This window comes from Rhea pennata, chromosome 31, assembly GCF_028389875.1.
Source record: "Rhea pennata isolate bPtePen1 chromosome 31, bPtePen1.pri, whole genome shotgun sequence".
NCBI classification, from domain to species: domain Eukaryota; kingdom Metazoa; phylum Chordata; class Aves; order Rheiformes; family Rheidae; genus Rhea; species Rhea pennata.
In genome coordinates, this window is record NC_084693.1 from 1087066 (window position 1) to 1199028 (window position 111963).

The 111963-nt window shown below is 49.5% G+C and overlaps 8 protein-coding genes across 9 annotated transcripts; 5 read left to right on the plus strand and 3 right to left on the minus strand.

Moving 5' to 3' along the window:
* Positions 1–5582: 5582 nt before the first annotated feature.
* Positions 5583–6545, minus strand: LOC134152376 (keratin-associated protein 10-7-like). Its single transcript, XM_062597677.1, has 3 exons — positions 6241–6545; positions 6078–6141; positions 5583–6041 (listed from the first exon to the last, which is right to left on the minus strand). The coding sequence occupies exons 1-3, from the start codon at positions 6543–6545 to the stop codon at positions 5583–5585; spliced, it is 828 nt and encodes a 275-aa protein (XP_062453661.1).
* A 6609-nt stretch (positions 6546–13154) lies between these two features.
* Positions 13155–14591, minus strand: LOC134152336 (keratin-associated protein 9-1-like). The gene has a single exon (XM_062597602.1). The coding sequence runs from the start codon at positions 14589–14591 to the stop codon at positions 13155–13157; it is 1437 nt and encodes a 478-aa protein (XP_062453586.1).
* Positions 14592–28388: 13797 nt separating this feature from the next.
* On the plus strand, positions 28389–29778 carry LOC134152337 (cornulin-like). The gene is made up of 3 exons (XM_062597604.1): positions 28389–28526; positions 28810–29352; positions 29398–29778. The coding sequence occupies exons 1-3, from the start codon at positions 28389–28391 to the stop codon at positions 29776–29778; spliced, it is 1062 nt and encodes a 353-aa protein (XP_062453588.1).
* Positions 29779–35800: 6022 nt separating this feature from the next.
* Positions 35801–44705, plus strand: LOC134152338 (trichohyalin-like). The gene is made up of 3 exons (XM_062597605.1): positions 35801–35938; positions 36441–36942; positions 37057–44705. Exons 1-3 carry the CDS (start codon positions 35801–35803, stop codon positions 44703–44705), a joined length of 8289 nt encoding a protein of 2762 aa, XP_062453589.1.
* Positions 44706–48100: 3395 nt separating this feature from the next.
* Positions 48101–50298, plus strand: S100A11 (S100 calcium binding protein A11). Its single transcript, XM_062597682.1, has 3 exons — positions 48101–48265; positions 49570–49719; positions 50017–50298. The coding sequence occupies exons 1-3, from the start codon at positions 48263–48265 to the stop codon at positions 50167–50169; spliced, it is 306 nt and encodes a 101-aa protein (XP_062453666.1). The 5' UTR covers positions 48101–48262; the 3' UTR covers positions 50170–50298.
* Positions 50294–72607, minus strand: COPA (COPI coat complex subunit alpha). The gene is made up of 33 exons (XM_062597681.1): positions 72508–72607; positions 72202–72315; positions 71771–71844; positions 71414–71494; positions 71045–71121; positions 70664–70773; positions 66386–66495; positions 65891–65990; positions 65166–65301; positions 64181–64263; positions 63429–63579; positions 62923–62989; positions 62529–62604; positions 60223–60305; positions 59109–59248; positions 58095–58180; positions 57595–57733; positions 57082–57244; positions 56825–56971; positions 56231–56420; positions 56001–56096; positions 55559–55647; positions 55189–55312; positions 54809–54898; positions 54598–54707; positions 54320–54397; positions 54035–54103; positions 53686–53822; positions 52904–53090; positions 52707–52817; positions 52273–52434; positions 51795–51989; positions 50294–51516 (listed from the first exon to the last, which is right to left on the minus strand). The coding sequence occupies exons 1-33, from the start codon at positions 72545–72547 to the stop codon at positions 51457–51459; spliced, it is 3675 nt and encodes a 1224-aa protein (XP_062453665.1). The 5' UTR covers positions 72548–72607; the 3' UTR covers positions 50294–51456.
* A 137-nt stretch (positions 72608–72744) lies between these two features.
* Positions 72745–86581, plus strand: NCSTN (nicastrin). Of its 2 annotated transcripts, XM_062597783.1 has the most exons (17): positions 72745–72882; positions 73220–73324; positions 74756–74879; positions 75430–75548; positions 77075–77220; positions 77344–77494; positions 77966–78075; positions 78906–79058; positions 80458–80562; positions 80737–80814; positions 80961–81130; positions 82351–82453; positions 82730–82825; positions 83335–83422; positions 83557–83708; positions 84038–84250; positions 85826–86581. In XM_062597783.1, the coding sequence occupies exons 1-17, from the start codon at positions 72756–72758 to the stop codon at positions 85946–85948; spliced, it is 2163 nt and encodes a 720-aa protein (XP_062453767.1). In that variant the 5' UTR covers positions 72745–72755; the 3' UTR covers positions 85949–86581. The 2 variants fall into 2 exon arrangements, with proteins under 2 accessions (XP_062453767.1, XP_062453768.1); XM_062597784.1 differs by lacking the exon at positions 82730–82825.
* A 16393-nt stretch (positions 86582–102974) lies between these two features.
* Positions 102975–103385, plus strand: NHLH1 (nescient helix-loop-helix 1). Its single transcript, XM_062598072.1, has one exon. It carries the CDS (start codon positions 102975–102977, stop codon positions 103383–103385), a length of 411 nt encoding a protein of 136 aa, XP_062454056.1.
* Positions 103386–111963: the final 8578 nt, after the last annotated feature.

A 111963-nucleotide genomic window follows, 5' to 3' on the forward strand; every position in this document is an offset into this window, starting at 1 on the left:
CTGCATTTGTGATAATTTTCCTCCTCTGCTGCGTAGCAGAGTGAAAATCAATTGGCTGAACCAGTATTTCCTGCTGCAACACAGAATCATTCTAAATCCTGTTTCTCATTGTTTTAAAACCAAAACTACTTGTTTTGAGCAAGTGAACACTTCTCATTTTGTTCAGGTTTAAAAAACTTTCAAAAACCGTTTTCCTGTCAGTAGTTACAGTACAGCTAGGACTCAAAATCAAAATTACTTGTATAAGGATATATTGCAGAATATTACACCTTGCAGAAAACATTGTCCCTTCAGTTTGTTCCAGTTCAGCTTGAAAACCACTTTCAAGATATTATAATCCTCAAGTAAATATTCAAGGCCTGAGAAAGTAATTTCCTGAATGACAACACCACCCAAAATTGCCAGTTGTCCAAATGACATCATGCTAACGCAAAAATCAAGTAATTCCAAGAGACCACACGATGCGTAGCCGGAGGTCAAACCTCAACCTCACGTGCTGAGCTAAGCCCCAATGCAGGAAGCATGTCAGTCCCGAGCCGGTGTGTGAGTTTTGACACCTGGGCAACAGTATTGCCCCAAAGCACCCTGAATTTAGATGGTCTTTCTACAAGCCAGGACCATTTTGTGGCCTGTTTGCTCTAGACTTCTGCATTTCTTGTCTGCTTGGTCATCATTATTAATAGCTGGTGCAGGTTTGTGGATCATTTTCGAAACTGAAAGCTTTATTTCAAATATTAAAAAAGATATGGATAAAGAATTTGATGGGAAAAATCTGGAAAGGGAACGTGCATGGGTACCTGTGTATACGTGCCTTATAGACAGACATATATAAATTTATAGGTAATTCCTGGGCTATTAAAAAAAAAGTAGAAGAGAATGAATGACACTAATAAAGTGAAAAAATATCAAGAAGCAAGTAATGCAGTTAATTATAATTTTATTGTTGCACACCCTGAGGCAAAGATCAGAAGGAAACGGCCTCATGGCTTGTCTGTATTTGAGGATGAATAAATCTTAGCTAATTTATTACATCTCTTTGTAAAGTAATTTTTGCTTGCAAATAAAGCCAGCACCCTGCAAATTCCCAGCTAGTTTGGCAGAGCTACCGCAGAGGAGAGCTTGCAAGGAAGCGATTGCATCTTCCCGGGCACTTTCACAGCCGTTGATGTTAGTGCTACTTCTGCTTTGGGCATTGATCCTGCTGCTGCTGCTGCGGGATACTTTTCACAGGACATTTGGCTTGTCCTTTCGGGGGCTGGCATTGCTCCACGCTCTTCGGAGGACACTTCTCCTGGCACTGCGGAGGTATGTGCTGTTGTTGTTTCTGCTGGTGGGAAGACATCTTTGCTAAATCTGGAAGGAAACCAAGGTGCCATTTCAGTTATTTTTTTTAGCCTTACACAATTCTCCTTTCCAGATTTTATAGTTTCAGCCTGTCTTCTAGCCTTGACTTCACACTCACAACCAAGAGGCTGTAAAAGCTAATTCTGCCAGGGCAGGCATGAAAAAAAATGGCAATCCCTTGGGATGCTGCTGCTCAGACCAAATCGCTGCTGGTGATTCCAGCTTGCTGCAGCTGCCCCGTGAGGCATTCCTGGGCTCCCATCACCGTTCCCCACATCCCAGCTAACCTGAGGAGCTCAGCCCTGTGCTGAGGCCTCCAGGCATAACTGTACATCACCATAAAGGAATATGAGGTGCACACTGTCCTAAGAAGCTTGTGATCCAAAAAGGCAAATGTTTACATGGGGGGGGGGGGACAAAAAATGATAGGAGTTTTCCTTCTTTTCCTCTATTCTTCTGGTTTCTGAACATTTAAACTTTGACAAACTAAGCAGCAATAAAAATACTAGTAAAAGAAAACAGAATAATCTTAGTGCATTTGCAGTCAACAGAAAATACTTAAAACCAGTGCAGGAAGCCAGTGACATTTCAGTATTGCAAATGTTTCTGAAAGAAACAACAACCCAGTTTGATAACAACGCCTTCATTGCAGACCTCAGAGCAGGACCATGTCTCCTACCATGAGCACATGCAACCTGCCCTGTTATGAATGATGCTACAATTTTGCACAAAGTGATACTCAGAGCCTGGGCACCCAGGAGACGTAGTGAAATGCCTTTTGGTGCTCTATAGGTGCAAAATGAACCATCAGCAGAGATCTTCCTTTGCTATTTGATGTTCAACACTTGATGGTTATCCACACAAATTCTTACCAGTAGCTGAAAAATTGTGAGGGCTGGCAAGGGTTTCCTGGTCCAAGGAGCCAGCAAGCCCCTGTGCCTGGAGCCTCAGAAAGTCTCAAAATAGCGCAAGTGAAAACAAAAATAAACCTGCATCAGCTTTGTGGAGGGTGCCAGGAACCCCACAGCAAGGAAAAAGGGCTGGAATCGCTACTAGAGAAATGAAATAAAGAAAAATTGTCCCATCTCCCAAGAAGAGAGCCCCCCTCCCACCTCCCTCTAAAGCTGAATCTGCATGGAGAGACTCACCTGGCTTCTCTTGCTGTTGGCAGAAGGGAAGCAGCAGCCACCTGGGTTAAAGAGCCTCCAAAGGGAAGGCTTTTATACCCTTTCTGAAGTCTGCCCCAGCAGCTGATGACAACAGATTAACTTGATGACCAGAATCTTTCACAACCAGAACTTGCTCCACTAACACCTCCTTAGTCCTGGATTTAAGTCAAGGTCTGTCAGAGATGCCTCTGCTTTCAGGTGCGGGGGACTTGTTGATTTTAATGAGAGGCACACCCAGTCTGGTAATAACTAATTCATTAATAATTCATACTGTCCCAATCCAGGCAAAGATCCCACAACTGAACTCAGACTTCAGAGCCAGTCCTGATCTGCTCAAGAGTCAGTAGAGTCTGTTTGCATAAACTTGAGGTGTTTCCTGATAGGCTTTAATCCTTCTCCATCTTCCTTCCCACAAAGGGACCAAAACATTTTATATTACCAATAAAATAGAAAATTGCAAGGAAAATGCTGATGAAAATAAGAGGGCACTTTCTTTTCATTTCCTACTGAAGGAACTGAAATTTTCTATTTACAAACATTGAGTTTGGCTTGCTGAAGTTGTGGTAGGATTTCTTTTCTAGGGGGTGAATCCATGCTCCAGAAAAATTCCAATCCCCTTGAAGTTTTTCCAAGTAAGGGACAGGGAAAATTGGTCAATCAAAGCATTGCTTCTAGCTCTAATAGAAGAGGTAGCCCAAGCCTTCCCAGAATCTTCCTTAATGCCATGCCCCATGGGGCTATATTTGGCCCTGTGAACTGCAGCCTGTTCTCCATTTCAACCACACGATCCACAAAGAAACCATGGATGCGACTTCCAGTGGGTGTAGGAGGGCAGAAGGGGCTTATAGAAGAAGAAGAAAGGGAAGAAGAAGGAAAAAAAAAAATAAACCCAACCCCATTCCACATCTTCACACACCCACCTTTGTCTGACTTACCAGGGATCTTAACGACCCTGAGGTTAATAAGGACCAGGCTTAACTAATTTGTTGTAGATAGGCAGACCTTAGCAATACCCAAAATTAACCACAGGTGTGTAAGATAGCAATGCGTCAGGGCTTTTGCAACAAGCTCTCCTGTAGGCATGGGACATGTGATGAATGCAACCCAGCCAGCTGCCTCTGCCACTTCCTCTGTGGCTTTCAGAGCTTCTCATTCATGTCTATCATTAGTGTGTTTGGTGCCATGCTCATGGCAGAGAGGGAGAGGAGAGCCATGACCATCATGCCTGCAAGAGCTGTATGAAGAGGCCTTGAAGTCAGTCATGGATGACTCATCTACAGGATGGGTCTCATTAGTAGCTGCACATGACCTCCTGGCTAAGACTTTTTCCACACCTGAAGGTGGGCACTGATGCTGAACATAGGGCAGTAGCAAGCAGTTATTAGTGATGTTATGGATGGCAGGATTCACTGATGAATCCCCAAAGGTTTGGGTTCACTGGTAGGAGTTAGGGATGGATGTTCCCAGACTTCCCCTCCATTTCCTTGCTGTTAAATAGTTGTCCAACTACCCCTGATTTGTCTAGCTGAACTGAAATGCATGTTCAGGTGCAAAATTTCTTTGTCTGGCTCAGATACACCAAACACCTTTGCCTATCGTTATTCATGCTCAATGCCATCACTTTTCAGTGTTGACAGAAATAACACGAAAAGGAAACTACTGTAAAACTCTACACTTGTATGCAAGGTTTCACTGCCAGCTGGTTTGGTAACAGTGTTTACACACACCTAAATATAACTCTTTTCTCTTTGAGATAAATCACCCTCCACCCTTGCCATAATGACACAGTAGGTAGATCGCAATTCTTTGCATCCCAGACATGGAACTTGTGCAGCCCTCGCAGAGACGGGCGGGAGCAAGTCGCGCCAGGAGCTCGAAGACAATGGGAGCATTATCTCCGCAGAGCAGCGCTGCCCGGGAACAATGGGCCTCCAGACAATGGGCTTCCTTCAGTCCGGAGCTATGACTCCAAGTAAAGACGAGGTGTTTGCAAGTGGGTTAAAGTATTGTTGCACCAGTCAGATATTAATGAACCTGAAATGCCAACTACTCTGTCAGTCACAGAGGGGGCTTCTCCTCCTTGCAGATGGGGAACAGATAGACAGCAAGAGCGAGACTTGCCCAAAGCCACACAAAGTGCCAATAGCAAAGCTGGGGACTAGACTGCAGTCTTGCTGGGCTTGGACCTGCTCCTGGAGCACAAAAGCATTCACCTCCTGAAGCCAGATCCCTTACTTTCTGTTTCTAGTCGGTGAGGATTATGGGAAGAGAACATCAAAAATACCATTTGGTCTCCATGTGATTCTTTTTTAAGAAATCATTAAAAACCCGGTAAGAATGCTTCAGTATTTTCTCATTTAGATTTGGGGTTTTCTTCCACTTAAATTTACCTTTTAATTACTAACCTAATAATTAATTATTTTTCTATCATTATTTTCCAGTAGGACAAAACTAGTTTTTTAGTGTTTCCCAAAAAGCATTGGCCATGTTTTGTTTACAGAGTTAGAAAACATCGCTCTATGCTAGAATGCTTTTGCTCTCTGTGTTTATAGGCATGAATCCTTCACAAACATACCAGCTTTTTAAAAGGAAAAATAAAGAAAGATGATCTTGGATCTGAAGACATGGGAATGAGGAGGTGAACAAAAGACAAGAGGACAGATAATGCCATCGATGGTCAATTTTTATTGCTGCACATACACATTAAAAGAAAAAATGAGAATTAAAGAATAAAAAGGCAGAAATCTTCCAATACCAAGCTGCTGACAGCACAACCCTTACAGAAGATCTTCCCAAGATAGCCAGTAGTGTAATGTTGGCCAACTGCATTTAGGAAAAGAGGTGCCAAGAAAGTAGTAGAAGTAGCCGCACAGGAAGCAAAAGCTGGAAACATTCAAAGAGACATATTCTAAGGCAAAAAGAGCAAGGCGTAAGCAGGTTGGGAGAGCTCTCGGTACATTGCTGGTGGGTCTGAAACCTGTTTTTCATTGCACAGTTGCTCATGAGCCCATGGACGCTGCAATGCACCGAAGCACCGCAGCCGCCTGCATGGCCCACGCGCCCGGGTGATCAGCACGGATGAGAGCAGGCCGTGGTGCATGGCTCCAGGCACACCGTCTCGCACTTATCCACGCACCTGGGGGCACACACCTCCACGCACTGGGCTGGGCAGGGCTCCACACACTTGGTGCGGCATTGGGTAACACAGGGCTCCACGCACTGCGTGCTGCAGGGCTCCACGCACTGGGTGGTATAGGAGCGTGTGGTGCACTGGGTGGCACAGGGCTTGCTGCAGACGTCCACGCACTTAGGGGGGCAGACCTCCACGCACTGTGTGCTGCAGGGCTCCACGCGCTGTGTGCTGCAGGGCTCCACGCACTGGGTGGCACAGGGCTTGCTGCAGACGTCCACGCACTTGGGAGGGCAGACCTCCACACGTTGCGTGGCGCAGGGCTCCACGCACACCGTGCTGCAGGGCTCCACGCACTGGGTGGTATAGGAGCGCGTGGTGCACTGGGTGGCACAGGGCTTGCTGCAGACGTCCACGCACTTGGGAGGGCAGACCTCCACGCACTGTGTGCTGCAGGGCTCCACGCGCTGTGTGCTGCAGGGCTCCACGCACTGGGTGGTATAGGAGCGCGTGGTGCACTGGGTGGCACAGGGCTTGCTGCAGACGTCCACGCACTTGGGAGGGCAGACCTCCACGCGTTGCGTGGCGCAGGGCTCCACGCACACCGTGCTGCAGGGCTCCACGCACTGGGTGGTGTAGCAGCGCGTAGCGCACTGGGTGGTGCAGGGGTCCGTGCACTGGGTGCTGCAGCACGTGGTGCACTGGGTGGCACAGGGCTTGCTGCAGACGTCCACGCACTTGGGAGGGCAGACCTCCACGCACTGCGTGGTACAGGGCTTCACACACACTGTGCTGCAGCGATCCACGCACACTGTGCTGCAGGGCTCCACGCACGGCGAGCTCTTCTTCACACAGGTGGGAGGGGGCAGGCAGGGCTGCTTGCACTGCTCGCAGAAGGACATCTCACTGGGGCACAGGCAAAGCTGGTAAGAAAAGAAATACGAAATGAAGACATTCCTCGTTTATCCCTGAGCCACAGTTCACAGTTTAGCTTTTAAAACATATGTAGCCATTAGCTAATGGACTGAGAAAAGGCCTGTTAGAAAAATTTGCATGCATGGATCATTTCTGGTTTTAGACGTATGCAAACTAGTGCTGCCAGATTACTCCTTCCTTTCTCGGAAACTAGCAAGTATCATTATTAGGAAGACTAGAGCCATAAACCCTCAATTGCACAAAACTGCATCCAATAAAACTTGGTAGAAGCCCTAACAGGAAAACAGTTTCTTTCCTGATTTTCATAATTATTCAGTAGGAGTTGCATGACCCATCTTTCATTCATCACTTTCTAGGTTCCCCATGAACATCATGGAGAATGTTGCCCTTCATGTAGGCATTGACCTGCTAATCCCAGAAGTTAGAGCCCAAAGACTGCAAATTCAAACACTCTCCCAAATCCTCTAGCTGTATATCATATCATTGGAGGTGCATTAACATGCATAGGCTTATCCTTTCATGAGGGAAACCTCGGCCCAGAGGTTGCAGCGCCTGTTTCTGATTCATTTCCTCATCTTGACTTCTTCCATGTCTCCTACAGTTTTGCCCTCACGTCTCCTGCAGCTTCCTTCTTCCGGATGATGCTTCTTCCCACCCATCTCTTCTGAAGTCCCAAGCCTTACTCTGCAACATCCAGTAATTTATTTAATTTCCTGACTTAATGAGGTTTAAAAAAAGTAATGAAGATAGAATATGAAGGAGAGTGAAAGACAGTCAGCTTCTGCAGAGGTGACAGGACAACTGCAAGTTACTGGAGGGAGAACAAACTCTACAAAGGAGCTGAACATCCTCTCCCCCATCCCAGGATGAATCCTGGGCCAAAGAACAACACCTGAAGCAAAGCTCTTCTGTAATCAGTAATACACTCTTTTGACCAGATTGACCAAATAATGCAGCCATCGCATCATTCCCTGATAAATCCAAGGAAGACTTACCAGTTCACCAATGTAGATGAGTGAGGTTGAAGTCAAATGAACTAGTGTGAGCATCAAAATGCCAACCTTTTTATATGGTTTTTGTGGCGTCATCTCCGGAAACAAGGGAGCCCAGGGGTATGGACACCTGACCATTAGCATCCTGAACAGGCTCCACCTATACATGCTTTACATATTTGTTTACATCCTAAATTTTGATGGAAACTTACTTCCAGGAAAAAACATGTGATCCTGAGTAAATTCTACTTCTACCTAATACCCAAGCTATGCAATTCCCAGCTGGAAAAATATGATAATTAAAAAGAATCAAGTAGTGAATTAGTTGCTTTTTTAGAAAGATCTAATGCTCAGATATTTTCATCTCCTTATTTCCATAAGTGTCTTAATGATGCTTTAGGTTTTTTTCAATGCAGTTAGAATTGCTGACTATTATTAGGGCAGGTGGACAACTGATATGATTTTCCATGAGAAATATCATCTCCTAACTCTCATAGCAGGAGAAAACTAATCCTACAGGGTGCCATCAGTGCTTCAATAGACTGTTTCTGGTTCTCCAGTACCTTTCTAACCATCAAAACCCACCCAGCCCAGTCCTCTCCAAGCTGTTGGTCTATTAACAAAGTTCGCGTTTGGCAAAGCCAAGTTGGAGACAACTCCAGTTCCCTGGAAGACCTCTTCAAGCCATTCAGTGCAAAATAAAGGGTCATGCATTTTAAAAACTTTTCTTTCATTGCCAAAGCAGTGTAAAGGGCCTCAGTTTAAGTGAGCATTAGGCCCAGAACTCCATATTAACATAGATAAGCCCTTTCCTGGTCACAATATCTCACTCAGCTCCACAGCCCAGAAGATCTTTATTTCTCAGAGATGTTCCAGTCATGAGGGTGGAATGCAATTATCTGGATCAGTCTAGGTGTGTTTTGGCATTCTTGCCAAGTCCTCCAATTAAATCATTTACACAAATGCTAAATGGGCAAAAAAAAATATTCAGCATGAGTACTATGTCCTGTTTACATAGGAAAGAAGCCCTGCCAGAGAATGACAGGCACGGGCACAGATTTGTTTCTAGCACTTACTAGCTAGCATTTGTCCAAAACCCATGTGAGCTGAGGAATTGTACCACTTTTATCCTCCTCACAGTTCATGCTTTCCACTCCTCTTCCTTTGCTGCATGGGGACACAAAGGGGGCTTTTTCTATGGCTCCATTTCATGCTGAGACCAGATACAGTGTTGCAGGACTGAGCCCTTTCCCTGTCCCCAAATTCAGACATCAGCAGACAACGCTAAAAAGCAATGAAGCATAAGCAAGGCCCAACTCTTGGTGCCACCCCAAGCTGCTCCATCATCCCTGGCATCACATAGCAGCACCGACAAGTGAACATGCATGGTGTGCTTGATGCGCGGTGTGCAACATCTCCTTCAAACTCATATATCTGCACTGGCAGCTTTTATAAACTGCAGGACAAACTAGGCTCTTGCATGGTGTGGCTTGCTTGTTTCAGACATCTACTTTAGCATGAGGAAGCACACACCCATGACCACATCAGATAGATACCCGTGGATTATCAAGTGAACTAGCTCAGATTTGGATGTCTAATTAATGACTGATTAATCTCTTCCCATGTCCTCCTCCTCAAGCTGCCCTGCTGTGTGATGCTGAGAAAGCAGTCGCCCGTCAGCACCTCCAGTTCCCCTTGCAGCAGCTGCCTCTCCTCCTTATCTTGCTCTAGAGTTTTTCTTGGCCAAGTCTTTGTATAGTTCGTGCTTTCCTGGGGCTCTTGACTCATATTCAAAACCAATGTCGAGGACTGCTCCCACACCTCCCTCTCTATACGTCTTTATTGTGTATCCTATTGTTATATTTGACTAGCAAGAAAGTAACGACTTATAAGAAAATTAGATATTTTAAGAGATATAAATTGATCTACATATATGGGAACATCAGATAGAGCTGGATTATTATTCTTAATTGGTCCTTGTTTGTGGATCTCTATTATATTTACGAGCAATTTGGTCATTTGACTAGTCCCATTAAGCTCAGTGACTCAGAGCTCCACAGCAGCATCTTTTCATGCCTATCCTCTTTTGGCAAAGGGCTGGAAAGAAGCTGTTTTTCAAATCTGCTGCTTTTAAGATTCATTTAATTAAATGGCAAAGAATAAGCTCTCTTGTAGAACTAGAGGCTGGCGCAATGGGCAGTGCGTTGATCAAAAGAGCAGACAACGGACCAGAACCAAGTGGTTCCTGGAGCACAGGAGAGAAGAGATTGAAACTTCCCCTGCCCCAAGGTCTGGCTGGCACCACCCAAGAGGAGCCCCTCAAATGCAATACTCTGAGGTTTGAAAGAATATTTATGAAGAATACAGTAAAAAGAGCACAGCAAAAACTTTTGATTCCCAATGATCCATGAGAGACTTCTTACTTTACCACCTAAAGTTATCAAAGACACAGGCAAGTCAAGATCCGAGCCATGAAACTGTTTTAGCAGGTGTTGTTTTGGGCCACTCAACTCAGTTTCTGCTATTTATTTCATAAATTGCTGAACACTTTGCTTTAGAAGTATGACATCAGTGGATATATCCTTCAATTTACCCAAAAGGCTCGTAAGAAAGCCTTCTTCCTCTGTGGCATCCAGCACTGGCCAGCATGAATGCTTTCGTTCTAGACCCTGTATTGGGAGAAGTCTTGCATTTCTACTTACTGTGCAGCACCCCATGTAATACACCACCCACATTTTGCGGAGCAAAGCTTTTTCATAGAAATCAAGGATTCTCCCCATAATTTCAGAATGGCAGAGTCTTCCCAGCCCACTCACCTCCTCTGTTACACTGAATCTTAAAGCCTGGGACTTCATGATATCTGACTTTCCCATCAGATAGCATTCACCGAGGCCAGCTTGCAGGGCAGGCCATGTCTCCAGCCTCCCAGGCTGCCCATTCATTTCTGACTTCAAAAATTCCCACATACCTCGGATGCCAGGAGTTTGAGCACAGACTGTAATTAGCCTCACATGGATACAAGTGGCTTGTCTCGTCTGTGGCCCAGGGACAATTTGATCAAACAATTAAATCATTACGTCTGGGGCTGAGAGGAACGCAGTGCGGCGCTATCCACCTCTTTTCCTGTTTATGCAGGAAGGTGAGTGTCCTGCAAAGAATGATAGGAGCATCTGAATGCAATTGCATCTGAAAAAGAGGGGCTAGCTGCGGTACAGCAAAAGCACATATATTTTAATTTTTTTTGCCTTCTGACGATTGCAGGTACTTGCTTTGTTTTCCTGACACTCTAGAATGGGAATCTGGTTTTCCTTAGGATTTTTTACATTGCCAAAGAAGATAACGATCTTTGAAGAACACTTTATAGAGACCTCAGCACACATTATGCGCTATAGTGAGAACAGGGGGCCTATGACGTTCACTCATCCTGAATGGCAATTTTCTCCAAAAGTCTTATAGCAATGCGACAAATAGAGTGTACATGTTCAAGAGTCAGGGGGAAAGGATCTCTGTTCCCTTTCCCATGGCACAACCTCACGATGCCCACCTGGAAATGAAGTAACTGTTCCTGCTAATGATATCAGCCTTTTAAAAATCTGAGTTTCCAGGTTCATATGAAGGATTAAAAATGATGCAAAAATCATGCCATCGGAGAGGTACTACAGAGAACTAATTTAAGGAGAAATGTTACCTGAATGCCACTTTTTCTACTTACAGTTTCTTATTTCCCAGAAGATTGCTCTGTTTGATTTGGGAGTAGCAGCAGAGAAAACCTTTGCTTACAGAGCCTTTAGTGAGCTTTAAAGGAGTCTCAGAGCCAGATCAGACCTCCACCAAGAGGCCGTTAGGAAGCCCTAATTGGTTTGGTAGCTTTATTGTGTGGCATTTGTGCTCAGATAACACCTATAGCACTCAGCTGGGACTCAGCGTTGTGGCAAGTGCTATGCAATCAGGAGCCAGGCTGTGCAGGAGCCAGGCTCTGCCAGGAACCGTCCGGAGATGGGGAAGGGGGACGGAAGAGCTGCCTGGGCCAAGTGATGTGCAAGGCCAGCCGACAGCTTGGCTCTCCTGAATCCATCCACACTGCAGCATTCATAAGGTAGGATTTATGATGTCCCATTATTGGTCAAACTCCTCTACCAGAAAAAGTGAGACAGTGCTAATTGCAGGTCGGTCACAAGCCTAGTGTCCTGGGGCACCTTCTAAGAACAAGCCAGTGGGTCCTCATAGACAGAACTGCGCTCATATCTGCTGCTTCAGTCGTTATGTGGAATGACTCCATCCGTGTCTCTCCTTCTTTCAGCAGCTGTTGTCAAGTCTGACCTCCCTCTTTCATCCTGCGCGGTCTCTGCTATGAAAATCTGCAGAGCGCTGTCCTTGGACAGTGACCTTGGATGGTGACTCCACATCCCTGAGGATATTGCTCAGTCTTTGGAGAGCAATTTGCAAACAAATTCAGTGCTAATGGGGAAGCACTTGACTCCTGTCTGCAAGTTTGCATGGAAGATTACCAAAAATTGTCTGGAACACCCTCCAAATAGTAATCTTCTCTGGAGATAGTCAAGGCCCGCCTGGATGCAATCCTGTTTATCATGCTCTAGGTGACCCTGCTGAGCAGGGAGGCTGGACTAGATGACCTCCAGAGGTCCCTTCCAAACTTACTGATTCTATGATTCTAATAAAATTTCTGCAGAATTCAGCCATGAATTAATCCATGCCAGCTTCCCTACTGACAAGACTTGCCCCATCACCACCAGAGACAAGGAAATACTGAGACAGGGACCTCTCATGCCTGGGCAACAAAGTCACAAGGCACAAACATTCTCCCAGATTTGCTCATCTTTCCCTCATTAGTGGCTTATTTACCCATTTCTTGTAATGGATCATGTTGTCTCTGCCTGCAGGACAGAGCCTGTGAAAAGGCTGCATGCAAATGCCCGTGGCCCTGAGCAGCTCTGGCTTCAGAGAAGCAGTTCAGAAAATGGTTGGATTTTTCCATGTCTTTTCAAAACCATGGGAGAGTGGTGCTTCCTCATGACATACAGCATCCACTTTCTCACTCCACCCGCCATATCACAAATGTGTCCTTCACCCCTGGCTAACATAGTCTTAGATCTTCTCTCGCATTCCAGCAGTTGCTGCCACTCTAAAGAGATCAGGAAGAAATTAAAGGGAGAAAGCACAAGCCTGCGGGAGTGGGAAAGTGAAGGAAACTCGTGCAGACAGTTGATGCCAAGATCAATAGCTTTTATTGCTTCATATCTACAGGAAAATACAAAGATGGAAAGAAACACTGAATGGAGAAATTCACCAATCTGCAGCAGCGCAGAGCAGAAGAATTACAGGATCACTCTCCCGGCATACAAAATATTCCCGGGGGCACAAAGTCACTTACGTGTTATGAGAAAAGGCATTGTGCTTTAAATAAATATAGCAGAAATTGTGTAAAAATGTAAGAAAAATACAGGAAGATTTCCCTTTTCCTAGGACAAGAAGGGCACTAAGAAGCAAAGACAAGAGGAAGAAGTTAATTAGGACGGCAGTCTGCGAATCATTTCCACTGGATCCCTGCACGCACACAGTGCTTCAAGGAGCCACGCATTTACGACAGCAGACATCTGCGCAGCTGATGGCGTAGACACGGGCACAGGCAGGGGTGCACGCATCCACGCACTGCGAGGTGGCCTGCGAGACGCTGGCTGTGCTGCAGGAATCCACGCACTTGGTAGCAGTCTGAACGCCCCCGCAGCACGGGTCGGCACGCTTGGTGGAGCATTCAGTCACCTCCCCGCAGCACGGGTCGGCACATGTGGTGGCACGTTTGGTCACTTCGCTACAGCATGGGTCCACACACTTGGTTACGCACTTGGTGGCTTTGCTACAGCAAGGATTCACACATGTGGTCACGTTCTTGGTGGCTTTGTCACAGCATGGATCCACACACTTGGTGGTGCATTTGGTCACAGCTCCACAGCATGGATCCACGCACGTGGTGGTGCACTTGGTGACTTGCTCACAGCACGGATCCACGCACGTGGTGGCACACTTGGTCACTTTGCTACAGCATGGGTCCACACACTTGGTTATGCGCTTGGTCACTTCTCCACAGCACGGATCCACACGGCTGGTGGTGCACTTGGTCACTTCTCTACAGCATGGATCCACGCATGTGGTGGTGCACTTGGTGACTTGCTCACAGCACAGGTCCACGCACGTGGTGGCACACTTGGTCACTTTGCCACAGCATTCATCTACACACTCGGTTACACACTTGGTGGCTTTGTCACAGCATGGATCTACACACTTGGTGACGCACTCAGTCACTTCTCTACAGCATGGATCAACACACCTGCTGGTACATTTGTTCACTTCTCTGCAGCACGGATCCCTGCACTTGGTGATACATTTGCTCGCAGCTCCACAGCATGGATCCACACATGTGGTGGTACATTTGGTGGCTTCCTCACAGCATGGATCTACACACTTAGTGATGCATTTGGTCACCTCCTCACAGCATGGGTCCACACATCTGGTGGTGTACTTTGTCACTTTGCTACGGCATGGATCCACACACTTAGTGGTACATTTGGTCACTTCTTCACAGCATGGGTCCACACAGGTGGTGGCACACTTGTTCACCTTGCTGCAGCACGGTTCAACACATTTAGTGGTGCATTTGGTCACAGATCCACAGCATGGATCCACACATGTGGGGGTGCACTTGGTCACTCCACCACAACATGGATCCACGCAGGTGGTCGTGTACCGAGAGCCCACACAGCTGTACGAGTCCACGCGTCTGGCAGACTGGGTCAGGCCAATGTTACCACACAGGTCCACATACTTGGTAGTGGCCTGAGTAACTCCACCATAGCAACAGGGATCCACACATTGAGTTAAGCGCTGGACATTACAGACAGCACCACAGGAATCCACACATTTTTGCTGGGGAAAACTCCTGAGCAAGAAGACAGTAGGAGGAAGGCAAGGCTGTTTGCACTGGTACTCATCCTGGTAAAACATCTTTGGGTGAGGAGAAAGTCTGAAACAAGGAAAGGAACGTACATTGTGGAAAATGGAGACATTCAGCCTTCCCAAGGTTACTTTGTCCATTGAGTTAAACTACACTTTTTCCAATTGAATATTGAGCAACATATTTGGAAAACAGCCTGAAATTTGTTCCAGAGTACTAACACCATGTAAAAGCATTTTAGACAAGGTTGTAGGTACTGCCTGCACATGCATTGCAAACAACTTCTCAAAACGTAGAAAAGTACTGTTACTTGGACTCTGTGAGATTATATTGCAGGGCTTAGAGGCATGACAGTGCCCACGGATCCACAACTCCCCTCCATCTCGGAATAACCTCTTGATGTTACTTCCTGCTTCCCATTCAAAAAGGAGACTACTAGGCTGCTGGTGCTGCCCTGTCCTCATTCAGCTCCTCAGCTGGAGGACTTCAGAGGAGGCTTCAAGCTACAAGACTTTTGCAAGGAAAGTGTCTGACTGCTTCCCAACCTCTCCTGCAGAAGTCCTCCCAGCTCTTCCCATCCAGACTTCCTTCCAGGCATGGCTTGCCCAGCAGCTTGCAAGTCTCCACTCCTTATCTTTCCTCCCACTTTTTTCCCTTTGAAGCCCTTGCCTCACCTTTTGATCCCTTGCAAACCCCATAATTTCCTGCTTAAAACAGAGTTAAAGAGTCCCTGGGGAAGGAGGAAGGTTAGTCCACTCTCAGCTACCCTGAGGAGCATCTCAATGGAGAAAGCATAGCAACTGCAAACCATACAGCAAATAGAGCATTAGAGGAAGACAAAATGAGTTTTTATGCTTTGCTCATGGTATTTGACACACAAATCTTGCTACACAGAAGCACTAAGTCTTCTAACTTGCCTCTGCAGAGCACAGTCAAAAAATAAATAGGCCCATCACTGCATTACTTCCCTGTAAGCCAAGAGAGACTTACCCAAATCACCAACAGGAGCAAGCAAAGGAAACCAAAATGGTTTGAGAAACACCATAATAAAACACCCTTTTATATGATTTTAGTGTCTTTGTCTCCGGAAGTGAGACACCTCAGGGGTATGGAAACAAAATTTTTAATAATCCAGGCCTGCTCCACCTCCAATCCTTAAATGACTTGCTCACATTATAATTTTTAATGAAACCTGGCCACTGAGGTGGTACATACGACAGCATGATTGCTGCCTTCAAGCTTAAATTCCTGATCCCTGTATTTCATATGGGGGCAGAGGAACAGAGAACTGGTGATGCAGTTTGGAAATTACTTCATGGGGATTAAATTTTTACTTCGACAACAGTTATTTTTGTACGTTACATTAAGACATTTAATTTCATTTAGTTCCTTCCAAAACTTAAAGCAACTGGGGAGCCCAGTGGTCCATCTCTTTCCACTGATGTCCCAGGGGTGATGAACTATCCGTGCTAGGTGCTGTGTCTTGGCTTCTTGCTTGCTGTGCTCACACTGCTTCTGCGACAGCTTGCGACTGAGCTACGCCGCTCACAAACGATAGCGACACATCCTCGACCGCAGCGGCACGGAGTCACTGCTTTCTGCCTGCCACAGCTGCGGCCAATGAAAGAAGCTCTCAGCTGAAATTCCCTCGTTAGAAGACAGAAGGGAGAGCTAACAAGGACAATTTGTGTGCAAGATCAAAGGCGCTCAAACTTCCTTCTCTGCTTGCTCTGAACGCGCCCCAAGTCACTCAGTGACACAAGCATTGGAGCTGCATCGCGTGCACGCACAAGTGAGGGCACAGATCACGCAGAGGTGAAGAAGTGTTCTTGTGTTCTTCTCCCTTTAAACGTACTCTAGAGCATTGTGGTGTCCCATAGCAAATTATAATAGTAGAAAGTTATGTAGTAGGTTTTGATTAATGTAATTGAAATAAATAAATTCAGCATGTGTGACCTACTTGGATTACCAAGTGATTTGAATTAACCCTTAGTGCAATGCAGTTGACTTTGGTATGCTGGTGGGCCAAAGGGAAAAGGGTGGTGCTTGCTTCTCCTGTGACAAATCTGCTTTTCTGGGGCACATTTGCATAAGGATAAAGGCAACATCATGGTAATGGAACATCATGTTGTTCTTTGAGTCAGAGTTTTAGAAGAAAATGCAAAACATCACAAGACTGGTGATGATTTCGTAATAGTTTCCAAAAGCACATCAGGACCCTACTACCAGGAAGACCAGATGTGAACAGGACAGATGCAATGACAGAAATAGGCCAGGTTTGGCTAAAAGAATCTTCCAATCCCACATCTCATCCTGTCTCTAACAGCCCACATGATGTGTTGGATGTAAGGGTGCCGTATCGTCATGGAAAAATCTGACCCGTGACTGTCCGAATATTTGATGGCAAGCTGAGAATCCATTCATTTCTCAAATTCTTCTCTGACATCGGCACCCCTGAAAGGACACGCGAATTTGCGGACTATCTCGGCTCACTCAAGGTTGTAGCCATGGAAATAGCTGGGTTCCATTAAAAACAATTAGTCAAATAATGTATGACGGGGCAGAGGTGGAGCAGGTCTAGGTTAGCAAAGGGTAGCTTGTCTGAGCGCCTCGTCTCCGGATGCCAGGCTCCAGCGTGCACACCACAGAGCCCCGGTTAAAGTTGCCGTGTCTGCTTGTCCTCTTCACTTACTGCCGCTGAGCCGGGTAAGTATCTTCTGGCTTGTACAAATCTGAGCCTATCGCTGGGGTTAAATTTCTACTATGTGCTGAAATAGCTTGCTATTACCAGCTGCATATAGGAAATCATTTATTTGCCTTCGCATCTTATGGGTGGTAAGAGTCTAAAAGAGCAATCATGCTCTTCCTTTGCTGTAATTGCCATGGATGTCCTGCGAAACGTGTTGTTGTCTCAGCACTGGATTTAGAGGACTAACACACGACTTAGCTCTCGGAGCGCCTACACCGCAGGCAGCAGCCGAAGCTGCTGTGCATGTGGTTACCCGTTTTCGCTCAAGCGGCGAAGCGACAACAGCACCGCGTACAGCCGAGGTCCCAGGTGAGGGTGCTGAGCTCCTTTTACCTGCTGAGCTTGTTGCTGCCTTTAGCAACGTTAGAGGCAGGTTAGCGATAGCTGCACCTCTTGCAGCCCCTGGGAGATGGATATTCTCTGCAAGGGAGTTTCACAGCAAGAAGAGGTCTAGGAAAGAAAGGGGAATAGCTCCAAGTTTATGACTCTACTGAAAATGTTAACTAAATCCACTGTCTGCCCAAAAAACCCACTGCTAGGGTTAAATTGTTTGGCTGAAAACAGCTTTTTAGATAGGAAAGTTGGAGATAGCAGTTTATACAGAAAAACAGAACAACCAAACTGTTCATAGCAAGTGGTTGCAAATTTTAAAATAGCAGCAAAAGCTTCTCTCCTCTCCTTATTTCATGATCAAATCATGGCATGAACAGCGAGTGTCTTGCTGAAAAATTCACCAGTTGAAGAAATGAAAGGTCTGGCGCTCTGCAGTAGTAGAGCCCCAATTGCTCGTTTTCTTTCAGCCTCGCCTGCAGTGCAGAGATGCCCCAGCAGCGCCAGCCGCCCTGCCTGCCGCCCGCTGCCCGCGCGGGGCTGGCCGCGCACGCGGGTGCTTGCCCGTGGCAGGAGGCCCCGGACGCCCGCCCCGAGCGGAGCGCACAGCCCTGTCCCAAACTGCCGGGCGAGGCGGATGCCTGCCCACGCCAGGGTGCAGCTGCCTGCCTGGAAGCTCGCCCTCCTGCTGTCCCCCTCTCTGTGGGTGCCTGCTGCCCCGAGCCCCTGGATGCCTGGGACCCCTCTGTGCCTCTGTGTGTCACCACTGGCTCATGTCCAACTGCAATCGCCTGTGACCCCCATCAAGGCCAGCAAGGGACCAGCTTCCTCTCGCAACATGCAACCTCAGGGGTGGAGCCCTGCACGCTCGAGGTGGTGGGGACCTGCGCAGACACCTTCCCCCTGCAGCCCACGGCCTCGCCGGTGGAGCCCTGCACGCTCGAGGTGGTGGGGACCTGCGCAGACACCTTCCCCCTGCAGCCCACGGCCTCGCCGGTGGAGCCCTGCACGCTCGAGGTGGTGGGGACCTGCACAGACACCTTCCCCCTGCAGCCCACGGCCTCGCCGGTGGAGCCCTGCACGCTCGAGGTGGTGGGGACCTGCGCAGACACCTTCCCCCTGCAGCCCACGGCCTCGCCGGTGGAGCCCTGGTCTCAGCGCATGATGTCCTGTGACTCCAGCCTGGACTGGTGCTTTGTCACGCACGTAGATCCCTGTGCACCTCCAAGCACAACCTGCACGGAGTCCTGCACACCCCAGCACGCGGCAGAGCCTGGGAACACTGGCTGTCCCCAGCAGGTGCCCACCTGCCCCACCACCCGCGCCGCCACCATCGTGGAGCAGTGCCTGGCGAGGTGTCAGAAGTGGCTGCGAGGCAAGAAATAGCATGCAATAAAGAGATTTTCCTGTACAAATGGGATCTCTGGCAGCTCTCTTGATTTCTCATTTGTATTAAGAAGAGAGAAAAGGGTTCCTGTAAATTAAAAAAAAATTCAACTGGCTCTTAATTATGACCCTTATTTCTATTGCATAAAATTAAGTGCAATAATAATAGCAGAAATACAGGCAGTGCAAGTAATTGCATTCAGAGAGGCCCATTTCTTCATCTTCAAACCTTTTATTTCCCACACACAAATAACTACTTTCATAATAAGTCTTAAATTCAGTTAGGGTCTTGTCTTTGGGCTTTCTATCCTCTTTTGTATGGGTCTTTTAGGTTGAGATTATTATGAGAATATTAAGAAAAGTAGCTGAAAGGCATCATTTTAACATAGTTTGGGAAAGGTCTTTTAAGGATATATAAAACAGCAAGAGGAATCGGGGGTGAGGGAAGAGCAAGAACCGAATAGAGAGAAGTTACAGAAGCCACCAGGAGAGGAATAATGCTGAGAGATGGACACCTGGTTGTTGCACAACTTCCAGTCGAAGCCTGGGTTGGACCCAGTGTAATTAAAAGGCTTCTTATTGCTGAGGAGCAGCAAGAAGCCTTGCTCGTTCCCCCATCGCTTAACAGTATTGCAAAGAACCGAGTTATATCTCCAGACATTAGCAGCAGCCAGATGCAGTAGATGGATAAAGCTTTAAAAAGCTATAGAAAAGCCAGAGGGAGAAGGAAACATCAATTATTCCTGCATTCGCCTGCAGTGCAACTGAGGTACCTCTGCGGCTTCCTGCCCAGCCGCTGCCACCGCACTCGGTGCTGGCGTTGTAGGCACCAGGTCCCACGTGCCGTGGGGCACTGCAGCAGTGGCCACCGCAAGGGTTTGCTGCTGCAAAACAGCCCCCCGCAACCCAGGTCAGCCCGGAGAAACGAGAAGCAGCTGACGCATCTGCAAAGAACCGCTCAATGAAAGTCATTTTTACTGAATGATTGCGTGTTGTTCTCTGCATCTTTAATGTTCTCTCTTAGAAGGAACTTTCCACCTCTGTACGCATATCAAATTATGTCTGCACGTTAGCACTGTGTGCGTGCATTTAGAGAGAGATGAAGTGAGTTTTTATATTGTAGCAATAATTGCAGCATATTGAATTGAGAGAATAAATCTTCATGAACATGAAAAGTTTGTCAATTATTTCCTTCCTCTCTTTTTCTTCTTCTTCTTTTTTTTTTTTTTTTTTTCTGGTAAATAAATCATCAGCTATCATTCCCAAGACACTATAACAGATTATCGTGCCTGGAACTACACATATTATCCATTATGTTGCAATACGACTCTGTTGCGAGTTAGATTAGATCTGCAGTATTAGACTTTTGAAACACCTGTAAATCAAACCTTCATGAAGATAGCCTATAGTAACATAAAAATGACTACTAAAGATGAAAAAGTAAAGACAATAAACAGAGGAATATTTTTACTGTGCTCCCAAATAGGCATTTGCAGAAGCGATAAGCTCCGCTCTCTGTTATAAGATGCTCTTTTGACACTGTCCTACACAAATTGTCGAGCTCTCCCCTCCCACACAATCTCAATCACAGAAATCACCAATCCCCTTTACATTTGTGGATATGCCAATGCAGTGCACTCCATCCAGGCACGGCAGACATTCAACCATCCACGTACTGATGCCCAGAGCTTGCTGGTGTTATCCTGGGTGCTTCTGAGTTAACGTGGATAGCAACGAACCGTGGAGACAGAGTCAGCTCAGCAGGCAAAGAAGTCAGAGTTTCCTGCTCCTGAAGTTTCAGTATGTCAGAGGTGTTCATCTAGACCAAGCTGAAGATTCCTCTAGCTCTTCAAGGGACTCCACAGTCCACCCAGGGCCATAAGAATTGGTGGCTGCTCATATTTTATATGAAAACTAAACCTGAAAAAGCTATTTTGCTCTATTTTTTGGTGGGTGCATTGACTGTAATTTTGGCAAACACTTCTCCAACCAAGCAGCCTGGGGCAGAGATTGCCCCATGGTTAGGTGGCAGCGTACTGACCCCAGGAGACAATCCCAGGCCCACGGTGGCAATGGCAGAGCAACAGGCCAAGAAGAGCACCAGCTCCAGCTCAAGCCTTTCACTGGTCCCTGCTATCTGTGGATGTACCATGCTGGCTCTCCAAATGCACTAATTGCCTTCTCCTTGCCTTCTCGTTCCTGTGGACAGTCTCATGTCCTCTCCTGGCAACCTCCTTCTCCCTCACCCCCGTCATCACTGCTGCCTTGTGACAGCCTCGTCATTAGGGTGGAGTGTAATTGGTACAGCTGGAAGAGAGGCATCAGGTGTGATTGTGACATTCCTGACATATCAGTGAGTAATTTACCCCTTTCCTGCAGAGGGGAAGGAAAAGACAAGGCACCAACCAGCCTGATTTTGGCTGAACCTTGTTTACAAGCAAAGCCTAATTTCTCAGGCATGGCTGATAATGCTGAGAGCTTGCACACAGACACCACAGTCCAGTTTTCACAGGATGGGAGCTCAAACTTTCCAAAACGTTGCTTAATTCTTGTTTTCCAAAGCATTGGCCATGACAAGAAATTCACCAAAAGAGAGAGGTTGGAATAAAGACGTCTGGGACTGTGAGAGAGAAGCCTGGACCAAACCTCACACAGTTTTCACCCACAGAAGCAGCCAGAGTGATCCCCGGGTGATACACAGCTATCAGGGATATCTCAGCCTGTGGGATCAGCAAGCATGAGCCTGTCTGGTATGAATCCTCCCTGCCCGAGAGTTTGAGCCAACAACAAACAGGCGGCGGCAGCATCGCCACAATAACACCAGCACCAGCTCCTCCGTCCCCCAGGCCGGTGCTGTTTATTCCTCAGAGCCAGATGAGTCACTCGAGGAAGCTGGTCCTTCAGCGCAGGTCAGCTGTTGCTGGTCAGCCACTCGCAAACGGTGCCAGGTGGGAGTCAACATTCCCTTGGTCTGAGTCACCTCCGTTCCAGAGGGTCCACCAGGCCCAGCACGGGGACTGCAAAGTCCAATTAAAATGAGCATCTACCACCTTTAAGCAATGTGGCCAGCACCCCCTTAGCACATCCAAGAAGCTCTTCAAAACACTCAAGTGCTGCAAGAAGTGAAGCATTTAAAAATAATCAGCTCAGCTCAGGATTCCCCACTTCATCTGACTCTTTCCCTCTGGTTTGGAGGCTCCAGTCCAGCATCCTGCTGGTTTCAGGAGTGGGTTCATTCACCTTGGGCAGTGACCAGCTCTGCTTCGGGCATAGCACAGCTCAAAGCATCAGCACAAGCGTGTACAAAGAGAGAAGGGGAAAGAGCTTCCTGGGACGGGCTGGGAGCTTGCAGAGCCCCAGGCCTCAGGCAGAACTGGCTTCAGTAAACAAGGGCTGGTAAAGGGAGAACCGACTGGCCCTTCCTCCAGTAGCAGCATTAATCGCCTTGCTTTCTATTTTCATAAAACTCATAGGGATTCAGCACTGGTTTGAACCATCTCTCTGTGTCTAATTTTCTTGCAAATACTAGATTTGAGAGTAATTAGATATAAGCGTGAGCCTCAAAGCTTTACTTCTTGGGAAAACTAGGATGATGATAGATGAACCCCAATAAAATAAAAGAATAAAACAAGATATTTCCCTGTCTATTCATCTCTCTGGAAATAAGGAAAGAGCGAAGAGAGCAGACAAGTGTTGCATTGCTGAAGTGACCACAAAAGGCACCGATAACGCGGCGCAGAGCAAGGTGCATTGCCTGGCTGGCTTCCTGCACTGCTGCCACCCTGTAAGTCTTGTGCAACCAGCTTCGCGTCCGGGCAGTTCACAGGGCCCCGAGTGCCGGTGAACCACTGCCGGAACCGCTTCCCTGCTGGGCAAGCTTCGGCTCGCCCCCAGCACCAGCACCGGTTCTCCTCGGCCGGCCGACGCAACGCCTTCCTTCCCGCGCCGCCTCATCCAGCTGCTCCGCCGCCCTCCCCGCCTGCCTTTGGTGGGGTTTCAGCTCCACCAAACAGGTTTCCCAACACGTCCTCTCTGACCCCTTCCACTCTCTGCTTGAGACAACGCTGACGTTTGCTCTCCATGGCCACCTACAAACCCTTTGATGTCGCTTCGTCTCCATCTGGCCCTCAACGCTATCACAATCGCTCCTTGACAGCTAGAGGTGGCTTTCAGGACAGGAGAAGGTGGCTTCCTGACCCAACCAGAGCTTCCCTAAACCTGAGGCTTTAGCCATTCCCCAAAATTGCAACTTCCACCTGCAACTGTCTATGAAAAGAAATTGAAAGTCTCCTGCTGATGTGCTGGTCTGCGAGGAAGCTAACGGGGAACGGCACCGAAATAGCCCCCATCAACAAGGGGAGCAGCTGGAGCCACTGCAGCCTATGACTCACTGCCACGACGACCACAAAAGGTAACTCAGGTCTCCACCAAGCCCTCAGCGCAGCAACCCAGAAGAGGCCGAGCTAAACAACTGCACAGTGCTGCCCAAGCTCCTCTCCTCCGTGGCGGCCCCGAGGAGAGGGCAGAGGCTCTTCGCGGGCATGCAAGCTCTGCAGCGACACGCGCGAGCGGCTCAGGGCTCCACGCTGCACAGCACAGCAACAAGGAAAGCAGGAAGGGTCTCAGCTGGCCTGCTGCAACGGCTGCCCAGTCTCCAAGCGCTAGCACAAAAGGCTGCTTTAATCCAGCTTTGGGGCAAAATTCAGCGTGGTCAAAGCTCTGATCTGCAGCCGATTTTCCAAAAGCTAAAGCACGCGCGTGGCGCTGGAGACAAGCACAGGCGAGGTGCGTGCTGCCGGGAGCACGGAGCGGACCTCACGTGCGGACTGGCACCCGAGGGCGCCTTAGGTGTCTGTGCACTGGCGTGTGCACACTGTGTACGTGCAGGTGTAGGATAAGCCATGAGCAAATGAATCACAGAAAAAGCCTGTCTTCAGGAGATGAATCCAGGGGTGAGAGCCACGAGACGGCCTCAAATACCCATGCCCCTCTGCAGGTTCCACGGTAGAAATGCAAAGGAAGGGTTTAATTAACTTCTCCATAATGACAGTTCTTAAAACATTAAATATTTAAACTGTATCAAAACAAAATAATGTATCTACAAAAGTCTTGTTTCAGCCAAGAGATTAATTCCTAATTTTACTTGTGAGATTACTCACATGCAGAAAGAGTCTTTCAGATACTAAAGGCATTGCTAGTTGGCTTTCCGTGCATTACCACAGGGAGTCTTGGAATCCAATTATCTCTTTAAAAATGTTAAACATGCTCGTTAACATGCAAAAAAAGTAGAAATGCGTATTAGAGAAAAGCTGATGTATCACACTTCTTAATGTCACAGTGAATTAGCAATAAAGAAGGTTGCAACAGAAACAACTTGCAGGAATGCCTTCGTAGGGTGGGAAAATAAAGCATTTCACGTCAATTAGCTGAGTTCCTGATAAGGACATAGAGGTAGGGATAAGCTCTCTGTATAATGAGCTCCACCTCTTGCAAAGTTTAGGAATTATGCTTCACGCGTGGAACAAGGCAAGAAAAAGGAGCTCAGCTAAAACCTCGGGGTAAACTGCCCCCCGGCTCGGCAGCCGAAAGAGACAAAACCAACGGGCAGGCAAGGTGCAGGGGGCCGGTTAGGACGGCAATAGCCACAACAGAAACCCTGGGGCCCCAGGCGGGCACTAACCAGCCCCTTGCCACCCAAGCCCTGCAGCAATCCGAGACCTACGTTTAAATGCTTTCTCATGTTAAACCTTCAGCGTGGCACTTTCCCTCCTGCCAGCCTGCACTTCCAACCCTCCTTGCTGAGCAGGAGCGATCAAACTGAGTCATGCAAGAATAAACAGTGATTACTTTCTTTATTTTTATTGAGAAACTGCACATATGCTCTGCCTATCCAGAGGAGCTTGTTCGTCTACTGCCCCAACGCATTTTCTGCCAGTGAGCTCAGAAGTCAGAGCTGCTTTGGCAAATGCACCTCAAAAATTTGTGGTAATCGCAGCAGGTTTGCCAAGCAAACAGGGTGCTGCAGACTGGGTCCCTCCTCGCCACACCTCGCACCTTTCCTCTGTGGCAAATCAGCCATAGAAATTCAGCCAAGATAAACGTGTATCTTGGCTGCTTTGAATGTAAACTCCCAAAGTATTTATTTTTCCCATGAACACAGGTGCCACCCTGGGGAAGGACGTGATAAAAGAAGGCTCTGCACCCCCTCCGCCTCCCCTGATTTTTTGAGCTGCGATGTTAATGCAGCTCAGCTGGTGTTTTGGAGCAGCACAGCTTGGAGAGCTCGGCGTGCTGGCGAATCTCTGACCGCACGGAGCACAGCCGCAGAGGCCTCCCAGCCTCCCTTCGCACTGCGTGAAAATGAAGAGGCTGGGGCTCAGGCTTTATCCTGGCCCAAACCACCACGAGCTAGTCGAAGAGGCAGGAGAAGAGCTCCTTGCTAGGCTGTGCTTCCCTCGGGCTGCAGCGGAGACGGCGCGGGAGCAAACGCTCCGAGAGCCGGGAGAAGCTGACAGCAACGTGCTCCGCGATTCTCGCTGCTGCAATCCACAGTCCACCCCCAGGGTCTTCGGGAAACCGGAGAGGCCTCGCGTGCTCCCGTGCACATAAAACACCCCATCTGGCAGAGGACACCCTGCGCGAGAGACACGCGGCTCCCAACTGAGGCCCGCGGCAGGCAGCGCAGGCGATGCCCTGGTGAAACGCTTTTGGGTAGCGCTAGGCGATCTGGCTCTGTTGGACTAGCCGCTCTCCTGGGAAAAAGCAGCGCAAGCGCTTCGCTGTGCTCTCAGGCAGATCGGTTTCTCTGCAGACCTGTTTAAGAGATCGCTCCCACCCCCGGGCCAGGCAGTGGTGCCAGCTTCGCCGCCCTTGCTGCAGTTCCCTGCAGCCCCCCAGCTCCTCGGGAGCAAGCTCGTTCAGCCTACACCCCTGCCGCAGCCCAGCACCCCTGAGGGTTCAGGTGATTTCATTAGCACAAGAGGATCAGAAACACTTGCTGCCCTCTTCCTAGATTCTCCAGATTGCAACTTACTTCCAGCTGTACCAAAAGTGATTTTGTCCCTTTCCCTATTAGGCAGTCCTTGCTCTCTTTAAATTTATTCACGTAGCATTTGACCCTCTAACCTGTTCTGTTTCCTAAAGCAGGTATGAAATCCTGTACAACATAAACGTGTTAGTGTCTGGGGCTGTCTACAAGAAAAGGAACCACCTTGCCCAGAGCCTGGGTGAGGGATCTGTGTGGAAATCACTCCAGTAAGAACGTGCCTCTCCTCACTCCTCACTCGTTGCAGCTGCAGGAGAAGGTTAGCAGCAGGCGCTCAGTGTTAGAGGAAAGTGGTGTATTTTCATGCAGATAGGCTAGAAAGGTTGAGAGATCAAAAAAGAGATAGGAGGGAAGAAACAGAAGCAGGATTATTGTTAGCACTGAGAATCTCCCTCCTGCACTCGAGAGCTGGGTCCAAGATGACCAAGTCCAGAGCTGAAGTTTAGCAGCAAAGACAAAAACTAGAATAGTCATTGCTAGAGGCTTGTAGAGACCCCAAACATCACAGCTACCCGCACGGCATTTCTCAGCTCCAGAGCCTCCCTGCCGCGAAGGGCACTGCCGGGACCACCCGCCTTCCCCGTACGCGGCCGAGAGGGAGAGGACAGCGTTGCAGAGCCCGCCGCCGCCGCAGCCGGCTCCCCAGGGGCTCCTCGGCTCCCTGGTCTGTCCCCGCACGCCTGCGGGGCCTTTCCACCCACGCACCCGCAGCCCCTCACCTCCCTGTGCCACGCCTGGAGCAGCCCAGGGCACCTTCCTCCAGGTGCTTTTTTACTAAAGCAAATCTGGCTGTATTTTATTTGTTGTGTCCAAAACACCACCTTGTACATTAAAAGCTATGTGGATTTCGGTCGGTATTTTTTTCAGTCTCTCTTAAGAGCCGTTTATTGGCCAAGAAGAGAACTTTAAAAAGTTCTAGGCTAAAGTTAGGACACTTGCAAGTCTTACTGAAAATGCCCGGGAAAGAGCTTTCAGCTTGCACGGCCTTTGTAGCAGCCAGGGGGAACAGAAGTGTAGGGAGTTATAAAATAATTTCTGGAGAACCGCGTGTGCCTCAGTTTCCCCGGCCGGTAAAAGGCGATGCAGCCGCAGAACGGGCCGCACGGTCCCACATCGCCAGCCTGCTCCAGACGCCACTTGGTGGCACTATCTGAAAAGATTTCTTCACTCGACGCATATCTGGCCATCACCAGAGGTGGAGTTTCTGGGAGGAATCATACTCATCTGAACATCACAATTTTCTTTTTTTTTTCCTATCTTTTTTTCTTTTTTTTTAAATTCAAAATGAAGGCATTCCTGGGGGCCTCCTCCCTTGGGTGTCAGAGCGGCCCATGTCACTCACTTGAGAATTGCAGTCTCACAAAACACGTTCACCAAACACGAGAATCGCAGGCACTCCTCAGGCATCACCTTAAACAAAACCCTCCAGTGGTAAAAATAGCCTCTTCGGTAAAATGCCTCTGAGATGTGTCTGCAGGTGGGGCAAGCTTAAGAGGGACCCTGCAATAACTCCTGAGAAAAACATTAGTGCAGAAGTTAATGAGGAAGAGATAAATGAAGACGGAGGGGATGACAGTGTAATTGGGCTAGAGATGTTTCAGGGCACCTTGCTGAAGGGGTGTCTCCTTTGCAAGATGCAGGCTATGATTATGAACCCTATATAAGACCTCCGATAGCTGATCCAGTTTAAACTGCGCTCCCAAAGCTCAGCTGTTCCTATTGCTGACCCAGGTAAGCATCTGACCTGATCTGAATCTAAGTTTCTGACCCATATACAGAAACTCACTGATTTTTCACACTTTCTGACTTTGCTACTGGCAGTGAAGCAGGAGCTTTTGGCTATGAATTTGTTCCTGGAGCTGCCACTGCTGAGCTCTCCTAAAGGAATTTCTATATTGGCTTTTTACAAGTCAAAAAAAAAAAAAAAAACATAAAAGAGATCTGGAACTGCAATATTGCATGGCTTGTTTGAAGCAATCTGTATTCACCGCTCTGTTCTGCTTGACATAAAGCCAAATTGAGGCCAAGGAGGCCCTCTCCTATCTGCCTCCCCAACCTTTCACTACTCACTGTCCCTCGTCTCTCCAGCTATCGGTGCTCACCCTTGTACCCAGCTGCCTCTGCAGTGGGTGAGAGATTCATTTTTCCCAGGAGTCCCTTCTTGTTCTCTGTTTTCTTTCCCTTGTTCTACTCTATTCTGTTTACCTCCTTTTCTGCCAGTTCTTTCTCTCTCTCCATCCAGCTACATTCTTTAAGAGTAACTTACCTGAAAAAACCCATACAAAGACCTCTTTTTGTTGGCACTTTTCTTTCAGGCTGACTCAGGTTTGCAGGGAGATGGCCCAGCTCCAGGAAAGCATCATCAGCATCATTGCTGCTTTTTCTACGTATGCCCAAAGAGACGGGGACTGCAGCACCCTGAGTAAGGAGGAGCTGAGGCAGCTTATCCAGCAGGAGTTTGCGGACGTGATAGAGGTGAGGATCTAGTCTGTGGTCAGTGTCCACTGAGGGCGTGCACAAAGGGTTGCATGCTCTCTATGCGCATGTGTGCACCTGGCTCCTTGGGAAAGGCACGGAGATGGTCAGAGGCAGCAAAGAGGAAAGGTTATTCCTTCTCGCAGGGTCAGCTGCTTGCAGAGCACAGTGTGGGGAGCCCAGATTTTCACCCAGAGACTGCATCAGCCCTGCTCAAACACTCTTAGATGGGGATAACACAAAGGGTTAACAGACTTCACCACTGCTGCTTGTTTCTTTACAGAAATCCCACAATCCAGAAACTGTGGAGAAGGTGCTGTGCTTCCTGGACGATGACAGCAACGACAGGGTAGACTTCAATGAGTTTCTCAGTCTAGTTTTCCGCGTGGCCAAGGCTTGTTACAAGGAGCTCAGGCAGTGCCAAAGACTAGAAAGTGGTCAAGAGCTGACAGCCCAAATGGAGGCAAGCAAGCAGCAGCAGCCAGCAGGGCCACACACAGCCGAGAGGGTCTCCTCCAGCCAGCAGGTCCAAGAGCAGAGAGCGAACGATCAGGTCCAGAAGGCTGAGGCCCCAGACACTCATCAAACCCAAGAGCCTGAGACACTAGATCAGGAACCAGACACCCATCAGGCTGATGGGACCAATGCACCAGAATGGGACCCAAACAGAGGTGAGATCCTGGACTTTGAGACTGCAGAGCAGAACAGAAATACTCATCAGGTTGAAGAGAATGGGACACCAAAACAGGACCCAGAAACCCACCAGGCCCAAGAGACCAAGAAGCCAGAACAGGGTCTGAACAACCATCAGGCCCAGGATGCTGAGGTGCTAGAAAATGCCTCGAGTAGCCATCAGGTCCTGGAGATGAAGTCAGCAGAACAGGATTTGAATTGTCCTTCTGAGACACCTGGGAGAAATGCAGGAAATGAGACACAGGTGTGTGAGGCTCCTCAGCAGGACCCCAACCCCAGTGAGGCCCAGAAGCTGCAGCTCCTGGAGCAGGATGTGAGCCCCAGTGAGAGTGCTGAGCCCCAAGAAACATCTCCTGACCCAGATCTCGGTCAGAGCCATGAACCCAAGGTGCTGGAGCAGGAGCTCAGTGGTGGTGATTCACAGTTCTGTCCGGCACAAGAGCAGCAAGACAATGGAAGCCAAGGACAACCTGCTGCAGAGCAAGTGACTGGCTCAGACCCACGCTCCTGTAAGTCCCCAAATCTTCAGCAGTTTCTTTACCAGTGGCCACCACAGTAATAACGCAAAAACAATCTCTCTTGTAACCAAGGCAGAAAAGGCAATAGTAAATATGAAATGCTGGTACACAGTTCCCTCTGCTAGCCATGGTGTGATTCTGGGACAAGTTCAAAAGTGTCCCTGCAAAACTTCCCCTCCCCCCCCCCCTTCAGCTAGCTGAACTCTTCTGATCTGCTTGGAGCTCGTCCCCTGCGAGGAGGTACATTTTGTCCAGCTTCACCATGGTTTGCATTCCTATTTGCACTATCTTGCCTAACTCCTTATTAATCTGAGCTTCACATCCCTGATCTGTACTGAGTTATTTGATGTCTAGAGACCTTCTCTTTTACTTTTTGTTGGGCTGTCTTTGCTTATGTAATAATAAAACTCAAGGCAAAATGACAGTGTCCTAGCGTGTTGCTGCAAGTGTGTTATTGGGCCCACTCTCAATGAACAGCTGAGTGATGTGACATGATGCAGAGGACTAGAGGGTCTGTCTCTTGCATGACATATGGCCACATTGCTCCATTTACTGGGCTGCAGGTGGTGGGATGGATGGAAAGAGAAATGGGCTTGTCTTTGGAGCAGATATCCTGAAAGTTCAGCCCCAAACTCTTGTTCCCTCAAACGAATCTCAAGCAACATCAGGCCAAGGTGTGTTCCCCAGTCTCAGGTACTGGGATTTTGTGTCCCAGTCAGGCTTCAGCAGCATTAGCGGCACCTGCAGTGTCTGCACTACCTCTGGAGACTTTCCTTCTCCTCCTCCCTCAGGCCCTTCTGCACCTGTCCTACTGCCCTGCCCTTCTCCATCAGAGCTGAGATGCCCCTAAAATAGAGCGGAGCCAAAACACTGCCGTTGGCAGGCTCCTCCCAAACTGTGCTGCCGGCCGAATGGGAGGTTTGGAGGTACCTCTGCAATTCTGCTGAGGTGAGTGGGTTGTTCTGTGGGCAGAGGCGTCACATCCCTGTGAAAGACGCCCTCAAAGAGGGCAGAGGTCTGCATTAACGCAATGGCAAGACCAGCCTCTGAACAGATCCCTCGCAGCATCCATCTGCTCCTGGCGTTTTTCATGTCTGCCACAAAAAGAATAAACAGCTGCTTAACACTGAGTGGGAGGGATTTGTCCCATTTAACCTCATTTACTAATACTCTGAGAAGTAAGGGAAATGTGGATAATGCTGTGAAGATCAAAAATCCCTTTTGGCCATAGAAGTCCCTGAAGGAGATATATTAAACAGGAAACTATTATTCACATATACCTGATCCCAGCAATAATCGGAAGGCCAGTGCTAGAAAGATTACATGCACAGAGTGCACAAATGGAGCTTTCAAACTTAGTTTAGGCTGTTCAGGGAACATGGTCTAACCAAAAAATGCAGATAGGAATATGGATAGTTTTGAGGGTATGAACAACCTGGTGAAATCAGTGGGGATTCTTATGAGATTCAGATGTGTGCTGGACCACCAGGCAGGCCCAGGACTCAGCATCCTGCTGGGAGGGTGACGCTCAGCCTGTTTTTCACCATACTATCTTTCACTTGCAACCTATCAGAAAAATCAGCAATTATAAACACACCTGGACCTCCTGCTCTGTGGTCGGTGATACACAGATGCCTCATTGAAAAATAAAACATCACTCCTCTGAGACACCCTAGAATTTCACAATTTGCTATGTGCCATACCAGAACAGAAAAATCAGCGTTTCAAAACCATCCCCACAGAGTCATCTGTCTATCCATCTATCATCTTCTTATCCATACTCTTATTCTGCTGCCCTTGCAGTGCCAATAAAAGAGTAGATTCAGGCAGCCACTGAGCCCTGTTAGGGACGTGACTGCTGTGCTCAGAGAAACACTGAGCTTGGCTGAAGCTATTCCAGTGCCGTGTGCTGTCAGCTCCAGGTGGGAATAAAAGTGAGCTAAGAAGAATGTCCTGTGCTCACCTAAATTGGCCTCTGGCTCATTTTTGTTAATTATCTGCTCTATTCTGAATAACACTATTTTGCCATCAGGAGCGCTGTATTTGAAGTTAGGGGGTTTTCTTGGTTTATTTTAACGAGAACATTATAGCACAATGAAAATCACCCAACTGAAACAAATAGTTATTTAAGAACCCCGGGCGGCTGGGAGGCGCTGGAAGGGAGCCGGTCTCCCGTATGGGGTACGCCCTGCGAGGCGCCGGTTTCTCCGTGGTGAGATGCTCTACAGGCTCAGCTGCCCCACGTAAGTGGCAACTGATCCCACCACCAGCCGCTCCGTCAGCGTTCACGGCCGCCACGGATTCTTGCAAAACGATCGGAAGCAGTGTGCCTCCCTCTCTTCGCTTGTGGGGTTTCCTTGGATGTGGCTAGCTGGAGGGATTACCCAGGATCAGACCTCGGAGGGGTTGCGCGGTGAAGCGAGGAACGTGCCGTCAGCTAAGGTGCAATGGCGCGCGGCCTCCCTGCTCCCGGTCTCGCTCCAGAGACGGATGCAGAATTGGGAACTGCAGATGCTGCAAGAAGCAGGAGGGCAGAGCTGCCCTTGGGGACCCCTCGTTGCTCTTGGGGCAGACGTGGGGAGCGAGCAGAGCTGCCTGTATGAGGCACACGGGCTTGTACACTGCTCCTCTGTCCTCCTAGCATCGTTCCTAGTTCCTCCACCCTCCCCTTCAGGTTTACAGACCAGCAGGTGAAGAGTTTGTGCCTCTCTCACCTTTGGCTCCTTGACGTCTCTCCTGTGTGATATTCCTCCGTTCCAAAGAAGCTGAAGGTACCTCAAGACAGAGAGGAACAAAAAATGTTGTTTAATCTTCTTAAGGCATAAGCCACAATTTTTTTTCCCAGGAGGGCAAAAGACTTAATATCCTCAGTTTGAAAAGAATCTGCATTTTGCTGCCTAATAGCTTTTAAAAATCTACCCCATGTTCCCTCTTGTAAAAAAGCGTTTGGGAAGCCTAAACCCTTGGAGAATTTAGGGGTTTCATGCTGTAGCAAACGTGCTTTGGAACTTACCTCTGTGTTTTAGGAACAGCAGCAAAATATGCTTCCAGCAAAAAGCGAGGAAGTGCTTCAACGTGCGTGTGATCGAAACACCCCGTCCTTTTTCCAGCATCGGCAGCCGAATTCTGCCTGCCCAACGGCCCAAACAGCGCCTGGTCATCCCACATTGCTGTAACTCCTGCGGGTGGGATTACAGACTGTTATAGGACACGAAGCGTACCAGCTCCAGCTGCACTGTAATACTGTAATTTTAATAATAACTCCAATCTACCATAAAATTACAGTTACCCAAGGGTATCATTATCCCACAGGTGGGGTATAATTTTCACAAGTATAATTTAATCTGGAAAAAAAGCTTAAAAATGAAGTATGGTTAGTAACAATCCTTATACGCACTTATATGAGTATCCCCAAGGTGTTACCAGCACTAATTAATTAGGCTCCTACACCCACTATTATCTCACCTTACAGATGGGCCAGATCAGCAACTCACCCAAGGCTGCATGACAAGTTCATGCTCTGAAGCCTCTCTGCAATGTCTCCGTCACGCTTGTTGAACAGCGAGCCTTCTTCCAAAATCAAAAGCAGGGGCCCAGGTGGCAGGGCTAATGGCTTCCTTATTTTCTCTGGGTACCAGGAGAGTTTGGAATGAATAAAGAAATGAGTTGGTCTCTAATTAATATACTGTTAAAAGATAAAAAAAAAAAAAAAAAAAAAAAAGGAGAGATTGTGGAGGTAATTACACCAAAAGCTGCCTAGAGCAACCAGATGAAGATTCAACATGAATCCGCCTCTCAGTAGAGATGTTTTGGCTTTTAGTTTTAATTAAAGATCAAGCAAAGTTGAAACGAAAGTCATTCATGGAAGACAGTTAATTTGAAAATGTTCTTTCATGATTTTTCCTCAAAGAAAAGTCATTGCTTGTTGAAGATATTTTACTGCAAAAATTCTCATTTTTCAAACCTCACCATTAAAAAAATGTTATTTTTCTTCAACAGAAACCTGAATAGTATAATGAAAAGTTTTCTTAACAAGAAAATTCTGAAAATAAAGTACATTTTTCAACATACCCTCCAGGGACACCACACAAACCAAGGTCCCCTGGGGGACTTGGAGATCTCACTGCCATAGGCCTCCAATTTGCCATTTCCATAGTGCCTAGGGGTCCTTTTGTCCTTCTTCCACTGAGAACACAGGCCAGATCCAGAGTCCATTGACCTCAGGCCCAAGGCACCGAAAGAACTGCACAAAAAGGCCACACAGATAATCCCTGGAGTTACAGTACTGAGCTCGCGGGCCATGCAGATTTCTTACTGCCCAGGATCTGCTCACAATTAGCCCTATTAAATTCAATGCTTCTATCAACATCCCCCAAATTTCACTCTGGTACTCTGTGTGTGCACACATTTGTTTGTGCATCTGTGTACACTATACACATACATATATAAACATATACCTATACAGACACACATATATATGCACATATATAAAAATACACGGCCCAAAACCATATCTGTTTTATAGCTGTTTGATTTTTTTTTTAATCTTAAATACCATCAACCTGTAAAATAACTTTACAATCTGGATTAGGTGGAACCAGCCAGTGCTTGAATTGCCACATGATAACTGCTATTTCTGGGTTAAAATGATAGGTAAGGGGATGATAAGTTAAATAACCCGTTTGAGGACATGAAGGTGCAGCTGGGCTTGGCCAAAGATGAATCAGGACAACGTCCGCAAAGGGTGTCTCCTCTCTTTAGCTCCATCAAGGACCCTATAAAAGCACTCTGGTCTCCGCTCACTCCGCACGGCTTCATTGGAATCCCATTTGATCCCGCTGGTGATTTGGGTAAGTCATTCTTTTTGAAACTCTCATTTTGCTTGGAAAGAATATGTTCCTGACATAGGATTCGTCTTGGGTGACAATGTCATTCCTGCAGCAGTGTTTTCTGGGGGTCTTTCAAGTTTATATCCAGTAAAGTGTTATTTTGTGAGATCTGGCTGTCCGCATGCTGTTATCGCTGTTGCAGCAGTGGTCCTCTGAGGGATAGAGACAGAGTCAGGCTTTATGGCTTACTTTGGTCTGGATTAAGCTTGCAGCCACAACGAACAGATTGTAGAAATATCCAGATTTCTGCTGAGATACCAAGAAACAGAACTTGATAATACAGAGGGGTGTGTGTGTAAGTGTATGTGCGTACATGTTACACAGGCAGCGAGGCAGACAGGCAGCACAGCTTCCCCATGTGCAAGATGAGATCCCAGCACTGATTTATCCCAATAACAGGCTTTGGGATCCTGTGAGGAGGAAGGCAGGTGGCTTTCGAGGTTTCCAGACATAAAGCTCAAACAGGAGCACGGCTTTCTGCTGAGCAGATTGCAGTAAAATTAAGTAAGTAGTTCTGACCCAGGTGATCTGGCACTTCTCCTCTGGCCAAAATCTACTTGCCAATGAATTGATGCTGTAATGAAAGATTCATCAGTTGATTTACAATACTCCTGGTCATAGGAAGATTGGCCACAGGGCTTGTTTTAATGCTCTACAACCTCTCTGCCTGTCTCTAAGCCAACTAGATCTTGTCTAAGGGCATGTCACCACTGCATTAACATCCTCTAACCTGCTCCAGAGAAGCTGGTATATCCTCTGTGGCAGGCAGAGACAGCAGCATGTGTCCTGCAAACATAAAACTTGGTACAGCACCACAGAGACAGGTTTTGGGGGTATCTCTTGCGTCATCATTTCTCAGTCCCTTCCCTGTGATCCATAAATGCACACATCCTGCCATCCTGTACCAAACGTCATTTGACTACGTCAGCAGACAAGTTGGAGGACACTCCTCATCCCACTAAAACCCCTAAGCATTTCAATTTCTTCCCAGTGCTCTGGGGAAACAGAGGTCACCATGGTACAGGAGCAGACACGCAGCACATAGCCTCCTGCAAACATACGCAGCAGGCCTGAGCCCAGCAATTCTTCCCGCTTGGTTCATGCTCAGAGACAAATAAGTGTATCCTGTTCTTAGATCTACTTTTCTTACAGGCTTGCTTGAATCTGCAGGAAGATGTCTCACTTCTTAGATAGCATTTCCACCATCATTAGCATCTTTTACCAACATGCAAAGGAAGATGGAGATGGCTCCATCCTCAGCAGAAGGGAGATGAAAGACTTTATCCTGAAGCAGTTTGCAGATGTCATAGCGGTGAGTGCTATTATGAGAGGGAGCCCTCGAAGCTCTTATGGAGGCTGACTGGAGAGCAGTGACTGCAGATATCTCCTCCGGGAGAGGGGATGATTTTCATGACCAGACAGCAGTGGGATGGGGAGGCTCTTACCAAGGGGTAGCAGCAGATGCATGTCTTTGCACTGACAGCTTTGACAACTGTTTAAGTCAATTCTGCTATGAACAAATTGGCAAAAACTGGGGAACAAACTGTGGGAAGGTATGGTCTTCCTCCAAAGGAAATGCATCCAGTGGAAGGATACAGCATTTGTCAAAAAGAAGAGAACTAGCTGCTTAGCTCTAGCCAGGGAACCACCAGAAAAGTGAAGAACAAAGATATAATAATGTTGCTGAGCTACAAAACTGAAGGTGCAAGAGACAGAAGAAGAAAATATTGCAGTTACTCCTGTGTTTGTATTTCTCTGAAAGGAGCAGGAGGGCTAAAATACTGGTTTTGTTTTTCTGTTTGTTTTCCCTGCAGAACGCACGTGATCCTCAAACAATTGACAAGGTTCTGCAGTTTCTTGAATGGGATGGTGATGGGAAAATAGATTTTAATGAGTTCCTACTTTTGGTATTCAGAGTGGCTAAGGCCTGCTACTGGTATGTGCAGAAGGGACAATGTCTTCTGCAAAAAACAAAGCTAATAACCAGTGGGAAGTCACTCCGAGAGCCTGAAATTAGTAACAGAGGGAGCCAACGTCAGCTCCAGGAAGAGGAACCACAAATCTGTGAGCGTAATCGCCATCCACCCTATGAACCTGAACCACAACGAGACACCAGGGTTCACAAGCTTGACATCGTAGAGGGAATGGGGAATCATCACCAGCAATGTAACACACAAAGCAGAAATGATGCAAAAAAAAGCAGCAAATCTGAGGAGACAACCTCTCAAGCATATGAAGAACGAAGCCAAAAGCCATGCAACCAACCTAACATTTGCCAGCCACCCGAGCTGGACAGACAAGAAGATATAGAGAGATGTAGTGAGTCAAGAAAGCCCAAACCACTGGTGTATGAGAGAGGCAGCCATCAGACACATCAGGCAGAGCAAAGAGGAGATATGAGGACCCACCGCATGCCATATGAATCAGAAGTGCAACTAAACAAACACAGCAGCTTGCAGGCACGTCAGCCTGAACAGCAGGCAGATGAGAGACGAAATCAAGAGGGACCTCAGACAGAACAACTAGCAGACGTGAAGAGTCAAAACCAGCCATGTAAATCTAAAGCACTGCCAAACTGGTGGAGTACTCATGAGCCACATGACCCAGCACCACAAATGTATAATCAAGAAAACGATTATCCACAAGACCAAGAGAAAGTGCAATATGGAAGGAGCAGCCATTGGCCACAGGAGTCAGAACAAGAAGCAAATAGAGGAAGTCACAATCGGTCACGTAAGCCTGAATTACCTACAAATGAGAGAAGCCGCTATCACTTCTGTGAGCTGCAAAAAACAAGATCTGAACGTAGCAGCCGTCAGCCACATGAACCAAAATGCCTAGATTTACAGAGAAGTCATCAAAAACAAAAGGAAGAAGAACAACCAAATCTAAGGAGTCAAAACTCATCATGTGGACCAGAGAGGGAGAGGAAGAACATTCGCTCTCGCGAGCTGCAGGCTGAGGTCTCCGAGAGCAGCACACGCCAGACACGGGAGAGAGAAGAGCGAGGCCCCCTCACCACGTACGAACGCACTCGTCGGACCACAGAAGAGGCAGCGGAAGCAGACCTGAGGGTTCGCCGTGTCTCCCAGGATCCCGAGCCACGTGGGGACTCAACTAGGAGGGACCGTTCCCGACATGGTGAAGTAGTGGAGGACGAGAGGACGATTTGCCAGGGACAAGAGCTGGAAGAGCCAGAGAGGGAGAGGAGGAACGTTCGCTCTCGCGAGCTGCAGGCTGAGGTCTCCGAGAGCAGCACACGCCAGACACGGGAGAGAGAAGAGCGAGGCCCCCTCACCACGTACGAACGGGCCCGTCGGACCACAGAAGAGGCAGCGGAAGCAGACCTGAGGGTTCGCCGTGTCTCCCAGGATCCCGAGCCACGTGGGGACTCAACTAGGAGGGACCGTTCCCGACATGGTGAAGTAGTGGAGGACAGGAGGAGGATTCGCCAGGGACAAGAGCTGGAAGAGCCAGAGAGGGAGAGGAGGAACGTTCGCTCTCGCGAGCTGCAGGCTGAGGTCTCCGAGAGCAGCACACGCCAGACACGGGAGAGAGAAGAGCGAGGCCCCCTCACCACGTACGAACGCACTCGTTGGACCACAGAAGAGGCAGCGGAAGCAGACCTGAGGGTTCGCCGTGTCTCCCAGGATCCCGAGCCACGTGGGGACTCAACTAGGAGGGACCGTTCCCGACATGGTGAAGTAGTGGAGGACGAGAGGACGATTTGCCAGGGACAAGAGCTGGAAGAGCCAGAGAGGGAGAGGACGAACGTTCGCTCTCGCGAGCTGCAGGCTGAGGTCTCCGAGAGCAGCACACGCCAGACACGGGAGAGAGAAGAGCGAGGCCCCCTCACCACGTACGAACGGGCCCGTCGGACCACAGAAGAGGCAGCGGAAGCAGACCTGAGGGTTCGCCGTGTCTCCCAGGATCCCGAGCCACGTGGGGACTCAACTAGGAGGGACCGTTCCCGACACGGTGAAGTAGTGGAGGACAGGAGGACGATTTGCCAGGGACAAGAGCTGGAAGAGCCAGAGAGGGAGAGGACGAACATTCGCTCTCGCGAGCTGCAGGCTGAGGTCTCCAAGAGCAGCACACGCCAGACACGGGAGAGAGAAGAGCGAGGCCCCCTCACCACGTACGAACGGGCCCGTCGGACCACAGAAGAGGCAGCGGAAGCAGACCTGAGGGTTCGCCGTGTCTCCCAGGATCCCGAGCCACGTGGGGACTCAACTAGGAGGGACCGTTCCCGACATGGTGAAGTATTGGAGGACAGGAGGAGGATTTGCCAGGGACAAGAGCTGGAAGAGCCAGAGAGGGAGAGGACGAACATTCGCTCTCGCGAGCTGCAGGCTGAGGTCTCCGAGAGCAGCACACGCCAGACACGGGAGAGAGAAGAGCGAGGCCCCCTCACCACATACGAACGCACTCGTTGGACCACAGAAGAGGCAGCGGAAGCAGACCTGAGGGTTCGCCGTGTCTCCCAGGATCCCGAGCCACGTGGGGACTCAACTAGGAGGGACCGTTCCCGACATGGTGAAGTAGTGGAGGACAGGAGGAGGATTCGCCAGGGACAAGAGCTGGAAGAGCCAGAGAGGGAGAGGACGAACATTCGCTCTCGCGAGCTGCAGGCTGAGGTCTCCGAGAGCAGCACACGCCAGACACGGGAGAGAGAAGAGCGAGGCCCCCTCACCACGTACGAACGCACTCGTTGGACCACAGAAGAGGCAGCGGAAGCAGACCTGAGGGTTCGCCGTGTCTCCCAGGATCCCGAGCCACGTGGGGACTCAACTAGGAGGGACCGTTCCCGACACGGTGAAGTAGTGGAGGACGAGAGGACGATTTGCCAGGGACAAGAGCTGGAAGAGCCAGAGAGGGAGAGGACGAACGTTCGCTCTCGCGAGCTGCAGGCTGAGGTCTCCGAGAGCAGCACACGCCAGACACGGGAGAGAGAAGAGCGAGGCCCCCTCACCACGTTCGAACGCACTCGTTGGACCACAGAAGAGGCAGCGGAAGCAGACCTGAGGGTTCGCCGTGTCTCCCAGGATCCCGAGCCACGTGGGGACTCAACTAGGAGGGACCGTTCCCGACACGGTGAAGTAGTGGGGGACGAGAGGAGGATTTGCCAGGGACAAGAGCTGGAAGAGCCAGAGAGGGAGAGGAGGAACGTTCGCTCTCGCGAGCTGCAGGCTGAGGTCTCCGAGAGCAGCACACGCCAGACACGGGAGAGAGAAGAGCGAGGCCCCCTCACCACGTACGAACGCACTCGTTGGACCACAGAAGAGGCAGCGGAAGCAGACCTGAGGGTTCGCCGTGTCTCCCAGGATCCCGAGCCACGTGGGGACTCAACTAGGAGGGACCGTTCCCGACATGGTGAAGTAGTGGAGGATGAGAGGACGATTTGCCAGGGACAAGAGCTGGAAGAGCCAGAGAGGGAGAGGAGGAACGTTCGCTCTCGCGAGCTGCAGGCTGAGGTCTCCGAGAGCAGCACACGCCAGACACGGGAGAGAGAAGAGCGAGGCCCCCTCACCACGTACGAACGCACTCGTTGGACCACAGAAGAGGCAGCGGAAGCAGACCTGAGGGTTCGCCGTGTCTCCCAGGATCCCGAGCCACGTGGGGACTCAACTAGGAGGGACCGTTCCCGACACGGTGAAGTAGTGGAGGACAGGAGGACGATTTGCCAGGGACAAGAGCTGGAAGAGCCAGAGAGGGAGAGGACGAACATTCGCTCTCGCGAGCTGCAGGCTGAGGTCTCCAAGAGCAGCACACGCCAGACACGGGAGAGAGAAGAGCGAGGCCCCCTCACCACGTACGAACGGGCCCGTCGGACCACAGAAGAGGCAGCGGAAGCAGACCTGAGGGTTCGCCGTGTCTCCCAGGATCCCGAGCCACGTGGGGACTCAACTAGGAGGGACCGTTCCCGACACGGTGAAGTAGTGGAGGACAGGAGGACGATTTGCCAGGGACAAGAGCTGGAAGAGCCAGAGAGGGAGAGGAGGAACATTCGCTCTCGTGAGCTGCAGGCTGAGGTCTCCGAGAGCAGCACACGCCAGACACGGGAGAGAGAAGAGCGAGGCCCCCTCACCACGTACGAACGCACTCGTTGGACCACAGAAGAGGCAGCGGAAGCAGACCTGAGGGTTCGCCGTGTCTCCCAGGATCCCGAGCCACGTGGGGACTCAACTAGGAGGGACCGTTCCCGACACGGTGAAGTAGTGGGGGACGAGAGGAGGATTCGCCAGGGACAAGACCTGGAAGAGCCAGAGAGGGAGAGGAGGAACATTCGCTCTCGCGAGCTGCAGGCTGAGGTCTCCGAGAGCAGCACACGCCAGACACGGGAGAGAGAAGAGCGAGGCCCCCTCACCACGTTCGAACGCACTCGTTGGACCACAGAAGAGGCAGCGGAAGCAGACCTGAGGGTTCGCCGTGTCTCCCAGGATCCCGAGCCACGTGGGGACTCAACTAGGAGGGACCGTTCCCGACATGGTGAAGTAGTGGAGGACGAGAGGACGATTTGCCAGGGACAAGAGCTGGAAGAGCCAGAGAGGGAGAGGACGAACGTTCGCTCTCGCGAGCTGCAGGCTGAGGTCTCCGAGAGCAGCACACGCCAGACACGGGAGAGAGAAGAGCGAGGCCCCCTCACCACGTACGAACGCACTCGTTGGACCACAGAAGAGGCAGCGGAAGCAGACCTGAGGGTTCGCCGTGTCTCCCAGGATCCCGAGCCACGTGGGGACTCAACTAGGAGGGACCGTTCCCGACACGGTGAAGTAGTGGAGGACGAGAGGACGATTTGCCAGGGACAAGAGCTGGAAGAGCCAGAGAGGGAGAGGAGGAACGTTCGCTCTCGCGAGCTGCAGGCTGAGGTCTCCGAGAGCAGCACACGCCAGACACGGGAGAGAGAAGAGCGAGGCCCCCTCACCACGTACGAACGCACTCGTTGGACCACAGAAGAGGCAGCGGAAGCAGACCTGAGGGTTCGCCGTGTCTCCCAGGATCCCGAGCCACGTGGGGACTCAACTAGGAGGGACCGTTCCCGACATGGTGAAGTAGTGGAGGACGAGAGGACGATTTGCCAGGGACAAGAGCTGGAAGAGCCAGAGAGGGAGAGGAGGAACTTTCGCTCTCGCGAGCTGCAGGCTGAGGTCTCCGAGAGCAGCACACGCCAGACACGGGAGAGAGAAGAGCGAGGCCCCCTCACCACGTACGAACGGGCCCGTCGGACCACAGAAGAGGCAGCGGAAGCAGACCTGAGAGTTCGCCGTGTCTCCCAGGATCCCGAGCCACGTGGGGACTCAACTAGGAGGGACCGTTCCCGACATGGTGAAGTAGTGGAGGACAGGAGGAGGATTCGCCAGGGACAAGAGCTGGAAGAGCCAGAGAGGGAGAGGAGGAACGTTCGCTCTCGCGAGCTGCAGGCTGAGGTCTCCGAGAGCAGCACACGCCAGACACGGGAGAGAGAAGAGCGAGGCCCCCTCACCACGTACGAACGCACTCGTTGGACCACAGAAGAGGCAGCGGAAGCAGACCTGAGGGTTCGCCGTGTCTCCCAGGATCCCGAGCCACGTGGGGACTCAACTAGGAGGGACCGTTCCCGACATGGTGAAGTAGTGGAGGACAGGAGGACGATTTGCCAGGGACAAGAGCTGGAAGAGCCAGAGAGGGAGAGGACGAACATTCGCTCTCGCGAGCTGCAGGCTGAGGTCTCCGAGAGCAGCACACGCCAGACACGGGAGAGAGAAGAGCGAGGCCCCCTCACCACGTACGAACGGGCCCGTCGGACCACAGAAGAGGCAGCGGAAGCAGACCTGAGGGTTCGCCGTGTCTCCCAGGATCCCGAGCCACGTGGGGACTCAACTAGGAGGGACCGTTCCCGACATGGTGAAGTAGTGGAGGACGAGAGGACGATTTGCCAGGGACAAGAGCTGGAAGAGCCAGAGAGGGAGAGGAGGAACGTTCGCTCTCGCGAGCTGCAGGCTGAGGTCTCCGAGAGCAGCACACGCCAGACACGGGAGAGAGAAGAGCGAGGCCCCCTCACCACGTACGAACGCACTCGTTGGACCACAGAAGAGGCAGCGGAAGCAGACCTGAGGGTTCGCCGTGTCTCCCAGGATCCCGAGCCACGTGGGGACTCAACTAGGAGGGACCGTTCCCGACATGGTGAAGTAGTGGAGGACAGGAGGAGGATTCGCCAGGGACAAGAGCTGGAAGAGCCAGAGAGGGAGAGGACGAACATTCGCTCTCGCGAGCTGCAGGCTGAGGTCTCCAAGAGCAGCACACGCCAGACACGGGAGAGAGAAGAGCGAGGCCCCCTCACCACGTACGAACGCACTCGTTGGACCACAGAAGAGGCAGCGGAAGCAGACCTGAGGGTTCGCCGTGTCTCCCAGGATCCCGAGCCACGTGGGGACTCAACTAGGAGGGACCGTTCCCGACATGGTGAAGTAGTGGGGGACGAGAGGAGGATTCGCCAGGGACAAGAGCTGGAAGAGCCAGAGAGGGAGAGGACGAACATTCGCTCTCGCGAGCTGCAGGCTGAGGTCTCCGAGAGCAGCACACGCCAGACATGGGAGAGAGAAGAGCCAGGAGCCATGAGCACCCAGAGTGAAGTCTATGAGAGAACTTTCCACACCCTAAGAGAGCCAGAACAAGAGTGTGATATTTCCCCGTACCCTCATTCAGGTGGGTTACAGCATGAGGGATGTAAGAGGAACCCCAGTGCGTCCACAGGGCTTCACGACAAAACGAATTACATGCCATTACACGAGCAAGAAACATCAGTGCATGAACTTATCAGGCACCCATCACGCGATCGTGAAGGAAGAGGGGATGAGCGGAGCCTCTACCAAACAGTGGAGTTGCATACAAAGGACCTCACCCCACCAGGAGATTCGGAGTCTATTGCAGAAGTGAGTAGCCGTTATCTCCCTCATGAGGTAGATGTACAGCCAGATATGAAGGTCCTCCCTCAGCATTGCAAGCCTCACACTTTGGCATACTTGATCCACGTGATCCAGAAACTAAACAATCCCGAAGCAGCCACCTATGAGATTGTCCACCACCATCCCAATGACCTGGGCCAACCAGTTTATGTGATGAAATGCTATGTATCACGCCAGTCTCCAGCAGTCCCACGTGAAAGGAGCAGCCGCCAGGATCCAGAACCCAGGGAAGACAAGAGAAAACCAGGGGGAACTCAGGAGCATGAACCCCCGCAGTGTAAAGGCACACGTGTTTTGGAACCATGTGTGGTCAGGAATGGTAGCCAGGAGCCAACTGTTTCCAGCCCCCAGAAAAGAAAAGGAGACCTCAATGAGCCACACGAGTGTGAGCAGCAGGAGAATAGAAAAAGCTCCTGTCAGCAGGAGAGGGCTGAAAGAGAAGCGAAGGAGTGGGCACGTCAGGAATCACCATCAGATAGCATTAAGGGTGAACTTCATCAAGCATGCAAGACTGAACCCAGAGAGGATGGGAGGGACAACCGGTGTCCAAGGATGCCTGACTCCAAAATGGAACTGCAGCGAAATGGATCAACAGCCTCTGGGGAGCAGGTCTCGTGGGAGCCCAAATCCAGCTGCCGCCCAGCAGGTGAGTCCCCAGCGCCAGGGGAGGAGGGAAGCCAGCCTCAGCTGCAGGAGGGCAAATCACCCCACGGAGAGGCAAGTCAGCAGGGGAATGAGCATGAGGAAGAGGCCAAGAGCCGCCTACCTCCATCCCAGGCATCTGAATGGAACCAGGACCCAGAGGCCCAGGACCAGGCTCCAGAGCTGCAGCTGCAGGAAAGTGGAGGGTACCAGGCACCAGCATGCAAGTCAGGCCAGCGAGCTGCAGAAGAGACCTGTCCACAACCACCCTCGAGGAATGAAGCTGGTCGCCGTCAGCAGGATGCAGAGAGGAACAGTCACCTGCAACAGGAGGAAAACAGCAAGAGGAGCTACCGCCAAGCAGGCAAGTCCAGAGCCCAAGGGGAAGAGGAACTACATCTTTGCACCAAGCAGAGCCAGGGCCCCCCCAGCCCTCCAGGCTTACAGGAGGCACCAAGTTATCGTGGTGTGGATGAGGCCAAGGAATCTTAAGGAGATGTCTGGTCTCTGCCGGGTAATTGCTGGGCCTTCCCCAAACCTCGCTGAGGATTGCTTCCGCTCTCTAGCTTTAGTGTAGGCAGAGCATTATCCCAGGATCTACAGCTGCTCTTCTGCATTATGTCTATCCACCTTAGTGCTATATTTAGTCACTTTTCTACTGTAATTGGACTCCTTGGGTATCTCTGTCCTTTATACCCCTGTCATCTCTGCTACCCTGTGGCTCCACGGTTCTGTATCTCACGCTGCACTCACACATCCCCAGCCCTGTGGCAGGCTCTCCTGCTTGTTAGCTTCTGCTGTGCAATGCAAAAAATAAAATTAAAAAAATAAATAAAATAAAAATCCTAATATCTCAATCATACTCATTCTGGGGCCTGAAAATCCTTGAGGCTGGGAAAAGACACCTCTAAATGCAGACTCAGTGCTTTTGGTTACACGTTTTTGCTTTCTAGCAGCTGAGCAGAATCCCAGCCCCAGTGTCAAGGAGGCTTTGAAGTAGTTGAGTTATGCTGTGCTTACAGAGTGATTACAGAGTAATGGTGCTGGTGGGCCGGGCGCAGGGAGGGATTGTTTCTTCTTCACACTGATGTACTGCATGAAAAATCACAATAAACAGCTGATGATTGCACTGACTGCTGCCCTCCTTCAATCTTGCAGCTAATTTCTTCAAAGGCCTCAGCTTGGTGGGAGGGTGTCCCACTTCAGACCACCTATCCCTTCTAATCCTAGGCACTTAATTCAGACAGGGATGAAAAATCTGCTGAACATCCCTCCAGATACCCAGCTGCACATCTAGCTCACATACCTCTAAAACTTTGACCCTCACTTCTGCATTATTTCAGGGGTTCCCATAGCAGCTCGCACATGTTATAATCTGAGACCCACAGTGGGTCACACAACCCTTGCCTTGCGAGGATGTGTCCTTGCTCTCTGGCTTTCACTACAGACACAGGCAAGACAGGGAAAGCCTGCAGTGCAAATCTGCTGCTGCCTAAGGAGCTATCTAGATGCCCATTTTCCTGGCCACATGCATCTGCCTGTCTTTTCCCCTGGGCTGCCCCATATCTGAGACCCCTCACAGGTCCTTGGGCAGGAGAGAGGCAGCAGCACAGCATGGAAAATGTACTGCTTCCCAGACATAGTGCACAAGACTGGAGAAGATGTCTATGGCTCTCTCTGAGGAAAACCATATTTTAGTCATTTTTTTTTCTTTCCCTTGAGCAAGAGGGAACCAACTCAGCAGCAGATGGGGCTGTAATTTTGCAAGAAGATGGAGAGAGAAGTGAGGACAATCCTGGCACCATCTGTGACTCACTCTGAAATGCAACCAGAGCCGTGCGAGTCAGAGCCCGCTGGCTGGTAACGGCACCAGCTGGGAGGAGCAAGGGCGTCTCAGGCCCATCAGAGCCTGATGTGGCTTCAGGAGGAAGTGCACAGGGCTCCTCACTCACCCTGCCGTGGGCTTGCTGCACAGCCATTTTGCTCTGATATTTCAGGCACAGCTGGTGCCAGAGGGACACAAAAGGGTTTGTCCCAACCTGGGACAGGCGGATGCATGGGATGACACTCTCCAAGATTCTCCCTTCGTGTACATGACTGTCGCACCTCTTGGGTGACAGACACATGGCAGCACAGATGGCCTGTCTGCAAACACGGCCAAACCCTTGACTGCAAACACACAGAGCAACGGCAGGAAACAGCAACCTCCCAAAACCCCACGTTGCAGCTAGGACTGGGCTGGGCCAGGGCCACCTCTGGGATTTGCTCTTGTAAAAGTGGAAATAATGCTGGCCCGTCTGAACAGCTCTTTCTTTGGTTTTAAGGGAGCACAGGGAGGAGTCTGCAAACGCACAGAGGAAATGCAGAGTCCAGGCAGAAGAGTGGTAGGTTTCCTGCTTGCAGCTGCCTGGTTTGAAAAATCCCTTTGATTCACTTGCACTGAAATGTTTCAGGTTTGGGAAGGGCTGGATGAAGATACACTTTTTCACCAAAACATGCAAAACAGTCTGGTGAAGGAAATTGGGGCAAGAAAGGAAAGGAAAAAATAGATTGAGGGGTAGGATTCTTCCCTAGATTTAGTGCTTTACATATTTTCCTGTTTCCTGCCATGAGTCACAGTCACCAGTAGCATTTCCTAGCAAGCTCCATCCCTAGATGTCCCTGAGCCCAGAAGGCATCCTCACTCTCAAACACAACCATGGCAGTCTGTGCTACCCCTTACCACTCTGCTCCAGGCTCCACTGTAAGTTTTGGGTGAAATCTGGCACCATCTGGGGCTGGGAGTCATGGGAAAATCTGGCCCTCAGGATCTTCAGGCTTTGGGGTATGTTGGTGCTCATCCCAAAGGAGTGGAGAAAAAGGGTGCTGTAACCATGCAGCAGTTCAGTAAACACAGGCAAACCAACGTGCCTGAGCAACTTTCCCAGCACCCACTAGCTGCGGGCTGGGGAGTGGCTGGGGGATGAAGGCTTGGAGCTGGGGCTGCTCACGTAGCCAGCTTTGCTCTCTTGGGCAAAAGCAGCCACGGACATAAGGATTCAGCCCAGCTCTCCTCTCTACTGTGCCAAATTCACGGCAGCGCAAGTCTAATAGCCTTGATCATCCCACCTCCACGCTACGTGGGTACGTCCCATGCCTTCTGAGTGTCTCTCCTCCATCTCCGTGTCTTCCCGTTTTAAGCCCTCCGTGGCCAGCACAGACTCTCACTGCAGCTGAGCAGCATCAGGCACAACGGTGGTCAGCTGCAGTGGGGAGCTCAGACCAGCACCCCAACCCCAGCAGGGTCGTCTTCTGCTGCCAAGAGCCCAACACCACAGGCAGTTGCCTCTTTTGCAATACTGCAATGCTTAAAATGCACCATCAGCAGAGCTCATCAGGTGGGAGCAGGTGGAGATGAGCAGGTACGCGGACAGTCCTCAGGGGCCGAGGCACCTGGTGAGCCCCAGGGTCTGACACCCCTGGCAAGTTCTCTGCTCCCTTCCAGCAGCCTCAGCTATGTAGTCCTTGTCCTCAGGACCCAGCTGCCTTCTGCAGGGCAGAGCTGTCTGCTCACCTGTGCCTTGTTTGCTCTTGCTGGCCCAGGGGCTCCTCTCTAGCAAGGCTGGAGCAAGTGAAAATGCTGAGGGCGTTCTGGGCAGCAGCCAGATGGCCCTAGGCTGGGCAAGATGGGAAGGGAGCTGCAAAGCGACGATGAACCAAGGGGAGAAAACAGGCTGGAAGGAAAATGAAGGTTCAAAGACACAAACAAGAAAAATGAAAGTGCGAATAACTGTAAAGAATGAAACACAGAGCGGATGAGAAAGCCTGGAGGAGGGGCCCCGTGCATTCCTGAGCTGAGGTGGGAACCACAGGCATGTCCAGATCTGCCATTAGAGTCGGCGATTGCCCAACGCGGCGGAGGGGGCTGAGTCAGGGCTCGACGCTGGCTCCGCCGGGAAGGGCGGTGGCAGCCGGGGCGAGGCTCATAACCGCTCCGGCTCCTGCCCGCGCCGCGCCGTGCCGTGCCGCAGCCCCTGCCGAGGACTGAGCCCCCTCCTTGCGCCCCAGCCATGGTGAGCGAGCCGGGTCCCAGGGGAGGGGAGGGGGACGCCGCTCCGTGACGGCTGGAAGGAGATTACAGAAGAGCGTTTCCAGCAAACAGCCCTGGAGCTCTGCGCTCAGCTGAAAGCGAGAGTCGCTCTGGCACCAGAAAGAGGAGACAGGGCCAAGGGCCGAGTTACAGTCGCTCCCGCGCAGGGCGTCCGGGAGCGGGAAGGGGGTGCAGCGCTGCGCAGAGGGCAGGCAGAGGGTCCCAGCAGCTGGAGGGGGACAGGAGGTGGCGTTGGGGTCCCTGCAGCTCCCCCCCCTCCAGGCTTCCCTCCTCCCTCCCTTATTCCTCTTTCTTGCTCGTGTTTCTGATGCCCATTCCCGGACTCGGGGCTGCGTCTCTCCCTCCACCAGGCCCCGGGGCAGGGGGTGCAGAGGAAGGCAAGAGCAGAGGAAGTGGGGCCCAGGGCGGAAGCAACTCGGCTTCTCTCAGGTCAACCAAAAAAGGCTAAATTCAGCCTCAGGCGGGGCAGGATGTGGCCAGGGAGTCCCCGGGATGCCAAGGTTAGGGAGGGAAGGGCAGACTCCTCCAGCTCTTCCCTGGGCCACCCTTTCCCAAAGACCAGAGCACAGCTCAGGGCCTACAGCTCTGGGCGAGGGGGACCCTGCTGTCCCCCTCCCTTTTCCCTGGGTGTCCCCAGTGCAGCAGCCCGTGAGCCAGCCCAGCTCCCTCCCAGCCGGATCAGCGTTTCACGCTCCAGTTCCTTATGGCCCCGGCCCTCACGCTATTGCAGTTCCCAGACAGGATCCTCGGGGAGCCAGCACTGCTCACATTTTTGTCGCCTGACTCAGAGTTTCTCCTCTGTCCGGAGAGGGCAGGGGGAGGGAAAGGGGGAAACGCTTATCTTTCTAGAAAAGCAGCCACAGCCGAGTCCTGTTGGAAATCGCTGAAAGAACTGGCTGCTCTTCCAGGGTGAGGGAGCAGCCATCATTGCTGCATGAGCTCTCCCTGTGCCAGGCAACTCCTCCTAAGGGAGCTGACACTTCCCCAGGGGATTTTCCATGCTAGAGATCCAAGAAATCCCAAAGCAGCATGACTCAAATCCTGTCCCTCCCCTGAGTACTTCCTCACCAGTGATGTGCAGGGCACTAGTATTTATTCTTCTAAAGAAAAATGCAGCTGGGCAAGCTGGGCACAGGAGACTCTTCTAGCAGAGCAATTGCACAAGGTCCCCCTCACCCCAACCTTCCTCTACAAGTAACACGGCTTTATTCTGCAAGCAAAGAGCTCTCTTCAAGGGCTGGCCTAAACTTACTCTTGCTCTTTCAGTCAAAGGTATCACCCACAGAGACGGAACGCTGCATTGAGTCCCTGCTGGCTGTCTTCCAGCGGTACGCAGGGCGCGAAGGGGACAACTGCACGCTCTCCAAGAGAGAGTTCCTTGCCTTCATGAACAGCGAGCTGGCTTCCTTCACAAAGGTGAGCAAAACCCAGACCCTTCCAGGAGAGTCTCCCGTGGTGTACTCCATCCCCCAGAAGTGAAAACCTTTGCTCTCACAAGCAGTGTGGAGTGAGTGGTAGGAAGAACTCACTTTTGCCAGAAGCCAAGAGTACATCCTGACAAAAACTGCCCTGATTGAATTCTGTCTCCCTCTGCCAACCCCTCTCCAATGGTGATTAAAATTCAGTAGCTGTAGGATTCATACCTTGGTAGATAACAAGGGGTACCGCTTCCTCTAAGGACATGTTGACAGAAGACTCCCTGATCTTTTGCAGAATCAGAAGGACCCAGCTGTCCTGGACAGAATGATGAAGAAACTTGATTTGAACAGTGACGGGCAGCTGGACTTCCAGGAGTTCCTGAACCTTATTGGGGGCATTGCAGTGGCATGCCACGATGCCCTGGTTGTGCAGGCCCCTCGCCGCTAGCCCAGGCAGCTCCGCCTCTCCCACCACTGTGAACATGTCATGAGCAAGAACCACGCAAAGCTGGAAACAGTCCCCTTGAAACATGGGCATCCCTATTTCCCATTTTATGAATAAAGTTTTAAAATCCTAGCACAAGGCATGGTTTTATTTTTGCAGCACAAGTCAGGGGGAAGCACTATGCCACCAGTCCAGATACCTGAGGGAGCCAAGATCTCTTCCCACTGATATGAGAACATGGGTCTCCTTCCTACCTCAAAATCCCCCTGACCCTACATTTTTCAACCTTGTAACTGCTGGAAACTACAACGCATCTGACTTTGAAGATCATCCAGTCTGTTAAATACCATGGGGAAGGGCACAGTAATTCCGAACAGTACAACTACACAAGGTAAACACGAAGACAGGAGCGTTACAAGTAACAATAATTTGAGCATTGGCAAGAGCAATTATATATTAATAATTAGCAGAAGCACCCCTTGCCAACACAGTAAGTTATTTCAGCAATATAGTCTCTGTTTTCTGGGAACTTTAAAACTCAAAGCTAGTAGTTTTAAGAGCTCAAGAGGGATGGAAAAGTAGTATGTAAAGGGGAAATGAAATCCAACATCCATTCTATCTCAGTAAGACTAACTGGGCTACTGAAGAGGGGGATCAAGATGGTCAATTTACTTTATTCAAGGGAGAAGTAGATAGTGTTGAAAAACTCCGGCAAAAAAAAAAAAAAAAAAGTCAACAATAGCAGTTAGATTCTGAGCTGCTTTCCCACCGTTTCCAAAGGAAATGGAGCTGTCTGAGTAGGGACAGGTCCTGTGCTAGCCCCAGGTCCAGACAGTGCCACACTCCACTGAGAGCAGAGTCAGCTCTTCCTGCTGCTCCAGCTTCTTTCAGGAGTCTCAACACTAGAGGAGTGAGAGTCAGTCACTGCCTATCAAGTATTTTCTATAGTGTGCATCGTATGGTACCCAGGTCTGAGCAAAAGCCACCTTACGCCCTCTGGGAAAGATTTGATTTTGAAGGAGAAACTGTAGCTTTGAGGCAATAGTACATAGAAACGTCATCAACTGGATCTGGAAACAGACTCTCTAGTAGCAATTAGTCAAAAGCAGAGGAGAGTCTTATTACAACATTCCTGGGAGGGGAAGAGTATGTATGACAACAGCACAGGCACAACTATAGTGAAGAGATTTGACTAGGAGCTGGAATGATGGGAGGTAAAAGTTTCAACAATGCTGTGAGACGGGACCGTTCCCCTCTGATCCTCTCACCTCCCCAGGACAGGGCAGGGCCCTAGCGGAATTGGAGTGGGCTGATCCGCAGCCCGATGACATCTTTGCCGATCTCTGTCACCTGGGGAATAAAAGGCAGATGATTAATGTTTAAAATGCAGCCTATACTGTTCTCAGGACTGCAAAGTCAGTCCCTGAAGGTACAATTTAAACTATGCTGTATTTCACAATTCCCAAATTGCTCCTCCTCACATGCTAAGTCGTCAGACATTCAACTTTAGACCCCAAAACCAGGCCAAATCAGTTTAGGGAGAGCAAAGGGGAAGGTGTTAGAGTGGATTTTCAAAGGAAGCACTATAGACTAGGAGTACATGATTGCAGACATTCAGACTTCCTTACTGTCGTGACACGGCAAATCTGCCCCTGAAACTCAGGACAATAGCAGGCTCCACTGAGCGGACACTTCTCCACAGGTTTGCCACGATATATGGGCCGGTAAGAGGCGGCACAGATGTCAAAGGGATTGTGCATATCGTAGTTGAGCTGGTAGGTGTCAGTGGGATTCTTCTCACATGCAGACAAGATCTTGCGGGTCTGCAAAAAGCAACCACATTGACCAGAGGGGGAGCTACAAAGCAGTCCAAACAGACTCTACCACAGGAGGTGGAATAGATTCAACTGCTAATGAGCACAAACCAGGGTGCTTCCTCTCAATACCTCTCCCTTCCCCAACAGCGAGAACCTCCACTCTGATCACAAAAGCCTTAGCCCATCCCTGCAAGGAGCAACTGTCAGTCCTTTCTGGACCAATGAGGTCTCATTCCAAAGCAGAGAGAGCACCTGATAATATTCCTGGTCATGCATGTTGCAGACATACCTGCTGCGCCACCTCAGGCTTTGGACCCAGTTCCAGCAGTCGACGAGCAAAGGTAGCAGCTGTCTTGAAGTTTTTGAGTTTGAAAAAGAGGTTGAGAGCAGTGCGCAGCACCAAGATCATGTGGACAGGCTGCAGGTTGGAGTGGGTGAAATAGGCAGCCATCTGTGTTAGACACAAGGAGGGAAAGGAGAGATACAATCACTACCAACTAAGTGAGAAACTGGACGCCCGGAAAATGCTGCAAGAAACATACCAAACTCACAGGTGATCACAGCCACCTCTGCTTTAAAGGCAGGCAACTGAGGCACAACTTCACATAAGAAGAAATGGTAGAAATGGCAGAACTCATGATTCCCAATGCCTTTTTAAACCAAAAGGCTATTTTCCTTCCCAACTCCCTCCCAATTCAGGGAAGAATGTCAGAGTTTCTGTACCTCACAGATCCGCTTCTGCTGCTCCAGGGTCTCTTTGGGCAGCTTTTTCCGCTCTATCTCCATTGAGAGTCCTACAATATACTCCCGACAAATGGCTATCAGCTGCTGGGCCTTGGAGAGAGGCAGACAGAAGGAATCAGGCACTCCGCCTCCTGCCCAGGAGGATGCAGAAAAGGTAAAAAAGATCTGTCTCTCACCTCAGCAATTTCCTGCTTGTTGTCCACCACCAGCAAGGGCACACTGAGCAAGATAGAGCGGAACTTCTCCACGGCCTCCTCAAACTTGCCAGCTGTAGTGAGCTGGTAGCACAGCTGCAGGCGCTGGATCAGGTCATTGAGTTTCAGTCCAACAGCAGGGAGGGCATTCTTCAAGCCAGCTTCCTTCCTGGGGGTACCAGAGAGGGGTTGGAGACGGACAAACAGAACTACTGCAGAGGACATCCAGAACACACCACTGTTACACCGTCAGCTCAACTGCAACTTGTCAGGAACACTTTGACCTAGGGTCACACTGTCCTTCTCACCTTAGCACCAAGGACATCTGCGCTGCTGTAATTCTGCCTCCCACAATGCCCATCTGTCTCTGCATTATCACAAGCTGGGAAGTAAGGCTCATTTTTCTATCACGGCTCCCAGCCACCATTGTAAAAAACACACTTGTGGTTCTCTAGATCTCCTAGCTTCAGATTAACTCTATCAGAGAGAAATCATTAGAAGTAGGAAAACCAACATCCCAAGTACTTCACACTATTTTCAGCCTCTAGAAAAAAAAGGAGGCAGTCCTTTCAAGTCTCTACATCTAACAACAAACAGCAGAAAAATTCCACTAAAGATGGAACACCCCCTATTACATCCAGACAGGAAGACTCTTTCCCTCAGAAGAGAAGGAGGATTCTGGCTACAGCTGAACTTTAAAGGTGTCAGGGAGGAAAATGTCACAAGCCAAATTGCACAGAAGAGAAGCTAGCCCAATCGCTTACCAGTTGCGATGCGGGTATCCATACATAGCAGGGAGACAAGGCAAGGCTTGGTAGGTCGTACGGCCACGAGCATAGGTCTGCAGGAACAGCTGCTTGTAGGGACCAAAGTTTGTGACTCCTACCTGGTCATGAAGGAGCTGAAAGGGATACATTGATCTGCTGAGTAAAAGATATTCAGGGCTCTGCAGAGGCTGCACAGACATCAACACTCACGCTCTGACCTCTTATTTCATACCCAGAGAAAACCATGCATGAAATAATTCACAAAAGGACACAAAACAAAGCTTCAGACTAGATCAGAGACAAAGATAAGCTTTTTTTTTGCCCAGGAACTCCTGTGGTAACTTACTCTCATTGCTGTTTCAAAGGAGCCTGCCAGGATGTGATCAACAGGAAGCTGAGAATTGTTACACCACACCTACAAAAAGGGAAGGGAAACATATTACAAGAACTGCATACCACTCACACGTTTGCCCTTCCTACTGTCATCACTCCTCTGTCCCCATCAGTCCCCATAACAAGTTGCTGTATTGTACTCACAGTTGAGTGAGTAACAAGAAGGACTGAGCTTGAAAAAAAGAAAGACCAAAGTAGAAAGTTTCTTGGAAAGAGGACAAAAGACTTGTCCCATTACCTGAGCAGGGCTGGTGCCTTTGGTGGGTGGCACAAAGAATCCATCCTCTGCTCCTCCTGTTGGACCAGCAGGTACATCCTGGGGAAACACGCAGGGTAATGGTTAGCATTCAAGCATTTGACACTCAGATGAAATCATAGCTGGCTGTAACTGTGGTGGCAGAGACACTCTGGTAAAGCCCAGAAAGCATTTTTTCCCTGCAAGCTTTCACTGCCTCATGGCAATGAGGGGATACTTGAGAAGCCTCACAAGTGTGCCTGGCACCCAAAGCACCCTACCAGTTCAGGAGGAAGGTCCAAATCTTCCTCAACTTCCCATCCGCCTCCTTCTTCCTGCCCTTTACCTAGGCCTTCTTCTCCAAAGCCTTCTCCAGCATCCACAAAACCATCTGCATGGAGGAAAAGAACAAGTTAGAGCTCTTACACACATGCACATACATACACTCTCTTCCCTCTCACTTCTCTAAAAAGTATTTTTGGATACACCCACCTTCATCCAGCTGCAACTCTGCATCTTCACCCCAGCCTTCAGTGCCAACAGTGTCAATATCAATATCTGCAGCCAAAGCACCCCCTTTGCCTTAAAGAAAGGATAGAAGTATTCATTTACTCATCTCTGAGAAGATAAGATGTTAAGCAAAGAATTAACTTAGGCCAACACTCCCCCTCCAATTGTAAAACACCACTTTCTGTTAAAAGAACAGATTTCTTGAGAGATTTTAAAGGTAGTGTAAATATATAGCTAGATTCCAGCCTCTGACAGTAACATACAGAAAATCTGAGATTTAATAGCAACAGTTCAGGAGCCTGGCGACAAATTCAGTTCTGCATATCCTAGCTTAATGTAGCTTTGCAGGTATAGAGTGATACCTTTGCTAGCAATTGTTCCTTCGAAGAACCCCTTGGAGACAGTCAGCAGTGGCCAGTTGGTATCTAGAGGCATGATAGGGGCAGGAGGCTGCAGTAGTTTTGCATTGCGATCAATGTCTGGAATCTAAGTGGAAAAGAACCCAAAAATCAGCTAAAGGCCATAGAAGGAAAATCCCGTTCTTTGACCTACCTGCCTCTAGACAGCATAGGCAGTCACAAGCCTGACGAGCAGTGACTGGAATGGACATGGTTTCTCCCTCCCAGAAAGGAGCTGCTTCACCACGTGCACTAGCACCACACCCCACTGCCATCTTCTCCCAAACTCTAGGGTTCTCATAATGAGATAGGAAGCATTAGTTAATCCACTAACTGTTTCTTTTTCAGGATCAAATGTTTCCTTCAGGCTTTCAGCTTCCTCATCCAGACCATGAGTTGCAGCTGTGAGATAGGCCAGGGACTCTGAAATGAGATATAGCTAAGATGAGTGAGTGTCCTCCACTGCCTAGAGCAAGAAAACCTTCTCATACTGACTTGCATGACCACACTGCCACAAAGGAAAGATTAGCACCATACTAAGGTTTATAATTACACCTTTAGGGGTATAACTTATGGATTTAGGCTAGAATGTGTGCGTGCAATGACAGAGCATACTCAGATTGTCAAAGTTTGTCTCAGGTCTCCTGGATTACTTTCCTCCCATCTGATTCTATTTTTCACAAAGGGATTTGCCTCCAGAAATTAGCATTCATCTGCACGACCTCTCCAGCCTCTCCCTGGCCTACAGAAATATATGTTAGTTTGATATTACTCACTTTGCCCACAGTTCTTCAGGATCCTCACCCTCTCTGACACATCTCCGAGATACAAGGCATTCTGGTAGTGGCCACTCATATCTTTACGGATCTCAGCTAAATCAAAAGAAAAACAGATGTAACGATAGCTCTGCTGGTTTTGGCCTCCACTGTGTTGTCACTCGTTTCCTCTGGGAATGATGCTCTACTGCTTTTATTTTGCTCCTCTTTGCCGCCATCCTGGGACTCACCTATCTTCATCATCTTCCGGAGCTTCTCCAGGTTGCCAGTGATGAGATAGAGGAAGGAGAGCTTATCAAAATTCTTGGTGCGCTGGTAGCACATCTCCACAATTTGGTGATTTCCCTGCAGTAATGCCACTTCTCCCAGCTTCTCCCAGCAATTCTTGTCATCCAGAGCCTTAGCTGCTTCCAGAGCAATCTAACAAGAGAATGAAACATGATTACAAGGGCAGACCTGAAAAAATAGCTAAACACACTCACAAGTGACTTGAGCTCTATTCTCTGCCCCACCAAAAACAGAAAGTGGCTTTGCAAAAGGCAGTCTTCCCTGCAGGTTCCTGTTGATAATACCTGTGATGTAAGGCATAGGATTAAATAATTGCATTAAATCAGGCCCTCAGCTGAGGGCCTGCACCTTAAGAGGGCTAATATCACTCTCTGCTCTGTGAAGCAGATTTGCGACTCTCATCTACTCTCCCAGGGAGATGCAATGCAGAAAAGGAAAGGAGAGCTTTTTCTTCCTAACACTCCTCCTTCTTACAACATAAAGAAATATTTGCCTAAAGAGACCTGACTTTTCCATAGCACCACCTGCCACCTTACCTCAATGTTGCCACACTCCAGTGCCAGGCTGAACCGGGTTTTCTCATCCTTGACAAAGTGCAGTGCCACCTCAGGATAGCCCTTTTTTTGCAGGTAGGCAATGATGGACTGGCCTACAAGCTTAGCATTCCTCACCATGTGCAGCACCTGCAAAGGAAAGGCCAAGACATGAAGATGACAATGCCACTTGGGAAGGATTATTCCATGCCCCCAGGTCACAGTCAAAGAAAAGTGCAGTGTTTCTCCTGCCTCCTCACCTCATCATATTTTCTGTTGATCAATGCCAGTTTGAATTTGAATTCTGTAGGATCAATGGTGAGGACCCTGGGACGGCACTCTCTGTCCAGGCAGTACACATTGTTTCCCTTCACACGAGTAACATAAATAGGTAGATCCAAGGTGCGGATGATGCCATGATCCCTATACCAAAACACAACATATTCATGTCACGTGCATGCTAACACTATGCATCTGTATGACCACATCCTGTATCTCAATGGAGGCTCAAACACTATCATCTTAGCCTGGTTTATAAAAACAAGCCCCAGTTCGAAGAACAGTGCCACCATCCAGCAATGAAGTACCAGTAACAACATAAGCAACCAAAGATGAGGCTGGTACAACCACCTAGTTCTAATTGCCTTTGGGTAAGTCCACATTACAAAAAAAGTACAATTACACCAGCACTAGCTTTGGTGTCTGTCAAAAAGCATAGTAGTCTGTGCAATGCCTGTCAGTTCAGGGACTCAGTGGGCGATGTCCAGACTCACCCAGTGGTGACAGCGTATTTGATGTGGTTGCTGGTGGTATAGATGAAAACACCACTCTCATCCCAGGCACCACTCTTGACACGGATATTTTCATGGATATTACACAGTGACTCCAGTTTTCTGTTGCAGATCATGATGGCTAGAGAAGAAAAACAAAAGTCCCAGCAATACAGATCTGTTCATAGATTCAGATATTAAGGAAATGATAGCAAGCACAAACAGAATTGTGACCATCTGTCTTTATTTTACGAAGAAAACTAGCTGGATCCCTTTTGAGGAGTTTAGGAAATTCTGCTTGTGACCTCACAGAAAGGTTTTGCTGAAGAGACAAACTGAAAGGGTCCACACCGTGAACGTCCTCAGCTGCACCTTCATTTGTGGCCGTGGCACTGAATGGTTACTCTAGCATGCCACACAAGGAAGGATTCTGCTCCGCAAAAGGGAAGAGGCTGATACAGCGTCTAGGACCCACCTGAAACACTTAAGCCTCCCTTGCTTACCGTGCTTAGCCAGCAAAGCTACGTGGGACATGTCAGCCGACCAGATGACGTATTTCACCTTGGAAATCTTCACCGAGGCCAGAGTTCTGTGGAAAGGACAGCACTGACATCAGAGAGCTGAACAATATCCCCTCTGCACAGCAAGCTCTATGATGACTCCCTGAACCCAAAAGGCAGATGCTCCAAAACCCCTTTATGCAATTCTAGAGCTAAAAACTGTCTCTGCAGTCCAGTTTAGCAAAACAAAACTCTCTGCGTACCTGCACAATGACAAACATACTTGCAGTGTAAACTAACCTCAAATTCTAGGTCTTTGAGGTACTTATGCTTTTAAGGATAGATTTAAGCGAACATGGGAAACAGGATACTTCCAATCAGCATTTATCTTGCTATTTGTTCACAGCTATCCCAACAATATGATAAAGACAAAGGCACACAAATAAGGAAATGAGACTGATGAAAAGCTCTGGGACGTACGAGCACATACACTATACCTATTTGCAGACAACCCAGATTTCTTCTCAAGCCCCAGATATGGCTAAATCCATCAGCTCCTTGTCTCTTTGTGGCCAGCAACACTTACATCGCTACAAACTTGCTACCACATTGTGGTTTAAAAGCATTTTGTATACACGAAAAAAAAAAACACTAAGGAAAAAGGCATCAGGCAAGCTTAGCCTGACTGAGCTTGAGTGTTTTTTTTTTTGTTTGTTTGTTTGTTTTTTAAATTTCTTTCCCCTTTTATAATACCCAATTTTGTAGTCACAGAATTTACAAGGGTATGGCACACATCTCCCTGTGATAAATGGCACAACGCCTACAGCATAAATTGCACCTTGGCTATGTTTACACTGCTCTTTTCGTAACAGTTGTTAGCCGTGGTTTGGATCAGCCTGATGCAGCCTGCAGCTGATGCTAAATTCTGGAATGCATTAATAGCTATTACTTGTCCCCAGAGGGCATACGCCAACAGGATTACAATATTAAAACTTCTCCCAGCAGGCTGAAACCTACCGCTTCTGCTGCACGTCAAAGAGGGTGATGGAGTCTGCATCTCTCAGTAGCAGGTTCCCTGTGCCAGCATAGAAAATCTCATCGCAGTTCGGCACCTGCACCTTCTTGGTGATCTCATTCTTCAGGTTTTTGATTAGGATCTGCCACGTGATGAATGAAAAGTAACACCACAGGAAAGTTAGGCAGAATCTACAAAGATGTTTAAGATTAGGCTCAGACACTTTGTATAGCTGAACCCCAATAACAAGAGACATAAATAGAAAATACAGCCTTTCACAAAGCAAGATCAACAGAAATTTATTCCATCAGAAGACTCAACCACATCAGTTTGTCAGAATAAAAATCTGTTTTTCTCAGTACAGCTTCACATAGTGCACACTTTCCCTTCATTACCATCATGGTCATCATTAGCTGGCCAATAAAATTTGCAAGCCTTCTCTACAAGTGAATATGGAGCACACAATGTAGATTTAAAAAAAAAGTTGGGCAAGTTGACAGAAGAACAGCAAGAGAGAGAAGGGGAAGCCAAGGAGAAAGGAATAACAAAACAGGTATGTAGTAAAATTGAATTTACTAACCAAGAAAATATTGAATGATGCAAATCAAACACTAAAAACCGTGATGGATACAATATTCTGTACAAGCAAAGACTAAGACTTTTCTTCCACCAAGTAAATCCAGGCAGGGAAAACTTTCAATCACTGCCTTTTGTTTTTCTCCTATTGCACTCCGTGAGTGAGAAGAGCTTTATTAAAAACCTATACCTGCTTTTTCACCATTTACTTAGCACTTTTGTGCTATGAAAGCGACCTGGCTAGCTTCACAGTCCTTTTCTGGGCAGCTTTCATTTCTGAACTCACCTTCTATAGTATGCCTCCAGCAACTAAGAGGCAACATTTACAGTAAAAGAAGATAAATAATATTTAAGTTCATTAGGTTTTCACCACATCATGTTTCTTTACATCTGCAGCCCAGTCTCTACTGGCAGTACTTTGCCAGTCTACTCAGATCACCAATAATTCTGTTAACCCAGTTTTCCCACTTTCCACTCAGATGCTTCCAAATGACAGTACACCCAGTGAAAAAGATGACCCTATTAAGCTTGTCCCCTTACCGAATGCATGCGATCCAGGACTGCAAAGCGGTTACGAGCTACCCACACAGCTGTTAGCCCGGAGGAACGTTTCCCTTCAGGGGCTAGGGAGAGCAAAACGCAGGCAGTGAATAAAACCTCTGGCAGGCTCTTACAGCAACACATTAGTCAGTCTTGTTTGATCCCATCTTGTTGTTGGATCAGCTGCTTCCTAATAATTCATGTTTAACCTGAGGCTATTCGCAAGACTCATTTCCTCCCCCAATGTCCTTTCAGATCTCCATGTGGCCAGCGCCAGCCCTTTTCTTCAGCCAAGGCACAAGACAAGTGGCTGCCTACACAGCCAATGCCACTGCTTGGCGCTGAAACAGGCCATCCTGGGCGACAGCGCAGTCTGTCAAGCTAACGAGCAGAGCCTTGCTGGCCAAACAAACTGAGCAGCGAGGGTCCCGGCTTCAATGTAAGCCCCCTCTCCCTCCCCCCCCCCCCCCTGCAAACTGACATAACGAGCTGGAGGAGAAAGGCTGCACTTTCCCCAGCACGCAGCTGTTCTCTCAGTTTTAAAATGCTAATATAAACACAACACACTGCATGTCAGAAGCACAGAGAGAACTGTGCTGCAGGATATGTTTCGGATGTGTTTCAGATGTGGGGAAGGCTGTTGCAGCAGAGGAAAGGAACAGACAAGTGAGGTGAGGGAGCTGCTGCTGTTTTGATAAAATACGATTTCTCCTTCTTCCATTTCCAGTCCCTTTTCTCACCAGTGCTCTTGCAGCTGAGAACATGAGTATTTTAGGAGACCTTCTTAGGGTACCTATAAGTCACTTGCTCACTGGATTGCAAATCCTTTTACCAAGCCCAGTATCATTTGTGGGCAGATCTACATCCTAACAAATAATAACTTAGCGCTGAAGGGGCAAGGCAATCAGGTTTTATTTACCGCCCAACATACGAAAGGCTGGTTTAAATTCTATTCCCAGCTCAGCTAGGGGCTTTCTGAAGGCAACTTCACCTTTTTTTATGAATCTCCACAACTCAGGGTTTTTACTGACTTTCCCTACATGTAATGGCTTCAAATCTTTAATGCTGAGTGTCCATCAGACAGAAGGTGATGGAAATATATTACCCAAAAGATTATGGAAGAGTAATTAGGAAGCTTAGCTCCCCTTGTAGGCCAGGTAAACAAGCTGAAGGACATGAGGATGGTAACTCCATGGCATGTGTTAAATCCCTACTTTACAGACCTGTGAGATCATCAGAAGGCTGCGTACACACCAATTAATTCAGAGGATATTTATCAATTAATAGAATTCTATGTTGTCCTTGAGAATAGATAGCTGCTTAAAAACACCCCAGAAAAACAAACAAGCAAGATAAAGACAAGGGTGAGTCTCAATTTTCAACTGAAAACACATTAAGAATACTTTGTTTTCATGAAGCATAGATACCTCTTCCTCTAAAAGAATTATCCCTTTCCTCTTTAACAGGATCCAAAGTCAAATGTCCCCAGATAAGTCAACTTTGAAGCTCTCAATCAGAATACCTGAAATATATTCAGTAACATTTGATCCACATAAAGTGACTAAAAAGCTCCCTTTCTCTTTCCCTCTCCAAAATACACCTGCTGTCTGTACTGACAAAAAAATCTTTCCTTTTTTAGATCCTCAGAAACTGATAAATCTCTGAAGTAAGCTAGATTCCAGTAACTCACTCATCACTCCCACTCATTTCAAAACCTTTAGTGCCATGACGACAGAGGCAGGAGGAACCAGCTGGAGTTTCAGATCCCAAGTGGAATTCACAGTTAGGAGAAAGAAAAATCTTTTTTCTAAATCATATTTTGACTTGTAAATTGCACAAAACTGATTAGAATTCGCTGAGAGGAAGAATGAATACTGGTGCCCTGGCACTGTCACTTTTACAGCCACTTTTCAGAGTATAAACCCTTTTAGAACTAAACATATCTGGTTAAAATCCATCTCTGTTGACAAGCCAGGAAGGCTGCCTGCTGCGTCAAAAGGGAAAATGGAAAGTTCCTAATAACAAAATTATAAAATATATATTTGTAGCAGTAAAAGTTTGAGATGAACATGAATTTTTCAAGTCAGTGAAGCTTATGATATAGTAAACAGGAAGCCTGCCAAATGATGTGTGCTGCAGGGGCACTGGGAAACATGGAAAAAGAGTCCAACAAGAGAGGCTTAGAGAAATGAAGCTTTCATATACATAAAACACAGGCACAAAAACACAGTACATGAGCAGAGGAAGGGATAGCCATCAAGAGACAAAATACTAAGAAGGATTAATGTGAAATAAAAAACACCTACCATCCGGGTTCTGGGAGTCTGCATCCTTGGGAATAGTGTATAGGTCATAAGTGCTGTTCTCCAAGTTGCTGGCTCTCTGCAAGGGTGAGGGAACAAATAACAAAATAAAACCAAAAAACCATTAAGAGATAGGGTTTCCCTACTCCTCACAATTACAAACACACTTGATAAGGAAAATTATTTAAAACTATAAAGAAAAAGGATGTTCAGTTTGTAGTATGAGAGGAGAAGGAACAAATTGGCAGATATCCAAAATAAATGCACAAAACAGTTCAAAAGCAAGAAGTCACTCACAAAGCTAGACCAAGGACCAATTTTATATCTCACATCCAGAATTTGCATTCACAGCCTCTTGTAAAGTTCTTTAGCACATTATGCAGCAAAACTGCCTTACCGTGCAGAGGAGGACAGCATTCTCAGCTGGGTTATATGACATGTTGAACACAGGGAACTTGGAACCACTGCAAAGGAGTAATGAAGAGAACACAGAGTTAATAATAGAGCAGACCAAGTTTTCTTCTACCCAAATCATCTTCTGATAAAAACTCCTTATTTTTTGAAATACACTACCAGAAAAGCTCCATTTTGATGAAATTCCTGACTCAATAACACATGGAAAAAGATTAAGAACATAAGCATTTTCTAAATGAGAGAGCTGGTATTTCAGTTTGAAGTTGCTTCAAATTCAAAGCTAGTTACAAAAACATTTTTAACGGTAAATGGATAAAAATTGACGTACATGAACTTCTTTTAGGCTTTGTAGTTCATCTGACAGAACAATCATTTGAAACTGAGGTACTAAATAGAAAAATGACAATATAATCTATTTATCAATGAGGAACTAACAAGTGATTCAGGATACCATCAACTATTGTAACATAAGCTCTTGTCTCTTCCTACCTTCGCAGCTGCATGACAGCAACATCTTTGGAACTGTTGAAATCAAGCTGGCGGAGGAAACGGTCCTTCACATAATACAGCATGTTCCCATGCACGGCATAAGCAGGCCGCTCACGCTCCAGTTTGAACACAATCATGCCACCATCATGGCCTGAGAAAACATGTGAGAATCCAGACTTCAGAATTAAATTCTGCATTTTTCTCATTACATAGATGACATGACTTAGCCCCTCAAACCAAGATCGATCTAACAAAGATTACAACCAATGATCGTTAGCCACACCTACTACTTTTCAGCCTGACTGAAAGAAGTGATTTTATTTCTTCCCTCACTAAGGGCCACATTTCCATCCCTTTAGGTTTCCCAATAGATTTAAGATCTGGCATTGCCCTAGACACACTTTGACTTGCTGACATGTATTTAAGTAGTCCAGCACAGGGTTCCCCTTGGATCTGTCCCATGCCTAACTAGCTAATGCTTTAAGGCAAGAGCCTTAAGACAGAGACTGGTTTGCTCTAGCTTTGATCAGCCGCTGCTGCAATGAAACTGTGTTCCATCCACAGCTTTTAGAGGCTGCAGTAAGTTAAATAAGGATCTTTTCCATCCGGTCCATTTAACATAAGCATCTGCAAACCAGTGTGTTCTGCAAAGTATGCTAATGAGAATCAATCTTTGACGCACAGAGTTTCTCCATGAAGTATGTACTTTCTTCACTGCAACCTGCCAAACATTGAGTAGATCTCCTTTTTACCTGCAGCAAAGAGGTTGAGGTTGGGATGAGCAGCCAATACCCAAAAGCGATCATGATCACGGCGAAACGTCTGGACGCCCGTGCTAAATGTGCAACAGAGGGATTAAGGAAAATAAACAAAATGGAAACCTTGACGTAAGCTCCAGTTCACAAAATCAACATCCTTAGCATAACAGTACAGAGCATCTCTGGCATCCATTGTGGGGGAATCCACAGATTGCAAAACACCGAATTCAAAGACTTCTGCTTTGTTTTATTTACAGAAAGCCTGTTTTGCACTCTCTTAGGCTAGTTCAAAAGTCAGGACACTTCAAATACTATTTCCAACTTTAAAACATGCAAACTACTTCGCTTCTTTAACAGATAAATTTTTATTATACAAACAAGAGCTTGAGCAGAGGAGAGTCCAGTTCTGGAGTAAACTCAGCTTAATACTGGCTAAGCTCTCTAAATAAGAACAAAACTGACTTATGTCAAAACGAGACCTGAAATTAACTGCCCTCAGTATTCTAGCTAGGGTCCCTTTATGAAATCCTTTCATGTCAGATCCATCTGTATTTATAATGCTATCCCAGATATCTAAGGTGAAGAACAGTACTGTATCTAGTAACTGATTTCAAAACTGAAGTAGTTGTTTTATGAATTGTCAATTTACACATAAATCTCTGGTTCATTCTGTTTCCTTTACAACACAATGACACACTCATCTGAACAAGTCAAATAATATTTTCTCATTCAAAATACCTTCAGCAGCAGTAGCACTAGAAAAGCCAGCTCTCTTTCATTTGCTTTCAGATAATGCCAAGCCTTGTCCACAACATGTGTCTCAAAGGGACAGGTAATGTGAAAAACAAGGTTTCCTATTCATGAATTTTCAAAATTCAGAACCAATGTTTTAAGATCTGTTCTAAGAATATTTGTAGGCCTTTCATTTGTGTAAAGACTGCCCTAATAAGGTTGAGTCAGATGCTTGAGAAGCACTAACCGTTTAGACATATCCCAGACACGGATGCTCTTGTCTTCTGAATTGCTGAGGATCAATTCCTGTCGCGGGTGAAAGACGGCACACGAGACATTGTTGTAATGTCCACGGCAAGTGTCAACCTCCCAAGCCTTTGATTCTAACAAAAGCAAAACACAACGAGGAAATTAACGCTTAAGCAGGTTAAGTTGTGCCACAGCAGAAGCATATCAAGCAACTTTAGAAAGTGGATTCCATGGGCTGCTAGTTACTATATCATTCTCTCCAATTTACACTCATGATTTCTCTCTCCTGTAGCACAACTCTTCTAATGAGCATGTAAAGTCAGATTACCAAAAAGATGCTAAAAATATTATATAATTTATCTAGCTTGAGCTGACAGTACACTCATTCCTGATGAAAAGCTTCTGGCTCTGGAATAGCTCCCATTCTTATTGCATTGGCGTACATTCAAAAAACTTCAGTCAAGCTTATTTGTTCCTACAAGCCTCTGCTCAGATGTGCTTGAAAAACAAAAGAAACTTGAGGTATTGGCTAGGGAACTGAGCTCTCCTCAAACTACAAAAGAGAATACTGCCTGGGATTATTTACTGCTGACTTGCACAGACATGCCTGCGAGTGTAAATTACCTTCAGGTTCAACCTACAGATGTTCAAACATAAAATTTAGCTTTTCTCCTGCGTAGCCTCCCCTTCTTTCTGTGACCTCCCTTTGAAGAGTCTTCTTACCATTCATCCGCCAGATCTTCACTTGTCGATCATCAGCTCCTGATACAATAAGCGGCATGGTGGGGTGAAAGGCAGCCCAGTTCACTCCACGATCATGGCCCTAAAAGCAAAAAGAAAACCGTCACTTGAAGCCTTCCTAGCCTTAACGAGCTATTACAGAATGCTGAGAAAAGGAAACTGTGTGTCCCCCTCCTCCCCTCCCCACAGGGCAACTATTTAGCCTTAGTCTGCTATTCAGCTGAGATTTTAGTTATATAGAGAAAACAGTATTTGTTAGGTTGCAATGCAAATATCTCCAGATTTCAGATCTTAAACTTCTTTAAAAAAAATGCTATATTCTGCAACAGCATGTAAATCTTAAAAGCTGAGTCAGGTTTCAACTCCTTTTTCCTCTACTGTTTCTCAGATCTTTTAGAAGATCATTTGAAGCCATCACAGGGACTTCATTAAATAAAGCTGAAAAGACTGTACAGTGCACAGATAGTAACACAGTACCTCAAGAACGTGCTTCACAACTGCATCTGTTGTCCCAAACAAATCCACCCCAGTTATTCCCCTGACATCCGACTCCACAGCTCCAGGGGACAGGTTCTTCTTCCTTAGGCCTTGAGGGACAGAGAGGAAGGAGAAGCAGGGGCAGAGGAAGCAAAAATTACATCATCAAGACAATATTTCTAATTTAGCAACAAGCAGAGTGCTCTCCTGTGCTGTTTAGGCACATCTTCAGGTGGAAAGAAAGAACTTAAAAGAGTAGAAGAGAGGAGAGAAACATCCAAGACTCCCTTACACTTCCTCCAAAGGTGCAAGCTCAGATTAGATGTGTCAAAAAGTCTGCAATGCAGTACACCATACAAAGCATCACCTCAGCTCACTAGGTCGCAGAGAGCAGCACAACAGCAAAGGACGACTGGCACATTCTGTTTTTCCCTTTCTCACTCATTATTTGCTATTTTGAACTTGCAACTTTTAAGGCACTTTCATCTATGCCAGTTGGAGGAGTGCTCTAATTCACACCTTAATTATGAATTTGGACAATTTGCCTAGAAACAAGGTATTTTCAGGAGTTATTTTAAGAGGCTGAACTATAGGAACTAAACCCTGTTCTTGATTCTGAAGGAAACTGCAAGTTATCCACACCAAAAAATAGACCTAAATCAGCCATCCCTCATTCAAAACCAAAGGGAACACAGTTGTGAAAATGAGAATTCAAATAAGCCTCTCATCCACCAATACACACACAAAAAAGACTACGAGCTTAGTAGATAAAGCATTCTAAAACAAAATTTTAAAAATACACTTTTCAGTTTAAAGGTACTTGGCCAAGAAAGCCATTATGAAATTTATCAAGAACAAGAAAAAAATGACAAGGATAAAACCAAAACTGAACCAGCTAGGGATGCCCACAGAAACAGAGGTGCAACAGGAATAAAAATATTATTTTCTTCTTATAATTTTGATTCCCAAATTTCTCAACTATTAGCAGCTCTGGGGAGATTTAAGGTAAGAGTCTAATCCCAATAAGCTCTTTGAGAAATTTAGTCTAATGAAATCAACATGTTAAGCAGTAGCTTGGAACAAAGAATGAACACTGCACACTGGGTGATGTGCACACACAGATGGTCCAACTAACAATGAAGAACTTGAATTTCTGAGTGGAAGCTCCTACAAAGGCAACACAAACTGTCCCAGAAAGTGAGGAATAAAACATACATAACCAAAGGTTGGTGGAAGAAGAAACACAGGACGTTTAGAAGAGAAAATACTTGAGCCTTTGACAAGCCAGTGAAACAGGACTGGTACACAAGTGGAAAATTTCTGGTATAACTGCACAAATCAAGAGGGAAGGCAGGACACTCACAGAACGTACCAGCTTCCTGTGTTGCTCTGGGGAGGGAGTAGGGAAACAGAAAGGACTCAGAACAGAACAGCAGATATTAGGCATTCTGAGGACAGCTGTTAAAAAACAAAAAATCTGAAAAGGAGACTCAGGTCAACATGCACAAGAGCACTAAGAGGAACAAGTGTTAAAATAACCAGGGAAAAGGGGACACACGCTAACTGCGACTGACAAACTGGAGGTTAGAGGAAAGAAGGAAGAGAACTGCAAAGCACCAAGACATTTGAGGAACACAGTGTTTGACATATCAGTGGTAACACTGAATGACAGACAGTCATTTGCAAATTCTTCTGCTCTATTCTCTTCTTCTTCCCAATTCAGGCTTCACACTTAAGGGTCTATAACTTACTAAGACCGAAACTAAGAATGGCTCTTGGGTACTGACTGTTTCATTGCTAGGCATAGGCTTCTCTCCATACCTCTAAACCATCTGCATTCAGCAGGCAATTAGAAAAGCGCAGTGGAGGCTGAAGTTGTACAAGATTCTGCCAACCATAAATGTACATCCACTAAGAACGTTCAAGGAGAGGCAGGCTAGATCAAAAGTAGGCCTAAAGACCTGTCACAGTGCAGGTCCTCCCAGCCCCAGGACTCCTCAACAGCATAACAGCCAATTAAAGGCCCAAACCCTCGGGTGATCCTCACGTAAGCTGGTCATCCCAATCGACAAATCTGAGTCCTAACAGAACAAGGAAGATGCTTGCCAAGCAGCAAACAACATTTGCCAAATAAGAGGAAGCTGAACAGAAGCTGCTGTGTGATGTTACAGTATATACAAAAAGCACTTTCTGCTCATGACCACTAACACATAATTCCTGGGTTATCAGTTAAAAAGAGACAGAAAAAAACAGGTTATTTTGTAGTTGCTGTAGGTTAATATCATCATCACAAGCAAGGACTTCATTCCACAGAACGAGTGGATAACACAACACAAATTTCATGCATTTTTATATATAAACATGCTCATTCTGACTGCATTCACACAGTCTCTCTCAGGAGATGGGCAAGAAATAGATTCTTTAACCTGGACCATATTCATTTTGCATTGAAGATGCTTTATCAGCAGCTCCAAAGACAGAATGTTTTGGTCCACAGAGCACAAAACGCATGGGAGTTCAAAACAATAGAGCAGTCCTGATTGCCTGCTCCAAATCATGCTTAATTCACCTACTATAACTCCTCCATCTCTCACTGCCAACAAAGCTGATAACTTTGGGAAGAGGATTTTTGAATATGGCCTTTCAATTCATTTAACTGAGCGCATCAAAGAACCAATGCTCATAATCCCAAAACCTGCTGAAAACACAACTTCCCACTGATGTCAACAGAAGCTGCAAGTTATCAACAGCACTCAGAACTGGAATTAAATCTCAGTATCAAAATGATGCTGTCTATGATTAGGGCAGACATCAGACAAAATAGGGAAATAACCATTCCCAGTAGACTGCGAGAGTCAGAACAGAATCCTGGTAAAAACACAAGTCATTTAGGGGAAAAATTTCAGGGGTGGAAGGATGAGGGAAATCTTTATTTTGAATCCGTTTTTGATCTCTCTCTAGTTTTTTCACATACCAATATTCTTGCACTGTCCTGTCTGACTGGAGCAACAGCTGAGTCAATAATTCAGCACATCCCTAAAACCCCTCATCACATATCAGCTGAGGGAAAAAAAATAAAATAAAAAGAGAGAGAGAGCGCTCTGTACCATCTCCAAACCAATTTGGCAGCAAGAACTCTGCCGAGAGAGAGCCTGTGTGAGAATGCAGCAGCGAAGCTTACTGGTGGAAGAGCTGTTAGACTCCCCATGCTGGCAGTACAGAGAGGGGGACAGGTTTTAAATAACCAGGAGATCCTGTCCCCAGCCCCTACTGTTGACACAGCTGGCCATGTCTGAGCGTGTACTACAAACAATGCAGCATGCCCAACCAAAACTGCAATGCTGAGAGCAGCAGGTGGGATAAAGGACCACAATCTATCTCTAGAATAGCTCACAACATTGTAACACCATCAGTACTGCCCCACCTGCCTGCCTCCAAGCAGTCCCTTATCTCCATCTACTATTTTCTCCATTTTACTTTTTCATTTGGAGATCCTCTTTCAAACATTAAGTCACCTTGTGGTCTAGCTGTAAACTAAGAAACAGCTAACAATAACTTACTAGCAAAATACTTTGGAATTTTGATTTGCATCTCCTTGGTCTGATCTTTAGAGCATACTTCATTTTATGAAACAGATAAGCAAACTGTATGCTGAAGAAATCTGTAATATTGTCTTCCTGTTACCATGCACAACTAGATTACCAAAAAGGAAAAAAAGAAAAGCCTTTTTTGCAATCCATATAGAGGTCTTTCTAGCTTTATCTCAGAATGAAAGACTTATTATTGCCTCCAGAGTTTTTCAAGCGGATAAAGATGATCCACAAATCTCAAGAATTCCTCCTAGGAGTCTGGAACATCGGTGAAGCTGATTCAGTGACAGCACTATGTGCCCTCTGACTGCAATACTCATTGCTCACACTGGCTGAAAAATCAGACAGGGATATTACATTGTAGAATCTCCATCTTAGAGGTTTTCTTCACTGCACAAAGCTACAGCTGATTTGTTCTACTGTTGTAGACTTGCTTCAAGTAGAAGGCTGAACTAGACGACCCCCAGAGGCCCCTATCAATCAACAATCTACACTTAATGAAAACTGAGGGCAATGAGTCCCTACCAGTAGAGAATTCTGAACTTTGCTGCCTGAGGCTGCTAGTCAACAGGCTATTTTTTCTGCTCTCAGATACAAACTGACTTGTTCCTGCCTCACTTGGCTTTCAGCAATCGCAGTTTTGAAGTAGGCTGTGCCACTGGATACCCCCTCGACCTGGGCAGCTCACCAGAAATATCCCAAACGCGCACAGTCTGATCCAAGCTGGCTGACACTACCAGGTCCTCAGAGGGGTGAAACTGGGCACACATCACATAGTGGTTGTGTCCTGTCAGCACACTACAATGAAAAGGACAGAAAATACCATTTAAACATAGCAAATACCAAAGCATATTTCAGTTCTTTGCAAGTAAGAGACAGTTTAGTAGTAACAGAATAAACGAGCAAAAGGAAAGACTAACAAATATAGCCACAACTGATCAATTTTGTCAGTTCTATTCCTTCAACTACGCCAGTTTTTAAACGTCAATATCTCTTATTTGAAGACAACAGATTAAGATAGCTTGCACCCCAACCCTGCAGTTACTTGTAAAGCATCCATTGATTTTACCAAACACAAGTCCTGGACTGCCAATTCCAAACACGAATTGTCTGATCATCAGAAGCACTCAAGATCCAGGGATATTCCTAAAAGATACAGTATTTTGTAAATGAAATCGTAATCTTCACCCCAAACACCCCCCTCCTCAATGTTTTCCAATGGTCCCCATGAATGACCAGTAACTTTTTTTTTTAAGCTACAGGAGGTAGAACTTATGCCTTTCTACAGACGAGCAACATGTCTGGAGAATCATCATACTAGAAAGTCAGATACGATTCCTTTTGCAAAGATTCCCATTCAAAGAAGCGGAAAAAAGACCCTGTTCCGTACAAAATAGAGCAGACATACATCACTGGGTTACGCAGCAGAGAGCCTTACGTGGTGGAAGAAAGTAGTGCGAATGTAATCCAAGTGCCCAAGCAGAGTGAAAAGACAACGGCGCAATTTGTAATTCCAGACCTGTACAACACAGAAACAGAACAAAAAGTATGTGCCACGGCCTGCCTAGACTTCCAGTGTTTTCTCACAACTTACTAAAGATTATAGCTCATTTAAAAATCTCTCCTATTTTACAGCACGGTTCTAATGCAAGCTACACAGAGAATTTGTTTTAATCACCTCTAATGCTTCTAAAACAGCAGAATCCTAACCACTCTCCTCATTCTCCCATCTTATCAGCATTTACCCTACAGATTCTCTTGTCTGGACAATGTTCTTTACAGAACAAGATTTTACCTTTATTTTGTAATCATCACCTCCAGAAACAAAGAGAGGTTGTTGTTTGTGGAAGTCAATACCTCGAACCGGTCCTACAAACAGGAGAAGTAAGTTGACAGAGAAAGATGGCTGACAGCAGCAGCAGTTCCTTATATCGCTTAGAGTACGATTTTTATTCCTCCCTTTTTTGGTAATGATGAAATAAAAGACTTTAAAGCAGCAATGAAAAAATCAGGTAAAATTACTCTGCAGACATGTTCAGAGACTAATAAATTGGCAAGAAAAGCAGGGTAAAACAAATGGGAATTGAAGTCAAATCAGCAGAGGCCTGACCTTCAGCAAACTGCTGATCTTCCTCCCCTCTCACCCCATCCTTCTCTTGCAAGGAGGTTTCAACTTTTAGTCTCATTACAACACTGCACCTTCCCCACCACCACCATCGCGCTCACCATCGTGCTCGTCGAATTTATCGATGAGGGTGCACATCCGATAATCCCACAGCTGGATCACGCCATTGTGCAAGCTCGTGAGGATCCACGGCCGCTTGGGGTGGAAGCTGAGCCCTGCCGAGACACGCGGAGACGTGACAGCGGCGCCGCCGCGCCACCGGGGCGCCTCGGCCCCCCGGACCCGGGCCCGGACCACGGGCCGGGGAGCGGCGGGGGCCCAGCCTCCCCCTCCCCGGCCCGGGGACCCCCAGTGCCCCAGCCCCATCGCACCCGCCGCCGCCGCAGGGCTCCCGGTGCGGCCGTTACCTTTCACTCGCGCCGACTTGGTCTCGAACTTGGTCAACATCGCCCGGCTCGGCTCGGCCCGGCCCGGCCCCGCTCGGCTCGGCCCGCCGCCCTGACGGTCCACGTCGGCGCCTCGGAAGTGCTTCCGAGCCACTTCCGCTTCCGTCCGCCAGCTCACCGCCCGCCCTGATCACAGAGTCTCAGTCCTCCTGCCCGGCGCAGAGAGGTTTCCGGGTGGCCGCGGCGGAGGAAGCGGAAGGGCTGAGAAGATGGCGGCGGCGGGGAGCGCCGGGGGTAGCCGGGGAATGGAGGCTGCTGCTGCGAGGAGCCGCTGGGCCCCGGGCGCTGCCTGGCAGGGACTGCTTCGGGCGCTGCTGTTCGGCGTGCTGGCGGCGGGTGAGGCTGCCTGCGCGAGGGCCCGGGCGCGGCGTGGGGCCCCCGAGCTGGGGCCGCTCGGCCCCGGCGGGCGGGCAGTAAAGCCCCTCTCTGAGGTGTCGGGGCGGGGGGGTGGGCGGCCTGGCTCTGAGCTGAAGGGCCGCTGTTTCCTTTCTGAGCTGGGGGAGTTACCTCTGAGACCCCTTTGTCTGCCCTTCTCTGGGGTGGGAGGAGGCGTCTGCTTTCCTCTGAGATGGAGGGAGTCGGGGCCTGGCTTTTCCCCTCTGAGTTGGCAGGGCTCCCTTGGAGACCCCCTTGTTAGGCCCCTTCTGAAGTGGGGCCTGTGTCTTATCCCCAGGCTCATGCCAGGGGAACTCTGTGGAGAGGAAGATCTACATCCCACTGAACAAAACAGCGCCGTGTGTTCGCCTCCTGAATGCCACCCACCAGATCGGCTGCCAGTGTGAGTACAGCTGTGGGGCCCCTGGAGCAGCCCCTTGCGCTGGCCAGGCCCTGAGCGATGTGGTGTAACAGTGTCGTGCTGTTTGTCCTGCCGCAATCTGCATTGCTTGTGTTCTCAGTGCTGTTTACCAGACCCACCTCAGTGAGGTGACTTGCTAACCAGCTTTTGCTAAATTGAAGGGTCGGGGCCTTAGGGAGGCTGGGTTCGTACAGACTCTTTGACAGTCGTTGCCTGGCAGAGAGCAGCGCTCTGCATTCAGCAGTCTCTGCTTGTGTGTAGCAGCCAGTCAGTGCACGCACAAGACAAAACCAAGCTGGATCTTAGGCTGTCCCTTGCCCAGCCAGTGTTTAGAGGTGCAAGGCAAAACTGTAAGTGCTGCAGAATGAGTTAGGGGTAATGAGGGACTGGAGAAAGGGAGCAGAGAGCGAAGGAGAAGTGGGAAGCTGAGATCTGTAGGGAGCAGAGGGCTTGGTTGTGCTACTTGTATAGTGCTTGTTAATGTGTTAAAATTTTTTATTGAATTAGGACTGGGGAAGCTGGGACTGCTTGGCTGGTAAGAATGGTGAGAGAGATAAAGGAACACAATTCAATCAATATTCCTTGCTGAAGGTAGTGATATATAGAAAGAGATTCCTCTGAGTCAATGTCTTGCTAGTTCTTGACTGAATTTTGCAGTTCCTGAGTGAGCCCCTCCCTGCAGAGGGGTTGTCAGCTGGTACTGCAGGGCAGCGCAGCTGTACCAGATCAGCTTTGATCTGGTAAATAACTTGAGGTACAAGGTTCTCTGATTTCCATCATTTCATGTGAGCCTAGTGTTAATGCAGACAGCTGTCTGTAGTTTTGCCTTCCTAGTCTCTAGCAGTTCTTGATAATGACAGCAGTTACTAACTGTGGGCATTGACAAAGCCTCCTGCTGAGCAGTGCTTGAACTCTCAGTTTCTGAATTTACAATCTTTACTCTTTGATAATGGGCAGCTCTAAACTGCTGCTGTGATTGTGGTCCTTGAGGCCATTCCTGTATCCTCCTTGCACCTTTCTGTTTCAGGGTCTCGTTTTCCTATTGTATCTTTCATTATTTTCTTTGGTCACTGGTTTCCTGTGACTACTACCAGTAGTGCTTAGGTAGCTGAAATTCTTTAAGCACTTTAAGCTTAAACAAAAGATACTTTCAAAGTATAGGTGCTTGTTGCTATTACCTCTCCAATTATCATGTTTGGCTTTTTTTCAATTTAAAAAACAAAAGCATATTTGACATTTCTGGTGTATTTTAGCTAAAAGTAGCTCAAGGTGCCACTAACCAAATTCCTTCTTCAGCACTCTAATCCTATGAGCTGTTCTTTTCTTAAACTTTGCAACATACTGCCCTTCTTTTCTGAGGTTTGAAAGAAGCAGGCTCCAGTGAAACATGAAGGGCACGCTCTCTTTCCACAGCCTCCATCAGCGGAGATACAGGCGTGATCCATGTGGTTGAGAAGGAAGAAGATCTGAACTGGGTGCTTGTGGATGGCCCACACCCACCATATATGATATTGCTAGATGGGAACCTTTTCAACAGGTAAAAAGAATCGTCATCCATTTTAGTCTTGCCAAAGTGACAGGAGCCCAGAGGGCCAATAACAGTCCCTAATCTGGTGGTGGAAAATGTCATTTTTCAAATGACAGATGGTAAATCAGCCCTGAATGCCTGACTGTACCAATGTACTATAAAGTTGGAGCATTTGTATTTTTACTGTGTCTTAGTGCCCATATCTTTTCATTTCTTCTTAAATGGATGGTTTGGTGGTTTGAATCCAAGAGTTCTGCTCTTTGAAAATTCTAAAGCCATGTTCATCATTGTAGCACTTCCTGTATTTCATTAAATGACATGATTAACATCTGTCTTATCTCCTCCTGGGCAGGTGAGGAAAGAAGTGGGTGAAGTGACTGTTTTCTACTTGTTGATGTGTTCATAATCTTATGTATTTCTGAGAAGATAAGGAGAAGGGGACATGTTTTGGTCAAAAGTATCAAGGGGTGCTTGATTGTAATACAGCAGTAATAGCATGTATTGGATTGTAACTTCAGGGTGTATGAGTGAAAATTTGAATTCACTAACTCTGTTCCAGGAGGGTAATGCTGCAACTGAAGGGAACCTCACGAGTTTCAGGCCTTGCTGTAGCCATTGCCAAACCTAGCCCTCCCCAAGGATTCTCTCCTGGTTTGAAGTGTCCCAATGATGGGTTTGGTAAGGAAATGTTAAGTCTTTGCCGTTGCTGAGTAGAGGAGAAAACAGTTTTACATTATATGGCCAAAGGAAGAAGTGCAAAGGGCAGCCAAAATTGTAGCTGCAGGTTAATATAAAAATGATGTTTAAGGTGCAGGCTCAGTATATCCTTTAGAAGTAGTTGGTCTGAGCTGGAATCTAATCCATCCTCAGTGAGGGCTGGAACTGATATTTAGGGAAAGACTGTTAGATAAGCTTTTAGAGGGCTACAAAGATGATCAGAGGGTTGGAGCACCTGCCCTATGAGGAGCGGCTGCGAGAGTTGGGCCTCTTTAGCCTGGAGAAGAGAAGACTGGGGGGGGGGGGATCTTATCAATGTGTACAAGTACCTGAAGGGAGGGTGTCAAGGGGACAGGGACAAACTCTTTTCACTTGCCCCATGTGACAGGACAAGAGGCAATGGGCAAAAACTGAACCACAGGAAGTTCTGCCTGAACGTGAGGGGGAATTTCTTCCCTGTGAGAGTGATGGAGCACTGGACCAGGTTACCCAGGGAGGTTGATGAGTCTCCTTCTCTGGAGATATTCAAGGTCTGCCTGGATGCAACCCTGTCTACCATGCTCTAGGTGACCCTGCTGAGCAGAGAGGTTGGACTAGATGATCTCCAGAGGTCTCTTTCAACCTTACTGATTCTATGATTCTATGGTCTGCTCTGGGTAAAATGGCATTATGTCATTAAAATGTTAAACCCGACCCAGATTTGCTGCCATTACTTTTATTTAACCTATGAAACTTGTACTTTGTCCGCACATGGTCGATAAAGCCTCTTGCAGGTTGGGTGGAGTAGGTGTTAACTACTCTGGGCTAATGGTTTGTTATTTAAAATTCCATTTTGCTTCCCTGTATTCCTCTTGCAGTTTCAGTTAGGTTTTCACTTTTTTTCATGCTCACTTCAGAAATTTCTCAAGCAGCAAAATTACTGTGTTGTACTGTGAGGGAAGAGATTGCTATGCTGTGTGTAGTTTGCACAGAGGTTTCTGCTGTGAAGGATGCTATATAAACTCCTGAAACAAGTTTGATGTGCTAGCATTTGTCGTCTCACTGCCTTCCTGCTGTTTGCACACAGTATCTAGGTGTTAAAATGATTGGCACATTATGGATGCCTTAGAGGTACTTCCAGCACATGATGAGCTCAGAAAATGCTGGTGTATATGTTTCTCCTTTTGAAGTATAACATTTCTCTGTGTGCCTCCTCCGCTCTCTCAGCATGTGATAAATGCTTGTTGAGTACTTGTGCCAGCCTCCTGGCATGTGATGGCTCTGAGCATGCATGTTTCTTATTCTGTCCACAAGGCACAGTGCTCTGTCTCTGCCATTCTGCTACACGCAGTGACCAGCTCCATCGCTCTAAGCTTTTGTCAGCTGGTTCCTTAGCCCATAATGGTGCTAAATCTATACTTGCTGCTATTTTCTCAGCAGGTCTTACCTTTCCTGCCGTCTGTTATTCTCTCACAGATTCTGATTTGCCCATTTCTTCCTGTTTCCAGGTGTCTATTCCAAAGATTATGGCCCTCAGTTTGCACACTGCAATAGTACTGTGTGGAATCCTGTGGGGAGTGGGCTTTCTTACGAGGATTTTGACTTCCCTATTTTTCTACTTGAGGATGCCAATGAGACTCAGGTTATTAAGCAGGTACTGCACTTTGCCAAAAAGTGGGAGAGGGGATCTGTTGCATGGTTCAAGAAAGGGGGCTGTATTGCAGTGCACAATACTGCTGCAGAAATACTAAGTCCTGTAATTTCTATTTCTCCCCAGTGCTATCAAGACCATAATGTCCCTCATGATGGATCTGGCCCGGAGTACCCTCTGTGTGCTATGCAGCTTTTTTCCCACATGCATGCTGTCACTAGCACTGTTACCTGCATGAGACGCAGCTCCATCCAAAGCACCTTCAGCCTTAATCCAGGTGAGCAGGTTCCTCTTTCCTTGTTATGATGTGGGATAAGGCTGATAGTAAAAATCCCAGTGGAATACAGTTGCTCTAAAGAAAGAAAATGTTTGAATTTCTCTGAAGGTTTGCTTGCTTTTAAGATAAACTATTTAAATTGTGAATAGTTTGGGGGTATATCTGTAATTGGCTTGGAAAATTTATGTGTGGAAGAGATGCTGGCTGTAGAAGGGACTTAATTTCTGCTAAACAAATCATAAAAAATGGCTCTGATGTTAGTGCTTCACTAGCAGTGCATGTACATGGATTGAAATCCTGGTCCTGGTGAATGTTTTGTCAGTGACTTTCCTGGGGCCAGGACTTCACCCACATTGAGCTGAAGTCTGCTGTGATAGAACCACTGATGATCTACAGCTGAGCAGAAAGATTGTTTCTCACTTGTCACTGCTGTAATCTGAGCTCTTGAGTTGTGTTGTTTCTGCTTCCTAGAGGTTGTATGTGACCCTCTTCTTGATTACAATGTGTGGAGCACCTTGCAACCTATCAATTCATCTGGAAAAGTCAACCCTGAGAAAGAAGTCGTCATTGTTGCTACTCGAGTAGGTACCTCTTAATGTTGCTGTGAGGAGGGTGGTCTAAAAGGATTCTAGAAGATGCAGGCTTAGGGCCTTACTGGAATATATTCTCCTAAATATTTTAATTTATTCCTATGTTTCAGACCTTGCTTTACATCTGACTGGCTAATTCTGCATTTTACATGTTAGAGATTATTATTTCAGCATAAGAACATCTGGGTTTTAATTCTGTTTGTCTTGCTACATGACTTAGGGCGTTTCTTCAGTGACGCAAAACCTTTAAGGAACTAAATGAGTAGAAATAGTTGACATTTCTGGTTATGCTTTTCTAAGATAGTTTCCATCCTTGAAATGCTTTGCAGAGGAGGAGAGCTGGTTGATCTGTCAGTATTTACAGAAGGGCAAGACTGAATCACGTAAGGCGGGTCAAGCAGTGAAAAGGTATCAAAGCTGAGGAGTAAGGTTAGCCCCCTGTCTAGCAGTCTATTTTACTTGTTAAGCATTATTAAAATTACAGCACACTTAGTAATTTCAGTTTTCACTGGGGCCTAGCCCTGAAGTGCTAAGATACCTGAATTAGTATATCTGACAGGCATATTGGCCGTGGCTGAGGTGTGTTGGCAGAGCCTCTGAGGCCTCAGGGCTGATGCAGCAGTGGAATTAGTATTTTAAGTTTCATTAAGCAGAGCACTTTGGTTCTTCCCTCATAAATGGGGTGAGTTGTGAGGTAGGAGAGAGGTTGCAGGTTTGACTGGTGCTTTCCCAATGAAGCGTGCCTTTTACTCAGTTCTGCCAGGTTCTAGTTTCTCACTGCCTGTGTGCGTATTTCTTACACCTGCTTTTCATGCTTGCAGATTGACAGCCACTCTTTCTTCTGGAACGTTGCCCCAGGGGCAGAAAGTGCCGTCTCTTCTTTCGTGACCCACTTGGCTGCTGCTGAAGCCCTTCATAAAGTGTCAGATGTTCATTTGCTGCAAAGGAATATAATGTTCACCTTCTTCCAAGGGGTAAGAGCAGTAGCGGCATCAGTCCTCTGTTTGGCTTGTTCTAGGACAGTACGTCGGTCCTTGGCATCCTGCAAATAAACTTTCTGCCACTCTTCTTGCAAGGTCATTGTTTGCATCCCCATGCCATGGTTCTCTCTGTTTACTCAATGAGAACGAGATCCCAACCGCTCTGAGATAGCAATAGCAGATGGAGCTTCCACTCGGGCAACCTGTTTTCTGCCCCCGGTTCATTCTGGGTGAATGACAAACTTTTTTTGCTGCTTTCTCTCCCCAGTATCTCTGTCTTTGTCTGTTCTCTGCCTCACCACCATTCGGAGTGGAATGCAGCAGCCACACTTCACATTCTGACATGAAGCCCAGAAAAGACTAGATTAAAATTATATGTGTTGACAGCAGTGAAATGTAGTTCACTTCTGAGAGCCCGGCACTGGAGTTGGCAGCTGTGTTAAAGCAGAATAAGCTTATGGAGGAGGGACTGATGGCCAACAGCTGATGTTCCCCTCAAGGCATCTACGCTGATGTGTTCTTTTGTGCAGCTTTGTGAAACTGGCTCCCACAGCTCCATGCTGTGGCCATGTGACTTCCTTCATTCACCCCCCCCAACACATATATCCCTAGTCAGAATTTCCCTAGGGGAGACAGACATGCAGTGCTATGGAGTGGAGTCTCTGTTGTGTTCCCAGAATGTAGAAGGACTGATAAGACTTGGCTGTAAATTAGTCAAGGGGGAAATATAGTGGCTGCCTGACTTTATTGCCCTTCTGTGTAGCAGGGATCCTCTTCCTTAGAGGCATCTATCCTTCCCCAACTGATGCTCAGCTTCTTGCAGCTCCCAAGACAAACTCCTTCCTGTCATGTCACCTTCCTTTCCTTTTTTCCAGGAAAAAAGACACCCCTCCTTTCAGGAAAAGTTCATATTTTTAATCCCTGGAACAGATGATTGCCCTTTTCCCTAAGTTTGTATTCCGCTCTTTCCTCACCCAAGAGCAAAGAAGGTGTATTCCAGTGTAGAGGCTCTATTAATACTCCTATGCTGTTCCTTGCAGTACCCTGCTAGATATCAGTGCTTACTGATACCAAGTCTGACTTTACCTCTGTATCTCTGTTGCTTGTGGAATTCACTAGCTGTCTCATGCGTTTTTGCTCTTTGCCTTAATTTTTGTCCTTTGCTCATCCCTGCCTACAATATCTTTATTTTTCTTTGAAGCTAGGCGCAGTGTAATACTTGGTTTGTCTTTTGGTGTGTGCTGGGCTGTATGGACTTTTAGAAATAATTGATACAGTTGTTGGCCATTGAACTCCAGTTTCTGTTCTATGTCAGCCTCTCAAATATGGCTGATAGTTGATCTAGGCAGCTACCCTTATGTGATTCATATATGTTTTTTTTTTTCTGTTGCAGGAGACCTTTGATTACATTGGCAGCTCACGAATGGTGTATGATATGGAAAAAGACAAGTTTCCTGTCCGCTTGGAAAACATTCATTCATTTGTGGAGTTGAATCAGGTGCAGGATGAGTTAGGGACCTCTTTTATTCCCTGTTTCTGTGTGATAATTTAAATATGGCTTTCCCAGCCGGACTTTCACTGTGTTTGACTTCTCCCTGGACTAGGCTTCCCTGCTCTGCCAAGACTAAGTTGTATGCTACTATGTGCTTTATGGTGGTTCTTTTCCTTGCAGGTGGCTCTAAGGAATGGCTCTGTTCTATGGATGCATACAGACCCTGTCTCTCGGAAGAATGAGTCTATTCAAATGCAGGTAATAGAGAGCAATCTGTACTGCTTCATCCAGCCAAAAGACTATGCAATCTTTAGCAAGCTACAAATGACCAGCATATTAACCTTTCTGGAGAAATTCCACCTCCAAAAGTATAGTGGAACAGTGTAGTTCTCTTCTCTTTTCAGGTTAAAAACCTGCTAGAAATTCTGAGCAATAGCAGTGTAGGAGCAAAAGTGACTTTGCAGGAAGTTGGATATTCGCAGCCTCTTCCCCCATCTTCCTTCCAACGCTTCCTTCGGGCCAGGCACATCCCTGGAGTGGTACTGGCTGACCACCACACTTCCTTCCAGAACAGGTACTTCTCTGGGGCAGGAGGACACATGCTGGCCGGTGGCCAAAGTTGGTGGAGCCGGCAGAGGGCAGCCCTAGCCCCTGCAATGCCTCCGATGGGGGTGCACTGTCTCACATACATGTAGAGTGGCAATCCAGGGGGAGCAGAGAAACAAACGTGTGCCATGTAATTGAACGGGCACAACATAATTATTCTGACAACCGAAAGAAATCCAGTTTTGTAGAGAAAATGTTCCCCACAGCTGGCTGGAAGCCAGAGGTGAGCAAATGGCAACTGAGCGTGCCTAAGCCTCATCTGTTCTTCCAGAAGCTACTGCTTTTTTTTTTGTGCATATACATATATATCTTTCTATTTGTGGTGGCAAGGAGCCCCAGGCACTGGAAAGGGCACTTTGATTTACCCCACCTGACCCTACTACAGTTTGTTCCTAGGGGATCCTCTCTTCCTCAGTTTTGAAAGTGGGAATGTGGGGCAGAAGATGGACAGATCCTCTTGTAGCTCCCCCCACATTTTCTTCAAATTGTCTCTTTCCTTTCATCTTCTATCCTTCTATGCTGTTTCTAGGAATATCTGTAGTGATCAAGGGTGGAAGTAGCTTCCCTTTTCAGCTCTGGATTTGCACTGCTTTGAAAGGGCAGGAAAATGCTGAGGTAGAGGAAAAGTACAACTCACTTGTAGTTGACCCATCTTTAGTTGTAGAGGATCAGTCACAGGTGGGCTTGGAAATGTCGGGTGTTTATACCATGCAGTGGGCTTCCCACCCAGTTTCCATTCAGCTGTGTCTGCTGGAGATACTTTGATGTAAACCTCTCATAAAATTGACTTGGAATTCCTCACTAGCTTCAAGATAAGGCATCAGCAAAGTCTGCTAGTGTGACTTGCATTAACAGCTCTATTCCTATGAGGCCTTGTACATGGGTTGTCTCTGCCTCAGTTTCTCTACCCATTTAATAGATAGGGCTGTCACCCACCTGAAAGCTAATCACAGCTTGTAAATTGCTTGGAGATCCTCAGATGGGAGAAGCTGTGGAAGGGCCAAGTTAATTATAAAGCCTCATTAAATGGTTTAAAGAGCGTGTGGCAGGGTAGTGCTTTGGCAGAGCTGCATCTCTGCTCCCAGGAGACTGCTCCCACTGTTTGCTTTAGGCACACTCTGAATTGAATTCCATGCCCTGTGGTTTTGTTCTGCCCCTTCTCAGCTCTGTTTTCTACCTTCTTTTCAGATACTACCAGAGCATATATGACACTCCAGAGAACATTCGGATGGAGTACCCTGAGGGGCTTAGCCCTGAGGAGACTTTGGAGTATGTTACAGACACAGCTAAGGTTCCTACTTTGCATTTTCTTTAGCTATTTTATCTGGGATGGATAGGCCTTTGGGTAGGGATAGGCAGCAAGCAGGATCATGGGGAGAGGGGAAGGTCGTCTTGAGAAAGGGCAGAGAGAAGGTTGGAGTGCTTTGTATAATGACAAAGGCAGTCGGCACTCAGATGCTAGCATGATGTAAGCACTTTGATAGATGTGTAGATTCTGGCTTGCTCCCCTTCCTAGTTGTGCTGGGTCTGCCTATCTTGATTAACACAGAGCCCTCTTCCTTTGCAGTCCTTGGCAGAAATTGCCACAGTGGTCGCCCGTGCTCTCTACCAGCTTGCAGGGGGAGCCAACAACACCTCTGCTATTCAGGCAGATCCAAAAACGGTACGAGCAGATGGAATTGAGTCCCTGGCATCTATGTTGAGCCCTCACGTACTTCCCTTCTGTCTCTGTTTATGTGTGTTTACACAGCATGCTGTCCTGTCCCTCTCCATGAGGGCTTTACCTTCCCCTGTCTCTCTTTCCCCAGCAAAACTAAATGAAAAACATTTCACCCTTCTAGTACCTTTCCTTTCAGCCTCAGGATAGGCATTAAGATCCACAGACCTATAAAACAGAGCTCCTTTATCCTCATTCTGCAAAGTAGAAGGGGAATCTGAGGTGAAATGGCAGTATGTGCACAGGGACCAGCTAAGGAGTCAGTGGAGCTGGAATCAAACCCAGTTTTCACAACTCATCCCTGCATTGTATACAGTTGTAATATATAGTGGCTCTGTTGCTGTGCTCTTGGCCCCTAGAGTAGGAAGTATCTCTCAGCCAGATAATCTTGAGAGAGAGACATTAAGATGCTGTGTTCTTTCCTCTTTGTAGAAATGAATTCCATCTCTTTCCAGGTCTCTCGAATGCTGTATGGGTTTCTGATTAAAATGAACAATTCCTGGTTTCAGTCCATCATTAAACCAGACATAAAAGTAATTCTAGGTAAGTGTGATATAAGGAAGAATGTGGGGTTGGATTTGACCTCATATGTTACTTGGAAGCTTTCTAAAGCTTCATAGAAATATCATCTGCCTCTGGCCTTCTCCTTGCCAATCCCATTTCTCTGACTGTTCCAGGTGATGTTCCCCAACACTATGTTGCAGTTTCCAGCCCTGTGAACACTACCTATCTCGTGCAGTATGTCCTGGCCAACCTCACAGGCACTGTTGTCAACCTCACCAAGGAAGAGTGCTTAAACCCTGAAAAAACACCCAACACTGAGAAAGAAGTAAGTAGCCTTCAGAGTAGGATAACAGATGGTAGGGAAGAAAAGAATTGCAGTCTCGTTTGCTGTTTTTCTGCTTTTGAAGAGATCTGGTTAGGGATAATTTCTATTGCCCATGATTATGCTTGGGAAAACTGGAGAAGCTTCTACAATAAGGAGGCATCTTAATGCCCAAGGGCAGAGGAAGGATGGGCAAAAGGATCCCGTAACAGTGAGAACAGTCAGCAAAGCCCCTCTTTCTCTAGGGGTATGAGGGAGGTTCCAGAACAGGGGAACTAGTCTAGTTATTTGCTGATGCCTTGCTATCTCTTACTGCCTTGTTTCCTTCACAGATGTATGAGTACGCCTGGGTGCAGGGTTCTCTGGACCCTAATTCAACATCACGAGTCCCCTACTGCGTTCGGTCAACTGTCCACTTAAGCAAAGCGCTCTCGCCTGCATTTGAGCTCAGACAATGGGGATCTACTGAGTACTCTACGTGGACAGAGAGTCGGTGGAAAGAGATCCGTGCCCGAATATTTCTGGTAGCCAGCAAGGAGCTAGAGGTAAGTTTGTACATATTTAAAAAAAGAAAATAGAGGGGGAAAAAATGTGTGGCTAGGTGAAATCCCTAGGCATTGAATAACATTTCTGGACAGCTTGCGAAACCATTCAGAGGTTGTTACGAGATCCTATGTCAACATCATCCTCTATGAGCTCCCCAGCTAAAAACAGCCAGACTTTGACCCTGGAGAAAGGAATAACCAATAATGTGTCACTTGTGATACTCTACCACCTCCAGCTATTTGTGAGTTAATAAGCTAGTCTGCCAAGGCTGAGACAGTGCAGAATAATGAGAGTCCAGTGAGCAGACTGAGTTCTGTGAATAGAAGATGCAAGTGACACGAATCTTAACCCCTTCCTGAAGCAATGGAAGCCAAACCAGTGATGCTTAGTGTTTTGCAACCCAAATAATCTTTACTGCAGTTTAAATCCTCTTGGGACATAGGAGAAATAACCTTTGCAAAAATCTTTACAAATGTTGTTGATTCATCATCTCAGATTCTAAGCAGCACTTAGCTGAGTGTGTTATGGCTTAAATACCAGCAGAATAAAGGTTAAGTTTACAGAGACTTTTGGACCGTATGCCTATCTTAATGCCCTCTGGTTGGCTGTTAGTGATGTCATACCCTGTTGGTAAGGCCTTCAGAGTGCACAGCACTGTAGTCATCACATGTTCCAGTGGTAAGCCACCAAAAGGCCGTGCAAGCCCAGGCAATTGTTGCATCTTTCAGATGGTTATATGCACTATGAGCAATTTATTTGTGTGGCACTGTGCCTTTTTAACACTATGTCAGGCAAGGACAATGTCCTGACTCTCTCACTCATCTTGCTGCCTGTGTCTCTGTTTTAGCCCAGTGGGTGCTGGTGCCTTTCAGAGTTGCACAGTTTGAGCCCAGCCATCCCTGAAGTGTTGAGCTGATATGAAATGTACTGTGTGAGCTGTAGCATCACATCTGGCCATAGTATGGAGACTGTTCCGAGTTATCCAGGGGAAATTGGAAATAGTAGTTTTACTGTACAAGAAGGGTTGACAGTGAGGAACCTAATGACCACGTGCCTCAGACAGGTCTGGCACTTAGGCCTCAGGGAAGGTGCTGAGTAAGAGAGAATCTCAGTTATGCTCAGGCTATTGAGAGATGTTAGCTCTGCACACAGTTGTACTAGTTGAAAGCATTTACAGTTCCTTGCTGGAGAAGGTGACAGTTCACACAAATAGCAGAAATAGCCAAAGTGTCACCATTAATGCATGTTAAAAATCCTTGCTAACTGTGTCAACTGCTCCAATGTTTTTTCTTGAAACATGATACTGGGTCACGTTTTTCTTTATCTGAGTGATGCAATGTCCTTGCCTTTTCTCTTAAACATCTGTTTGTGTGCACTGCTGATCTGATCCTGTCTGGCAGTCCTGTTCCTTTTGTCTAAGACTGTATCTTTTAATTTTAATATATATATTGCCTCAGTAATGAGCTGTCTATTCATAGTTTCGTAACAGAGACTGCCATTCAATACAAATTCTGTGAGGTGATGCAGGTCTGTCTTTGTAACAAAAATGCTAAGTGTTTCTCATCCCTTCCTAGATAATCACTTTGGTTGTGGGCATTGCCATTCTGATCTTCTCTCTCCTCGCCACATATTTTATCAACGCCAAAGCGGATGTACTTTTTAGCATCCCTCGGGACCCTGGGGCTGTGGCTTACTGAAGATTCTCCCTAGGCTTGAGAAGTTTCAGTCCTTGGATTATAATTGTCAAAGATAAAACTACACTGGAATGCCCCTCTCTCTGGGTAGGGACGCAAATGGTTTGCTTCAGAGCTTCCATGCTTGGGTTCTGAGGTCTGAGCCCAAAACCTAAAAGACTTTCCCAGAAAACCATGCTGACCAAGTCCTAACAAGATTGTGACTGCCTGAGAAGTTCCTAAAGCCTTTGTTTGTAATTTGTCCTTACTTCTGAGCAACTTGAGAGGATTGGTCCTGGATGCCACCAAGACAACAAAACTATGTATGTATCCTCAAAATGAGGGCAAGAGTGGAAGTGTAAAGTGGGGTTTTTTTATGTTTTTTTTATTTTTTTCCCCTCTGGGATACTCATGGACTGATGGATTTCGGTGGTGTCTGACAGTACTGGTAGCCTGTTAATGTCAAACAGTTGCTGTGAATCTGTGTATACTACAATGCAGGGAGCGCAAGGTTTGTTAACAGATGATTAGATGTAAAATGTCCTTTTTTTAAAGGTGCAATATTTTCTGGGTTTTGTATATATATATATGTGTGTGTATATATATATATAATAGTTCCATTTAATTAAAAAAAAAAAATCTCTGCTTACCTGTTAATCTATTGCCTGTATTGTCTTAGTTGCTGCCAAAAAGGCCAAAAACACTGGGTTTTGCAAAATGGTTTGGGAGTCCTCTTGGAAGGAATGGGACTTGTCTCATTTGTTTTTTAGCTCGCAGGGAAACTTTGCATCCTTTCTAGAACTGGACGAACAAAAGAAATGTGCCCTTAGACAGGACAGGGAGTTAACTCCCTGCTGTCCAGCTTATCTGTTTAGACTATAAGCTCTCCAAGGCTGAGATGGTTGATCACTCCATACAGTGCTTTGTACAGTGGCACCTCAAGCTTGGTTGATCGTTAGGCACTGGTGTGATAAACATGTTTTATAATGAGCATACTCCCACACTCTTGTTTCTTTTCATGCTGTTGCATAGCACCCAGTAGGACTGGATCCTGAAGACTGGCAGCTGTGACTGGTCAGCCCAGGAGGAAAAGGCTCTCAGATGTTCCTGATTCTTTCTTTCGTGTGAAAGAAAGTTTGCTTGTTTTTCAGTGATCTTGATTCAAAGATGCAACAGTGGTGTTGTCCAAAGTTAAGAGCTCAAAAACAGGCAGAGAGGATTAATTGTAGAAATCAGAGCTGACTAGCACTAAACGAGATGACATTTTCCTTTCCTTAGTGAACAATGCAGGTGTACTGTATTTAAGTCTTTTTCTCATCTAGACATACACTCTAGAGTTTTAAAGTAATTCAGATTTTGTACTTTCAATGCTTCCCTCAGGGAGACTTTTTCCACTTGCTAATGCATCTTGCTATCAGAGAACTGTTCCTGATACTTGGTGGAATGTTTCTATGCGTGATCTCTTTCCATTTCTCCTAGCACTGCTAAAGAAACTTGTATCTTAATTTAGATGGAAATACATTTTCTTTATTATAAGGGTTTTCATACCCTTCGACTCCAGATCTTTGGACTCATTCCAACTTTATCAGAACAAAATCAGTCCCCCCAAATTATCCAGAAAGAATATTTCTGTGTATGAAAGCATTTTGCATGATATGGAGGGTCAGTATGTGATCTGACATAGAATTTTATAAATTATGTGAGGGATTTTTGCCTCCCTAAGGTAAGTGTTTGTGTGTGTGTGTGTGTGTGTGTGTATATAATTTATTTATTTATTTGGGATTGTTTACATATCAAAGTGAAAATGTTTAACCCATAGTGGAGCTATGTGGAGAGATGGAGGAATTAGTGATAGCAAACCAACACATTGTATCAGTATATATGGGACTCTCAGTAGTTTTAAAATTAAAAATACTTCCCTCCCATAATTCCTTCTCTCTCCGCTCTCAAATCTGGATCATGTGCTTGCTTGGGTCTGTTTGTTTGGTTGCCTTTTTTTCCCCTGAAGACTTCTGCTTGGAGTTTTTTTTCTCCTTGCTTCCCCCCCCCCCCCCATAAGCAGAAATAAACCCTTTCACTACTCCCATCCCCATTTTCCACTCCCAGCTTTTTGTTCAAAGCTGTTCTCTGGCGAGGCTAACAAACAGCTGCCTCCGTTGTCTGTGCCTATACTACTCCTTGGATGGCCAACAGGTCTCCCCTGTGGACAGTGCAATGAGCAACCCTCCTATCAGTGACTGACAAAAGGAATGGAGAAGCAAGAGCGCTAGGCTGGCAAGCACTGCTGCAGAGATAAATTCTGCATACTGCTGCCAACATTGGAGAACGCCGAAAGTCTTCGCTTGACTGTCAGCCTAAAATTTGCCCTGAGCTGGGGTCTGTGCATCCCGTGAATGTTTTTGGTACCAGCAGTGTTGCTGCACAGAGGTGTAGAAGGAAAGGGAGCAGCCATCAGTATTTCTAGCCTTTCTCATCATGTTTTGCCATGGTCAGTAAATTCATTTTGCTCAGCTGGCTTTTGATGGTCAGGCTCCTGCTGCTCAAATCTGAGCCTTACTTCCTCTGGGGAGTTAGGCCTGACTGTTGAATTAAAGGGGGTGGGGAAGAAATAGTCAGGATTGCTGGATTCATCTGGGAAGTAAATGAGCTATGCAAAGTGAGTCAATAACCCCAGATTTCTTTTCCTGTCCCTCTCCAGGGTGACTGTGACCACTTCTTCCCCTTTTCATGCCTGTTCTCTCATCTGTAACGTAAACCCCGCTACTGTCTTGTTTCACAGGAGTGAGGGGATGCTCTTGAGACCTTGAGGTGAGCAATACTTAAAATACAGAAGTGTTAAAGTAGAGCTAATGTTGGTGAAAGGAGTTGCTTTGTGTATCAGAGAGAACTAAATCCCCTTTTATCTAGAAACAAGACCATGCAAGAAGGTCTTATGCTCACCTGCATCCCTCTCCAGCTCATAAATGGAGCAGACTGGAAGGAATGACGATCTCTATGACCCATTCAGTCATTTATCCTCACCTCTGTTCTTCAAACAAAGAACTGACAGTGGATTTGGGAGTGCTTGTTCTTCTCCACTGGGATGAAGAAACCATTTGCTTCCTTTGTGCACTGCTACTGAATCGCTAGCCCTTAGGGAGTTGCTGTCTGCTGTTTTAAATCCAGAGTTAGTGTTTTACCACTGGAAAGATTCACTCTTAAGATATCCTTTCCATGCCTTCAGTCTGAGTACAGGTATCTTTAGTAGACAACCCCAGTTTAAAAATGAAACAAGCTTGACCCCTTGTTTATCTTCCTCCATAATGTGCAGTAGCTGCCCTTTGGTTTGGGACTGAGTTGTATCTCTAATTTCCTGGTGTAACAGCAGCTGTCCTCAGCTGCTGAAACCTTAAAGTTGATAACTCCCTTGATACACTTTTCCTCATCACTCCAGAGATTATGTGCATTAATTAGAGCATTCCTAATGCTAATAAGCAGTGGAGAATAAGTGCCTTCTCAGTCCATGAATGTGGAAAGTAGTTTGAGTATTGGCATATACATAGGTTTATTTTTATCTTTGCAATGAAAACAGAATTACTGACTTCTGAGGTGCGACCACATATATCTGGATGGATGCTGCCTAAATAAGGCAGACTGTAAGTTGCAGTACAACCTGGAGCTTCACGATCATTCCAGACAGGGATAAGAGAAGTACTTTCTTTTCCAGCTTTCCTGTTTCTGCTAGCTGCTGTGCTGTACCTTCGGATAGCTACACTGAGTGACGATACAGAGCTGTTGGTGTGGCCTTCTTTGAGGTAGGCTGATGTAAACAAGATAATTCCCCTGTTCAAAGCCCATTGGCTTTGATAATTAAGTTTGGGAAATTATGCAAAACGTGGAAAGCTAACAACTTTCCTGATCCATGTTGTCTGGTCATCTTTGAGGGAACTTCTCATGGTGTGTTATCCCAGCTGCCTCTCAGTGTAGGAAAGAGATACAGCAAGCACCATTTTGCATCTGTCTTTGCTGGTCCACCTCCTCTACAGGAGTATATAGTTCAACTGGGAAAGGACTCCTACAAGAATGCTACAGAGCTAACTAGCTTTTTTCTGGCTTTAACAGATTTCATCTGGCAAACCTTGCTGCTGAGTTTTAAAGTATTCTCTCAGTTGCCAAAGATTACCATTTCTGTAGCACAGTCAGCACAGGGGACAAAAGCTCATTCCACGTCACTTCAGCATAGCTATTAAGTTCAGGTACTGGGAAAATGCTGTCTTCAGACATTGACTTGTTGCTCTAAAGCATGAGTCCTTGAATTTCTTCCAGAAATACTACATTTTGTAAGTATTTTAAATCACTGCTGGTCTAACCAGTTCTTCCTGTTTCTCGAAGATGCTGGACGGCTTTCTGAGTTCTGCCTAAGCACTTGGCATTCTTGGCTTCTTTTAGGCATTGAGTTCAGCAGGTCAGTTATTCTGCTGTTTGGGGGAGTTTGGGGAGGGGGGTGACATCTACCAGCCCACTCCCCTGCTCAGCCCTCTGTACCCCTGCTTCTGCTAACACTAAGAATGGCTTTTGGCTTCTAGTTTGGCTACCCCTTCTGTCCTCTACTTGCTTCCCCTGCCATCTCTTTAGGCCTAACAGTCCTCCCTGTGAAGTGAGGATTCCCATGCTGCCTCTCACCCAGCATTTATGAGCTCTCAGGTCCCTCTTAGCTCTGGGTGGTATACAGTGCAGTGTGCCAGGCTTTCTCCTGGGCTATGTAGTACAGTGAGCTGTTAACCCACTGGCTGCAAAGGGAAGGAATGGCCTGAGGGACAGAGCTCCATGCTGAGAGTCAGGACCATCTCTGGATGTGGTTCTAGAATAGCTGGGGCATCAGATAAACACCATCTCTTGCGGAAAGCAGAATTAGCCCAGCCACGACCAAAGAAACAAGGAAGAAAGCAGTGTGTAGTGGAGCAGCCAAGAGCAAATTCACCCTCAAGAGATGGAGCCTAGAAGAAGCAAGTTCTGCAGCCATCTGCCAGGGGAAAAAGAAGTGATGCAACTTCTAGTAAGTCTCGCTGAACTACTGTTCAAAATAAACACACTGACGCCAGCAAATACAGAGGCAGCCACTCCCCAGGGTAGTTGCCTGTCTGCATCTTGCGCTGTTTTACTCTTGAGAGTGAAGACTGCAGCTCTGTGTCTGTTTTCTTTTCCCTGCATCTGTCTTCAGCAAGTGGAACCAGCTTTCCCCTTAGAACTAGTTACTAGCTGTTCGTTGCCCTTTTTAGCTACAAAGTGCCAAGCCAGGCCTAGAAACCCAGAGCCCTCTGCCACATTTTCTCCTGACTGTCCTCCAAAATCAGCTTCATCCCTTTATCTTGCCTTGGACAGGTCAGTGAGAAGCCCTGTCTTCCCAGGTGTTCCCACAGGCTCCCTGTGCAATTCCAAGTCATGGTCTTGGTATTGTAATAGTGCCTGGATTACCAAACTGTTCTAAAGAAACTTCCCCCAAATCTTCCCCAGCTTGAGCAGAACCCAGGTTCAGGCTTTTTGGGTAGCCTCTGACTTCCCCTTCTGTGGAAAAGGGCAGCTGACATGTGCAGTCTCTGCCACGGAGCCCCTAGGCATCGTGATGAGACATTTGCCTGTCTGCCCTCCCTGCATATAATTTGCAAGCAGTAATTTGCTCTACTCTCTCCCCACGTAACTCTACCAGGGATTTTTGCACAAAAAGAAGATGCCGCTAACTCTCTTGACCTCTGAACTCGCTGCCTCCCAGGAGGCAGAGGGCTGGGGCTGAGCCCAGAGAGGAGGGTTTGCAGCTGCCCTTGTGCCCTGAGGGGGGAGACATATGGGGGTGACAGTCAATGAGACAAGGAGAAAGGAGAGGAAATGTGTGTTTTCTTAGCGCCCAGCCTCCCAGCTCCTGGGAACTTTATGGCTCTGGAATATTAAGAGGCAGGAAAGTTAATTAATACCCAGAACAAAGCCAGGGCTGTTTGGCTTCTGGGTGAAGGAAGCAGTGGAGACAGGAAGAAAAAGTCAGTGTCATCTTAAATAATTTGTTTTCTACGTTTTGTCAGCATCTTAAATAGCGATGAAGCCAACTGAGGGATGGAGGGCTTGATTTTTGGAGATCAGAGAAAGAGATTTGCTGACAAAAGCAGGAAAGTTTGTTCTGTTGGCATATTCAAACTGGGGACTGAGCTTGGGACATAGCAGAGCAGTGTTTACAGTACAGTGCTCTCTGTCACTTCTCCAAGAAGTCACTGTTTCTCTTACTTTGTGATGCTTCTGCTCTTCACTTTCCATCCTTCCCTTCCAGTCTGCACAGCTTCTGCTGCCTCTTCTCTTCATGATGCCAAGGCCCAGCACCTGCGCTTTGGGCAGCAATGCCTGCAGCTGGCTAGAGTTTTGTCATCCCTCGAATGGCCTTGCTGGGACTGTCATTCGCCCCCTTTGCTTCTCCTTGTGGTGTGGCTGGGTTCAGTTCCCAGCTCTGCTGTTGCCTGTCTGACCTCTTGATCAGAATTTAAAAGTTTTGAGGCATTGCTGTACATGCCACTAGAAGGCATATTCAGACAGCCAGGTCTGTGCTGAATTGTTTTAAGACCTCTGAGCTTTGCATGTCCTGTGCCTTGAGTCTCTATCTGTGAAATAGGCAGGAACTTGTCCTTCGCCTGTGTAGATTGCCAGGGCTGTGAACCGTGGACTACTACATTGGATACAGACATAACAGAGCCCTTGTGTGATGCTGCTGTCTAAAGGATACATCAGAGCACTCCTAATGAATCATTTTGGTTGTGAGAAGCCAACCTTGGAAAGCATTTTCCAAGACAAAAGTAAACTGGTGGAACTACAAACAAGAGACCTCTGTCTGCACATCCCTCACCTCTTTCATGCAAGGGTCTGAGTGCTGCATGATGTGGGCTGCCTGCCTGTCCTTGCCCAGGACACTTGGATATGATGGTGAAGTCAAGTATGCAGCCTTATCCTTGCTTTACAGCTCAAGGAATCTGATGCAAAGAGATTAGTTCCATTTATTGAGTCACTGAAAGCTATAAGGGAGCCCAAGAGTCCTGTGTCCCAGTCTAGTGCTCTAACCAGTAGCCTAGAGCGACTCTCCAACATTCCTGTTGCCATAGTCATTGACAGTTGCTTTCTGTGTCATGCCCACAAGCAATGGTGTCGTCTAGCTGAAGGAAAGAAGGCAGCCTAGCTCAGGATAACTACTGCAGTAAGTGAAGGCCATTGGCTGGCATCCAGCAGGCATCTGAGACCAACATGTGTTTAAAATCAGGGTCTGAATACTACAAATAGGAGTTTAGGAACTGCCAGACTGGATCATGCCCATGGTCCAACCATGCCAGTGCCCTTGTCTCTGACAGAGACCAGCAGCAGCAGCTGCTGCTACTGAGAAAGGCACAGAAGACCTTGGGATGGTCCAGCACCCAAAACCAGACCTGAGAGAATACCAGAAGGACACGAGAGCTGAGCATGCTCCGCTAACGCCCATGCCTTGTGCCATTGCAGCAATCTGCCCCAGCTCAGCTCCACCTTGTCCTGTCTTTGCGTGTGCCCTGAGAACATTCAGTCACATCTCCAGCCTGTCTGTTGGTCTAGTCAGTTGTTTGCATTGCTGGAGAAAAATACCAGGATTAGAGAAAATGGAAGGTGGTTTGGGGAGGGCAGCGTTAGGAGGAGACTTTGCCACCACCTCCCGTTTACTGATTCAAACTTGCCCTTTCCCAGTCTGCCCTGTGCTCCTTACTCTGTGCTTTGTCCAGCCTTTTGCACCTGCATGCCAGGTGATCGCTTGTGTGCCATGCAGTTGCTCAGAGGAGGCACAGGGTGAGGCAAGGATGGAGGATGCTGCTTAGGACCTACGGCTCTCTGCTACCCAGGTGATCTTTCCCCAGTGCCAGCACAGCTTTAACAGTGAGGTTTCTGGGGCTAATCAAGATCGACATACAAACAAAACAGCATCTCTGCATCTCGGAGCCAGCAGAAAGGGAGAAGCAGATGGGCTAGAGGAGGCAGGGAGCTGCTGCTAAATGGATTGATGGAGAGGCCTTTAAGAGAGATGGATTGGAGAGGGAGCCGCTGGAGGAAAGGGCCGAGGCGGCCACGCTGCGAATGGGGCAGGGGCCCAGGGAGATGATGGGAAGGGAGAAAGGCCTGCAGATAACAGATGGATGGACACAAAGACTGGAAGGGAAGAGAGGGACAGATGGACAGGCAATAGAGAGAGTCAGGAGAAGAGAGGGATCTGAACGTAATTAGATTGGATCCGATTATGACAGACTCGATTAGAGCAATATTATGATCAGGAGCTTCTGTCGCTATTTGGCTTTTAGGGGGGAACAAAGCCAGAGAGCACGTGTGGAAGGGGGACAAGCAGCGACGAAGGGAACTGGGAAGGATGAAAGGAGAGGGGCTTCTTGTGAAAGCTGTCAGTGGTGGTGGTGACAGATTGTCTAGTTATCGAGCACCGGGGCCGTCTGTCACCGACCGCTCACAAAACCTGCACTCAATAAAAGCCAGGGAGACAAAGGCGAGGAGAGGAGAGGGGCTATCAGAGCCGAGAGCTTCTGTCACTAGCCAGGCAAGCGTGCCCAGGGCACGGGGAGAGCTGCACAGATCAGAGACCTTCTGTTCCTAGCTTTGCACATGCATGAGTAAGCATAGGTGTGCATGCCCAAATGCGTATGCACGTAAACACACATGCTAAGAGGTATCCTGTGCCACCTGCTCACCCCCACACGAGCACGCACAATCTGCAACCCAAGTTTAACATGTGCATGCATAGTTTTGCACGTGAAACTTGCCCAGCTGCCCATGTGCATGCAGGCACATACAATTGCACGCTCATACTTGCACAAAAAGGTTTTGAGCTCTAGCCTTAGATGACATCATCACCTCTAAGTGAGGAGTTGCCTGCTGTCCAGGTGCTTCTGCAGTGTCAATCCAAACAGCTCTGTTTCCTGCTCTGTCTGCAAAGGGCATGGTGTGCATGGTGGAGCTCTGGCTCAGCACTGAAGTGTGGTTGGTGAAGCCTTGCACTGTCTGTGCGGAGCATCTGAACCTTTGCAGCCAGCCCAGGCTGCAGCAGTTGGCTGCAAGGGCATGTTGCAAACCAGATGTGATTGAGATTTGAGCTGCCCCTTCTATAAACGGCACTTCTGCCTGCCTGAGAGAGGTCTAAGGCAATGAACATGATGCTATGGACACTGTAGGATCCGTCACGGCTCTGGTGTAGGCAACATCTCAAAAAGGCAGGTTTGCCAGAGAAGTGTTTACCATGTATGAGGCACTGGGTAGACACTGGAACAAGGGACAACCCAGCACCTTTGCTCCTGCAAAGGCTCCTTGCTGGAGGAACAGGGCACAGTCAAACAGTGTGCACGAAGATGCTAGTTATGAGGGCGGAAGGGAAATGTCTGACAGATCCTTAAATCTGGCATAGTCCCTAAGCCTTATCATGCCTTAGTTTCCCCGTGTATTAAGGGAGGTAATAATCCTTTTCCCCTAGTTCACCATATCTTTCTCCCCCGGTAGGGGTGCTGAGTCCCATGGACTCTTGTTCTTCTGTGTCTTGAGTCATAGCACAATGTGGCAGGGATGTCCTTCAAGGTCTGCCATCCATGTTTGAGCGTGTACCCCTTTGCACTGTAAAAGTTATGAAACTCTGGCTGGGTCCAGCAGCGCAAGGGTTAAAGCCGTCTGTTTTCCCTGACAAGCACAGGCCAGTGTGGTCCCCAGTGGCTTTGTACAATATGTCGCCTCATCTCCTGCCAAATGCTGCCTCTTCTAGTCTCTTTTCATACCTCGCAGTGCCCTCCCCGCGCACACGCGCGTGGGCCCAGAGCGGCTCCGCCGTGCGGTGCGCGCGGCTCGGGTCGCCCAGCCCTGTGCTGCGGCTCCTCTGAGCCGCAGCTGATCCCTGACCTCTGTCTCCGTGTGCTGAGGTGGGCAAGCCCTGGAGGGCTTCATCCCCTTGGACTTGAGCACCACGATGAACCCACGTGGACCTCAGCCTCACAAGTCAAGCCAAAGGTACTGAGCGACTTTAGAAAGTTGGCTCTGCTCCCACCAGTATTCACCAGCCTCACTTTCTTCTCGAATGCTGTGTTGAAAGTGAGGCCCGGAAATTCAGAGGAAATGAAGATTTTCTGCAGGCTCCAGCTTGTGGACTCTGGTGATTAAGGTTGGTTTTGACAAGGAGCACCAGTTTCTGTTGGCCAGGAAGTTGGGAAATTCAGAAGTAAAGAACAAAGCCGGAGGGTCTTCTGTTCCCTCTCCCCCAAATCTCATCATTTTTTTGGCTGGTCTTATGCCATCTGAAGCTCAGAAGTTCTTCCTGCTGAGGAAGTAGAAAATGAAGTAGTTGCCAAAGTGCCCTTGGCAGCCTGGCAGGGCAGGAGGTCCCTCCCGGGGACCAGAGCAGCTCGGCAGGCTCGGAGCAGGGACTGGCGAGCCCCTGCAGCAGGGAAATTGCAGCTGAGGGGGGAACAGTGGCTTGGATTGCAGCAGAGAGGTCCTGAGTTTCTTGCTGTGTCGTCACTCTCCCGTGAGACCCTCGGCTCTGGCTTTGTCTTCGCTGTCCCTCAGCGCAGCGGGCGAGCCCAGCCCTGTCGGTGCACGTCTCGCCTTCCCCGAGCCGCCAGCCCTGCGAGGCCTCGCCGGTTGTGTTTGCGTCGGTGCAGCGCTCAGCATGAGGGCCACATCCTGCCCTTAGAGCCTTCTCGTGTACAAAGAGCAGTGGTTTTCCAAGCTGATCCCAGACGAAGTTCTTGCTCCTGACAAAGCAGAATTTGGGTGTTGACAAGTGAGTGGGTCTTTGCCATTGCAGGTCTTGCCCGTGAAAGGAGGGAAGCTCGGTCTGCAGCACCCAGGGCAGAGTTAAGGCGACTGTGCTGCGGGAAGCGGGCCTCATCTGTCGGGAACGGGCGCGTTGCTGGTGTCACTGGTGTGGAGCACGGAGGGCAGCCCGGGTTAGTCCCCCCACCTCGGGGGTGAGCTCGAGCGCTGAACGGGGCGAAACCTGCCCGCCAGCCTGGATGTTGCACGCTGCAGCGGCCGTGAGGCCGAGCACGGAGCAGGCCTCGCGTTCCCGGTGCGGAGCGGAGCAGCCAGCTTTGCTCCTTCCCTCCCCTCCTCGCCGAGCCCAAGCCCGGCAGGATGACTGGAGCAGCCCAGCATCAGCTGCGGAGAGAGGTGGGGCCCTGCTGGCGTCCTGGCAGGGGGAGAGGAGCTGGCCCTGGGGGTGGGCAGGCGAGACGGAGCAGAGCAAGGAGCGCCGAGCAAGAAACAAATGCGAACAGCCCCGGGGGCCCTCGGGGGAGCCGGGGGGCTCAGGCAGAGCACGGCAGCGCGTGCGGAGGCAGGAGGGGGCTGTGTGCACGGGGAGGGGGTGGCGCGCGCGACGGGGCCGCACGGTGCTGGCGTGTCACGAGGCGCGCGTGCCCGGGCGGGCACGTACGTGCTGTTTGCATGTCGGCATGCGAGAGAGGAGCGATTTGTGCCCCGTGTGCGTGTGTGAGACGTGTGCGTGGGGCGCGCGCGCGTGCTGGCTCCATGATGTGCGCTGTGTGCATGCTGCGCGCCGTGCACGTGTTAGTCTCGGGGCGGATGTGGCTATTGCCACGAGCTCATTAGGCAAATATCGTTTTATAATCGGTGCCATAGCAATGGTGAGGCAGGCTCCTCGCTGCCACCTGATCCCCCTGCCGCGGCCGCCGCTCACCCTGCGAGCTCCGCGCCCATCTGCTGATCCGTGCCGGGGGCTGGAGGCTGCCCAGGTGCGAGTGCCCGTCACCTGGGCTTCGCCTGCCTGCCGGCCCGGCCGGGGAACCAGCCCCAGGGGCAGCGTGCAGGGCGGCGAGGGGTGGGGAGACAGGACGGAGATGGGATACTCCAGCGAGCAAACTACAGGGAGGTCTGGGGAGGATGCACACGCGGATATGTATGTGCAGCGCCAGGAGTTCGCTGGTGCTGAGAACTAGGGAAGATTTTTTTTTTTAATGGAAAGATTTGAAATTGGAGAAGGGTGAGAGGCAGAAACAGTCTAGCCCACAAGAGAGATCATTGTCTCGTTGTCAAATAGAAGATCGATGTTCAAAGCAGTAGCTGTGTGTTCTGGGCACCTCTTTCTTTCACTTTCTTTCTCTTTCCTCATCCAATTTTGCTACAGGTGTATTTTAGAGCAGCTCGCAGAAAGGCGCTGTGGTTAGGCTGTGGCTCCTGACCGCCTGTCCGGGTGAGGCTGTCAGCGGTGCAGGCACCCGGCAGGGTTGCGCTCGCCTGCCTCACACGTGCGCCCACAGACCCGCTCCCGGGTTCATGCAGGCACCCGGACGCACATGCGTGCAGGCGCTGCACAAACACACCGCCCAACTCGCACCCGCACCGCAGCGGCGGGGGCTGCACGCCGGTGGGAGCCGCCGTGAAAGCCGTGCCGTCCGTCCCGTTTCTTCTGCAAGCGCTGTCCTCGTCCCACTCCAGCGCAGAGACTTGCCTGCCCGTTTCGCTCTCCCTCTCCCCTTTCCACGCTCACTCCCTTTCCCCCACCCCATCTCTCTATTTCTCCTTTATGAAATATGCATGGAGAACAGATGTCGCCTTCTCCCGGAGCACCCCCACCCTCCTCCCTCCCTCCCTCCCAGCCCACCACCTCCATCCACCCTCCAGGACCACATCCAACCTCCACCTCCCTCCTCTCCCGGGGGCTCCAACCTCCTGCGCAGCCAATGGCATCCCCTCTCTTGGCTTTAATATTTATGAGGGGGGGAGCACCGGAGCGGCCAATGAGGCGGCCGGGGTCGGACCCGGTGTGCGAGGCTGGGGTGTATATATAGCATATGGGGCACATGCCTCCTTGGGGTGTCCATCTCAAGGCACGGTGGCCCGCTCGCACTCCTGCCCAAGGAGCAGCATGCCTGGGCCCCAAGGCCGCCGGGGTTTCCCCTGACCCCCCAAGCCTGTCCCGCAGAGCAGGACTCCACGCGCCCAAGGGGAAACTTCCTTCCTTGTCAATGGACGGATGAGCCAAGCAGTTCCTCGTGCTCTGGATTACTTGAGCTTCATCCTGCTGGAAGAGAAAAGCCGGAGCTCAGGAATGGTCATCGGCTTAGGGGTAAGGTTACTCCTTGGGATGGGTTGAGATACACTTGGATGTTACTGCGAGGTTGGTGGCTGCTGAAATGCTCGTGTGACAGGCAGGGAGATGGACGGCGAGATTAGTAGTGTTTTCTGTGCTAAAAGACAGCTCCTTGCATAACCTACAAGCTCTCTCAGGAAGAGATGCTTGACCCTTCCTCTCGCACTTGGTGTAACATTTAATGCACACACATGTGCGTATCCTTCACTGTGAACTTGTCGGTGACATGGAGGATTCCTGATTGGGAAAAAAAGAAAAGGAACTTTCATTTAAATGGCCTGAAAGTGGGTCCTAGACATAGCCTGAGCCCTGCTTTGCATGGCCGGGGAGTCCTCGCAAATTGTCACACCACTGATCCAGAGTGCAAGGAACAGGGCGAGGAGAGGGAAGCATTACTTTCTTTTGCGAGTGTAAATATTACTGGGGTTTTGCTGGGCTCTGGAGAAAGGACTGGCAAGTGTAGGTCAAATGAGATTCTTGCAATAGATAAATTTAGGAAGATAGTAGTTTGCAATTCATCCGAAGGAAAGAGCAGAAGAGCCCCTCAGAGCAGAAGTCATCTGTGTGAAGGAAGAGTTCCTGAGGAGTGGACTAACACAGCAAAGGCACGGGTTAAGGAGTTCGTTTGGGTCCGATACTGAAACTGGTCTTTGTGCAAATGACCCAGTGTGTCCTGCCGACATCCTCATGTGACTGAGAACAAGAGAGAGGCCCCCGCGCAGGACCCCTGCCTCTCCTTCTTTGATACACCTTGAATTCACCTGCAAGGAAGCTGAGATGGGGTCTCTGGCAACGACGGTAAAATAGGTCCCACAGCCTGTGCCCTCAACAGACTCCAGTGGACTGGTGAGTGGTGCCTGGGCTGTTCCTGGGCTGTGTGGCCATCCCCGTCTTCCTGAGGAGAGAGTTTTTGCTGCCTCCCCTCCCCTGGGATATAACTGACATCTTTGCTTCTCCGGGCTGGTGTCCCAGGAGGCCGGGAGGGAGGCCGGGGCAGGAGACGATTGCTTGTCACCTTCCCTGCCCTACGCTGGAGCGATGAGGCCAGGGGACAGCAGAGTTTTCATGCGGGGGTAGCTCACCTGCTGCACATGGATGGCACCTCCAGCCTGTGCCCCGACAGATTAGGCAGCACCTGATTTTGCAGAGCAAGAGGAGATCAGGCCTGCTCTTTCTAGAACAGCAGGCTAGCATAACAGGGAGAGAGAAGAGCAGTGAAGCTAGTGCAAGAAATCGAGCGCATTCCCCAGTCCGTAGGAGCAGGGGGGAGAGTGTTTAAAAGGAGCGTGAAGTTGCACACAAGAGTGCAGAGCTGCACACGTGAACGTGGTCGTGGATATCTGCACCCTAACTCATGGGCTGCCCGGGGGCTGGACGTGCCGCGCTGCAGAGCGTTGCAGGTGCCGATCTGGGCCGGTCCGCGGCACGTGCCCGGGCCCGGACCCGAAGTTCTCTCCTCCTCCCAGCCCGGCTGCAGCCTCGTTCCTCGGAGCTGGTGATCGCGGCCGGAGCAGCCGCCCTGCCCCGCCGTCAGGAGCGGCGGCGGCTCGGAGCGATGCTCCAGGGACGGCCGTTGTGAACAGGAGCGGCGCGGCTGCACGCGCTGCCTGGCATGCCGCGGGCTCCGGCAGCGCGCGAGGAAACACGGCCGCGGTGACGAGCCGCAGGCTGCCCTGGCGGGCTGCGGCAGAGGGGCTGCCCCGGCTCCCCGGCCAGGCTCAGGCTTGCTTTAAGTGCTGTTTGCAGACGGACGTGCTGCTCCCGAGAGCGGAGCACCTGGAGGGGAGGGACCGCTCTCCCCTCCGCAGAGCACGAGAAAGGAGATCCCGGGTCTGCGGGAATGTGACAAAAGCCGAGGGGAGAATAAGGATCAATGGAAATGAAAGCGAGAGGGGAAAAGAGGACACAGGAATCACAGTTGTAGCATACAGCTGTAGCAGATGTGGCTAGTCTGGGAACTGAAGATACGTGCTCCTGCGTTGGTACCTGACTTGTTGCCTCTGAACCTGACCACAGAGCAGCAAGTTAAACACAAAGCCCAGCTCAGTCTTGCTCGAAGGACAGTACGTTTTGCTGCAAGTTCAAAGCCTTGAAGGGGTTTCGCTGTGGATCCAACTAAAAGCTACGTTTCCGTTAGCCCTTCCTTGATGCAGTTCCTTCCGTCATCTGTCTAAGAGCTTCAGAAGAGTAACTTTCGGTTTAGGCTTGGAGGGTTTACTTATACTATCACACATTGTTGGAAGGATTTGTGTCCTAGAAAAAGACCTAGAAAGTCCAGATAATTTTTTTAGTGAAGTCCGAACGTTGCTGTGAAGAGTGAGTGAGTGGGAGTGTGTGCGTGTCCACGCGAATGGTGCTGCTGGGTGAATCACTGTGCGAAAACACTTGGGAGCAAATTGTGCATGTGCAGATGCCTGGTCTGGGGTAAGTGTATGAGCATGGGTGTAAATTGTGGTGTATAAATGGTTGTGGGATTCTCACAGGATTTTTGGCTGAGAATATTTGCACGTGTGTACCTGCGTGTGCCTGCCTGTAAGCACACAAACAGCCGCGTGTGCTTGTGGGGGTGACAGAGGGGTTGTGGAGGCGTTCCTGTGCCTGCTTGCGGGTTCCTTGTCTTTCTTGGGCAGTGTTTCTGTAAATGCACATCAAGGGCTCTGTCCATCACAGGTCTTTTAAAATGGGATGTAGAATATTTCTTTCCAGTCGCTGCCCATCCGTATCCGCTCCGTTTCCATTTCTTAGTCGTATGGCTCATTAGAGGCTCATCAGGCCTGAGAGATGTAATATGTTGAACATCTCTGCCTGGCTGTCTTCCCAGGCAGGCTGCAGTCTCTTCGAGCAGCAGCCTTCCTCCTGCCGAAGTTTGTTTCCCTTCCCCTGCTCGGGGGACAACGTGCCTGCAGCAAGGCCCTGCCTTTTCCAAACCTGCTCCCGGGGCGCTGGAGGCATCTGTCCAGGCCTGGGCCCCCCGCGTGTTGGAGCCGAGCAGCGGAGGCAGCAGGAGGGGGAGGGAAGGGAGCCGGAGAGGCAGCTTGCCCGGCCGGCAGCGCTACGTCCCGCAGGGAGCGGGGAGCCAGCTTCTATTTGGACACATCAAGCAAAGCAGCTGTGTTGGGTTCCATATGTCTGGGGTGCCAGAATCCATGACATACGGGCTCATTTAATATACAACCAGCCCCCCTCTTTCTCTCGCCCCCGCAGTCTGTCTTTCCCTTCACTCATCCACCACCTGTCATCCCTCCAGAGAGCCAGGAGAAACCGCTTCCACCGGCTCCCGGGCCGTCCCGCGCAGCCGCCAGCGCCGGGGCGGGCAAGGACGCGCTGTCCCCGTCCCGGCGCAGGCTGCCTGGCCGGCTCGCGCTGACGCTGCGGGGATAGGGGAAGCACGCAGATGTGCTTTCTAGCCACGTCCTCGTGTAGCCTTTCCCTTCTTGTCTTGCATTCAGAGGCGGACAGTACTGAGCGCCCATGTGCTTCTATTTTCTAGAGCATGTTGGAAGAGTTCACCTCTGACATCTGAAGACTTCAAAATTGGGTCCTGCAGCAACCACACAGAAGAGCCTGTGATCTCTGTGCACACGCACAACATACCCCTGTGCACACATGCACGCATAGAGGATATTTATTTATTTATTTATTTTATATGCATCCTACCATTTTATTTACCCTATTTATTTTGAAAACTGTCGCTCACCTGACAAGTTCTCTGGGGGAAGGGAAGAATTGTGAAATTCCCTCGCAGACACTGTGTGTGATGAGGAGGAGGAGGAGGAGAGTAACCAGTGGTTTACTGTGAGCCAGAGACTTTCCTTAAATTAGAGTGGTTCTGCTTCAGCAACGTGCCCAGCTCTGTCCTCCTGAAGTACCATTTCTCTGTAGTGTCCATCCATCTGTCTGTCCACGTCATATTCTCCAGAAATGATGCTCAATTCAGACCAGACGGAGATTGACCTGCCACCAACACACTCAGAGTCTGAGTCCGTCTTCAGCGACTGCGGTGGCAGTGGTGGCCGTTCAGGCAGCATGGAGGATGCCAACAGCATTGGCTTGTGTGGTCAGTCCCGAATAGCCGAGCCAGGTGAGGCAATGAAGAAAGACCTGCAGCACCTGAGCCGGGAAGAACGTCGGCGCCGGCGGCGTGCCACAGCCAAATACCGGACAGCCCACGCCACGCGGGAACGCATCCGTGTTGAGGCCTTCAACATGGCCTTTGCGGAGCTGCGGAAGCTGCTACCCACCTTGCCACCAGACAAGAAGCTCTCCAAGATTGAGATCCTCCGCCTGGCCATCTGCTACATCTCCTACCTGAACCATGTGCTGGATGTCTGAACTGCCCAGCCTGTGTCCGTCTGTCTGTCTGCCACATCTCCTACCTGAACATTGTGCTGGACATCTGAGCCATGAGCTCAAGTCCATCTGTCCATCTACTACCTGTACCACATGTTGGGCATCCAATATGCTGTGCCTGTGTTCATCCATCTGTTCAAATGGACAAAGTCTCCATCTGTCTGCTACACCCCCTATCTGAACTGCGTTCTGTATTTCCACACCACCAAGCCCATGTCTGTCTGCCTTTCCATCCAGCCTCAGTAACGGGCTGGATGTTTGGTCCGTCGGCCCAGCATCTCTCTCTGTCCTGCTAGATGAAGCCTGTGTTGGTCATGTATACTACACACTTCTTTCCATCCTTCTGCTGCAAGTCCTACTGATGCTTGCCTACAGGATCTGAGCCCACATCCATCGTTCTGCTGCCTGACCCACATTGTGAGCCACTGAGCCCAAATTTGTTTGTGTTACCTCTTTTATCTGAGCCACAAACTGGATCTGAGAAACACTGCAGCACCAAGTAGCACCACTGCAGCACTTGGGGTCTCATCCATCCAGCCGTCTGCACCTTCTGCCCCCAGCCACTCCACTAGCATAGCCTGTCTTGGCATTTTGTCTGCTTATGTTCTGCCCCGGCATCATGTGCTGGACACTTGAGTGCTCATGCATTGGACCATCCTGTCGCACTAGACCTCTCTCCACAGAGGGAGCAAAGCCCAGGAGCATCCTTGAGCACAGATCAGGTTATCTGGGTTTTCCCTGGCTTTTCTTGTACCAAAAGGAAGCACAAAGTGTGTTGCAGAAAAGGCAGAGTTGCAGACTCAGGGCAGGACCTGGTCAACACTTTCCATCGATGACAAAGCAGCAGGACAGCAGAGAGAAGGGCACCTGCTTGCTTTCCCATCTGGAAGGTGCCAGCCACGTCCTCCCTCGAGCTGTGCTGGCCCCACTGCCACACAAGGGAGGTTTCGGTGTCTGGCTGGAGCTGCAGTGCACCCTGTGGTCTGACCAAACCCCTCCGTTGCATGTCCATCTCTCAAAACTCCTGCTTTGGGAATGTCGGTGGGAGTTTGTTCCTGCAGAGCCGTGTGTTCAAGGCTTCGCTGTCTGTCTCTCCTTTGCATTAGTGCAAAATGAGTGTGAAATTCCACTGGCCAGACCCTTTAGCTGGTCCCTTTGCACCAAGAGATGTGACCACTGCAGGGCACTGGAACTGATTGATGCCACTTTCCTGCTCTTCCTCTGTCTCCCCAGTTTGGTGCTCCTAGTTAGAAAAGTTGGGCTGGGATCAAAAGCGCTGCTCACACCCCTGCACAGGGGGACATCAATGACCAGCTCTCCCAGCACCCTGGTCGTGTCCCCCTGCAGCACAGCTGGGCTGCTGGGGCTCTTGTGCAAAGGGGCTTCACCTTGGGATGCCAGGGTGCTGCAGACCCCTCCATTCACACCAGTACAGCACTGGTGCAGCGTGACCTTGCATGCTGCACACTCTGCTGGGGTAAACTGCACTTTACCTGCTGCTCGCGGATGTAGTGGCAGTGGGGTCGAAAAGGGAAGGAACCAGGCGAGTCCCGCAGCAGCCCCTTGCCTGGGTCCTGGCACTGGGTTTCTCCCCGCCAGTCTCTATGACACAAACCAGCACTTTGGGAGAAGGAGGGAAGTGAGAAGGAAAAGCAGATCCAAGCAGCCTCTTCTCCAGGAAGGGCACACTGAGACTGGTGGAAGCTTGTTGCAAGAGCGAATGTTTTGCCTCATGTTTTTGTTTTAAGAGTTAATTTTGCACTGGCAGTGGCAAGAGCACAGCACCCAGGGTGGGGAACCAGGACTGCGCAGAAGTCACTCGTGGTGCTAAATGCCGGTGCTCTGGGCCAGGAGCAGAGACGCAGCCTGGTCTGTCGGGAGCTGAGTTGGGGCTGCTCCTCTTTGAACCTGGCAGCATGACAGGCAGTGTTCGAGCCAGGGTCTGGGGCAGGTGGACTTCAGTGGGCCAGAGGCGAAATGTTTGGGATAAGAGGACCAGTGCCACGTCCGGGAACACCAGCAAGCCCCTGGGGCGGGACAGCCAGGCGGGGACTCTTTCTTTGCTCTTCCCCATCCCTCTCCCTTTGGCTGGCCAGGCTGTCAGCCCATTCCCAGCAGCACTTACTCTTGCTGCCTGTTCAGCCCTCGCAGTGTCCCACGCTCTGCATTTTGCTCTCTTAAGGCACCCGCTGCCGCCCTCGCCGTGTGTCTGAGCCCTGCCAGGCCCAGCCGGGGTTCCTGGGACCTGCCGGATCTCCCGGCTGCAGCCCTCTCCCGTCTCTGTCACCAGCTCACCTGGTTTCCTCACTCCGTACCTCACTTTCCCCTTCTCCATAAAAGCAGGGAGAATGATCACTACCTCTGTGTTGCCAAGACTCGCCAGTGAAGGTGGGATGCCTGAGGCCAGAGCAGCAGCCGGGAGGGCAGCCGGCTTCCCATCGCCGACCGCTCAGCCGGGCAGGGGCAGGGGCAGGGGCAGAGCAGGGCAGGGCAGAGCAGGGCAACCCACCCGTCCCCTCTCACTCACAAACCACGTCTCTGTGCCACGAGGATATTTATTGAATTAATTTATTGATAAATGTTATTATTTATTTACTGTGTTGTGCACTTTCTGAGAAGGAAAATTAGAAAACAAAAACAACCATGGCAGCAAACAAACCGTTCCACCCTTGTTCATGATGTGCCCCAGCGTGTGTTTGTCTTGGCTGTTCAGACTGTGCAAGGATTTATTATTTATGAGTTCATAAGGAAGTTGGGGAGGGGGAAATGAATTAAACAGCCAGCAAAAGAGAGATCTTGAACCTGGAATGCCCTGCTTCCCCTTTTCTTTCTTTATAAGCTTCTTTTTAACCATCTCTTCCTTGTTCTGCTTGGTGGCGACGGCAGCTGCAGTAATTGATGGCTGCGGCCGTGCCTGCGAAGGCGGAGGGTGGGAGGGAGCCATCAGCTTCTCCGCTCCACAGCATCGGAGCCGAGGGATGGAGAGCTGCGCGCTCGGCACACGGCGCGCGGTCTGGCCGGGGAAGGGTCCCGCCAGCACTGACCACGCCGAGCCCAGCAGCACGCTCAGCGTCGTCGGCTTCGCCCGGCTCCGGAGGGGTCCCCGAGCAGGCAGGGGAGCACCTGGGTCGTCCCCACGCACCCACCTCTCCTGGAGGTGGCTTCTGCCGTCCCCAGACACGTGCCCTGGCCCCCTCGTCCCTTGGCCCCCGGGGGGGTGCGAGCATCGCCGGGAGGCAGGGAGCAGAGCCAGGGCGCCGAGCCCGGCCCTGCGCAGTCGCAGGGTGCAGGAGGGGCTGAGACTCAACATCCCGCTCAGGTCTGCTGCTTTTCGGCCAGGCAGAAGGTTTCCTTTTAGCTCAGCACTCGGAGTGCTCCCAGGCCCTGTGCTGCGTGCAGCAGCCGCTGCTTGAGCTCAGTGCGTTGGGATAATCAGGCCCCGAACTGCCCGAGTCCGTCTGGTGACAGCAGAGGGACGAGGATGTCCGCCACGTGCGTCCGAACGTGCCCAGTAAATCCGCCTTTTCTTTCCTGTGTAGCGTCGGGAAATCAGCGCGGCCGCAGCTCCAACGTCACCCGCGGCTCGGCCGCGCGCCTCTCCGTCGCGCCTGGCAGAGCCGCCGGCCCCGTGCTCCCCGGCCCGGCGGGCGCGGGCCCCCTCGGCGGGCCGCCTCGCCCCGGCGGCTGCCGCCTGCCCGGCGAGCCCGCGGTGCGCGGGGCCGTGCCGCGCCGCTCCGCTCCTTTGTCTGCGCCGGCCTCGCGCCTCCCCCGGGGCCGGCTGCAGCTGTTCGCCGACTTGCTCCAAATTTCTTCATATAATCAATTGGCCTCGGCTGCAGCCCGGCTCCGCAGAGATGCGTCAGAGGGGAAATAATAAACCTGGGGGAGGGAGCGGGGGAAGGCAGCCGGGCGATGGGCCTGTCTGCATCGTCCCCGCACGGGGCCGGAGCGAAGGCGGTGCGAAAGGACGGGCGACGCAGGGGCGACGTCTGGTAGCGAACGAGAGCGAACGAGACCCCGCGGGAGCTGGACGGTCCCTGAGCCCCCGTTTGCCCGGGGAACGGCCTGTCCTCCTGCAGCGCCCTCCGGGGCGAGAACCCAGCCGTTTTTTAATGTCATTTTTGGCATCTGTCTGGCACGGACGTGCTGCCCGGCGCGCCGAGGGAGCCCCAGGCTGGGTGCCGGGGGCAGGTGAGGAAGGCGAAGGGCGAGTGAGGGTCTCGGCTCAGCGCTGGGCTCTGCTCCCTGCTGCAGGGCAGCCGGGGGGTCCGGGGAAACTCTCCCTGGCGCCAAGCCCCGGGATGCATCATGCACCCGAGCCCCGGGCGGGCACCGAGCCTGCAGCCGGGGTCTGCGGGCTTCGACGCGCGGGGCGGGCGGCCGCGGGCCGCGCACGCTCCGGGAGGCGGCGCGGCAGCGTTGATTGGGTTAGGGGCGGGCAAGCTCTGCCGCGGCTCCCAAACCTCTGCGGGGCCCGGAGCTGCCGCCTGCCAGCCCCGGCCCTGACATATGGTCCGCATTGTGCCTCGCACAATGGAAACACTTCACGCTAATTCAGACGCTGGTTCTGGCCTTGCTGTCGTCCGACAGCTTGCGTCCCTCGCCTGCTCTTTGTGCTCGCGAGCAGGCAGGGTGACAGGCAGCTCCGCTTCTCCGTTACGTCCCTGAGCATCTTCCTAGACCCTCCCTCTGCTCCCATGGCTAGCTTCCTCCTCTGCCTCCCTTCCCTAAAAACCATCTCCGTCTCTCGTCTCTCCCTGCATTCCCCTGCTTCTGGATGACATTGGTCCCTGGGCACAAGTATGTGTGCATCAGAAATGTTTCACGCAATTGCTTTCCATTTCAATTGCTTTCCCCGTGTCCCCGAGACCCGGAGGTGGGATGAGTCCCCGGGGACGTCACCACGGCCAGGCCACCCGTGACCCTGGGACCCGGAGGCGGGCTGCGTCCCGGGGGGGATGCCGCGGTGGGCAGCAGCTGTGTCCCCAGCTCGTCGGCAGCGTGACGGCAGTGCCATCTGCTGGGTCCCCGGGACAGGGCCCCGCACGCCTCCGGCTCCCGCCGAGTCCGCCTGCTCAGCCCAGGCCTGGGGGCCGCCGTCCCTGCCAGTCTGGGCACTGGGGCATCGCTGTCCGCCGCAAAGGACCCGGTGTCAATCCTGCTGCAGCGCCAGGGCAGCACTGGGCATGGCCCTGTCCCTCCTGCACTGTTTAGGGACAGGGATTCAGAGATGGAGCTGCAGGCTCCAGTGCCGCCACGTGTGGAGCTGTGCAAAACCAGTACAAAACCATTATAAAACCAGTGCATGAAAGGCAGCTCCGTAAAAGGGAGATCACCGGCAGCCAGTGGTTGCAGGAGCAAGGAGGAGCAAAAGAAAGCAGCACGCTGTGCATGCACTTGCGACCTGCATCCTCGGTGACCCGTCGTGGTTGCTTAGAGCACAGGGGTCCCCTGAGGCCGCGATACAGATCGGAGACAGGCCAGCGGGAGAGACAGACAGACAGACGGGCCCAAAAGAGCCCACTGCCTGCTAGATAAAGAGTGAATCTGATGCCTTGTTTAGAGACAAGGAGCAGAAGCTAATGGGCCATCAGATGCCTCACGCAGGCGATCCTGTAGCAGAGATAAAGCAGCCGGCGGAAGGAGCCCAGAGCCAGCGGCAAGGCGAGAGCTGGGCGGGAGGGCGCGCAGCCGGAGAGCCGGCGGCGCAGGGCACCCGCGGGCCCGGCCGGCCCTCGCCAGCGGGGTGAGGAAGGGCTGGTGTCGATCACCTGGGCTCTGTCGCCGGAGGGCTTGCAGACAGGTCAGACAAACATCTGCGGGGATGGTTTAAACACGGCTGATCCAGCCTGCAGCAGGGACAGACTAGCCACCCCCTCGGCTGCTTTCTAGGACTGCTAATCTGCGGGATTATCTGCCGTGGTGCCTGAGCCCCGCCGCGGTGCCAGTGCCTCGGGGCCATCTCTGAGCTGGACCCGCCCGGAGCAGCCGAGCCCTGGCCCTGGCCCTGCATTGCCCCCCGACTCCCCGCTCGCTCCCGAGAGGGGCCCGGCAGTTCCCGGCCCCCGCCGGCCGCGTGGGAACAGAGGCCGCCTCGCTCCTCAGGCTGCCCCCTTCTCCCCATTGCTTTGGGTCGCCATGGGGAGACCTGGGCTCTGCCCGTAGCTCTGGGCAAGGAGAGGGGCTGGCAGCTCTTCTCAGGGGGGACAGAACTGGCTCTCCTCCAGGCTAGGAGGAGGGCAAGGACTTTGCAAGGACCCAGGGTCTTTTCTGCTCTGCAGAAGGTCACTTCCGAGAACAAGCAAAAAGGGAGCTGCTTCTGGGAACTCATTTGTCCCCAGCACGTGGGGGTGAGGTGTCCAGCACCCTGCGCACGGCTGATCCCGGGTGCCCTGGCTGGGACTGGCTCCTGCACCTTGCGGATCAGGGCAGGCTCTGCCCTTCCCCTGCTGCCCTGCAAGCGGGGTGAGGAGGGAGGGGAAGGTCCCTGGGGCCTGTAAATCACCAGGTGGAACAATGCCGCCCTCCGCAGCTGGCAGGGAGGCTCCAGCAGCCCCAGCTGGCCAGGAATGAGCTCCCAGGGCCCATTAATGGGGCTGCCCAGGAATGAGCTCCCAGGGCCCATTAATCACTCCTGGAGCCGAGCCGGGGAGAGCGAGAGGACGGCTCGGGGCAGCTGGCTGCGGGGGGAAGGGAGAGTGGGGGGGCCTGCACCCAGCTGCCCAAATGCTCCCCGAGCCCCGCTGGGTAGTAAGGGCCCAACCTGGCCGCAGCTCTGGCACTCCCCAGGGTCACTCCTCCAGGCTGGCTCCAGGGCCTCCCTCGGCCCACGGAGCTCTGCCAAAAGCAGGGCAATGACCCCTCCTGCTCCACAACAGGAGCCAGGGCCAGCACAGGCCGGGAGCTGCTTCCAGCATGTCTCCAGTGCCGTTGCATCTCCTCACCGTTTTGTAGGTGGAGGCAGAGTGACCTAGAGCAGCCTCAAGGCTGCTGGCCAGAGAAACAGGCTGGAGCTGGGCTTCCCAGTGACAATCACAGCGTCGGGCCCTGCTGAGAGGTAGGAAAAAGCTGGGTAGAATAAACGTCACTGGCTGAGACGGGACAGGAGCCGCAGTGACAGCTCTAAGTTGCGCTCCTCCATGAGAGCCAAGATCCTCGTGAAGAGAGGAGGGACAAGCAGGCCAGGGCCAGTGGGTCCCTATTGAGGTGCTCCAAGCTTTGTCCTCCAGCTTACAGCCCTGGCTGCCATTTTCCTCCCTAATCCCCAAGCCTGGTCAAGAGCTGAGCCGGGCAGCTCTTGTTGAGCTTGGCTGAGCCAGGCTGGCTCCTGGCCCAGGACACGTGGTGGGAGTGACCGAAGGCCATGCTTGGACCATGCATTCCTGGATACCGCAGAGAGGACGTTGCTGGACATCAGGCACCCAGCACCTCTGCGTGTTGGGGTGCCTGCTGGAGGGGAGGGGATGGGGACCCCAGATGGGGGAGGGAAGGGGCTGGGATGGGGACCCTGGATGGAGCACAAACTCACAGGCTGAGCTGTGCTGGGGCTCAGGTGAGACAACAACGCCGCGCTCTCCCCATCGCTCTCTTCCACCTTCAAGACCTCCTCCCCTTTAAGAGAAAACAATCCATTTAAATCCCACCAATGGCGAGCGCCCGGAGGGGAGCGCCGCACGCCATTGGCCAGCGCGGAGGGGCGGGCCCCGGCCTTTTCCCACCCTGGCTCATTGATATAAAGCGCCGGGCGGCGGGGCCGGCTGTTCCGGGCAGGCGGCGCGCCCCCCTCCCTCCCTCCCTCCCTCCGCGGGCGCTGCGCGGTCGCACGGTGCCGCGTCTCCGCAGCGCAGCGCAGCGCAGCGGTGGGAAACCCTCTGCCTCCCTCCTGCAGGCCGGGGCACTGAGCTATCCCTTCGCCCCCGCGGCTTGCGGGGGCCGGTGCTGGGCACCCCTTTGTTCCCCCTTTTGGAGCGGGTAGGGGGTGCTGGGCCCCCCTTGGGGAGCAGCGGGCGAGACCACCGTGCTGCCGCAGGGTGCAAACGGCTGGGAAGAGCTCGAGCAGGAGCCGGCCCCGCTGAGCAAGCAGGGGGAGCAGCCGTGCAGCTGCTGGGCCCGGAGCCCTCCATAAGGGGCCCCCACTTCGGGTGGAGGGAGCAGCCCTGGACGCACCCTTCCCCACGCTCCCCTGCCATGCGGAAGAGCTTCTCGTCCTTTCCCCGGGACTCGTCCTCAGCAGTGAGCGTGGGGCTGCAGCCCTGCAGTGCCCTCCGCAGCCCTCGCCTCTCAGTCCTCATCCCGTCAAAGCTGAGCGCATCCGTCCCTCAGCCCTGCGACGCTTGGTCTTGCTAGAAATGGGCTGGGGTCTTCCGGGCGTTCCTGCTGAGCATCCCGTCCGGCGAGGCAGGAGCGTGGCCCGAGCTGGCCCCTGGCTCACGGGGCGGCGGAGCCTGCCCAAAGGCCCAGCCTCGTGCGGAGCCGCAGGGCAGGGAGCGCTCCCGAGCACCAGCTCCTGCGCCCCGGCAGCTCGAGGGCAGGGCCGGGCCCTCTGCCACCCGAAGGGACG

Bases quoted from the DNA above. Each gene is read 5' to 3' on its own strand.
- LOC134152337 (XM_062597604.1), top strand. From the start codon at position 28,389: ATGGCCCAGCTCCAGGAAAGCATCATCAGCATCATTGCTGCTTTTTCT. The intron at 28,527-28,809 runs GTGAGGATCTAG...GTTTCTTTACAG, and splicing joins AGTTTGCGGACGTGATAGAG to AAATCCCACAATCCAGAAAC. The intron at 29,353-29,397 runs GTGCTAGAAAAT...CTGGAGATGAAG, and splicing joins ATCAGGCCCAGGATGCTGAG to TCAGCAGAACAGGATTTGAA.
- NCSTN (XM_062597783.1), top strand. From the start codon at position 72,756: ATGGCGGCGGCGGGGAGCGCCGGGGGTAGCCGGGGAATGGAGGCTGCT. The intron at 81,131-82,350 runs GTACTTCTCTGG...CCTTCTTTTCAG, and splicing joins CACACTTCCTTCCAGAACAG to ATACTACCAGAGCATATATG. The intron at 83,423-83,556 runs GTAAGTGTGATA...TGACTGTTCCAG, and splicing joins AGACATAAAAGTAATTCTAG to GTGATGTTCCCCAACACTAT.
- S100A11 (XM_062597682.1), top strand. The intron at 49,720-50,016 runs GTGAGCAAAACC...GATCTTTTGCAG, and splicing joins AGCTGGCTTCCTTCACAAAG to AATCAGAAGGACCCAGCTGT.
- LOC134152338 (XM_062597605.1), top strand. From the start codon at position 35,801: ATGTCTCACTTCTTAGATAGCATTTCCACCATCATTAGCATCTTTTAC. The intron at 35,939-36,440 runs GTGAGTGCTATT...TTTTCCCTGCAG, and splicing joins AGTTTGCAGATGTCATAGCG to AACGCACGTGATCCTCAAAC. The intron at 36,943-37,056 runs GTAGTGAGTCAA...ATGAATCAGAAG, and splicing joins ACAAGAAGATATAGAGAGAT to TGCAACTAAACAAACACAGC.
- NHLH1 (XM_062598072.1), top strand. From the start codon at position 102,975: ATGATGCTCAATTCAGACCAGACGGAGATTGACCTGCCACCAACACAC.
- LOC134152376 (XM_062597677.1), bottom strand. From the start codon at position 6,545: ATGTCCTTCTGCGAGCAGTGCAAGCAGCCCTGCCTGCCCCCTCCCACC. The intron at 6,142-6,240 runs GGAGCCCTGCGC...GCGCTCCTATAC, and splicing joins CCCTGCAGCACGGTGTGCGT to CACCCAGTGCGTGGAGCCCT. The intron at 6,042-6,077 runs GTCTGCCCTCCC...GTCTGCAGCAAG, and splicing joins GCAGCACACAGTGCGTGGAG to CCCTGTGCCACCCAGTGCAC.
- COPA (XM_062597681.1), bottom strand. From the start codon at position 72,547: ATGTTGACCAAGTTCGAGACCAAGTCGGCGCGAGTGAAAG. The intron at 56,972-57,081 runs GTGAGGAGGCAG...TTTCCTTTGCAG, and splicing joins TCAACAGAAAATATGATGAG to GTGCTGCACATGGTGAGGAA. The intron at 52,435-52,706 runs GTACAGAAACTC...TGTCTAACACAG, and splicing joins AGCAGAAGCGGATCTGTGAG to ATGGCTGCCTATTTCACCCA.
- LOC134152336 (XM_062597602.1), bottom strand. From the start codon at position 14,591: ATGTTTTACCAGGATGAGTACCAGTGCAAACAGCCTTGCCTTCCTCCT.